This window comes from Haliotis rubra, unplaced genomic scaffold, assembly GCF_003918875.1.
Source record: "Haliotis rubra isolate DU_JTF1 unplaced genomic scaffold, ASM391887v1 Scf517, whole genome shotgun sequence".
Classification (NCBI taxonomy): Eukaryota; Metazoa; Mollusca; class Gastropoda; order Lepetellida; family Haliotidae; genus Haliotis; species Haliotis rubra.
Genome location: NW_025767210.1, coordinates 278468 through 416827, shown reverse-complemented (window position 1 = coordinate 416827; position 138360 = coordinate 278468). Strand labels below are relative to the sequence as shown.

The following is a 138360-nucleotide window of genomic DNA, read 5'->3' as shown; positions in this document are numbered from 1 at the left end:
AATTATATTAGTACTCGGGGCACTAAGCATAAATTATATTAGTACTCAGGGCACTAAGCATAAATTATATTAGTACTCGGGACACTAAGCATAAATTATATTAGTACTCGGAGCACTAAGCCTAAATTATATTAGTACTCGGGGCACTAACCATATAATATTAGTACTCGGGGCACTAAGCATAAATAATATTAGTACTCGGGGCACTAAGCCTAAATTATATTAGTACTCGGGGCACTAAGCACAAATTATATTACTACTCGGAGCACTAAGCATAAATTATATTAGTACTCGGGGCGCTAAGCATAATTTATATTAGTACTCGGGGCACTAAGCACAAATTATATTACTACTTGGAGCACTAAGCATAAATTATATTAGTACTCGGGGCACTAAGCCTAAATTATATTAGTACTCGGGGCACTAAGCATGCATTATATTAGTACTGGGGGCACTAAGCATAAATTATATTACTACTCGGGACACGAAGTTTACAATATGTTACTTCTCGGGACACTAAGGACACATTATATAACTACTCGGGGCACTAAGCATAAATTATATTAGTACTCGGGGCACTAAGCATAAATTATGTTAGTTCTCGGGGCACTAAGCATAAATTATATTAGTACTCGGGGCACTAAGCCTAAATTATATTAGTACTCGGGGCACTAAGCATAAATTATGTTAGTACTCGGGGCACTAAGGATAAATTATATTAGTACTCGGGGCACTAAGCACAAATTATATTAGTACTCGGGGCACTAAGCATATATTATATTAGTACTCGGGGCCGTAAGCCTAAATTATATTAGTACTCGGGGCACTAAGGATAAATTATATTAGTACTCGGAGCACTAAGCATAAATTATGTTAGTTCTCGGGGCACTAAGCATAAATTATATTAGTACTCGGGACACTAAGCACAAATTTTATTACTACTCGGAGCACTAAGCATAAATTATATTAGTACTCGGGGCACTAAGCATAAATTATATTAGTACTCGGGGCACTAAGCATAAATTATATTAGTACTCGGAGCACTAAGCATAAATTATAATGTAACGTAAACTCGCCACCAACGTACTCAACACAGAGGCCAACCTCATTCGAATATGGTATCTTGAAAGAACTTCATGATATGATTGGAGAACATGACAGGCATACGTGTGAAGAAAACTGATAGAGGTGTACAAAAATGAGGAAAATGAACTGAACCACATTAGATCTTCCCTGTATAATATTGCAAAATATGACAAAAAAAGAGTTTCCGGACGGATCCATAATCAAAAGAGTGAAGAGAAGTGGTCATGCTAAGAGCGTTATTATGAAATATGCATCAGATGTATATCTGTTATACAGCTTCATCAATGTGTCTGTACCCGCACATGTCATACAGTCAGAGGTCACGAGTCGCTACAAACCGAAATCCGATACGGATATCACCTTTCTCGATACAACTGAGAACTATACAGAGAAGGGAAAAGACACACTGTCATGTTTCCTCACAAAACTTATGTGTATGCACGAAAGTATAAACAGGCGTTTCAAGGAGATATCTGATAAAGTTGATAACTTTCAAGAAAAATATGAGAAAGATATGTGTCAGATGACAGACGCCCTCGAAGAGAGAAACAGGGAAATTGCATATCTGAAAATCCAAGCTCACGAAAATCAATCTCGGGAAGCTAGTCTGAAGCATGATATATCTATGCTAAGAGATGATTTGAAGTGTAAAAGCAATGACGTTCAAACTCTACATGACATTGTAGACTCTAAAATAATGGCTATTGACAAGAGAACGTGTGCTATTGATGGGAAGCTTGACTGTATAAACACAAGAAACAAGCTTTTGTACTCTGAAGCGGTGAAAAATCCATGCTACGATGACATGCACAGAACACCGAGAAACAGAATTACAACCCAAGCGACGGTTCATTGTGAATCAATCAGCATTCCAGAGAGCCAACCAAGTGACGGCGAGAAGTCGTTAATTAGCCCGCAACAACCCAAACAGGAGATGTCACCTGACCAGAAAAACAATAACGTGAATAATGACGCAACACGCGAAATCTCAAGTGAAGATAAACGTACAAGGACGGTTAAATATAAAGAACAGTGGCGAAAGGCTTTCTCGGGAGCCTCACACTTCCGACACAAAAGGCTCGTGCTATCTTACGTAAAGGCGGAACAGCCTTTTGACATTTTGAAAGATGCAATCAAGGACTATTCATCTGAAAGGGGAGTAACAATTAGCTACATGAAACTTCTAAAGCATTGGGAAGGACGAAACCCAACTTACACTATCCGACTGAATGTCCCAACGCAATGTGCTCAAGTGGTACTATCGGATGAAAAGTTCTGGCCTGCTAATGTGCATTGCAGGGAATGGGTGCCAAACCGTGCATGGTACTCGAACGATAGATTAGGAGCTGAAAACGGAAACTCACGATAATGTCAAACATGTCGTATACTACCCTCTTACTTATCATGCTTCGGATTGCAGCCTGGAACATCAGAGGTATTATGCATGGAACCCGTGAACTATGTACAAGGCTTGATAGCACAGACATCTTCTTCGTCACCGAACATTGGCTCAATGAACACAATTCATCATTCGTGAACGGAATTCATGACGATTTCGATGTCTACTGTAAGTGTAGCAGTGACGCAGCAACCCACCACAGAGGCTCAGGCGGCATATGTGTTTTTGTGCGTAAAGGTGACTGGTGCAGAGTGACAATACTAGATACGCCCGAGAGTGATCAGGTGCTAGGTGTAAGTCTAGAACATAGCAGTAGTATTACCTACGTTATTTGCACAAGACTACCTTCCACAAATGTCCTGGATAGTGTTTATATCGACCAACTCCATTATGTGATGAACCTATATGATATATATTCACAGTATGGTCAAACCATACTCACTGGAGACTTTAAGACAGATATTAGGCACTTTGTTGCCAAGTGGACTCGATCTCACTGTCTCCAGAGAGACTTGACGAACGCGACCTGTATTCAGTCGTGCCCTTAGACGATAAATGTAAACATACGTTCTCAACCAAAAGTGCAAGTACGAGAACAATGATGATAGACTATGTATTTATAAACAATGACTATATCCACAACGTTATAGGCTACACCATTGATACCAACATATCATACAATGTGTCAGATCACTTACCCATTCATGTATGTGTTAAAATTGATTATCCATGCGTGTCTTATGGTGGGTCTAGGCTCAGCTGGAGAAAGGCATCTGATGTCGACCGCATGATCTATCGTTACGAAACTGAAAACTACTTTCGTTACGATATACACGACCTTCCTCATTCCTCGTCCCATGCCCAGTATATTGAAATGTACAATCAGCACATAACTGATATTCTACATGCATGTGCGTCTATCAGTATCCCGTCATCAAGGTTTCAACCATTTCTGAAACCATATTGGAAAGCAGAAAATCTAAATAAACTGCATGATGATATGCGCAATAGAAGGAAATTCTGGGTCGAGAATGGGAAAGGACATGACAGAAATAATGTGTACTACGCTAGATACAAAGAAGCTAAACGTATCTTTAGAAAAAGACACCGTCAGTGTAAGCAAAGTCTCATAGATGATAGACTGAAAGAAATCCACCAAGCAGCGGAAATAGACGTACATGAATATTTTAAGCTTACAAAAAGGTATAAACGAGCTACAGGTCTAGTAACGAGTATAGTATACAAGAATCATGCAAGCAATAATGCAGAAAATATCTGTAACACTTTTGGTCAGTACTTCAAGGATCTATCTGTACCAAACTTGGAAAGTAGCTTTGATAATCACTTTGCTGGAGAAATCGAGCGGTCAATATCAAATATTGAATGTCTTGAGAAAAGTAAAAATATATGTGAAAGAGACATGTATTCACCGCTGAATGAACTATTCAATCTCAGCGAGATTATAGCTGTCGTCCAAAGGCTAAAAAGTAACAAAGCCCCAAGGCCCGATGGACTCGCTAATGAACATGTCAAGTATGCAGGTAGATCCCTCATAAAGCATATCATGACATTGTTCAACAATATCATCATATACGAGTACATCCCACAAGCTTTTAATGTTGGCCATATTCTGCCCCAGCATAAAGGCCACGGTAAAAGTAAAACTGACCCCTCCAACTACAGGGGAATAACATTAACGTCGATTCTCAGTAAACTGTTTGAAATATTGCTCCTTAACAGAATTGAAAAGTGGACAGCTGAGAATATAACGTTTCCCCACAACTTCCAGTTTGGCTTTAGAAAAGACTTTAGTGCTGAGACAGCAGCTCTCACTCTTGCAGAAAGTATTGCATACTATAACGAAAAGGATTCACCCGTCTACTGTGCTTTCCTTGATAACGAGAAAGCATTTGACCGTGTTTGGCTTGACGGTCTATTCTCTCTCTACAATCTTGGAATAACTTGGAAACTCTGGAGGATACTACGCCTATCCTATAGTTCAATGCATTCATGTGTAAGTTTTGCTGGTTTTAAGTCCGATCTATTTCACATTAGACAAGGCGTGGGCCAAGGTCGTGTCTTGTCTGCCTGGCTATTTTCTCTATATATAAATGATCTACTACATGAACTAAATGATACTGGCTGCGGTCTGTGTCTACCTTGGGGGAAATGCCCAGGAATATTGCTAGCTGATGACACAACGTTGCTCACTAATAATCCAACTGATCTCCAAAGACTGTTGAAGGTGACTGAACTATATGCAAATAAATGGCAGCTAAAATACAATGTTGGTAAAAGCGCTGCCGTAACCTTTGGACGTAGCAATGCATCCGTACCTGCTAACCTGTATCTTGGAGAAATTAATCTCCTATTAAATGGTCTGTAGTTTATGCTGGAGTCCATATCAGCACTACTAAGTGCTCTACGGAGAGAACAAAACTTGTCTGTGAAAAGCTACGAAAATTGATAAATATGAACTATGACTCTGGCCTCTACTTTGGCGGTATGAATCCTCTAGTGGCTGTACGTATTTGGAATCGTGTGATTCTACCTTGTGGTTTGTATGGATGTACAGTTTGGGGCAAACTGTCCCTTAAAGAATATGAAATGCTAGAAATCATCCAGCGCTACTTCTGTAAGAAAGTGCAAGGCTTTAATAAGTACATGCCAAATGAAATTGTAAGAGATACAGTCGGGATAACATCCCTACAAGGATATATAGATCAACAAAGCCTCTTACTCCTTGGTAAACTCTGTAATGCCAACGCAAGATACAGCTTTAAACAAATGTGTTTAGCCCGCCTTGGCCAATACCACTGTAAAGAACCACTGATATGCAAGAATAAGTTTGATATGAAATCACCTGTTTTTAACATGTTACGGCTTGTTTCCAAATACAATCTGCTTAGTGAAATCCGTAACTACATTTGTGATTCTAAGTTTATGAAGAAAAATGCTTGGTCGCAAATAGTCAAAGATAAGGTAACTACATATGATCAAATGCAGTTGGTAAATGTACTTCAGACAAGGTTGTCTCTCTCCAGATATCTAACAATAAGATCAGGACGAGAACATAGACTATGGATACTCGCTTTAGAACGACCTCAGAACTTCACTGACATTGCGAGAATCACAAGGCTTGGTGCAGCTCCAATAGAATTAAAGGAATGTCTATGAGGAACAGTTGCTCACGACATTATGAATCATGTTTTTATGTCATGTCAGTATAACTTAGTAGAAAGGAATTCTCTATTTGAAAGAATCTGTGATACTCTTGACATAGACATTTTTGTTAAAATGTGGATGGAAGACGATGATGTATTCCTGTCATTCCTCCTCGGAGGTATACCTGACCACTGTAAGGATATACTGGATTATAATGTTTGGTCAGAACTGATGGTAATCATCAGTTTCTCTGTTCGCAGTTGGGAGAGCATACTCCGGCAATGCTCATAAATACCTTCAGTTCTTTCACAATTGAATATTACTGTATAATATAAGTACTAATAATTAGAAAGTTTTCTGTACTGTTGTTTACCATACAAATGTAATCTTCATTTTATGGATGAAATAAAGAATATCTATCTATCTATCTATAACTACTCGGGGCACTTAGGGTAAATTATACTACTACCCGGGACAAGTTATGTCCCTTGTGCGTGATAACACAGTATGACAGTGGGTTCCCCTTGATATTGAGGTGGTAAAATCTTAAGATCGCACTCTCCTTTCACTTCACGCCGACACGCCGTGATATACCACGTGTGTAAAACAGAGGTGAACATGAGGGCAGAGGCGGTGGGGTAGCCCAGTGGTTAAAGCGTTGGCTTGTCCCACTGAAGACACGGGTTTGATTCCCCACGTCGGACAATGAGTGAAGCCCATTTCTGGTGTCCCCCGCCGTGATATTGCTGAAATAGTACTAAAAGTGGCGTTAAACCTCACTAACTCACTCACTCACTCACTCACATGTGGGCTAGTCGTGTGTAACGTCTAAAGAGTTGTCTCCGAAAGCTGTAACTATAACGAAACTATAATGGTGGGTTCAATAACCGGTATGTTTTTTGTGTGTGTGTTTGTTGGATTGAGCAATTGTTTTACCACGGCGGGGTAACTTAATCAGGACGTAAGTTCTAAACTGATGTCGGTTTTACACGTATACCGCCTGAATCTAACCTACAGCTCGGCTTGGTGATAACAAAGAAAAGTACATGTTTCACTACAATGGGGGAGGGGGAGGGGGGGGTATATTGGGGCGGCAGAGTCGCTTAGTGGTTAAAGCGTCAACATATCGATGAGGGTGGATATGAGTTTAGTTTTACGCCGCTTTTAGCAATATTCCAACAACATCACGGCGGGGGACACCAGAAATGGGCTGCACATATTGTACCCATGTTGAGTATCGAACCCGGGTCTTTGGCGTGACGAGCGAACGCTTTAACCATTAAGCTACCCCACCGCCCCAGCTCGCTGGAAGACCGGGGACTGGGGAGTGTAGAGATAAGATCTTAAAAAGGGAAAGTTTCATTGTAGTGACCGTTATGGGTATGGATGAGAATGATAAGTTGATTCTCGCGGAGATGGGGAGCCAGTGTCAGGACGGAGGAACCGGATCATATCATGGTATCGGGAGGCACAGAAGATACAACTGGCAGCTGAATTTGGAATTCTTGGAAGTTCTGTAACGGATGTGGTCCTACGAATTCTGGAGTTAACAGACATTCGTGGAGGGGGCATAGCTTCTATCGGCCTTTTTTTATGTCGGAGAAAGGCTCTAAAGTTTTAACGTTCTTCGTACGGGTGCCTTGGGATCTTCCTACGGTATACGTGCGGCCATCTAACGCATTTTGGTGTGGTTAGGTGGCCGTACGGCACCCTATGTGCATCTCACGGCACTCTCAAGTCGTTGGTAGGAAGATCTGACAGCTTTCGGCACATTTTGTAGGGGTATATAAACTGAAAATAGGCCATTAAGATACAATAATTAAGAAAATAATTCTCTCGATGTCTTATGTAAGGACGTTACGTACACCTAAATGAAAACTGTATCAGTGTAATAAGTCATATCTTAAAAGAAATTATTTAATTCGCTTCCACATATCCCCATCAAATCATGCTCATCTTTTAAGTAATACAGGCATATACTTTTGCCGAGCTTAAAACCCATACCTGTCCTTGATTCCCCCGTAATAAATATCTTGATAATTTTAGCCATACAAACGGAGCAATGTTTGTCGATATTTCCCATCAGCTCTTTGTAATGATATCGTTTTAACAGGTTTAAGTGATTGAGTTATTGAGTTATTGACAGGTATTACCTTACACTAGCTCTCTGAAATGGTTGCATGCATATTGAGTTTGGTATTATTACGGGGGAAAGGCGGTTACTACCAACTTCCGAACGCGGTAAGGGGCCCCAAGAATAATGAATGACAGTGTTCTTGTGGCATACTTACTGCCGCAGTTGGAATATGGAATGGTGACCCTCGATAATCTAGGAATATCTTGCGTAGTTCTTACGTTGTTCCAGAGGCGTTCGGTGAGGGGTTTTCGTGAGGCGGTCGTAGAGATCTTGGACAAGAGTATCGAATATAGTTGGTACGGCGTTCCCAGCTGTTCGTAAGGGTATTTGTGACTCTGACTCCAATGCCTGATTCTGACGCTGTTTCAGAGCTGTTTGAAGCATATGGACACTTGAGTATGAGGTATTTATATATCTATTTAGTCATGTGTATTTTGCCTAGACTTGACTATCTTCAAAACACAGACACATCCACAATATTTTGTGGTACAAAACTTTCATTAGTTTGTGAAGAGTTATCCCCCTTTGTTTACTTACTAGCAGACGATATTTTCAGTGATCCTCAGTATGGATGATTTAGAGAAGAGGAAGTTGATTTTAGAGTATTATAACAAGGACATCAGATCAGCTAAAGTGATTTCAAGTAGAACAGGCATCCCTTTGTCCACTGTTTATCGTGTTTTGAAAAATATTGCAAATGGATATGGCACTGAGCACCAGGGAGGCGCAGGTATGCCCAGGAAATTGACTGTCGGTGTCAGGAGGCAGGTTGGTATTCTTGTTTCTAAAAACAAACGAAGGAGTTTAGAAAACTTAAGGCTGGATATGATTGATAGAACTGAGCTGCATGCAATGGGTTGGCAGAAAAGTCGAGGAATTCCATCACCGATCATGAAACCTGAACAAAAGGAGCGAAGGTTGAACTGGTGCTTACAGCATAGAAATTTTAACTGGGACAATGTGATGAAAGTTCTGTGTGGCTCTTTCCTAATACACTGAAATTCTGGACCAAACAAACTGAAAAACCTTTGTATCAGCGCCCAAAGTACAGTCCGAAATTTAACGTGTGGGGTGGCATACCTGTGTTAGGGGCAACGCCCCTCTGTGCATTTGAAGGGAATATGAACAGTGAGCGGTACACAGATATTCTCGAGGGACATTTACTTCCATCTGCTCACGTGTTCCCGTTTTCCAGCAGGACAACGACCCAAAACATCGTTCAAAGCATTCACAGGCCTGGTTTCGGACCCAAAATATGACATTATTAGATTGGCCAAGCTATAGCCCTGACCTAAATCCAATAGAAAATGTTTGGGGACTTATTAAGGAAAGAGTCAATAAGAAAAATCTGACAAATATTGCTGAAATGAAAGAAGAGGTGGTCCGATATTGGGACAGCATGGACCACGACTTTCAAACTTCTTTGATTAGTAGTATGCCCCGCCGCATTGAAGCCTGCATTGCTGCCCATGGTGACTTGACAAAATACTAACTGTTCTCCTGTCTTTGAATCTGGAGTTATGTTCTGCTAATATTCACATTTAATACGTAAGTAATGAGTGAAAAAATATATAAAATTACAATCTTTAAATTCTCAATAATGTCTGGTTGTACTGTAGTTAAAACTGATTTCTTGTGAATGTGGAAAGGGTCTTGTCGGTTCTATCTAACAGTTACCCTCTATGCTATAAATGCAATATTTAACAACAATACACGACTATTATTATATTAAGTTTATTCATAGCAAAATGTTCATACAATTTTCACCTATACGAATTGGTGAAGTGGGAGGGAACGGTTGTATGGTCGTACACATAAAACGAGATATTTCCATTCTGTTCTAAAAGTGTTGAAAGATTCAGGCCGTCAAGGGATATGTGATATTTGTGCACTAGTGTACATAGATATTGCCAAGCAACGAGCCTGTATGAATAATAAATGATATTACTATATTTTTGTTGGACAACCGCGTTTTATTAAATCATTGCTACACACATATTTTACCCCTGAAAGGAGAAGAACAATTTTATTTTTTTTCACAACGACCCGTGCAGATCTGGGTTAGAATTGGTCTTCAGTAAACATGGGTGCACACTTGTGATCATATTTCCATTTGCGTAAATCGATGCTCATGACGTCAATCACTAGATTGTCTGGTCCAGACTCGATTATATACATACAACCTTCATGTATCTGGACTATTGCTGAGTGCGGCGTTTAGCAACAGTTAAAACCGCTTAATATAAGTTTCTTTTTACCACACATTCTTTTCAAAACATCCATGATGGCCAGGGATCTTTTTTATTTTCTTGAGCAATTCAAATAAAACATATCATATATTAAAAAGTATCATATTTGTGGTCGACGCCATGGTGGAGAGAATAACATGAATGACAGTGCTGCTCGGTTCGAACCATGAATGGGTCTCATCCGTTGACTACACTTTACTGAGAACGTTTAATGCTAAATACAACATATGTAACATGGGGGTGGTGATGATGATGATGATTATAAACAGGTTTGGTAAAACACTTTTTGACATGAGCTCAGTTTTTATGAATGGTCGTTGTGGCAGTGATGCACAAATCGGAGATTTTACTTACATAGGTCTGAATGGTACTAATGTTATTGATTATGTTATTTCGTCAGCAGCATTATTTGACTATGTACATGATTTCAGTGTACAATCACGCATAGAATCAGACCATCTTCCCATTATATTACGAATAAAATCAAATTGTAATAGACAAGCTGATACACATAATAAATAATCTGAAAATACATACAGGTTTACTTGGGATAATGATAAGTCAGGGCAGTTCAGGGAAAATTTGCTATCCGAGAACGTTCAGGAATTGCTACACAAATTTGTTGATAGTGCTTTCACTAGTATAGACGAAAGTATATCAAATATTACAGATGCGATCTGTTCAGCAGTTTTGTGTATGAGAAAATAAGTTGGTCAATCAAAAACATACTTGAAAAGTTGGTTTGACTCAGATTGCGAAAAAATATAAACTGAAAGATGCAAACTTCTCAGTAAGTTCCGGAAATGTAAAGACAAGCATTCATTTGACCAATATCGCATCGTAAGAAACGAATATATATAATGCACTCTGCAAGAAAAAAAACCCGTCATGACTATTTTAGAGGAAAACGGATAACAATAGAAAATAGCATATCTAACTCCAAACATTTCTGGTCTGAACTTAAACGTTTGAATAACCATAAAGTAAGGCAACCTTAAGGCAACTTTAGGCAACTCTGTTGTAGTGTTGATACAGTAGAGCATAACAATGACCATCATTATCAGGACAATACAGAGCAGACCAACCTGAACCGGCAAATCTCAGAACTTACTGCAACTATACTTGATTCACCAATCACTAGAAAAGAGATTTTTGAAAGTATTGACAATCTTAAATGAAACAAATAACCAGGATTTCATGGCGTGATATCAGAATTCTTTAAACATTCGTCAGACTATATTGCACCATTCCTAGAACTACTATTTAATATTATATTTGAAAATGGTACTTTCCCACATTGTTTGGACGATTGGTATCACTGTTCCAATTCATAAACATGGTGATGCAAACAACCTAAATAACTATAGAGGAATAACATTACTTAGTATCTTTAGTAACATTTATCTTTTATAGTTATAGAGACTTGTGAGCTGGGGAGATACAACGGATAAGATAAATTAGTCGCAAGCTGGATTTAGACATTGATACACCACTGTTGACAACATGTTTATTTTACAAAGTATAATACAAAGATATTTGAATTCAATAGGTGGAAGGTTCTATGCCCTATTTGTAGATTGTGCGAAAGCCTTTGATTCTGTTCAACGCAACAAATTTTGGTCTCTATTTCAATGTCATGGTCTTAGTAACAAAAGGAGTCAATTTTTGTCTAATATGTATGAGAACGTAAAGGCATGTGTTAAGAATAATCAAGAATTACAACTTGGTGTAGGGCAAGGATGTATACTTAGCCCATTCCTGTTTTCATTCTTCATCAATGAACTTGCTGTTCAAATCGAAACTAATTGTTCAAGTGGCATACAACTTCATCAAGGAATAGTCAAAATTTTCCTTCTGTTGTTTGCAGACGACGTGGTGTTGTTTTCAAGCACCGTTAGTAGCCTCCAAAATCAAATAAATGAACTTGAACATTACTGCGATAATGGAAATCAACAGTAAATAGAGAGAGAAAAAATCGTGGTCTTTAAAAAGGGAGGTCTTTAAAAACTTTCTAAAAGAGAAAAGTGGTTGTTTAAGGGTATACATCTAGACTGTGTTAGCTATTACAGATATTTGGGATTTTACCAATGGTTTGTTTTGGATCATGCATGTCAAATATGCTTCCCTCTAAGCGCTAAAATACTTATCGGTAATATGAAGACAATAAGTACACTTGGAGACATTACAAAACCCTTTTTAAGATTTTTGATGCAAAAATAAACCCAATTTTGACGTATGGAGCAGAAATCTGGGGATTTGTAGACTTTCATCAAATGCATGCAAGAAATATCATGGTGTTAAATTGAATACAGTTAACGCAGTGGTTTAAGATGAATGTAGCAGATATCCAATGCACATGTTTACAAGCTCAAAAGTTGTCAAATATTGGTTAGAACTGGTAAATATGCCTCCATATCATTTACCGAAAAAATGTTATGATATGATGCTATTGTATGATGAAAACGGACAAAGAAATTGGACATCTCATGTTAAGAACTTTTTATTCTCTATTGGCTTCGGACACGTTTGGAATGCACAATATGTAGAATATCATACATCATTTGTTCAATCGTGAACCATAAGACTTAGAGACATATATCTTCAAACATGGTATGAGTAAATATTTTTGTAAAGTAAACGTTATTATTTTTCAAAATTTAAAAATGATCTATTCAATGAAGTATACTTATCATGTGTTAATATAAAGAAATTTAGGCGATTACTAGCAAGATTTCGATGTACATCTCACGATTTGTTGATTGAAAGCGGCAGATATAAAAATGTTAAAAAGGAAGAATATGCACACTTTGTAATTTAAATGAAATTGAAGATGAATATCACTTTCTTCTCATCTGTCCATCGTATAATTCAATACGCTGTAAATATATTAAAGGTATTACTATGTCCATCCAAATACTAGGTATCATACAATTCTCTATTTCTTACAAGCAGTAAACATCAAAATATACTCATGCCAATAATGGTTGTCACCCCCCTCCCCCACACACCTCACCTCACCCCCCCTCTCCAATTAAAAAAATTGAAGGGGGTGACAACCATTATTGGCATGAGTATATATTACAAAATCTTGCCATGTTCACTCACAATGCAATGTCGTATAGAACAAAAGTTTTATCAGTGTAATGTAAATATATTTATGCATGTAATTCCCCATCATATGTATATGTACTATAGGCCTGTGGCCTCTTCAGTACGAAATAAGATTGATTGACTTTACTGAGAACGTTTAATGACGAATATAACATATGTAACATAGGGATGACGATGACGACGATGATGATGACGATGATGACGACGACGACGACGATGATGATGATGAAGATGAAGATGATGACGACGACGACGATGATGATGATGGTGATGGTGATGGTGGTGATGATGATGATGATGATGATGAAGATGATGACGACGACGGTGATGGTGATGGTGATGATGATGATGATGATGATGATGATGATGATGATGATGATGATGATGATGATGATGATGATGATGATGATGATGATGATGATGATGATGACGACGACGACGATGATGATGATGATGATGACGATGATGATGATGATGATGGCGGTGGTGGTGGTAGTCATGGGCACGTTAACATTAACACGTACACACATGTACAAATAGATACGTAGATATAAGTTTAGTGTTCAAGTTAAACAGGGAACACAGAGCTACAGACAGGTCGAGCGTCAAGAGGAGAACACAAACACCACCAACAAACACAGCAACACATCTGTTTCCTCTCTAGCCGATAAACGTGATCTCACTGTGGGAAGATCACCATGTCACCACGGCGTCGGTATCATTGAATGGTCCTATTGCACTGGGATTACTTGTCACATGAGTGAGGGAATGAAACCTTCTGCTATCGTGTATCAAACAAAACATGTTTAGAGTATCCAATGACATTATGTTAGCGATCCGAGCATTCGTTAGTAGGAAGGAACGAATGCTTTTCTTTAGAATCGCCCCATTCTTCCCAAGCTGTACTGGCGGTCGTTGTACCTCGGCTTGATCACCTGGCTGTATACATCTACAACAAAGCAGAAATTATTGGAATGGACGTTAGAAATCTGTTTGGTGGTATTACAAACCACGCTAAACCTGAAAGGAAAATGTTAAAAACCTCGAATTAGTATATACAACTGAAGTAAAATGACAATGTAATTAGTGTTGTGTATTCCCTTACCATATCGGCCTTCTGCCAGTTTATGTTATTGCCGCAAATGGTTAGGCTTAGAAAAAAGGAATTATTAAAAGAATGAACTTGGCATGGCTTAAAGTGATAATATATATCATAAACAAAAACATGCAAACATGTATATAAAAAAATAAAACTGTTCGAACCAACATCTTTGTGTTCGCGAACATCACCACCTGCGCATGCGCATGATCCTTTCGCTTGGGGACATGAACTAGTTCTGTGCAAGAAGGCCCAGGTCAACATCAAGCATGCCATTGATTTCATTTCATAAAAGTGCATTTCATAAAAGTTCTATTTAGTTTGCGCCGATCATTCATTCATTCATTCATTCATTCATCAATGAAGGTCCGGGCAACCTATGCTTGGCGTAAAAAGCGACTAACGGGATCAGGTGGTCAGGCTCGCTGACTTGGTTGACACACGTCATCATATTCCAAATGTATAGACCGATACTCGTGCTATTGATCACTGGATTGTCTGGTCCAGACTCGATTACTGACCGCCGCCCTATATCTGGAATATTGCTGTGTGTGGCGTTAAACAACAACATGAGCTGTGGGTTGGCCTGGTGGTTAAAGCGGTCGCTCGTCTAGCCGAACAACCGCGTTCGTCCCCACATGGGTACAATATGTGAAGCCCATTTCTGGTATTCCTCGCCGTGATATTGCCGGAATACTGCTAAAGGCGGCGTAAAACTTAACTCATTCTCTCACATCGTTACACGTTGGAGTACTCACCGACAAAATTATCTTGCCATACTCGTGTTGTCGGTGTCGCTCTGTGGCCGAGGTAGGACCTGTACATATCGTTGTCGACCATGTCTGAAGTAAACAAAAAACACGAACATTTTACCATGCACCCTCGTTAAATGTTAAAAACGTCGGGGAAGTAAAGACCATAGGAATAGTTTGGGGGGTGCAAGATGGAATGGCTACCCTACTTCCCTTACCATAACTCCCTACGGTAACTTGGTTTCATTGCCCAAAAATTCCATTTCACTAAAGTACAAAATGATATATTTGTTGTGCCGATAATTCATTCATTCATTCATTCATGGCACACACACAACTATGTATGGAGGAGGACTTTGAAAGACAGTCACATGTTGGAGTACTGACCGACAAAATTATTGTGCCATCCTCGTGTTGACGGTGTCACTCTGTGGCCGAGGTAGGGCCTGTACATATCGTGGGTGACCATTTCTGAAGTGAAATAGAATAAAAACATAGTACTAAGTATTCTTGTTACCCTAAGCTTCTATCAACAGATATTTCCATACGATTAGACGATATGACGAGGTTTTACGTTGATCTGTGTGTCGACGTAACGGACAACACTCCCCGTATCCAAACTACATCCTTCATTATTCCACAGATTAATAGTTGACAGAATTTACCCGAAGAAGCAGTTGCTTAATATTTTGAGGAGGGACGGTTTTGTTTTTTTCTAAAACAATCAATTCCCCTTCTCAATCAACACAAACCATCTGGACCTGATATAGGAGGAAATATGACGACAGGGCAAGGAAAAGCCCTGTAGCTTTTGTATACAATAAAATGAGTGAGTGAGTGAGAATGGCTTTACGCCAATTTTAGCAATATTCCAGCGATATCATGGCGGGGGACACCAGAAATGAGTTTCACATATTGTACCCATGTGGGGATTCGAACCCGGATCTTCGGCGTGACGAGCCAACGCTTAAACCACTAGGTTACCCCACAGCCCCGTATACAATAAAGAGGTTGACATGCATAATATACAGGAAATATGATGTACCCTTGATTTCTAGCGAACAAGAATACATTTCGATTGAGTGAGAGAGTGAGAGAGAGAGAGAGAGGGGGGGGGGGGGGACAGGGCAGATAATTCCAGCTGATAGCTTGTTATATTCAACTTTAACTAAACTGCAGAATGATGTTACCTATGCTTCGTCTGTCGCTGGAAGTGGTATTCATGCTGAAAATATAACAGAAGAATGTCAAGGAGAGTTGTTTATATCAATGTTTATATTAATGTTTATGTTATACCAAACCTGACATCTGATTACATGACAGACGCGGACATGTAGCGTGACGTGTTTCCTTCTTTGTTTGCCGCCACACTCAGCAATATTCAGTCGGTTTGAAAGAGCCCTGATAATAATGCACCCTATACCAGACAATCCAGTGATGGCATTGTGACCGAGGATCTGCGCTGTCAACGCAACACACAGTCAGTTTTGTCACATGTTTTCAATACAAGCACTGTTCCCATCAGTCTTCAGCCGTGCATGTTTGCTGTTGGCGACAAACGGGATCGGGTGGTCAGGCTGTTGATCAATGGATTGTCTGGTCCAGACTCGAATATTTACAGACAGCCGCCATATTGCTGGAATATTGCTGAGTGCGACGTTAAATAACGCACAAACAAACAAACAAATCCCATCTGTCTGACCAGAAGGACAAGGAGTGATTAAGTTGGGTTTAAGCCGCTATGCACTTCACAACTTGAGCTTGATGGAGGAGGACAGCCGGAAGTGATGTTTACAGCCTATCAAAGAGCTGTTGCATGGAGAACATTCAATCAAACTATTCCATGGATTCATGGATTCGATTCTGTTGATCCGAGGATCTGCCGCGATCAGGGGGCATAACTCTGTGTAGTGAGTAGCACTGGGCTTTTTGTGCTTTGAGAATATTTAACAACTCATCAAAATAAGTCATGCTTTACCTTGATCGTCTAATCCGCTGTCCCTGATCTGAAACAGTCAAATGTGTCAGTTTTATTTGACGATGCTTCTCATATTGTTCATGGCTGAGAAACAGAAGCGGCGGATAATCAGTACAAAACAATCATATGCTCGTGAGAGCGTACTTTACAACTAAATCTACAACTGCTGGATACAGTTTAAGCCATAAAACCTATTTCCTTGTCTTGCTAAATATAATTCCGTAAATCGTCAACTCGTCAACGGGTGAGGATTCAGGGGAGGTAGAATATACATACATACATACATACATACATACATACATACATACATACATACATACATACATACATACATACATACATACATACATACATACATACATACATACATACATACATACATACATACATACATACATACATACATACATACATACATACATACATACATACATACATACATACATACATACATACATACATACATACATACATACATACATACATACATACATACATACCCTTTCTTTTTAAAATTCTTTTTAACAAGATGTTATTCTCAATGCCAATTTGGTCGTTATTGTTTCTCCGAGAAAAAAATCCGTTCTTATAGTACACACCGCGTCCATTCACTCACTCACTCTAATCACACACTAACTCACTCTATTCACACTCACTCTAGTCACACAATCATTCATTCTCGTCACACACGCACTCTAGTGACACACTCACTCTAATCACATATTCGCTCACTCTAATCATAGACTCACTAAGTCTTGTCACACACTCACTTACTCTAGTCACTCTAATCACTCACTCTAGTCACACACACAATCACTCTAGTCATACACACAATCACTCTAGCCACACACACAATCACTCTAGTCACTCTAATCACTCACTCTAGTCACACATCACTTTAGTCACAAACTCACTCTAGTCACACACACTCACTCTAGTCACACACTCACTCACTCTAGTCACACTCACTCACTCACTCTAGTCACACACTCACTCACTCTAGTCACACTCACACACTCTAGTCACACACACTGTAGTCACACACTCACTCTAGTCACACACTCACTCACTCTAGTCACACACTCACACACTCTTGTCACACTTACTCACTCTAATCACACACTCACTCACTCTAGTCACACACACTCACTTTAGTCACACACACTCACTCAAGTCACACATTCACTCACTCTAGTCACACTCACACACTCTAGTCACACACACTCACTCTAGTCACACACTCACTCTACTCAAACACACTCACTTTAGTCACACACACTCACTCTAGTCACACACACTCACTCTAGTCACATACTCACTCTAGTCACAAACTCACTCTAGTCACACATCACCCTAATCACTCACTCTAGTCACACATCACTCTAGTCACACACTCACTCTTAGTCACAGTCACACACTCTCTAGTCACACTCACTCTAGTCACACACACTCACTCTAGTCACACTCACTCACTCTAGTCACACACTCACTCTAGTCACACACTCACTCTAGTCACACACTCACTCTAGCCACACTCACTCACTCTAGTCACACACAATCACTCTAGTCACACACAAGCACCCTAGTCACACTCACTCATACACTCTAGTCACACGCTGACTCTAGTCACACATACTCACTCTAGTCACACACACACATACACTCACCCTACTCACACTCACTCGCACACTCTAGTCGCACACACTCACTCTAGTCACACACACGCTCACTCTAGTCACACACACTCACTCTAGTCACACACTCACTGTACTCACACACTCACTCACTCTAGTCACGCACTCACTCACTCTAGTCACACTCACTCACTATACTAACACATACACTCACTCTAGTCACACACTCACTTTAGTCACACCCACTCGAGTCACACTCACTTTAGTCACACTCACCCACTCTAGTCACACACACACTCACTTTAGTCACACTCACTCACACACTCTAGTCACACACTGACTCTAGTCACACACACTCACTCTAGTCACACACTCGCTCACCCTAATCACACTCACTCACACTCTCTAGTCACACACTCACTCTAGTCACACTCACTCACTCTTGTCACACAAACTCACTCTAGTCACACACACTCACTCTAGTCACACTCACTCACACACACTCTAGTCACACACTGACTCTAGTCACACACACTGACTCTAGTCACACACTCACTCTAGTCACACATCACTCTAGTCACACACACTCACTCTAGTCACACATCACTCTAGTCACACACTCACTCTAGTCACACACACTCACTCTCTAGTCACACACACGCTCACTCTAGTCACACATACACACACACACACATACAACTCTAGTCACACTTCACTCTAGTCACACACTCACTCTAGTCACTCACTTTAGTCACACATTCTCTAGTCACTCACTCACTCTAGTCACACTCTCATTCTAGTCTCACACTCACTCACTCTAGTCACACTCACTCACTCTAGTCACACATACACTCACTCTAGTCACACACACTCACTCTAGTCACACACACACACCCACTCTAGTCACATACGCTCACTTCAGTCACACACACACTCACTCTAGTCACACTCACTCAGTCTAGTCACACACTCACTCTAGTCACACATCACTTTAGTCACACACTTTAGTCACACATTCTCTAGTCACACACTCACTCTAGTCACACACTCATTCTAGTCTCACACTCACTCACTCTAGTCACACTCACTCACTCTAGTCACACACACACTCACTCTAGTCACACACACTCACTCTAGTCACACACACACATACACTCATCCTACTCACACTCACTCACACACTCTAGTCACACTCACTCACTCTAGTAACACACACTCACTCTAGTCACACACATTCACTCTAGTCACACACACTCACTCTAGTCACACATTCACTCTAGTCACACACTCACTCTAGTCACACACTCACTCTAGTCACACACACTCACTCTAGTCACACACACTCACTCTAGTCACACACACTCACTCTAGTCACACACACACATACACTCACCCTACTCACACTCACTCACACACTCTGACTCACTCTAGTCACACTCACTCACTCTAGTAACACACACTCACTCTAGTCACACACATTCACTCTAGTCACTCACACACTCACTCTAGTCACACACACACTCACTCTAGTCACACACACACTCACTCTAGTCACACACTCACTCACTCTAGTCACTCACTCACTCTAGTCACACACTCTCTAGTCACTCACTCACTTTAGTCACACACTCGCTCACTCACTCTAGTCACACACTCACTCACTCTAGTCACACACCCACTCTATTCACACACTCACTCTATTCACACACTCATTTTAGTCACACACTCACTCACTCTAGTCACACACTTACTCACTCTGGTCACACACTCACTCACTATAGTCAAACTTTCAGTCACTTTAGTCACACACTATTCCTTACCCTTTCTGCGGTCCCTGCACGCAGCGATGATGATGATGAAGATGGTGACGAGGATGGCTGCTGCTGCGATGCCGGCGAGGGTGTAGATGGGTGACAGATCAGTTGTTGCGGCAGCCGTTGCCGTTGCAGCTACAGACAAACATCAGCACCATTTTTAATGTAACGTTCATACAAATAAAGCAAATTGGGTTTCTCGTCAGTGAACTCAAAATCTCAAACCGATTCTCCGTCTTTCTCACACCAATGAAAAGAGTGAGTTTAGTTTTACGGTGGGGGTGGCAATATTCCAGCAATATTGCGGCGTACAACACCAGAAATGGGCTTCACCCATTGTACCCATGTGGGGAATCGACCCCGGGTCTTCGGCGTGACCAGTGAATGCTTTAACCACTAGGCTACCCCACCGCCCCATACCAATGGAATCATAACTGACGTCAGACACTGTAGATTACAATATACAGATAACAACAAGTTTCTCAGTAGCATATGCCTGGGTTTTACCACAGCGGTTTTCGCAGTACACCGGGGTTCGTACCCACAATGATAGGTTCCTGGCTTGCCAAAGGGACGCAACTCACAACATCGAATTAGAGGACTGGGCCGCTGGGTGACAGAAAGATGTGGCTAACTTGGCTATACTCACGAATATTTTGAGTAGCAGTCGTCACAGTGACGGTATTGCTTGATACGCCGTTATGTGTGCACCTCCATGGAACATTCTGCTCCTGACTTATTAGGAAAAAGAAGGTCAGGTTGAATTGGTTGCTGCTGACGGTGACGTTGAGGTCTTTTACGACGTTGCCGAAGATGATGGTTTTTGATGTGGGACGGACATTCTTATCTGTGCCGTTTCTGTACCAAACCACCAGATTTGGATCCAGCCCTCCATTCTCTGTACAGGTGAAGGTGAACGGCTTCCCATCTATGGGAGGGTCAGGAAAACTTGTGAGAACTGGGACCCCTGAAGAGAAGGTCCGAGAACATTAGTGATTTCTGGATAACACCAGTCTGCGGTATTCAATTCATGTCACAAGACTTCTAAATAATCAAGTTGGACCTAGTGATTTAAGCACGAGCAACGACCAACGTTCTGGTATACCATCAGAAAAATAAATTAGCTTGATGCAACTGGACGAGATGATATGCTATGGCGTTTTTAGTTGAGTTCAAGATGTGCACATGCTTGTGTGTGTGACAGAGATTATGTGCTAGCCTTCTGATGCCATATGGGGTGAAGGGTAGCCTAGTGGTTAAAACGTTCGCTCGTCACGCCGGACTCCCTGGTTCGATTCCCCACAGGGTACAATGTGTGAAGCCCATTTTTAGTGTCCCTCGCCGTGATGTTACTGCAATATTGCTAAAAGCGGTGTAGAACCATACTCACTCACTCACTCTGATATGTCATGCCTCAGGTTAACGTGTATAACACACTCAGTGAGTGAGTGAGGATTGTTTTACCCCGCTTTTAGCAATATTTCAGCAATATCACTGAGGGGACACCAAATGTGTTGTGGATTTTGGCATGTTACACTAGTTTCTGCAGTGCTTGTGCCAAGTGTTGGAGGTGTATGGGGGTGATGCTGACGATCGTACCAGGAGACATTGATCAACAGCATCGCGTAGATGTTCGATGGGGTTAAGGTCTGGAGACCTCGAGGGCCATGGCAGTACATGGACGTTGCGCTTTGTCAAAGGGACGATGTCAGTGTTGCCAAGTAAATATTGTCGTGTTGAAAATGTTTGCTTTTTGCATAATGGTAATGGAGAGTGGCCGAAGAATTTCATCTGTGTTACGTTATGCCCTTACATTGAACACACTATTATAATAACAAAGACTGCCCGCAGTCTTCCGTCAGTTCAAAGAAGCGAAAAACACGTCTCGTAACTGAACCAAACACGTCTCCAGCGTGGACAGCACTATCCATAAGATCTTATCCTCCATTACACCCCCAGTAAGGAGAGGTCCACATACGGTCTATCTTCGAGTACACCCCCAGTAAGGGGAGGCTCCCACTATCCATATGGTCTATCCTCGAGTTCACCCCTAGTAAGGAGAGGTCCCCACTACCCATACGGTCTATCCTCGAGTACACACCTAGTAAGGGGAGGCCCCCACTACCCATATGGTCTATCCTCGAGTACACCCCCAGTAAGGGGAGATCCCCAGTACACATATACTCTATCATCGAGTGCACCCCCAGTAAGGAGAGGCTCCCACTATCCATATTGTCTATCATCGAGTACACCCCCAGTAAGGGGAGATCCCCAGTACACATATACTCTATCATCGAGTGCACCCCCAGTAAGGGGAGGTCCACACTACCCATATGGTCTATCATCGAGTACACCATCAGTAAGGGGAGGTCCACACTGCCCGTACGGTCTATCCCCGAGTACACCACCAGTAAGGGGAGGTCCCCACTACCCATATGGTCTATCATCGAGTACACCCCCAGTAAGGGGAGGTCCACACTGCCCGTACGGTCTATCCTCGAGTACAACCCCCGTAAGGGGAGGTCCCCACTACCCATATGGTCTATAATCTAGTACACCCCCAGTAAGGGGAGGTCCACACTGCACGTACCGTCTATCTTCGAGTACAGCCCCAGTAAGGGGAGGTCCCCACTACCCATATGGTCTATCCTCGAGTACACCCCCAGTAAGGGGAGGTCCACACTACCCATACGGTCTATAATCGAGTACAGCCCTAGTAAGGAGAGTCCCCACTACCCATATGGTCCAAAATCGAGTACATCCCCAGTAAGGGGAGTCCCCACTACCCATACGGTCTATCATCGAGTACACCCCCAGTAAGGGGAGGTCCACACTGCCCATACGGTCTATAATCGAGTACACCCCAGTAAGGAGAGGTCCCCACTACCCATACGGTCTATCATCGAGTACATCCCCAGTAAGGGGAGGTCCACACTGCCCGTACGGTCTATCCTCGAGTACACCCCCAGTAAGGGGAGGTCCACACTGCCCATACGGTCTATAATCGAGTACAGCCCCCGTAAGGGGAGGTCCCCACTACCCATATGGTCTATCCTCGAGTACACCCCCAGTAAGGGGAGGTCCACACTGCCCGTACGGTCTATCCTCGAGTACACCCCCAGTAAGGGGAGGTCCACACTGCCCATACGGTCTATAATCGAGTACAGCCCCCGTAAGGGGAGGTCCCCACTACCCATATGGTCTATCCTCGAGTACACCCCCAGTAAGGGGAGGTCCACACTGCCCGTACGGTCTATCCTCGAGTACACCCCCAGTAAGGGGAGGTCCACACTGCCCATACGGTCTATAATCGAGTACAGCCCTAGTAAGGAGAGTCCCCACTTCCCATATGGTCTATAATCGAGTACATCCCCAGTAAGGAGAGTCCCCACTACCCATATGGTCTATCATCGAGTACACCCCCAGTAAGGGGAGGTCCACACTGCCCGTACGGTCTATCCTCGAGTACACCCCCAGTAAGGGGAGGTCCACACTGCCCATATGGTCTATAATCGAGTACACCCCCAGTAAGGGGAGGTCCACACTGCCCATACGGTCTATCATCGAGTACATCCCTAGTAAGGAGAGTCCCCACTACCCATACGGTCTATCCTCGAGTACACCCCCAGTAAGGGGAGGTCCACACTGCCCATACGGTTTATAATCGAGTACACCCCAGTAAGGAGAGGTCCCCACTACCCATACGGTCTATCATCGAGTACACCCCCAGTAAGGGGAGGTCCACACTGCCCATACGGTCTATAATCGAGTATAGCCCTAGTAAGGAGAGTCCCCACTACGCATATGGTCTATAATCGAGTACATCCCCAGTAAGGAGAGTCCCCACTACCCATATGGTCTATCCTCGAGTACACCCCCAGTAAGGGGAGGTCCACACTGCCCGTACGGTCTATCCTCGAGTACACCCCCAGTAAGGGGAGGTCCACACTGCCCATATGGTCTATAATCGAGTACACCCCCAGTAAGGGGAGGTCCACACTGCCCATATGGTCTATCATCGAGTACATCCCTAGTAAGGAGAGTCCCCACTACCCATACGGTCTATCCTCGAGTACACCCCCAGTAAGGGGAGGTCCACACTGCCCATACGGTTTATAATCGAGTACACCCCAGTTAGGAGAGGTCCCCACTACCCATACGGTCTATCATCGAGTACACCCCCAGTAAGGGGAGGTCCACACTGCCCATGCGGTCTATAATCGAGTACAGCCCTAGTAAGGAGAGTCCCCACTACGCATATGGTCTATAATCGAGTACATCCCCAGTAAGGAGAGTCCCCACTACCCATATGGTCTATCATCGAGTACAACCCCCGTAAGGGGAGGTCCACACTACCCATATGGTCTATAATCGAGTACACCCCCAGTAAGGGGAGGTCCACACTGCACGTACCGTCTATCATCGAGTACAGCCCCAGTAAGGGGAGGTCCCCACTGCCCATATGGTCTATCCTCGAGTACACCCCCAGTAAGGGGAGGTCCACACTACCCATACGGTCTATAATCGAGTACAGCCCTAGTAAGGAGAGTCCCCACTACCCATATGGTCCAAAATCGAGTACATCCCCAGTAAGGGGAGTCCCCACTACCCATACGGTCTATCATCGAGTACACCCCAGTAAGGGGAGGTCCACACTGCCCATACGGTCTATAATCGAGTACACCCCAGTAAGGAGAGGTCCCCACTACCCATACGGTCTATCATCGAGTACATCCCCAGTAAGGGGAGGTCCACACTGCCCGTACGGTCTATCCTCGAGTACACCCCCAGTAAGGGGAGGTCCACACTGCCCATACGGTCTATCATCGAGTACACCCCCAGTAAGGGGAGGTCCACACTGCCCATACGGTCTATAATCGAGTACAGCCCCAGTAAGGGGAGGTCCCCACTACCCATACGGTCTATCCTCGAGTACACCCCCAGTAAGGGGAGGTCCACACTGCCCATACGGTCTATAATCGAGTACAGCCCCCGTAAGGGGAGGTCCCCACTACCCATATGGTCTATCCTCGAGTACACCCCCAGTAAGGGGAGGTCCACACTGCCCGTACGGTCTATCCTCGAGTACACCCCCAGTAAGGGGAGGTCCACACTGCCCATACGGTCTATAATCGAGTACAGCCCCCGTAAGGGGAGGTCCCCACTACCCATATGGTCTATCCTCGAGTACACCCCCAGTAAGGGGAGGTCCACACTGCCCATACGGTCTATAATCGAGTACAGCCCTAGTAAGGAGAGTCCCCACTACCCATATGGTCTATAATCGAGTACATACCCAGTAAGGAGAGTCCCCACTACCCATACGGTCTATCATCGAGTACATCCCCAGTAAGGGGAGGTCCACACTGCCCGTACGGTCTATCCTCGAGTACACCCCCAGTAAGGGGAGGTCCACACTGCCCATATGGTCTATAATCGAGTACACCCCCAGTAAGGGGAGGTCCACACTGCCCATATGGTCTATCATCGAGTACATCCCTAGTAAGGAGAGTCCCCACTACCCATACGGTCTATCCTCGAGTACACCCCCAGTAAGGGGAGGTCCACACTGCCCATACGGTCTATAATCGAGTACACCCCAGTAAGGGGAGGTCCCCACTACCCATACGGTCTATCATCGAGTACATCCCCAGTAAGGGGAGGTCCACACTGCCCATACGGTCTATAATCGAGTACAGCCCTAGTAAGGAGAGTCCCCACTACGCATATGGTCTATAATCGAGTACATCCCCAGTAAGGAGAGTCCCCACTACCCATATGGTCTATCATCGAGTACACCCCCCGTAACGGGAGGTCCACACTGCCCATATGGTCTATCCTCGAGTACACCCCATTAAGGGGAGGCCCACACTGCCCATACGGTCTATAATCGAGTACATCCCTAGTAAGGAGAGTCCCCACTACCCATACGGTCTATCATCGAGTACACCCCCAGTAAGGGGAGGTCCCCACTACCCATATGGTCTATCCTCGAGTTCACCCCTAGTAAGGGGAGGTCCCCACTATCCATATGGTCTATCTTCGAGTACATCACCAGTAAGGGGAGGTTCCCAGTAAACATATAGTCTATCCTTGAGTACACCGCCAGTAAGGAGAGGTCCCCACTATCCATATGGTCTATCATCGAGTACACCCCCAGTAAGGGGAGGTCCCCACTACCCATATGGTCTATCCTCGAGTACACCACCAGTAAGGGGAGGTCCCCACTACCCATATGGTCTATCATCGAGTACACTTCAAGGCACGGGAGGTCGACACTTCCGATATGGTATAACCTCGAGTACACGCCGAATTAGGAGAGTCCCCAACTACCTATATGGTCTGTCCATATGGTCCGTCAGTACACCTCGACTACACCTCCAAGGATGACCCGAATCATGTGATTCACCGTTTGCCCATATAATGTACAGTGTACACCCCGGGTATTGGTATTGTCTCTGGCTGAAAGCAGTTGCATATCAGAGCAATGGATATGAAGCAATGATCTCTCACTGTACAGTCAGCCACTGTTTAGCAATCACACAGTGGTGGTAAATGACCATACAGCCTGATAGCTTATGCTAATTGGTATTGCGTAATGACTAATCACAATATCATCTGACAATTTATAGCAATGGTTATAAAGTAATAATTTATCATTGTATTTTGACAATTTATAGCAACGGTTATACAGTAATGATTGATCAAACTTTAATATGATAAGTTATAGGAAGAGTTATAAACAATGATGATTCATTATAATGAGAAAATTTATAGCAGTAATTGTTATGAAGTACTGATTAATCGCCATAATCCGATAATTCACAACAAGGGTAATAAAGTAATGATTAATTATCATAATCTGATAATTTATAGCAAGGGTTATAAGTAAATATTAATTATTATAATTTGACAATTTGTAGCAATGGTTATAAAGTAATGATTACGGTCAGTAAAGTAATACAATCTGATAATTTACAAATTTATAGGGACTTTTTCTATAAAGTATTGGTTAATTAACACATAAACTGACGTTATTTCCAATTCGTAATATATGTTTGTTTGTGTGTGTGTGTTGGGGAGAGAGGGACGAGAAGTTCGGTTGTACCTGAGTGGACAATGGCTCTATATACAGCTGGGTAGTCATGTTCAGAGAGGTTTAGCATGAGTCACGTGGGCCAGTGTGTACGCCCAGACGCCTATTCAGTGGCTGACATGATTTAGGATGTATATTTATGTGCTAAAATTTCTGCTTCAATAAGTGTCTTTCGATTTGTGCTTTGATATGTTTTGTGGTTTGTTTTTCATTCTACTCCCCAGCAACGTCACGACGGTGGATGTCATTGGGCTTTGTAATCTGGTTGTTAAAAAAGGGAGGGGTGCACGTTCCAGCTCATTTAAACCAATACGCATACTCAGACAGACAAACAGATAGGAACACAGACAGACAGACAAACAGATAGGAAGACAGACAGACAGACAGTCATCAGTACATGAGACAAGATGAATAGTCATAGTCACTACCACAGGCGCATGCTGTGTATATCTGTGATATAGGACCCGAGTAGTCAGTGCACTTCACTCACTCACTCACACACACACAAATTAGTAGCATTAGCTTAGTGATTGCCGTGTGCTCAGGGTGACTATTTCACAGAAATGAGTGAATATGACACCCGGAACGGGCTTCGATGAGATGTGGGGATTGGAACCTGGGTGTGTGACGTGAAGGCTACCTGTCACAAGTTTGGTTGGTTGGTTTGTGTTTAACGCCACACTAAGCAATATTCCACCTATATAGCGACGGACTGTCAATCATCGAGTCATGACCATACAATACAGTGATCAACATCATCAGCATCGATCTACTCAGTTGCTATACGATGACCAAGTCAGCAAGCCTGACCACCCGAACCCGTTAGTCCCCTCTTGCGACAAGCATGGGTTGCTGAAGATCAATTATCCTAACCCTGATTTTTGACGGGACCTGCCGTAAGAATATTGAAAGAAAATTCATCGAAAAGTAACGAGTAATATTTATTGCAAGCAATGTCGGAGAAGGTTGACTGAGAAGTTAATGTTCAACAAATTAATATAATCCAACCCTCACTGTGTGGGTGTGGGCTCGTCATTATGGAGACTGATATTGTTTCCAAACGAAGCCTGTTAATTTAAGTTCAAAGCTTATAAGTTAACGGGGTAACTATGTGGCGTGTGGTCCTGTGCACAGAGCTCAGGTCACGAATCAGTTGAAGTTAAGCAACGTCGAGCTTAGACAGTCTTTGGATGGGTGACCGTGTTTGACAGCTTGACTCCTGAAAGTTTCTAGGACTTCAGTCCTGCCCAACAACGAAGCACATGTGATACATGTGGTCTCACCTTGTTAAAAATTGCCCCTGGTTGCATAAAATGGATACCCGGTGATGTGACTATTAACCTTCTAGCCCCTCACAGACAGATTGGGTCATCCGGGGTAATAATAATCAGGTTCTGATTACAGCGTCCAGCATTAGTCAGATAGATACTAGCCGCTATATAAATGAATGAATTATTATTATTAATAATTGCTTAAAGTAATAATTAAACCGAAGACAGTCCAAGCAACTCCTTCCAGTTGTGTATGACCGTATACAGGGGATGTCATGATTTGCTTGTACAACAGAAACCAGAATGTAATATTGCCTTGCTTAACTATTTAATTACGTAGGTGGGTTACAGTTTATTAGTTATTTTAATAAGCTACACATTTTTCTCAGTCTTAGGTAGGTAACATATATAACGTACCTTTGCTAGTAGAAATCCACAGACAGTACACAAGAACTGATAAGCAACCCGCGGGAACGTTGTAGAAATCCATCCTCTTCTGTCAAACACTGACTTACTTTAACTCCTGGAGGCGTCTACCAACACCCGACAGCAGATATACCCGCCCTCAGCATGAAAGACCTTGGGCGCTGTCAAGTATTAATTCCTTTCAATAAGCCCACTTTTTACGTGCTTTAAAATTCTTTCAAGAAAGATACATCCTCTAACATTTACAAATATATGACAACCCCCGCCAACAGCCAGTAGGCGACCGCCATTCATACATTCCTGTTTTCGGCATAAATAATTCAAAAGGCAACCCCAGGTCGCATATAGCTTCAATGGAATGTTTTAGACGCCAGTACAATACAGCCACACAGTTATAGCTCAAACTATATTCAAAGCTGCTGGTGTACAAATGTGTTTGCAAGTATGACCGAGCATGGACAAAGAAAAACTTCTCGTGAAGTCAATGTGCACCCTATTGCCAGTGGAATATAATTCAATAACTCAGCTGCTGACTGAGAAGAAAAACTGGGGGGGTCCTAGTAGACTAACAACTAGTCTCTGAAATGAACATATTTTACAGAAACTAAAAACAGTTCATAGTAAAAACAATAAAATATAATTAAAAAGGAGCCCTGAAACTTTCTTCTAGAAACTGTGGAAATCTAGACTTGCCACATATTCTAGACTTACATGGGCTTTCTTGGATATATTTGTGTCAGGGTCTGCTATCTTTGATTCCGTAAACAGGCCCCGATTTCTCGAAAGAAACTTAAGTCTGAGTTTTGACTTAAATTTGAGAAAAGGCAGGAAAATGCATCTCCCAGAAAGAACTGAAATCGATATTAAAATGAAACATAGTAGGCAATTTGAGTTTAATGGATAGATTACTTAAGTTGTTTGGGCTTTTTTATTTTAAAAATGCAGTTGAGTTAAAATTCAGCTGTTTCAAATAGTCAAACTCAGTTTGAAATTTGAGTAAAAACTTAAGTTTGTTTCGAGAAATCGGGGCCTGGCCCTGCATTTTTAAAATACAAAAAGCCCAAACAACTTCAGTATTCTATTCACCAAACTTAAATTATCTACTATGTTTGAATTAAATATCGATTTCAGCTCATTCTGGAAAATGCGTTTTCTCAAATTTGAGTAAAAACTCTAACTTAAGTCAAAACTCAGACTTAAGTTTGTTTCGAGAAATCGGGGCCTGGTCACCTAGTGACACGTTCCAAAAGTTATTACCTAGTATAGAATATGATTGTAATTAGCTTCCTTAAAGGGTGGCGGGATATAGGAGGTACACATGGGGAGCTACATGCTTGTAAACTGGTGCACACCCCGTTGGCAAGTATACTGATTCTGACAACATGGATGTTGAAACATGTTTTGTCTACTAAGACCGTAAGATCAGACCTCGCGGAAGGTGTGACGGGGTGGAGAGACACATAAAAAAAGGTGTGGCAGGGTGAGACACATATGTCGGGGGTTGGGTGACACATGTATAAATGGGTGTGGCGGGTTGGGGGAATACATGTATGGACGTGGCAGGGTGAGACGCGTGTGTCGGTGGGTGGTGAACACATGTATGGACGTGGCAAGGTGAGACGCGTGTGTCGGTGGGTGGTGAACACATGTATGGACGTGGCAGGGTGAGACGCGTGTGTCGGTGGATGGGGAACACATGTATGGACGTGGCAAGGTGAGACGCGTGTGTCGGTGGGTGGTGAACACATGTAGGGGTGTGGCGAGGTGGGGGAACACATGTATCGGTGTGGCTGGGTGGGACACGTGTGTTGGTGGGTGGGGATTCATGTATGGAAGAGGCATGGTGAGACACATGTTTCGGTGGATGGGGAACACATGTAGGGGTGTGGCGGGGTGGGGGAGATCACATGTATCGGTGCGGCAGGGTGAAACACGCGTGTCGGTGGATGGGGAACACATGTATCGGTGTGGCAGGGTGAAACACGCGTGTCGGTGGATGGGGAACACATGTAGGGGTGTGGCGGGGTGGGGGAGATCACATGTATCGGTGCGGCAGGGTGAAACACGCGTGTCGGTGGATGGGGAACACATGTATCGGTGTGGCAGGGTGAAACACGCGTGTCGGTGGATGGGGAACACATGTATCGGTGTGGCAGGGTGAAACACGCGTGTCGGTGGATGGGGAACACATGTATCGGTGTGGCAGGGTGAAACACGCGTGTCGGTGGATGGGGAACACATGTAGGGGTGTGGCAGGGTGAAACACGCGTGTCGGTGGATGGGGAACACATGTATCGGTGTGGCAGGGTGAAACACGCGTGTCGGTGGATGGGGAACACATGTATCGGTGTGGCAGGGTGAAACACGCGTGTCGGTGGATGGGGAACACATGTATCGGTGTGGCAGGGTGAAACACGCGTGTCGGTGGATGGGGAACACATGTATCGGTGTGGCAGGGTGAAACACGCGTGTCGGTGGATGGGGAACACATGTATCGGTGTGGCAGGGTGAAACACGCGTGTCGGTGGATGGGGAACACATGTATCGGTGTGGCAGGGTGAGACACGCGTGTCGGTGGATGGGGAACACATGTATCGGTGTGGCAGGGTGAAACACGCGTGTCGGTGGATGGGGAACACATGTATCGGTGTGGCAGGGGTGAAACACGCGTGTCGGTGGATGGGGAACACATGTATCGGTGTGGCAGGGTGAAACACGCGTGTCGGTGGATGGGGAACACATGTATCGGTGTGGCAGGGTGAAACACGCGTGTCGGTGGATGGGGAACACATGTATCGGTGTGGCAGGGTGAGACACGCGTGTCGGTGGATGGGGAACACATGTATCGGTGTGGCAGGGTGAAACACGCGTGTCGGTGGATGGGGAACACATGTATCGGTGTGGCAGGGTGAAACACGCGTGTCGGTGGATGGGGAACACATGTATCGGTGTGGCAGGGTGAGGCACGTGTGTCGGTGGATGGGGAACACATGTATCGGTGTGGCAGGGTGAGACACGCGTGTCGGTGGATGGGGAACACATGTATCGGTGTGGCAGGGTGAGGCACGTGTGTCGGTGGATGGGGAACACATGTATCGGTGTGGCAGGGTGAGGCACGTGTGTCGGTGGATGGGGAACACATGTATCGGTGTGGCAGGGTGAGGCACGTGTGTCGGTGGATGGGGAACACATGTATGGGTGTGGCAGGGTGAGGCACGTGTGTCGGTTGGTGGAGATCACATGTATCGGTGTGGCAGGGTGAGACACGCGTGTCGGTGGATGGGGAACACATGTATCGGTGTGGCAGGGTGAGGCACGCGTGTCGGTGGATGGGGAACACATGTTTCGGTGTGGCAGGGTGAAACACGCGTGTCGGTGGATGGGGAACACATGTATGGATGTGGCAGGGTGGGACACGTGTGTCTGTGGGTGGGGAACACATGTATGGATGTGGCAGGGTGGGACACGTGTGTCGGTGGGTGGGGAACACATGTATGAAAGTGGCAGGGTAGGTGAGATGACCTGTATCGAAGTGGCAGGGTGAGACACGAGTGTCGGTGAATGGGGAATACATGTATGGGTGTGGCAGGGTAGGGGAGATGACCTGTATCGAAGTGGCAGGGTGAGACACGTGTGTCGGTGGGTGGGGAACACATGTAGGGGTGTGGTGGGGTGGGGGAACACATGTATGGACGTGGCAGCGTGAGACACGTGTGTCGGTGGGTGGGGAACACATGTAGGGGTGTGGCAGGGTGAGACACGCGTGTCGGTGGGTGGGGAACACATGTAGGGGTGTGGCAGGGTGAGACACGTGTGTCGGTGGGTGGAGATCACATGTATGGGTGTGGCAGGGTGAGACACGTGTGTCGGTGGGTGGGGAACACATGTATGGGTGTGGCGAGGTGGGGTAACACATGTATGGGTGTGGCAGGGTGAGACACGTGTGTCGGTGGGTGGGGAACACATGTATGGGTGTGGCGAGGTGGGGGAACACATATATGGGTGTGGCAGGGTGAGACACGCGTGTCGGTGGGTGGGGAACACATGTATGGGTGTGGCGAGGTGGGGTAACACATGTATGGGTGTGGCAGGGTGAGACACGTGTGTCGGTTTTGGGGGAACACATGTATGGAAGTGGCAGGGTGAGACACGTGTGTCGGTGGATGGGGAACACATGTATGGGTGTGGCGAGGTGGGGTAACACATGTATGGGTGTGGCAGGGTGAGACACGTGTGTCGGTGGATGGGGAACACATGTATGGGTGTGGCAGGGTGAGACACGTGTGTCGGTGGGTGGGGAACACATGTATGGGTGTGGCAGGGTGAGACACGTGTGTCGGTGGGTGGGGAACACATGTAGGGGTGTGGCGGGGTGGGGGAACACATGTATGGGTGTGGCAGGGTGAGACACGTGTGTCGGTGGGTGGAGATCACATGTATTGGTGTGGCAGGGTGAGACACGTGTGTCGGTGGATGGGGAACACATGTAGGGGTGTGGCGGGGTGGGGGAACACATGTATGGGTGTGGCAGGGTGAGACACGTGTGTCGGTGGGTGGAGATCACATGTATTGGTGTGGCAGGGTGAGACACGTGTGTCGGATGGTTGAGGTCACATGTATCGGTGTGGCAGGGTGAGACACGTGTGTCGGTTTTGGGAGATCACATGTATTGGTGTGGCAGGGTGAGACACGTGTGTCGGTTGGTTGAGGTCACATGTATCGGTGTGGCAGGGTGAGACACGTCTCTCGGGGTTTGGGGTGACACATGTATCGGAGTGGCAGGGTGAGACACATGTGTCGGTGGATGGGGAACACATACAGGGGTGTGGCGGGGTGGGGGAGATCATATGTATGGGTGTGGCAGGGTGAGACACATGTGTCGGTGGATGGGGAACACATGTAGGGGTGTGGCGGGATGGGGCAACACATGTATCGGTGTGGCAGGGTGAGACACGTGTGTCGGTCGATTGGGAACACACGTGTGGGTGTGGCGGGGTGGGGCAACACATGTATCGGTCTGGCAGGGTGAGACACGTGTGTCGGTGGGTGGGGAACACATGTTGGCGGGGTGAGGGAACTTATGAGACACGTGTTTTGTGGCAGGGGTGGGGAGAAACATATATATTATCTACGACATAAATACATCTCGGGCACAACAAGTATAAATATCGAATGTGTATTTCAAGTTTGTATTGAGTTATCTTAAAAATATGTGTACGATACAAACTTAGCCCTTCACCTGTCTTAGAACTGAATATTCGGGGAGCATTAGATGACACAGTCCTGTCACACTCTTAACAGCTATCGGGGTAGATATTGACATCTACTGGAGACACAGATATTAAAAGCGTTGCCGTCGTTACAATGCATGATAGTGTTTAGTGTTAAAAATGTCTTGTTACGGCAATCGCAAAGAGTCTTATATTTACAACATTCCTCAGCTTGCTTTGATGTTTGCTTTGATGCTTGCCTGAAAGACGCTATGTTGCTTCAATACTGGTTCGATATTATGTTGTATACTTTTTTCACTTCCTTTCAGTCAAGGCTGACAAAAGCTTTACGTTGCGGGTCGTGTTATTGTGGAGTTTTCAGGGCGTGACAAACGTGACTTTTATTACAGTCTCAAATGCGTCATGTATCGCGATGCAGAATTCAGAATAATGAAGAAGAAGAAGAAGAAGAAGAAGAAGAAGAAGAAGAAGAACATTGTTTATTAAAGTGTCACAAGTTGTACATCATAAAAGGCATCATAAAATATAGACATAAAATTTTGTACAACATCCGGCAATTACGGTCTATGAGACACTATATTGCATTTAGGGACAATAGTTAAAAGTAGATAAGAAATTACTAACAGCTATTAAAATAGTGTAATATTACTGGGAATGCGAAATTTGTCTGCGAGGTTTAAAGAAGGACCACAAGGTGAAGTTAAATAGTGAAGAGGTAGGTTAATTTGTGAATTGACGACGCCTCAACATGCGTGGGAGAAAAGCGGCTACTTGTTTAATAAACTGGCTATCTTGCATAATGAGAGTTACCTGGACAACAGGTGTACTCGGTAAAGGAAGGGTAGACTGCCGTGATGTCCACCGTTCCATAAGTCATATCTGATATCCGAAAAAAACTACAGCGTGCCAAGAAATGAATTTTGTCCTCGACTTCATTACTGTTACATTTACTGCAAATACGTTCTTTCCAAAAGGGGTCTTAGGTCGGTTAAATCTGCCAAGTTCCACCTGTAAAGGTAATGTACCACGACGGAATTTGTAAATATACTACGTTGTGATCTGTCTAAATAGTGATGGCGTAGCTCTCTGTACACGGATATTGCTTAAATAGACGAAATGTGCGTAATTTGTAACCATTCTATTGCCCCTGTCATTCCACAGCTTTGAGAGCCATTCCCTATGGTATAACGTTAAGAGCCATTCCCTATGGTATAACGTTAAGAGCCATTCCCTATGGTATAACGTTAAGAGCCATTCCCTATGGTATAACGTTAAGAGCCATTCCCTATTCCTGTATGTTTACATCAATGATTTGGAGCTGTAAAGAACTAAATAATGACAGTACATTATTATACCATGATTTTCTGAATTTAGTAGACCCCTGCTAATGGCGTTGAGCATTGTACTATGGCTGTTAAAATGCAGCTCATGTCAAAATCTAACAATTTCAATATTACGTTAGGCAAAGGCAGAACACCAGACACTTTCACCCCTGACTATAATATTTTGGGAGTCTTACTGTTAAGACCTAAAAATAACCTGTAGGCACGGTTTCTGACAGCATTTATACAGCTGAATTGCCGTGTGCACCAAATAGCTGAGGCATATAATAAAATAGGCTGGACTAAATTGTGGACAAAGGTATTCAAAACATCAATAGCCAGTTTTAAATTTATAAATTATAACGCCCAAAGCACGGCTAGCAGAGTTAGCCAGTTCTTTAGCTGTAAGCTTCAACACAAGCTTCCAGGTATGTGTAGGGATGGTTGTACTCTGTTATACTGTCACCGAAGGTAAACGTACATTGAGATCTTTTCATAGACACAGGGCGAAAATTGGTAACTTTCGTTTCGCCAATATTTACAGAAGCCTCCATCGAGAGCACCAGTCAGCCACACAATACAGCAGTCGTTGGAAACAAGGTTCGTCGGGTTCAAGGGGAGCTATGTCACCTGCGTCGTGTAACATACTAAGCATAACATGGTCTATTCTAATACCACAAGACAGACAGTTAATTTCATCGGATAAGGGAATTACTATACAGCGAAAATAGCGTAGGCGACATCACGCAGCCCTGACGAACACCAGAGATAACTGGACATGGGTTTGCAAGAACGTTATTAACGCGGACGCTTAACCATGTATTAGCATACGTTGCCTGCACTGCGTCAAGAAATCTACCCTGAATCCCACCTTGTCTAAGCTTATACCACGGGCAATCACGATTTACTTTGTCAAAAGCTTTTCGTATATCAATAAAACGAATAAATGTAGACTGGTGTGTTAACTTTCTGTTACTAATGACTGAGAGTAGAGTATAAATATGTCCAGTGGTACTACGTTTAGCACGGAAACCATTCTGTTCATCTGCTAAAACATGATTATATTCCAACCAGTTACTTCTTGCAAACAAGGATAAGTTGAGCACCGAGCTGACAGTTGACCCGTTTGAGTACATATGAGTGCTGCCATTGTTAGAGATATATTGCGATACACTCTTCTGTATTGCGATGCGTATTGCAATATATTGTGAAAGAACAGTTATTGAGATCTGTCCACTTGTTAATATTCTTTTACCTTCAAATTGAATCACAGTCTATGTGAGTAACCATTGTGCAATGGTATAGCTGCTTTCAAAGTGACAAAAGGAAAATCGAGAACATTCTTCTGTTAATATTTTTATTTTAAAACATCAGGGATCAACACTCACTAACATTATTAACTGGCCCTCCGGGCTGGTGGATTTTGTATGTCACTAGTCCTACGCTTTACTATAAAGAAAACTTTCAACAAGTCTTTCTTTTAATTGTAACTGCTGTCCAAAGGAAAGTTTCATATTCAAGTTTCTCATTTCATATATATGACACATTCAACTGAAACTAGCTTACGCCATGTCCTCCATCGACCCACCCATACTATTTATATACTTTAACTTCTTTAATCAGCAAAGGATGTTGAATTTCAAATAATTTAAAGAGTTAAATAATTTACTGTACACATCTCTATCACTCCAGAAAAATTTAATTGAAGTCACAATCATGTGACGTGGTCTTAAAGTGTACATTCTAATCAAAACGATGATTTATGCAACTTGTCTTTGAATAAAAGCATTATTAACATTACCTATTTCATGAATGACGTTTGGTACACATTCACATAAAGAAATGATTTAACAAAACACTCACGATAGGCAAAAGTCACTTTGTATCAGGTAAAGTAAACTTTCTTTAGACTGAATAGAATAATGAAAACAAAAATTAAACATGAGAAACATAACCTTATAATAAGATAGAAGCCTACGTTTATAAAGGAAAATATCAGCTCGTGAAACATCATTACTATGTCATACACCATTTAATTTTTTTAGGTCTAATCCACCTGTTGATAAATACCAAAGGTATGTTTATCATATTATTCAAATAATACATACATACATACATACATACATACATACATACATACATACATACATACATACATACATACATACATACATACATACATACATACATACATACATACATACATACATACATACATACATACATACATACATACATACATACATCCTTTGAAAAGCGTTATATGCTTAAAAACTACCTGTGCTTCTTTTCTGTAAACACACACAGAGAGAGAGAGAGAGAGAGAGAGAGAGAGAGAGAGAGAGAGAGAGAGAGAGAGAGAGAGAGAGAGAGAGAGAGAGAGAGAGAGAGAGAGAGAGAGAGAGAGAGAGAGAGAGAGAGAGAGAGAGAGAGAGAGAGAGAGAGAGACACACACACATCCCTTCATGCCTAGCCATGGATTAATACTCGCAGCAAAATGGGCTGTTGTCATGAAGAACCCCCATCATAATCCACCATCGAGGTGGGCTGCAGAGTTTAACAATGGCAGCAGTGTGATACCAACATAAAGGAACCTTTTACAGGCAAACAAAGGAACTGTTTCTATTGTATAATACTTGTTATATCCCAGATCCACCAAGTAACGTCTTGACCCCCATGATCCTTGATGTTGGATACCCATTAATATGACACGTGTAATATTACAGTGATATCGTCAAGTACATCACCATCCATTAAAGTTATCTCTTGGTCTATGTCGCCATCAAACACGGCTGACTGCTTTCTTTTGGACGACGCTCATCGCTCTCTCATAATATATTTAACGGGGTGCAGATGGCTCACAAAAGTATTGAAAAATAAATCAAGTTGTATTTGAGTGAAACCATTTATTTTGCCAATGTAACATATTAGGCTGCTTAAACACAACGGAAATTCAACAAGAATTGAAAGCTTTTGAAAATACATATATAGCAAGCTAACTAGATAAATACACTCTTAGAGAATCCTAACACTGACTAGATAAATACACTCTTAGAGAATCCTAACACTGACTAGATAAATACACTCTTAGAGAATCCTAACACTGACTAGATAAATACATGTATAGCAAGCTAACTAGATAAATACACTCTTAGAGAATCCTAACACTGACTAGATAAATACATGTATAGCAAGCTAACTAGATAAATACACTCTTAGAGAATCCTAACACTGACTAGATAAATACACTCTTAGAGAATCCTAACACTGACTAGATAAATACGCTCTTAGAGAATCCTAACACTGACTAGATAAATACACTCTTAGAGAATCCTAACACTGACTAGATAAATACACTCTTAGAGAATCCTAACACTGACTAGATAAATACACTCTTAGAGAATCCTAACACTGACTAGATAAATACGCTCTTAGAGAATCCTAACACTCACAAGATAAATATACTCTTAGAGAATCCTAACACTCACTAGATAAATATACTCTTAGAGAATCCTAACACTGACTAGATAAATACACTCTTAGAGAATCCTAACACTGACTAGATAAATACACTCTTAGAGAATCCTAACACTGACTAGATAAATACACTCTTAGAGAATCCTAACACTGACTAGATAAATACACTCTTAGAGAATCCTAACACTGAAATGTCACCTAAGCCGGTAAAAATACACACCTAGAAAGCAGTCATGGCCCAAATTACCAAGCCTGGGTGTACATGTTTCCTTAAAGGTCACATGCAACCAAAAAATCAAACATAATTAAAACACAATTATCACTTAGTCATGACATATAATATACATTGCTGGTTATGAAAAAAACATATAAACAAAATTATAAGCGTACAATCGCAAATCAAAAGTGCAATATTGTGTACTTCGGTTTACTTCCCAAGAAACGAAGCAGCCGGGATACCGAACCCAGTCAGAGCGGGTGGGTGTGCACTCAAGTGTAACGGCTGGTTCATTTGCATATGCCCTTGTGTGTGTATATGTAGAGATGTTGGGTTTTGTAAATACATGCTCATTTTTTTGTGTATAACATTTTGCAATCAACAGACATCAAAACATGTCATGTGTTCAACTATCACACCTGCCTGTCTGAGTGACAGAGACCGAACTCGGGCCATAAATCAATGCATTTTGTTTATGGTGTATAGCCTGATTGGTGTTAAGTTCAAATTGCATGTGGTCAGTGACAGCAGCTGTGTATTGAAAATTGTCATTAGCAGACAGGCAGGCAGACACACAGGTGTCAATAAAACAAGACATTGAGTTTTGTCTATGACAACGACATATCTATATCAGAGTTAGAAATTCTGTCAACGCTAAATAATGACATTGCTTTTAAGTATCGAACTGAGAAAGTGACTCGGTAAGAAGAACGTGCGGTGAAATTATATAAACAGTTAATTTACTGTCATAACATACAAAAAGCTCGCGCCTGTGAGATATCAACAAAACATTAGAAAAATAGCTCACACCAAAGCCTTCACCGAGTATTCACCGGACAACCCACTTCCAAGCTGCGCGAACCTATTTCACTGCGCACGTGCTATGAGCGCAGCCCAGCTGTTGAAACTCGTTTTCCCCAGAAAAGTCTGGGGAAAATTAGTGAAACGTTTGAACTCCGATTTCGCGCGTTTTTTTCATCGCGTTATTTTTCAACTTTATAAGTTGAATTTGCATTTTTGACGATTTGTTTCGGTAAGTCCATACCGAAAGGTATCAGAATCTGCAAAGTTGTGTTTTACGTTGCATGTGACCTTTAACACTGTAACTGTGTTCTTGCTGGGTAGACTAACTAATCCCCAGCAAGTACACTGCAGGATAAAACATGCTAAACTTGGAAACATTGAACTGTCTGAAAGCAAACTTTAGGAACGCAGGATATACATGAAACAAAATGTCATGAAGTGAAAAATACTCTCAAATGATCTGAAAGTTCAATCATTAAACATATGTGTCAGCTATTTAAGGAGGAAATATAGTTAATAGTTTTCCAACCACTATATATCGGGAGTCCCCAAAAAAGTGAACCGGTTTTTGACAAGTATTTTCTCAGCGATAGATCAACCGAATTTATTAAAACTGTTCACAGAGCAACCCTAGGGTATCATCAACAAGTCTACAAAATATCTAAGAGAGTGGTCGCAAATTATGCGAGTATTGTCAAATTCAAACAAGCATGTAAAAAAATGCAATATCAAGGGAAAACTCACTTATTTCGGTCTATGCTCAGTGTGGCCTCCTTCTTCCACAACTAAACGACGCCGTTTCTTCCAAGTAGAAATGCTTTGACGTATTTCTTCCACCGATATCTCCTCCCATAACATAATTATCCTGTCCTTTAACGCCTGCTCGGTCAGTTTGTTTCTCACTCCTCGGTAAACTTTCTCGTTTAGAGAGTCCCATATGGCATAATCCATTGGGTAACAGTCAGGACTTGTGGAGGCCATTCATCCTTCTTGATGACTTCTGGTGTAGCTTCCTCCAGAATGGCCTGGGTGACCCTACTTGTGTATGAAGGATCCCGATCTTGCTGTAACACGTAGTTCTTTCTATGGTAAAGTCGCCATCAATCCGGGAGAAGATTGTCATCCAATAGCTGAATGTAGCTTTCAGTATTAACCTTGGCTCTGTCAGTGTCAATAAAATGAATGTTTGGTTTTCCTTCCCAGAATACTCCAGCTGAAACCGCGCGGTGGGCGAACTGGCTAAAGCGCCAGGCTAGTGATCCAGCGAATTGAGGTGACGGGATCGAGCACACCTGTGACCGGGTGTAAAAACCTTGGAGTCAACTTTGTGTGCAGACTCTTTCAGTGTTGTCACAACCCCTAGTGTACAGTACAGAACCCTGTGCACTTAAAAGAACCCACGAATCCGTTGGTATATGACCAGATGGTGGCCACATGAATACGTGCAAACACCCAGTTGCGGGTACAGCAACGTGCAGTAAACTTGGACAAAGTACTGTAACTGTGTGTCCCAGTCCACCCAGCTGTGTATGGGTACCTCGTAAGGATTTGAATGCCACAATAACTCGTTGCGCCTAGTGGCTGCAAGAGTTGCATGCTCCCCCAGGGAGTTGAGATTGAGATACAAAATGAATGTATGGATGGATGGATGGATGGATGGATAGATGGATGTGTGTGTGTGTGTGTATGTATGTATGTACGTATGTATGTAATTGTGTATGTGTGTATGTGTGTATGTGTGTATGTGTGTATGTATGTATGTATGCATGTATTTATGTATGAATGTATGAATGTATGTATGTATGTATGTATGCATGTATGCATGTATGCATGTATGCATGTATGCATGCATGTATGCATGTTTGTATGTATGTATGTATGTATTATCTTTTCTGAAAATCTCACGATAGATTCGAGATGTCTGAATGGACCGAGCCGGTTTATCTATCGCTGAGATAATACTACCGGTCAAAAACCGGTTCACATTTTGGGGGGACACCAGATATAAAGCACATTATAAGTAACGAACATTTTAGGCAACGTTATGTCTTCAGAAACACTGTCTTGTCTTCAGACAGACTTAAACTGGACAGAACAATCATATACAGATTTAATACGCTTGGGAGCTATTTTTTTAGTCGACTTTATCTTCATAAATCTTATTTTTTTAAAGGCAGAAAAGTAAACTATTCTCAAATCTACTTTGGGGTATAAATTTTAAATAATGATACAGTAACTGTAATTATTTAACATGAGACTATCAACGAAAATTCTGGAAATAATAGGACCTTAGCTTAATTTTAATCCAATCGCAGCGACAGAAATATCCGTTACTGGGATGAAAGGTTGTTATTGATGTTATGGTAATGTTTCTATTGCCCAGTTGTAAGTCTGTCTTATCAAATACAGAGTGACATTACTTTGTAAACTCTGAAACGTGACTTATAACAAAACAGTAAGTGATTGTGCCATGTTTTTATTTAGAAATGAAATGTTCGTTACATCCTTACTTCCTATTTCAGATGACTCTCAATTTTATGTCTTTGGTGATTGTATGCATCCTCTTTGACTTCCCCGATAGGATAGGAGTCACGTGATATTTGAAAATAGTATCAGAACTTCACAAGCTATGTAGTTTCGAATACCCTGGTAACAAACATTTCAGTAACGGAGATTACATACTCTGGCAAGTCAAGCAGTATGTTACCATTAACCACACACAAGCTTTCAGTATTTTTGTTCTTTTCCCATCTGGCACATTTCGTGTTCTAATATAACTTGAACTATGTGAAAAAGAGCACAATTCCCTAATTTGGTGGCGGACACGGACATTTCACTCTTATTTCTACGCATGACTATTTCTGTGAGAGAGATGTAATGACAAGTACGTACCATAATGTAAAGATAAATTGTATTCATTCAAAGTGTATGGGTCAGATTATGCTTTGTTCTACACATGTACATATCTGGCTGAACATTAGTCACACACATTTCCTAAAACTGGCGAGACCAAATTCATTTAAATAAAAAGAATCCATTGGCTTAACAATTTGCAGAAAATACTTTTGACCAATATCAATGTCCTATTGTGCTAATATCCAGGTATTTGTATACCAGACTGCATTAAGTTTAACTACATCCAACCATACTGATAATAATATTTGCTAATTAAGTTTAAGAGACAGCATTTGCACCCTGTTATTGAGACTGAGCCTCATCTTATGTGGCGGGGTTGAGTCTTGCCCGGATACATCGAGGCCGTCTTAACTTCGGATCGTCCGGATTTTAGTAATTTCAAAATGGCTACTGTAGTGGAAAACGTGAAGTTAAGCGATGTTGAATGGCTTGTTATGCGAGCTCGTGGGTTTTCAAAGACTGACATCTTTGCTGCAAAGGCTTGGTTGATAACTGCACGATCTCTGTTTCCAAGATGCTTTCTTATACAGGTGTGTAAATAAAGTCTATTTGCTGACATTAGTGACAAGATTAATTCAGCGGTTCAGAATCACAGGCAGGTATCATCATCGGCCTGTGTGAAGGAAAAGCCGATTGCCGCACATATAACCTACACAGGATGTAGGAAGTCGCTGGAATTAGGTACCATACAACGACATCAGTTGTGACAACTTCGTTTTCAATCAAGAATCCAGGCAGAATTGTGGGTCAACTTACCCAATTTACTCCTACATTGCTAAACATCTCAGAGGCAGTCGAGACCAGTGAAACGAGTCATGGCCTGCAGGCAGTGCTCATTGAGATATGTGTAGTTTTGTTAATAGTAACCTGATACCATGATCCAGTTGGTAGATTCAGTGAATTTTAAAAGAAAATAGTTTTGAGTCCTGGAATGAAAGCAAATGTTTGTGTTTAAGCAAAAATAAAGTTCTTTTAAGACATGAGAAAATTGGGGAAATTACTGGATAAAAATACTAGGCATATATAGAGAATACTACACGAGGTCTCATTACATACGAATTATACGAAACGAGTGTCCTTCCTGTGGTATCTGACCGAGCGAAAGCGAGGTCAGATAACATAGGAAGGTCACAAGTTTCGTATAATTCGTATGTAATGAGACCGAGTGTGGTATTTTATTTATTACCCACGTCTTACATGCATGAAATTGACAAAATAGCGTATTTTTGTTATGTTTTTGGTTTCAAACCGAAACCGGTTTCATAAAGAGGTTGCGGAAGAGTTTTGTACTGTAGTACAATATTTGCATGATGTCACACTGTAATGACGTCACTGCCTTGGTAACCAACGTCACGATGCATGTCAGTTGTCATCGCCTCGCACAGCCTCCTACAGTAAACTACCCGTAGCACCTCGCTTCTTGGTTTCCAGTTGCTTCATTCGCTAACATCACTGGTGGAAACATTGCGTTTATGTTTTTAGAAGGATATAATGTCTCAGTTCGACTCACAATTAAACAGCGACACGGCAACGTTCGCAATGTTTACATTCCCACAATGCATTTAAGTTGTAGAATGAATGAATTCACGTGTTTGTTATGAATGAAAAAATAGTTACGTCAGAATGTGACATAATTGAGAAGTCATCGGTTATCCAATCAAATGGTTAGAATCTCAGGTCAAGTCGTTACGACACAGGTCAACGCGATACGACACTCGTGTGACGTACGAGATTAGTATGCAACTACCCATACGTTGACCTCGTGGGGAATAATATTGCATACCGAATTTTCAAACAAGTTAGGATTACAGTTTTTGGTAGGTAACTGCACTCTTTCTGATGTGACAAATCACTGTCACTTCCTGCCAGACCGGTTCTTCTTGACCTACCTTTATCTGATTCTGCTTCAGTTTGAGTCCTACCAGCTTGAAAAATCCTCCAAGAATGTGAAAGATGCTGCAAAACACCTGGAAGAGATGTGAGTTCTGCAGGAGTCATTGACAGCAAGAACCAGTGGAACAACAGTTTCAAATACAATGTCAGATAATGTATATCATATAGTTGATCAGGCTTCTTAATCTTACACAATCGTCCCAGTGTAACAGTATTTCTTACTGAAATCACATACATGTCCTAATGCTAAAATAATTGCATTTATTGTCTTTTTAACATGTTTAGAGTTTTGTATGAAATAAAACAATGTACAATGTATCTGGCAAACCATTGGACATATCAAGTATAAAGTGCTTCCTCGGTCCGTAAATCCAAATGCGACCTGATATATGTCCTGTCCTGTGTTTCAGGCTGAAGAATTTCCCCAATGAGCAGCGTCTGTGGATAGAGGTGCACACAATCCTCGAAGCTCTACAAACGGAGTCCACCGATCAGAAGAGCAGTTTCCACACAGGTGCAGTGTTTGTGTTGGTGTCATCGCTACATCTCCCTTGGTCTGTGTCCCCGGCTGAGATATTTCTGGAATGTTGCAAAACTCACTCACTGGTTTTTCTTAGCTTGACTCAAGAAATACTGATTGAGCGAGTAGACTTTAGTTTTATGCCACTTTTAGCAATGTTCCAGCAATATCACGGGAGGGGACACCAGAAATGGGCTTCACACATTGTGCCCATGTGAGGAATCGAACCCTGGTCCTCGGCATGACACCTTAATCACTGGGCCAAGAAATATTGCCTTTTGGTGGCAGTAGTGTGCATTTTATTCAGACATTAATTTGTATCTTTACATGCAGGATGAAGTTATGTACAGCATAAGGACTTTTTGTGGTGTGTTACTTATCTGATGAAACAAGATACATAGAAAATGGGGAATAAAGAAATTATAGAAGTTTCTATTACAATGAAAATTCATTTCATCGGTGTACATGTGGCTTGCTGCTAAGCTAGCTCTATCGTACGGCTGAATTGTTTATAACCATATGTTGTTTAAAGATGATACTGATTTCCAGGGTCCATAATGCCCGACCTTTTCTTGTAAACACTCACTGCTGTTGTATGGCACACAACAGAATACCTGATACCTATCTACCATGTCTGTTTGAGGCTACTAATGTACCAGTGTTGGATCCGTGATGAAGCTTAAAACAAGCTAGGCAGCTAAAAATTGAGGTTAAAAAACCCCACACACTTAAAAACAGTTAAAAAGGAAGGAGCTTGGGCATATTCCTTACCAATATGGTGGAGGATATCTTGTCCTCTGTTTAGCCTAGTATATATGCTTGGTCATTGAATGTCTGTACAGAGATATTTGCTGCGTTCCCAACCCACATCCAGTGTCAGATGCTGCTGAATGTTGCCGAGAAAATCTCAAATGTCTTGGAGCGATGTCGCCTGCTACTGCTGGCCATGAGGAAATTCCCCAATCTGGTGGTGGAGCATGGGGTATGTACCTGTAGATATCTACCATGTCTACAGTAAACCTGATGGTGGAGATCTGGTATATGCCTGTAGTTATCTACCATGAACCTGATGGTAGAACTTTTGGTATATACTAGTAGATATCTACCATGAACCTGATGGTAGAGCTTTTGGTATATACCAGTAGTTATCTACCATGAACCTGATGGTAGAGCTTTTGGTATATACCAGTAAATATCTACCATGAACCTGATGGTAGAGCTTTTGGTATATACCAGTAGATATCTACCATGAACCTGATGGTAGAGCTTTTGGTATATACCAGTAGATATCTACCATGAACCTGATGGTAGAACTTTTGGTAAATACCTATGGATATCTACCATGAACCTGATGGTAGAACTTTTGGTATATACTAGTAGATATCTACCATGAACCTGATGGTAGAGCTTTTGGTATATACCTATGGATATCTACCATGAACCTGATGGTAGAACTTTTGGTAAATACCTATGATATCTACCATGAACCTAGTACTTATTTGGTATTATTAAACTTGCAGTCCTTGATGCTGATCACTGTTCCTTGACCTGACAACTAGTGACTGTTGAAACAAGAGTGGGTAATTTTATAAGAGCTGTGTTTCCTGGTTTGACTGCAGTTCTCAGTGTATGCATTGTGTGTTGCAGCTGAAGCTGGTGGAGTTGCTGATGTCGGAGGAGAGACAGAGTGGAGCAGTGTCCCCTGTCAACTGCTACAGAAAACTTTTAGGTGAGTTGACCTATTGAGCTGTGTTTCCTGTCAGGATGTCATGATGTTGATCCAAAGAAGCTGTGAACCCAGGTGAGGTGAGTCAGAGGTAGCTGTGTCCCATCAGCTGTTAGCTGACTCAGTTGTTTAGTTCTTGTGTGTCATATGATGTGTATTCATACGTTCTGGTACAGTGTGAGATAACTGATGTTGTTCCAGTGTGTGACACACTGCCCCTGGTTCTGACGAAGATCAGTCACCTGTCAATCTCGGACGTTGAGCTGTACACCTGGTTGCAGCGATCTGTGGAGTTCTACATCAGCTATACCACACAGCCAGTCACACAGGACGTGTCACAGTCTCCAGGTATGTCACAGCCAGCCATAAAGGATTTGTCACAGTCTTCACAGTTGGTTTTTACAGTCAGTGATGGTGTAACAAGAAAAGAAAATCAAAACAAAATTCATGTCAACTCACAGTCCAGGTTCTTAAATTCATTATTTTTCCTTATCCCGACTCATGATCTTTGCTTATCTCCCTTTCCCTTTCGAATGGTAGTGGAACACTTGAATCCCTTGAAGTTCCCAAAGCGGACGTACACTACTCACCCACGAGTAACCTCCCTTTGCCCTCTCCCGCGCAAACCAGTCATGTGACGCGCCTTACTTGTCACTCTCTCCCTTTTCGCCCACACGGATGGTTGGGCGAGCACTGAGTCCCGTATACGGCAATCTATTATTTATATTTAGGCCTATTCTTCTAAATTAAGCTGTGTATGGTTTTGGTTATAATTACGGTGTAATATTTGTACAAATTTGTTGGAATTTATTGACTCTGAGTCGTGTTTTCATCGTGTTGTAACGTTGTTTACAATTCATGAAATCTTGTGTGTGTAAACACAGGTTGTCGCTGGCTGATCCTCACCCCCCTCCATCTTCATCCACCTTGCGTTGTAGCTACTGTGTTGATTTAACTGAATTACAATTTAATCAATATCTGTCTTATGTTTATAGACGTGCCATGGATCGGGTGAAAAGGACATCTCTAGTCACATGTGATAAATCTGGAGATCAGGCCAAAAACTGTATGTTGCTTGCTGCTGATGTTCATAATAGTGATATGTTGCCTAGTACATTACAGAACCAGTCTGCGGCAAAGGGGGCTAAGAAAATGTCGTCATCCTCGCAACCTACGCCGTCCCAGTCTAAGAAGAAGCAACGTCCTCTTCTACTACGCAGAAAAGATCTGCGAGTACTAGACCTGAGGGCAAAACTACACATTCTACCGCTGCTACGCAGAAATCTTTCAACGATGAGATCGTACCGCCGCATGAGAAAGACGTGTTTGACGACCCCCCTATACTTCTACCTGAGGTATCGATGACATCTATGACGCAGTCGATGTCAACTACTACTAGATCATCACCTATGAATGTCACAGCAGGCCAGCTGTCCGACATAAGACCTCTTACTTGGAGGACAGAAGTTGAGGCAAGGGAAACAGCATCGCAGCCGACACAACAAATGCAGAACTTCGACCCGGGGGAGTTCATGACGCAGTTCACCAACAACATGATGGCTATGATGGAGCAGAGATTCCAGCAAGAATCAAGGAAGACACAGTCTGCCGACATCGTGCGCAAACCACTGGCCTGCGCAAATCTACACCCATCAGAGCTACAACTGTAGTTGACGTTGGCGCACACACTCCTCCGCGAAGGTCTCCACAATCGGACGACTCCATCATACTACAAGATGATACGCAGTCCACGTTCGCGAACCTCTAAGAAGCCTGCCTCTACGCCTAGCCGATCCAAGAGACGTTCGCGAAGGGAACGCTCCCACGACAGACGTTCGCACAGGGAGGAATCATCAGCTGCATGTTCGCGAACCCAGGATGAAGGCAGAGATGACCCTGCATGTCATGAGTTTGTCTGTTGCAATTGAGATGCATAATTTTGGAGTTTGTTACAGGGGCAGTCCGCTTTACGGGCGCTAAAAAGAAGACGACTTCCTCGCAGATGAAGGCAACTGCAGCTATGGGGAAGTCGGTGCGTCCTAAGAAGTCGTCCCAGCATAGATCTTTCAGCGAAGACATTCTACCCCTTGACGAGATAGACGTCTTCGATGATCCGCTGATACTTCTACCTGAAGTACCGATGAGGGTGACGATTTCTTCAACATCTATGACTAGATCTTCACCTGCAATGATCATAACTTGCCAGATATCTGATCTACCTCCAGCATCTCAACGCAGTGAACCAGGGGTACTCAAGACTTCAGTGTTTGCGAACGCTACGTCTTCTGACAACCTAGAACTTCGACCCTGACGCAGTTCACCAACCAGATGATGTCCATGATGAAGCGGAGGTTCGTGGAAGTAGCACATGCTCGGCGACGCCTCTTAGCTGCAGGAAGATACAGGCCTCAGTCAACCCTCTACGCAGACATCGGCAGTGAGAGATAACGTTCGCGAACGTACACCTCTGCGAACGTTCATTCAACAATCTACTTCTGCGAACCCGCAGTCATCTGCAGAGAGATCGGCAGACCCAGATGCAGCAGAGCAACGAGTTTAGACGTCATCATCTTCAAGTCTCTACCAGATCTAGATCTCGCAGACGTTCGCGAAGCTATTCACCACATCATAGAGGTTCGCGAAGCTCACACCAGAGAGCATCGCATGAGCATAGATCACCCTACAGTGGCAGCCTGCAGAGCAGACATTCGCGAAAGCACAGCTATCATTATTCAAAGTCACGAAGTAACGAATCGGCGGTAGAAGGTTCGCGAAGGCACAGCTCTCCTTACAAGGGTTCGCGAATGTACAGCTCTCATTACAAGGGTTCGCGAATGTACAGCTCTCATTACAAGGGTTCGCGAAGGTACAGCTCTCATTACAAGGGTTCGCGAAAGGATGATGAGTCATCTAGAGGTTCGCTAACTCATCTTTCCCAAGATAAAGGTTCGCAAAGAGGGGAATCATCTGAGAAGGGTTCGCGAAAGGACAGCACACGAGGGAATGCAGATTCACAGGCAGATGAACAGCGCAGTATCAGCTCTATTCAACAACCACTACAGGAACAACAAGAAGACCTTGTGTTTCCTGATCCAGAGATTACAGCTGGATAGCTAACGGCCTGAATCTGCAGTCACCATCTAAAGATACAGACGACATCCTCTCCTATCAGATGCATGATGACAAACTAACGCAGACAGTTATACAGGCAGATATCAGCAAGGAGATATCTACAAGGTTCGCGAACTCTCAGATCTACAAGACATCTACAGGGTTCGCGAATCCAAGGTTTAACAACCTTAGGTCAACAGGCAGAATATTTACGTCAACTCAACAAAAGATCTACAACATGTGCGATCTCTACAGTTTGCAGCCTGCTCAACTCTACAACCGGTATGAACCTTACACCTATATAGGTTCAGGTTTAAACGACAACCTACTTGATGAAAGAATCCCTTCATCTACATGGATGCGGAGATATATACCGGGTAGCAGATGGCCTGCGGAAATTGTCGTTCACTCACTCACTCAACCCATCTGAGACGTACTGCATATATGCTGATGACTGTGACTTCAAGATGATATCACCTATCAAGCTGATATATCAAGTTTTGCAGATATAAGTCTCGACAGCCTACTTCGTCATGCTGGCTTATATTATCTACAGTGGGAAGAGGTGATTTATATCACTGAACAAGAATTTACACCTGGATCAACCCTTATTCAAGAGGTTTATAGGAGCGGCGTAGAGGTACGCGCGCTTTTACTCAACCAAGACTGGTGATGTCATGCTCGGAGGCTGATTGGTCCACGTCAGACGACGCCTCCCACTGACAGAGCAAGCAGTAGGAAGTTTACTGACTTGTAAACAAAGACGCGGTATGGGGGGATTACTTCATCGACAGCCATGTAAACAGTATACAACTACGGCCTGTTATCATCTGGGGAATCTGATAGATGTCTACCCTGCACAGCAGCATGAACAAGATTTATTTTGGAAGTTGTTGCTGAGGAAAGTCGGCATGAGTGCCTGTCCCCGGCATGGCTACACTGCACCCAGCTGGGCTATAAATAGACAACGCTTCGAAGTATGCTGATCAGCACAGATCGCCTCTGTATAGAGGGGAAGAATGATGTATCATCACTGCAATCAGAGGTTAGCACTTCCGATGGAAGATCCTACGGTTTGGAATATTGGCGGCTTTATGATTATTATTCATACGAATAATCAAGACTATCGGCACCGATCAATAACATCGAGGTCTATGCAGTGTCGGGTATCCGGACGATGGCATGCAGTTTTCTTCAAAGTGCCGATCAACTTTAACAGCAGCTGAACCTCACAATTAAGTTGCTCACGCAACTAGGATGGCTAATTAACCTGATGAAGTTGCAGTTAGAATCAACAAGATCTTCTATTGCTGGGAATCATCACAACAGAGAACCGTATTGTCATCCCAGAAGACCGTTGGTTTAAGATACAAGCCATGATACCACAAGCAGTCATCTCTCCGTTCACACTACGATCATGGCAAGTTCTACTGGGTCTACTAACCTCAGCACAAGACTTAACCCGTACAGGAAGATTACAACTGAGGCCGTTGCATCGATTCCTGACAAAACATCTAGACAGCGTCGATCCCATCTCGCTACCAGACAACCTCAAGAGGTATCTACTCTTGTGGACTACCAGAGTGACCGAACCTCCTAGTACATCCGCACACCAAGCAAGCACATGGGAACCCAGCAGTGTTCCAGTTACACGTATGGACCGTATCAAAGCATGCTTGACGAAGAGAGGATACTCTGCCAGAGCAGCCAAGCAGTATCGCTTTGCACTTTCGCAGATCAACTTCGCGGTCTATCGACGACGACAAGTGGCTGAAGTTTGAACCTTATGCAAGGCGGAAGAACTTCACTGCGATAAAAGCGACTCATCCTCAAGTGGCGGAATACCTGTGTCATCTGAGACAGACGAGACACCTTAAAGGTTCGACAGTATCTACATACCTCGCTGCCATCAGTTCAGTGATCCCCATGATAACAGGCATCAAACTGACAAAAGTTCCAGAGCTACTAGAACCAGCAGAGGAAGTTTAGAGCTCCGGCCTGGGACCTGAACGTCACTCTACGTCATCTCACCAGTGATGCCTACGAACCTTTACATCAACACTGGACTGCAGCCGAACTAGATTCGACGCAGCGAAATGAGGCAGTACATCTAAGGCTTAGATGGGACTTCATCACCAGTGATGCCTACAAACTTTACATCAACAACCTTCGAGTTGCTGACACAAAAGACTGTTCCTGCTAGCGTTAGCCATAGCAGCAAGAATATCAGAGATACATGCGCTGGACTTCAGCCGAACTAGATTCGATGCAGGGCGAAATGAGGCAGTATATCTTTGGGCCTCTCGTTGCAGCACAGCTACTAATGGTTCCTCAAAGGCGCTGAGTTGAAATCTCACCCTTTATCACGTTGACTTAAAGATGACTTTTACTAGGAAGTATTAGTTTGAAAGTCCATGTGCACAGTCTAGGACAGACTAGCATGAGTGATTAAGATCCTGTGCGGGTAAGGACCTTACCTGCACATAAAGGGATCGCAACTCATTTATGATAAAGACCTTATCATAATCCATGGGTTGTTATAAGATATCTAGTACAGAAGAACTAGTTTATCTATAACCACACGAATCAACATGATTCATCCTGTCTGAGATTGAAGTAAGACAAGGAGTGGTCCCCCCGAGTTACTACACAAGTTGGAAGAATAGGACCACGGAAATGCCATTTGCAGTTCCCATGGTGGGGATACAGGACGTATCTAAGGACAGCTGTTGAATCCAGCGGCTTGACCCACCACCAATTCTGACGGATTCTATAAGCAAAGATCATGAGTCAGGATAAGGAAAAATATGTAATTTTTTAAGTAAAATTGATATTTTATACTTATCCTGACTCATGACGAACAAGCCCTCCCAGCCTCTCCGTTGAAGACACTTGAGATTTCACAGCAGATCCAAGTACATGGGCAGAAAATCAGGAGAGAGTGACAAGTAAGGCGCCTCACATGACTGGTTTGCGCGGGAGAGGGCAAAGGGAGGTAACTCGTGGGTGAGTATTGTACGTCCGCTTCGGGAACTTCAAGGGATTCAAGTGTTCCACTACCATTCGAAAGGGAAAGGGAGATAAGCAAAGATCATGAGTCAGGATAAGTATAAAATATCAATTTTACTTAAAAAATTACATATATTGTATTTCAGATTTATTGTCCCCGACAAAGACTTCAGCGAAGAAGTTCCCAATGATCCCCGGGCTACTGGACAGAGAGAGTCAGGTGACTGACCCCTGGGGCAGCCTCTTCAAGCTGCTGCAGTTGTTTGGTGGCCACCTTGGATGGGAGATGGAGGCAGACATTTTCAATAAATCCAGGTATGTCAGCCTCAGCGGTCTTCTTATCTCAAGAGCAGGAGGTTGGTGGTTCATACCAAGAGATGTCTCATACCAAGAGACGTGTAATGATGGTACTTTCGGTTGCTCTGTGTTGTTCAGAATTATGGAAATACAAAGAAGACTTGTCAGCTCGGACTCGATGCACCTTAGGAGATAAACATCATGTGTTGGCCAATTTCCGGGTGTTATTGGGTATTTGAAGCATGGTCATTCATTCGGAACCAACAGCGTTAGCCGGAGGTTTCAAATGAAGTATTCCTGTGCTTCAAATACTCAGTAACACCTGGAAATTGGCCAACACGTGATGTTTATCGACATTGTAAACACAAAAGTAAACCAAAAGGCCCATATGGGTTTTACTGTCTGCACTCATTGACATCGAGTACGGGTACAGCAGTGAAGTGTCATCAGCTGGCTGTTTGAGCTGGTTCCCATGGTAGCATCTGGAACTGCTCCTTTGTGACGTGATTCCGACTTTACGTCACAATATGATTTGAATGACGTCACCACTGCTGATGACGCAACAATACCCTTGTCTGCGATATTTGTACGTGTCAATACGCAGTGAATAGTCTTGCAATTTCCCAGAATCGAATACAATTTGATCATGTTTTTTCAACCAATCAGATTAAAGAACACGGTGACTTTTGGTTTACAATGTGTCATAGTGAAAACACTGCATGATATATCAGTAGTCTAGAAGTATAAGTCTAGTGTTATTGTGTACAAGTACACCCAGCCGTGCACACATGTGCATACATTCTGCTGTGTAAGTGGAATATTCCTTACACATTAAACCCCATGTTACCTCTAACCAGCTGACATCGCTTTGAGCTCTGCTGATCAGGTACTTTCCGGTTTCAGAGACTACCAGTGGCAGTACTTGTTAGGTGTCTACAACAGCATTAAACAGAACCCCTCTGAGCGTGGACAGAAACACATCCTGTATGTTGCAACGGTGCTGTTTCTGCAGTGTCTCTATATGTACGTCAGTCACGTGGATACAGAAAACCTCTCAGGTAAGTAACCATAGTAACATATCACACCAGGGAGGGCGGTGGGTAGCCTAGTGGTTAAGACGTTCACTCATCACGCCGAAGACCTGGGTTCGATTCCCCACATGGGTACAATATGTGAAGCCCATTTCTGGTGTCCCCTGGCGTGATATTGCTGGAATATTGCTGAAAGCTGCATAAAACTAAACTCACTCATCTAACCATGGGGCTTATTATAACAACCTGTGGTTTGTGTAGCCTGATTTTTATACAGGCTGGTGTGATAGAGATGAATGGTGCTGATGGCAGAATTAAACAAACAGCACTCTCTGTTCTGATGTTGCAGGTTCAAGTTTGTCCTCCCCACATGTTCCAGTTGTAATCCTGGAGAAGTTCCGCTCCGAGAACGGCGAGACACAGATTCAGTAAGTACACACAACGTTCTCTCAAGTCTTCTTGTTCTCAGTCATCAGAGCTTGCACAGATGAGCTTAGTGTGTTGTGGATGGACATGTTGTCATGTCAGCTCCTTGTTGAACGGAGATGGGTTTCCAGGGAATTATTAGACCCGTGAAGATCCGGGGTAGAATAGGTCTTCAGCAACCCATGTGCTTGCCATAAACGGCGACTATGCTTGTCATAAGAGGCAACTAACGGGATCGGGTGGTCAGTTTCGCTGACTTGGTTGACACATGTCATCGGTTCCCAATTGCGCAGATCGATGCTCATGCTGTTGATCACTGGATTGTCTGGTCCAGACTCGATTATTTACACACCGCCGCCATATAGCTGGGATATTGCTGAGTGCGGCGTAAAACTAAACTCACTCACTCACTCCAGGGAATTATTAAGACCTTGATCAATGAATGTCCAAGCTTGGCAACTGTCTTGTGTATTGATTGCCATTGTGAGAAGACTGTATGATGCCATGTCACATGGTTAGAAATGCTATTGCACATCCATGCGGTTTCAGGGTTAGAATAAGTCCACATTAACATGGGCCGGATGTAATGGTTCGGGTTGTCAGGGTTGATGACTGTTAGGAAAAGTCTTTGATTGCAAAGGCCTTAAAATGGCCTGTTTTGCTCGTTAAAATTATGTAATTGTATGATCTATTCTGAATTTGAAACCAACAGTATGAACAAAACTATTTGTATCAATCTTTAATGATAAGTGACCGAAGAACCCAATCATGCACATACTACGTCATCTGTGACACAGTATCAGCCAAATGGTAGTCACAACAAAATTAGTCTGAATTGTTTTGGATGAATCTGTAAAAAGACATTGAAAAGGGTTTAAATTTTGTTGCAAAATCTCTATACGAACCCTGAATTTTGACCTTCAGACCAAAGATAAAACGTCTCCGTCAAGACAACCCACATCTCCCACAGATCATGTCGTCCACCAACATCTCCAGCTCCCAGTTCATCATCCAAAACTTCATCACAGCCATGAAATGTTTTGAGCTCCTGCACTCCTCTGAAGATCTGCGCCGAGGTTGGTAGCTCCATCACAGGTGTTTCTGGGTTAGAATTGTTCCATGGCAACCCAACCTTATGCTGGTCTTTAGAATGGCGATAAGAGGTTTCTGGGAATGGATATACTTGAGACCCGTGAAAATCCAGATTAGAATTGATCTTCAGTAACCCATGCTTGTTGTAAGAGGGGACTAACGGGATCGGGTGGTCAGGCTTGCTGACTTGGTTGATACATGTCTCAATTGCGTAGATCGATGCTCATGATGTTTATCACTGAATTTGCTGTCTGTTGTCTGTCTTTGCTCAGGGCTACAGATAAGGGGCGTACATGCGTAATGTACGCCACAAAATCAATTAAGTACGACATAATATAAGATTTCAAGCGTATCGTGTACGCACATAAATACCTTCTTACATCTAACATTTAATTTCCGTGTGTATCGTGCAATGGAAATCTATTTCGGATAAATACTTGTTCAGTTTCTTTTGCGAAACACGATTTGACACATAAGGAAACCCCGACTGTAGGAATCCCTTGCGTTGCCATGCAACGATATGCGTCACTATTTTTCTATTGGCTAAAAACTACACTGTTCCTATTTATATCCAGTCGGACCTGACATTTCGCGCATCACACGGTCGCTCAGTTATTTCTCACGCGTCTTCAAATACAAGTACATGGTTGGAAATAGTGATCGATGAATCGTCCAGACAAACCACTTCACCAACTCGCTCACACAAAAACATGTCGGTACTCCTTCAAAATTCTCTGTACACCTTCACTTGCAATATGATGTGTAAGTACACTCACATCCCCAAAAGTTATCTGGAGCCCTGTTTGCTCATCCTCAGGTCCAGATCAGTACAGGCAGCCACACACTCACACATTCATACCTGCATGCACGTCACTGTGTAAAAGCAGTAATATTTGTCAGCTGTGTTAGGGAACCTCGCAACTTAGACTTTCACTTTATATAGCAATTAATCATGAAAACCCCTTCAGTGTTCTCTCTTGAATTGTTTTTTATCCTCCAACAGTTTTGTAGGTTTGCTGTTGTTTGTTTTACTTAAAAGATTGCTTCATGCTGTTGGGACAGTAAATTCTGTATTCTGGTCATTGCAGAGTTCATGGAGGATGGAACTCTGGTCATGGAGGATGGAACTCTGTGTCCTACCAGGTGTTGGTTTGTTTAAAGCTGTTCCAGAACTGACATGTTGTAAGTAATATCTGGACCAGGTTTGTTGGTTTGTTTAAATCTGCATTCAGCAATAGTCCCGCTATAGGCTGACAGGTTGTAAGTAATATCTGGACCAGGCCGACCAGATCATAGGCAGTCACCTGTGCATGCTACATCTGCGACCTTTGATGAGTGTCATCATAAGTTATGTCCTTTTACTGTCATCTACAGTTAAACATAGTTGTGATGAAGATGAAGGGACGTACATAAGTTCTTCAAATTACCCAGGATTCCACACAACCAAAAAATAATGACTAAATAATGAAAACGCAGGCACCAAGCTTTGACACATCTGTAAGCTGGACTCATCGAAACTCGACACAAAAGTGTTTTTAGCTTGAACAAATGAATGAGAGAAGTATAGCTACTCCCACAAGGATGCTATGATTGGTTGGTTGGTGTTTGCAGGGAGCCTTCCAGGAAGCTGTTGCCCAGCTACAGAGCTACTACATGGGAGCCAAGGGCAAGATGAAGGTAGGGATCACCTCACTCCATTACTCCATGTCTTCAGAACTTCATAAGACCGCCTCCGTGGTGTAGTGGTTAGAGCGTCTGCTCGGAGAGCGGAAGGTCGCGGGTTTGATCCCCGACTGCGTCATACCAAAAGACGTTAAAATATGGTACTTGTTGGTCCCTGCCTGGCGCTCGGCATTAATGGGTACAAGGACTGGTTGGCTCGGAGTCAGTATAATGTGTCTGAGTGGGGTATTCATGCTTCACTGCGGCATGGTATCTCAGTGGGCTAGCACTATAAAACCAGCTTCAGTCTGGGCTAGTACAAGCAGCCGCACATACACATACACACGCATGCACATTGTCATATGAGCGAAATATTCTCAAGCACGACGTTAAACCCAATTTCACCTGAACTCACCTTCAGAACTGCAGGGGATCCTGGGCTGCAATGGCTGCTTTGTATGGATTATTGAACAGCGATTTTACTAGTGTTTCAAACCATCTGCCACTGAGGGCAAATTAGGAAATATTTTGTCGTCAAATTTGTAAATATTAGGACAAAGATTTATAGTAACATTATAAGAATGTGAGTGATGTAAAACATGAAATGTAGATGCGGAAGATATGGTATACCAGTACCCGAGAAATGTTTCCCTTCAAGTGTCAAGATGGTATACCAGTACCCGAGAAATGTTTCCCTTCAAGTGTCAAGATGGTATACCAGTACCCGAGAAATGTTTCCCTTCAAGTGTCAAGATGGTATACCAGTACCCGAGAAATGTTTCCCTTCAAGTGTCAAGATGGTATACCAGTACCCGAGAAATGTTTCCCTTCAAGTGTCAAGATGGTATATACCAGTACCCAATGTTTCCCTTCAAGTGTCAAGATGGTATACCAGTACCCGAGAAATGTTTCCCTTCAAGTGTCAAGCTGGTATACCAGTACCCGAGAAATGTTTCCCTTCAAGTGTCAAGATGGTATACCAGTACCCGAGAAATGTTTCCCTTCAAGTGTCAAGATGGTATACCAGTACCTGAGAAATGTTTCCCTTCAAGTGTCAAGCTGGTATACCAGTACCCGAGAAATGTTTCCCTTCAAGTGTCAAGATGGTATACCAGTACCCGAGAAATGTTTCCCATCAAGTGGCAAGCTGGTATACCAGTACCCGAAATGTTTCCTTCAAGTGGCAAGCTGGTATACCAGTACCGAAAATGTTTCCTTCAAAGTGGCAAGCTGGTATACCAGTACCCGAGAAATGTTTCCCTTCAAGTGGCAAGCTGGTATACCAGTACCCGAGAAATGTTTCCCTTCAAGTGGCAAGCTGGTATACCAGTACCCGAGAAATGTTTCCCTTCAAGTGTCAAGATGGTATACCAGTACCCGAGAAATGTTTCCCTTCAAGTGTCAAGATGGTATACCAGTACCCGAAATGTTTCCTTCAAGTGGCGAGCTGGTATACCAGTACCGAAAATGTTTCCTTCAAGTGTCAAGATGGTATACCAGTACCGAGAAATGTTTCCCTTCAAGTGTCAAGATGGTATACCAGTGCCGAAAATGTTTCCTTCAAGTGTCAAGATGGTATACCAGTACCGAAAATGTTTCCCTTCAAGTGTCAAGATGGTATACCAGTGCCGAGAAATGTTTCCTTCAAGTGTCAAGATGGTATACCAGTACCCGAGAAATGTTTCCCTTCAAGTGTCAAGATGGTATACCAGTACCCGAGAAATGTTTCCCTTCAAGTGTCAAGATGGTATACCAGTACCCGAGAAATGTTTCCCTTCAAGTGTCAAGATGGTATACCAGTACCCGAGAAATGTTTCCCTTCAAGTGTCAAGATGGTATACCAGTACCCGAGAAATGTTTCCCTTCAAGTGTCAAGATGGTATACCAGTACCCGAGAAATGTTTCCCTTCAAGTGTCAAGATGGTATACCAGTACCCGAGAAATGTTTCCCTTCAAGTGTCAAGCTGGTATACCAGTACCCGAGAAATGTTTCCCTTGAAGTGTCAAGATGGTATACCAGTACCCGAGAAATGTTTCCCTTGAAGTGTCAAGATGGTATACCAGTACCTGAGAAATGTTTCCCTTGAAGTGTCAAGCTGGTATACCAGTACCCGAGAAATGTTTCCCTTCAAGTGTCCAGCTTGTATGTTTCAGACCAGACTCTCGCTGCAGCTAGCCTCCAGTTTCTACTGCCTGAGAAACTTATCTGTAAGTATCCAAAGCTGGTAACAGATTGAGAACAATTTGGTGAAATGAAATTGAGTAAAACTCTATTGAAGCATCTCTGTACATTACTGGTTTTTAGCAATTCATGGAGATGTGGTGTGTCTTAACCTCGATTGATTCCTGGCCTGTGCTTCAAGTGTAAATAGTACAGTTAACCACTTGTAGTGGCTGACAGAGTAGTGATGTCATTCGATTATGATGTCATCGTAGCCAGTGATGTCACAATGGTCACAAAGGCATTGTGATGCAATTTCTTTACAATATTTCTAACTGACCTAATCGTACTCATATCTCGTTTGGAAGCCAGATGCTTTCTGTGGTCTACATTAGGTTATTGTAGACATTGTACAAGTTGTATAAAGCTACCTTGACTTTACAGAAAGCGTGTGAGCTTGTCCTTGATGTTGTCGCCTCATTGCCCGAACATTCCCCGACGTCAGTTTCCACCGAGGAGAGTCAGCCTGGGTTCAAGTCACTGACAACATCAGGACCAGTCCGACATTTGATACTCATGCAGTGTTCCGAGTGTGAGATTGTTCCCTTCTGTATACAGCTGCTCATCACTTGCTTGAAGGTGAGTGTCACAGGGGAGGCAACTCTTAACAGACAAACTTTGTCAGTATGTGAATTGATTTGCAGCCATGACCCTCATCCCGCCTCAAAGTCCTTTCCCTTGCTCCCCTGTAACCTCCTGCTCCTTCCTAGCACAGTTATCTCCCTTCTTTAATCCACCTGAAGCTCCTCATCTCCCTCGTTCCACCCTCCTCTGACTCCTCATCATGTGACCCTCAGTGCCATGAGTGTGGAAGTGGCTGTTACAAATACCTCCCACAAACCCCAAATGTAGTGATGTGTATGTTTTTGTGTATGTGTTTTGGAATACCATGTTAGTGAATCATTTTGCAGACTTTATGGTAAACCTCAATCAGAAGGTATCAAATAGTAGAAATAAAAAACTAGACATGGAAAGTCATGCATGATTTTGCCAATAAAATGATGCCACAATCCACTGTTGTCATCTGTATTGTTATGTGGATGATAGCAGTATGATACACATCTATTTAGATTTTAATGTATTTTAATCCATGGATGGATTCATTTTAACCAGTCAAGTTTTGGATTTTACAGACTTTCTACAGCAGCATCCATGGGGTAAATAAATACCCAGGAACTGGGTTTAATATTAACTTAATTTCATTATAATTTCCAGGAGCGGATATCCAACCACAACAATGACCTTAACCTTGGTCACCTGATCGTGTTGCTACAATACGATTGGCCAAAATATGAGAGTATATTCCTGGAGGTGATTCAGAAGATCCAGAAACAGGGCAGCTTCACCTACAACCTCTTCTTCTCCTACGTCTTCAGTATCCTCCTCCCATGCTGCTTGTGACCATCACATTGGTGTAGAAAGTGGAACATCAGAGACGCGGTGATTCCTTGTCATGTCATGCCAATAGACATGTTAAACATGGTACATGTTGTTGCCCTTCCTATCACTAGGTATTAGGCGGCTTCTAGTCAGTGTTCTAGTTGGGTATCCATGGTAAAATGCATATGGGATCTCAGCATACTTGTCTGAGTCAGGTATTTATGTTAAACTGCATATGAGATTTCAGTGTACCTGCTGTCTATAAAAACAGCATCATTCAGAAATAGGAAAGCAGCTACACAAACATGTGCATGCAAGTCGCAATATACGTGCTATAATCTTCAACTTGACATTAAACCACATTTCATCTCACCCATGTAGCTCCTGGAGGAATAAGATATTGAAAGATAAATTGGCCTAGTGGTCTGTAGCTGCAGGTATCTGTACACATTGCCTCCCAAAGCTGTGCAAGTATTTGCTTATCGTACAAGAAATGTTTGCTTGTTACCACTACACCCATACTTCACAAAGTGGTTAATGTTTCTTAGTTGAATTTCAAGAGTGGGGATTGAATTTTAACTTTCTTGTTTGAAATTTGTCAGGAAATTGAATGCAAAGCCAGCAGTAACGTTTTTATCCATGATGCCATGCCATGAAATCCTTAACCAGCCCCAGACATGGATATGCTTGAGGAATTAGCTTTCTTGGACACGCAGGAGGGAGGGCGAGTCAGCCTAGACATCATGCCCACAAGTACACGTGCACTTGCTCAGTGAGTACATACACATTTCACACATTGTCTCAGACCGTGTCATGTTGATATCAACAATAATGTCTCAAGTATAAAAAAGTGATTTCAGGACTCAAAAGAGGATGTTACAATATGACTGACTGACTGACATAGTTTGGTTTTACGCCGCTTTTAGCAATATTCCAGCAACATCAGGGCGGGGGACACCCGAAATTGGCTTCACACAATGTACCCATGTGGGGATTCGAACCCGGGTCTTCGGCGGGACGAGCCAACACTTTAATCACTAGGCTATCCCACCGCCCCGTTACAATATGAGGGCGGTGGGGTAGCCTAGTGGTTAAAGCGTTGGCTCGTCACCCCGAAGACCCGGGTTCAATTCCCCACATGGGCACAATGTTTCAAGCCTATTTCTGGTGTCCCCCGCCGTGTTATTGCTGGAATATTGCTAAAAGCGGCGTAAAACTAAACTCAGTCAGTCAGTTGTTACAATATGACCTACAAAGACATGCCAAGTCCGACCTCCATTATATGACATACAAGAGATTGCTAGGGCTGACCTCTACTATATGATCTACAAAACCATACCAGGTCCCATCTCCACTATATGACCTACAAAACCATAGCAGGTCCCATCTCCACTATATGACCTAGAAAGGCCTGCTGTGTCCGGCCTCTGCTGAATCAAATATAAGCATCTTGTATTGCAGGCAGCGGACAGTCACCCGGGGGGTCAACAAGGGTGTGAAGGAGGACTTCCGGGCCAGTCTAGAGAAGCAGGTGAAGACTGTCAGTGACCACATCAACAAAGTCCTGCTGTGCTTCATGACAGAGGAGAGAGAGTTGCTGCTCCAGAACATTTAGCATCAGAGTTGTACAATTGTAAATAAATGTACAGAAACCTTCTGGGCTGTGTTTGTCTGTCTGCTGTGTTAATGTCAGGGAATATCCTAGATGCTGATATAACTATGTCGTCCCTCATGTGGAAAGCCACACACATAGCTATAGGCAGTGTTCTCAGCTCTGGCTGCTGCTGCTACTGCTGCGACTACTATTGCTACTTGTTCTTCCACTACTACTACTAGTACTACTGAGGCAGTGGCATAGTCTGGTGGTAAAGCGTTCACTCTTCATGCTGAAGGCCTGGATTCGATTCGGAATATTACGCCATATTGTTATATTGACCGGTTAATCAATACACCTGTTATCACCCATTGTCAACTGAAGGAAGAAAGTGAAATCAGCATAACGACGTGATTTCATTATACATAAAACATTAGAAGCGGACACGATCACATTCAAACAAAAGGCAATATGTATGTTGAACTCTACTGGTCGCCAAATGTTCATCAAATGTTTTTACAGTCTTCCCTGTCGGAAAATCCACACCTCAAAACAATAGCACCTACATTTATTACTAAAAGATGAAACTCCAGGAAGCATCTCTATCCAAAGAAAGAAGTCATCTTTTAACAGAGACCATGACATTTTCCTTTCAGTGTGTACGCCTCTGTGCTGTCATCAGATCTTCAACCACTATCATGGCTGAAATATTGCCGAGGTGACGTTAAATTCTAACTCACTCACTCACTCAACCATATCAAGGGCCTTGTTCCCAAAGAAGAGGGCTTAGTTGTAAGGGTTCATTAACCACGGATGTTCATTAACAGAGCACAGTAGTGATGATGTCAATGTTCTGATGGGTCATGCTGCAAATATGTAAACCGTCCCAGATTGTGAACCAGAGCTGCACAGTAGTGATGAAAAGACAAGAAGGGCACTTTCTAAGGATTCATTATCCCTACATGAACTTGAGCTTGATGAAAAGAGGACCTTTTTTGCGGGGAAATAATTTTTGATGCACGACCGTGGACAAGAAGCACCTAACAGGATGAAGGTTTTGCTGCACCACATGGACTTCGTCACCTTGCCAGGAGCAGTCAGTACAGTCCGTTTCAGTCAGAAACGGACCGATGAATTGCAAATTTTATCATTGTACAAAATTGCCACATAAATATAAATAGTACACATGTTTATCATTTACTAATACCCAACAGCTTTCTGATATTTGAAAATTTTCCGGACTCGACCAAAAATGTTGTTAAAGAACTATCATCATTGAAAATGCAAAAGCTGTTATCTGTCGCGGCGGGGTGAGTATCCGTTTTCCCGTCATCAAGAAAACTGGCATACACCTCGATAACTCGGTAAAATCAATTGATTGATAAGCAAACATGGGGCTTCCTCAAGTGACAAGTGGTCAGAGATGGCAAGTCATTGGTATGCGGAATGCCGGCATGTCACAGAGGGCAAGGAACGGTGGTTGCCATCCATCGACTATCAGCCGACTGGCCAGAAAACATTAGCAAACCAATGACTTTAAGGACGATCAGCGTTCAGAATGACCACGAGTGACACCTCCTAGTGAGAATGCAGCCCCTCTCAGATCAAAGGAAACTTCATCCATTCATGTCAGGTGGTGTGTCTAAAACATCGTCATTTGTCCAACAGAATGGTAACCTATTAACGGTATATAGATCTGTATCGGAATGTCGCCATATAGATATTAAAGAAAATAATAAAGAAGTTGTAATCTATACAATTGCTACATTTATCATTATCAAACTTCTATAGATGTCAATCAAACAACTTATCGAAAGCTGATTACTTTTGGTGTTTTGTTTGTTTTGTTTGTTGTTTTACGCCACACTCAGCAATACTCCAGCTATCGGTATTGTCTGTAAATAATCGAGTCTGGATCTGACAATCCAGTGATCAACAGTATGAACATCGATCTACGCATTGGGATGCGATGACATGTGTCAACTAAGTCAGCGAACCTGACCACCCGATCCCGTTAGTCGCCTCTTACGACAAGCATGGGTTACTGATGATCAATTCTAACCCGAATCTTCTCGGTTATATTTCTTTTATTCATGACTGATAATCGTGCTTGTGTTTGGCGCCGCAGAAACTCTGCTTTAGTACAACGGAATATCTTAGAGCATGTACCTTTTGGCGGGGATTTGTTGATGACGTTTGGTTGCCTCTGGCATGGTGGTAAACTTGACTGTGTGATAATTAGACAAAATCTGAATGGACAACGGTATAACACTGACATCATAGACAGGGTTGTTGTACCACATTTTGATGACCATCCTCTGAACACAAGCCCAGTCGTCATGGACGAAAAATGCTGGGCAACATTGTGGACGTGCTGTTGGTGATTTCTTACGTCAAGAGGAGGTAGCAACTTGTGTTGGCCCTCCAGGAGTCCTGACTTCAATCCCCCAGATCGTGATGTATTGAAACACGCCCTCCGTCAAGAATCCTAAATACTAGTACCTGGTGGGTGAGGGATGTTGCTGCAGTCAGGAGGTTATTGATATTGTGCTCAGTCATTGATGCTTATGTGATTTCCGGAGGATTATACGCCTAAATCTTGAAAATAAAACCACTTGTTCACGTCACACGAACATAGTTATCAGCACTACAAAATGGGTCAATTGTCTTGCAATGTTTGCTTCTCTGCATAAACTACTTCTTTCTGCATTTCGATTTCCATTCTATTGTCCCTAGAGGGTCAGTCCATCAAGATAGAGTACGTTCATTTGAAGGTTGGATAAGTTTCTATGCTATGATTAATTGTAGCATATTGATACCATGTATGTACATAAAACGTGTATTTTCTTGACGACAAAGTTCTTTGAATAAAAATTGGCTCTAAAAAAAAAAGGTTCTCATGAATAGTAATATTTTGTATTAAGGCCATGTGGTCTGAAATAGAAAGTAAGAATTAAAATAACTATATATGTTGTCACCACTTTTTGCATATGCATATATGTGAATGTGACCTTGGAGATGTCTCCCGTTGAAAAGATAAATCCCCACGGGCATATTTGTGTGCACGTAAATACAGAACCACAGGCTCGGAAAACGAACGAAACAATAGAGTTGTGAGCAATAACTGCAGCCTGGGTCAGATTGTCGATGGCCCTACGATGCACAAACATAATTAAATCGAGCCTAAAAACCAGGGACACCTCTTGTGTTCAACTGAGCGTGACGAGTGAAACTTTTGACACCTCTTGTGTTCAACTGAGCGTGACGAGTGAAACTCTTGACACCTCTTGTGTTCAACTGAGCGTGACGAGTGAAACTTTTGACACCTACGGATCTTTCCCATCATTTTGCAAGTGCACACACACGAAGTCATACCCTACGTTCTCAATGTATGAATTAATAAAAAATACAGTTTCACGCCAGAGCTTGCGTGGTGAGACTATAATAGTGATAACCTATGCATATGAATGTTCCATATTCTACAAGACGGACAAAACAAGCACTTTACATGGGAGGCTGGTCACCCAACTTGACGACAAAAATCAGATCAACCAAACAGAATACTAAAGCGGCATGTATGGACACACATACAAACGTGTCAAAAACAACAAACTTGGAAATACATATTCCCGAAACTCATTTTATATATTCTTCTTTCATAATGGACATATTTAGAATGAAGCGACTTTGTTATATACAGATTTGTTACTTAGGGTAACATATTTTTGCATCGTGCTGTACCATGTTACATATGAAGGTAGTATTACCATTACAAAAGAACAAGGTCGTTTGTCATAGCCAGCTGCACATAGCACATTAAAATCATCAAAACCTGGACCACTGTCAGCTGGGGTGGACACTGTGGATGGCAAAACAAGACCAAGCACATAAAAACGTAAGTCGAGCGTACGTCAGTGCTCTATTCTAGTAAATATGAAAATATAATAATATGTTTTACTTATTTATAATTGTTGGATTAGGTGGATTTTGTGCCAGCATGAACAGACGTAAGGTACGTAAATATTCTTCTTTGTTCCTAATATCTAAAACCTGTTGGCATTGGCACAAATGAATATCAGTGAAACATGTTTTATAAGTTTGAAGTAGATGAACTCATAGGAAATTAATCATTATCTGTTTCATTGGAAGTGGCAATGGATCAGATTAACAACACTGTTCAAACTGATCCATAACTTGTGGATGTCATACTTTGTCTGTCGTACATCATCTACAATTATTTCCACAGGACATTTGTTAGCTCTTGGTGGTAATTCTTATTTAATTAAGCTAATATGATCCCCAACAATATTGATCCATGTCTTAGTGGTAATTCTTATTAATCAACCGGATATTGTACCCACTAACAGTGCTTTGTAATATATAATTGTAAGTGTGCATGTAATCAGTCTTATCTACTTTTCAATATCATCTTCGCTTGATGATCAACACGTATCACGACAACGACCTGTAAAGGTATGGGTAGTAAGCAGTGAGCTGATATCATCACAGATGCTGTTGTGTTAATGCGTCACCGTGATCACACGTACAGACAAAGTATATGTCGATTCGAGGCTAAAGCTAAAACGGAGTGATGTTGTCGAGGCAAAAGCTAAAACGGCGTGATTTTGTCGAGGCTAAAGCTAAAATGCTGTGATGTTTATGCTAAAGCTAAAACGGTGTGTTAGGGTTGTAGGAAACAGATTACTGTACTCGTTCCTAACAGACATCATTTAGTTTCAACGAGTTGTTTAAAAACCTATACAACAAAGAAAGCCAAATGTTATATGCCGGGTGATAATCGCGATGTAATATACGTTCATAAATTTCGGTATTATGGTGTACTGCAAGCTTATGGATTTCAAATTCTGGTATACTGTATTAGTGAGGTTTGTTGTAAATTCTGACACACTTGGTACGAATGATCAAGTCTCCAGGAGTTAGTTATGTTCATGATCTGTCATACTCATCTCACAGCAGGACTTAAAGCAGCGATGGTTGAGTGGGTTAGATGGCTGACTTTGTGTGCTGGCGATGAGGTGCCTGACGCTGAGGGTGTGTGTTCGAATCCCGGATGCGACTCGAGCTATAATTGTTACTTTACTGAGAAGGTGTAATCCCAAATGTGTAACATGTGTTACAATTGTTTCTTGTTCAATGGTGGAATAATTTTTCTGGTGTCAAAATCAAATAGGATGACCACAGCCTGATGCACCCTCCTGTCACAGGACAGCTCAAGCACCAATGTCTCTAGCGTTTGTAGCCAATTGGACAGGTTTCTCAAAGCTCGGTACTTGGGGAGCAGGAAAAATGAAGTTTCTCAAAGGCAGCTTGACAATTGTCATCCCAAACAAATTTCAACCTTGTGCCAAGCAAATTTGTGAGAGGGTCTGTCACAAGTGGGAAATTTTGACAAAATGTATGGTTGTAACCAATCATAGTCAGACATCTCATAAGCTGCTTCTTGTTTTGGGAAACCGCGAATTGTGTTATAAACTAATGGCCAAACTAAACGATACCAAACATTTTCCAATATATATTTTTAATGAAATATTCCTTTTTGTATGAAAACATACTTGAGCGTTTCCCATGTTCCAAACCAAACGTATTCGATCGAAAAATCCATAAACATTTGATCAATTGAGAAAAAAAAAAACCATGCCAAAATTATGTTACTTTCCGTAGCACGGAATGCACGTGCAGTTCAACTGTATAAAACTGCTAGCAACGCACATACACGTGCCCAGAAGGTTCGGATGCACGCGAATAACTGTCACCAGGTTAACGCAGTGATTGCGTCAAACAGGTTGGGTATGAGACAGATTGGTCGAGAAGCACTAGACCACGGGTGACCACGGCTATTAAAGGCCGTCACATCCGGGTACTTCATGCAGGCACATGGTATCCGAGCACGTCGCCCCTATCATCTACCATCTCGATTGTTGACACACCATGGAGGGTGGGGAGCTGGAAGAGGCGTTGCCTATCAGGCATGACTAAAGCAGACATTGTTTCAGAGTTACACTCTCAAGGAGTCACTGCTGTGAAACGGTTGAAGTTTAAAAGAGAAAAGGAAAATATTAAAAAAAAACCTACTTATTTACGTTCACTCACTTTAAGCTGGTTGTTGTCACCTAAGGGTAGATGCCTACATTCCTAATCCCACAAGGTGTTACAATTGCTATATGTATCACCATGGCTCCAAATCATGCCGGGGCGGCGGGGTAGCCTAGTGGTTAAAGCGTTCGCTCGTCACGCTGAAGACCTGGGTTGGATTCCCCACATGGGTACAATGTGTAAAGACCATTTCTGGTGTCCCCCGTCGTGATATTGCTGGAATATTGCTTAAAGCGGCGTAAAACTAAATTCAGCCAGCCAGTCAGCCAAATCATGCCATAACCCAGGTACCTACCATCGATGCAAACGTGAAGACAGCAACCACTGCGATAAACCGTCTTCCTGTGTAAACTGGTCTGGAAATTATCCTTTATCTTCTAGAGAATGCCCTACATAGAAACTTCAGTCAAAAATGTCACGTGTCAAACATGACCGAAATTTCACCTTTTTAAATACAAAGAAGTAAGTCCTTGATCGGAAAACTCCTGGCCTGCCTTATGCCGCCTCAACCCCTATTCCGTGTAAATCGGTATCTTACCAGACCAAATACACTTGGGCAAAATCGTTTGCCCCTACCTTGATATATGCCGCAATCCAAGTGAAACCTACACGAGTGACATCCAGTTCACAAACAATCATTCAGTCTAAGACATCTTGCGATAAGGATTCAGACAAAACCATCAGCTCTAAAATCAAACGACATAAATATTAAACCAATTGACAAAAATCAGTTTCACATCCAGACCTGAAACTAATAATAAGAATCAAAGTGGAAGAATCCCTAAAGGAGCTAATAACCAGGTCCAACTTCTTCAACAAGTTTGGATCACTTGAGGACATGGATATGTCCGACTACAACCTTGGAAGGACACATAGCTTGTCACCCTCAAGGAAGGTGAAGGGTAGATTTCCCGGTTAATCCCTGTTAGTCTCTGCCACGCTCTTGGTCATTTTTTATCAATTTGATCAGTTATTTTTATATTTTATATTTGAAGAGTGTAGTTGATAGTTTCTACGTATACATCATAGACACATTGGCACAGAATACAGAAGACGAGTAGGTTGCTTCTCTGTACGCTATTAAACAAGATACAAAAAAGCAGCTGACGGTAGGGTGACGTGGTAGTCAAAGCAGTCACTGGTCACTTCGAAGGGCTGGGTTCGATTCCCAACACGGCTAAATGATGCTAAATGTCCTATTCGAAATATACTATACTATAATATGCGGAGCAAATATGTACGCAAAGCGGAGGTTTATATCTGTGTCACAGAGACACTCATGTGCGCAATAAGTTATGTAAAAATAATACGAATTCGTTTCTGCATATTTGAACAGCTGGTTACTCCAAGAGCTATTAGTGTATATTGGGGCAAAATATCCCCTTATATGCATAACATATTGTACAAGCACATAACTGGAATAGTGATTCATATGTGGCCAAAACGTATTATTGTAAATATGTACCCTTGTAGATACTGTAATATTTGCAAAACACATAATTAACTCATTAACAGTCAGAACAGTGAGTGCCCTTTTAGATGTGCATGCACTTGTTAACATGGTTATGTCAGCAAGTGTGAAGCGTTCACAAATGTATTATTTCATGAAAAAGTGGGATAGTTTCATTTATTTATTATTTCCTCATGGTAGTCTAAATGGTAATCTTTAGGCTTCAGTTTCATTCTGGTCAAAGGCAAACACTTCAAGAATCCTTATTCACTGCATTTATTTTTTGGTGATTCAATGGCATATTCATTTGCTAAAAAATATTGTCACCATCTTGTATGTTTTCTAACATGTTACTTTGCAAATATTACTGATGTTATTGGAACACCTTTATTGAAATAATGATTATTATGTTTCATGTATGATAATAATAAATAACTACTGTTCAAAAGAGGCTAATGACTCTTTCATAATAGGTAAAACATAATGGAAGATAGGTACATAGACATAATAGATGCCTGACATAATAGATGCATACATTCACATACCATAAGGAATTTTTTCAAAATATTTCATGTTATAAATCATATAATTGTTTTGTAATTATTTCTGTTAAGATTATTATGCAATATTCACTTAGAGCTATTGTGTGGAAACTTTAACACATACTAAATATGCAGTTTCATTACATGGTAATCATAATTTGGTCTTTTCGTCATATTTTCTTTTGGTCCTATAATTAGGAGATAAGCATACTGTGTTGGAAAAACAGAGGCATATAACGAAATTATGTAATCTTGGTAATAGCTTCAATTTTTATATTTAAAACCTTATGCTACACAGTAGGTTTATCTCCATTCTTCCATAACCATGTTTTCAAAGAAAATACATACTGTATGATTACATACCTCTGAATGACTTTACTTAACCAAAACAATCCATTCTACCATGGCTACGTGAAATGCTCGAATTTGATTGGTCAATCCATAAAATCAGACGGTATCAATTTGGAATGAAAATGCGTCTGATTTCACTGCGCACGTATACAACACTGCCGCACTACTTCAGCTTGGCCACCAACATGACTAATATCAACACAACAGACGTGAAGGAAATGCTGAAGAAACATTTATTAAAACTCGAAAAATACAATTATACGATGTCTCCTCCACAACTATTAGGGAACCTCACTATCAGAATATTACCGTCTATTATAAAAATATTCAAACTCAATTACAATACACAGCCCTAAACATAAACAAACAATATCTAACATATAAATAAGAAAATCCTGTGGAAATACATCCCTATCTATGCCTATTTGTGCGGCAAAACGTTCGTAAACATTTACCTACCTGGTAAATTGTATATTTGTTTCCGTTTAGAATGGAAAATTCGCAAGATAACGGTCAGGCGAAACACAAAATTTGCCACTCATACTCCATCTTGTCCCGTTGCATCGTTCAAAAATTGAACCATGAGAATTCCGCTCTCTGCCACCTACCCCGCAAGGCTGTCACTGCTATGTTCGTACACTTTGAAAAGCTTGGCCACAATCCACTCCCAAATGATGAGAACAATGTTCCAAGGAATCCCAAGATAGTCGCATGTACACAAAGCAGCACTGTCACTCTTTCGTCGCATGCCGGGTGGAGGCACGTACGTGAAATCATGATCGACACTCGCTGGTCATAAAAATCAACAGTCATTGATGAGTTACAGGTCATAGGTCTATCAGAAAAGGATCTATTCTTCGATTCTGCAGGGTTCAGGTTCGAAAGTGAGTCAAGTATTTTCCACTGTCACTTCGCATTTCAATCTTTCCCAAATGTAAACACTGGCTCGTCCGCCATTTCAAACTGTTGCGTAACTGTCTACTTCCAAGAAAATATGTAGGGCAGACGATTCCATTATAGTGTGTCCAGCGGGGTACAGTAACACGGCACACAAAACAATAGGCTGGTTTCTGTCGTGTGGAGTTATGATTATAAAAACCAAGCTCTTAGGTGTTATATTATTGCATTGAATAAACAGTAGTTCGTTTTCTTTGGTCAGAATATTTCGTATGTGTAATGTTAAAAAAAATACAAACGGAACCTACCACTCCCTTCACAGACGAGTTCAATTCGCCTCTCGTCCCATGTCGGATTACGCAGTGTCTTCCGCGGGACGAGGAAGTTCGATGTTAAATCGGTTATGGTAGAATGGAGATAAACATAGTCTCTAAATTAATCATTTGAAACCTCACGCTACGCGTTCGGCTTCAAATGAAATTTAGAGACTGTCAATTCGGTCTAACATTCATTTAATTTCCAAACACAGTACGTTTATCTCCTAAGTATTTACTGAAGTCATGGTAGAATAAGTTACGTTTGATCTCTTTCAGATGATCAGGTAACATCAAAGATTGCGAATATTCGCACATCTTACTCAAGGGGGCTTAAGAAACATCTGGCAAGCAAGACAAGTGGCTCCGTAACAGGTGATCTTTACCAGCCAGTATGGGATCACTTTGAGACCTTGGATCCTTTCTTGCGTCCTCATATGAGGCAGCGTGCATCTGTCAACAACTTGACAACACAGGTATATATGCGATGTTTTACAGATAATTGTCAGTTCCCACACAATCTGGGCTGATTTGAAGGAACCAATTTCATTAACTTAACCTATATTAGAGATTTCATGCTTAAAAAGCTTGTTTTATGAAATGAAGACATGAATATATTTAAAAGGAATATTACAGTATTGTTTATTTGTTTCCACAATTTACACAGTGAAGATTATATACACAACCATAACAATGTACGCTCAGCAGAAATGTTTAGAACATACCAATTCTTAATTAAACCTGCACCATACCGACACAACTCAATATACCATACCGACACAGCTCAGTGTACAATACCCACATAGCTCAATGTACAATACCCACACAGCTCAATGTACAATACCCACACAGCTCAATGTACAATATCCACATAGCTCAATGTACAATACCCACACAGCTCAATATACAATACCTACACAGCTCAATGTACAATACCCACACAGCTCAATGTACAATACCCACACAGCTCAATGTACAATACCCACAAAGCTCAACGTACAACACCGACACAGCACAATGTACAATAGCCACTCAGCTCAATGTACCATGAAAGGTTAAATTTTGTCCCATTGCCAGTCAACTTGTCCATTCGTCATAAAATAGTCAGTAAAGTCATCCCTGACATCTCTGGCTGATGATGAGGAAAAGTTCCCCCCTTGTCTTGACAAACCCATTTCCTGACGAACTTGTGTGGTGTCAGGTTCAACATCAGAGTGTGAACTGTACATCTTATCTTTGTTGGATCGCAGGAAATTGTGTAGGACCACTGCAGCCATAATAGTCTTGACAGCATGGTCAGGCTTCTGTCTCATTGGCTTCTGAAATACTTGGAATCTATAGTTGTAGATTCTTCTGTGTGGGGGTAGATTACGTTGTGGAAATGGTTTCATGAGGTATGTTTTCAGTGGAAAAGCTTCATCACCCACAATAACATGTGTTGTATCCTCTTGTCTCCCTGGGAGAAACTTTGGTGGTGGAATATTAACTGCATTTGTCTCAACACTTCTCATCAGATCTGAATTTGCAAATATACCTGCATCTCAAGCTCTCCCATTGGCACCAACATCTACAAACGTAAATTTATAGTTGTCATCAACGAGAGCAAGCATTATAATGCTGAAATAGCCCTTATAGTTAAAAAATTGTGATCCACTATTAGCTGGAGCAGTTACTGCAAAATGTTTCCCATCCATAGCACCAAAACAGTTTGGAAATTGCCACTTGTCTTCAAATTCTGTTATGATCTTTTTCCATTCCTCTTGAGTGCTGGACACCTGCAAAATTAGTGACAGTAAATGTGAATGTTGAAATGATGAGATAAGTTTATTACCTTAGGAATATTTTTCATGCTATTTCAGGAACCCATAAATGTGCCAGATGAAGAAAGCCAGGATGAAGTTCAGCAACTGGCCACAGACAACAATGTATCATTTGATAATGGAAGTGCTGTCCTTGCCCCATCTGATCCACCCTTACAAAAGACCACATCCAAACTGAACTCCCAAGATAGATTCAGAGAGGCTGTTGTATCTTCTCTAAGCACACTGGTAAATAAGCCCACACAGGACAATCTTGGAAGGCATGAAGAATTTCTTTACCACATAGGAGAAGAAATGAATGAAATTACAGACAAGAGGTTGCTAAGACAACTAAAATTAGAAATACAGCAGCTGGTCTGTAACTTTCAGCGACAACAGGAAGAACTAAATGACCCATAAAGTCTTTTACTAAAATCATGAGGAATACACTGTATCATGTTGTACGTTCAGTAACAGACCCTGTATCATGTTGTACGTTCAGTAACAGACCCTGTATCATGTTGTACGTTCAGTAATTGACCCTGTATCAGGTTGTACGTTCAGTAACAGACCCTGTATCAGGTTGCACGTTCAGTAATTGACCCTGTATCATGTTGTACGTTCAGTAACAGACCCTGTATCATGTTGTACGTTCAGTAACAGACCCTGTATCATGTTGTACGTTCAGTAATTGACCCTGTATCATGTTGTACGTTCAGTAATTGACCCTGTATCATGTTGTACGTTCAGTAATTGACCCTGTATCATGTTGTACGTTCAGTAATTGACCCTGTATCATGTTGTACGTTAAGTAACAGACCCTGTATCATGTTGTACGTTCAGTAATTGACCCTGTATCATGTTGTACGTTCAGTAATTGACCCTGTATCAGGTTGTACGTTCAGTAACATACCCTGTATCATGTTGTACGTTCAGTAATAGACCCTGTATCAGGTTGTACGTTCAGTAATAAACCCTGTATCAGGTTGTACATTCAGTAACAGGCCCTGTATCAGGTTGTACATTCAGTAACAGGCCCTGTATCTTGTTGTACATTCAGTAACAGGCTCTGTATCAGGTTATACATTCAGTAACAGGCCCTGTATCAGGTTGTGCGTTCAGTAACAGACCCTGTATCAGGTTGTACATTCAGTAATAGGCAGATACTATCTTATGTGGTATTTGTTACAGCCTTTACTTTATAGACTGTAAATATCAAAAGAAGTGGAAAATTCAGTTTTCTATCATTCCTGACAGAAGCTGAGTAAGTCTCTGATCCAATGAACTGGGATTGACTGCCTGCCGTGCTATAAATAGTCTTATGCTTACACTATGAAGGTCTGATAGTATTGCATTCTTCATAGGCTTTGTGGTACCTCTAAGGTTTAGTGTTAAGTGAAAAAATACCTAGATTATCTATTTAGATTACCATAAATCTGTGTATACATTACCATGATTAATTATATTAGTTGACCCCAAATTACTGACAATTACTATCAAAGTACTCTTTAATTTTAAAGATTGATTCACAATAAGTTTGTAGTAGTAACTCTACCTGTCCTCAGGGACATGGACATAGATGACTTTGTCTTCTTATTATTAGCTTTTGCAAACAAGATAGTTAATAACAATTACATGTACATTGTATGTACTCCAAGTTTGGGCAAAACTGCAAAAGATGCAGTTTACAATGTTATTGCTTGGAAGAAAATACATAAACAAGGTATGTTTTAGTTTCTGTACTAATGGAGTCTTCTATTTATAAGAATAAGATGATTAAAGATCAAAACAAATTCAATATGGATACCTACAACTGTTAATGGTTATTTTATTTGAAGGAAAACTGATTTATATGGATAGTCAACTTCTTTATTGCAATGAGTGCAATATAGAAGTTGACTATCCATACAAATCAGTTTTCCTTCATCTTCACAACTTCTAAAATGCCTCTCAAAGAAATCATTCGCCGTCTACATGGAGACGTGGCAATTAAGAGCACTCATTGCAATAAAGAAGTTGACTATCCATACAAATCAGTTTTCCTTCATCTTCACAAGTTCTAAAATGCCTCTCAAAGAAGATATTTTATTTGACTGAATTGTTATTCTATTATTATTCTGAGTTGTCTGATTTCATCATGTTTAATGTAACACAGACAAAAGACTACGGTATATTATCTATGGTAGAATACGTATTATATTTACAATTTCCAAAGATTTCAAATGCCCTTGCTGACATAAAACCCTGCCTTCTAGACGAAGTTGCTCTCACTGGTGTGACATTTTATGTACATTTACTTTCTCTTAATTATTAAGACGTCTGTGATACTTTCAAGCTCATTTTAGATAAAAATCACTGTCATATTACAAATTGTTACTGTTACGTTACATCAGTAACAGTAGTAGATTACTCCTTCTGAACAGGATTTGTCACATTAGGTTGATGAAATTATCTCCCTTTGATTACGTCCGTCAAAGGCGTATTTTTTTTTATAACGGTCTTATTTAACGTCAGGGGTTTAGAGTTATCGCGCTTGGCAAGCAAGAGGCTCCGGCCATGCTTTATGGGCAGTAAAATGGAAAATTAGGAAATAATAAGTCATCCGATTGCATCGGAACATATAGGACAACTAAGATCTTTTTACTATATATAAGCGATCAGTGTAATTTCAATCTAAGGACTGAATAAATACGACACTGACAAGCAGTTTGCGTTGAAGTCAATACACCAGAGCGCAGACAGCACAGTAAAAAGATCTTAAATTCTTCTCATAAGATAAGACCCAACCATGTCATCATCATCAGAATTGTCTCCAGACAACCTTCCTACATCGGGAGAGTCACAGGATGAAGCATCATCATCGGTTAAAACACAGAACAAGAAGTCATCTTCAGGCAAGGCTGCATCACAGGACAACACAACCCAGGAAAGACCTCCGTCAGTTCACAGTGAATCCTCAAATCGGTCTAAATCAAATCGTTCAAGAGTGTCCAGTAGATCGAACATTAGTTCAGTGATAGAGTTGAAAAGAGCTGAAGCACAATCGGCTCGTGTTGAGCTACAATTCGCTCAGAAGGAGGCTGAGCTTTCGCTTAAAAAGGCTCAAATGGACTCTGAATTATCTGTAAAAAGGGCTCAACTTGACTCTGAACTCTTCATAAAGAAAGCTCAAATGGATAATGAGCTCAAAATCCTGGAATCACAAAGAAAATTGCGGTAGCGAGCAGAAGTACAGGTTCTAGAATCAGTCGACAGACAATCAGAACAGCGATCACCACCACCCTGCTCCTACCATCACGGCGACCCTGTCCAAAAAGTCACGAGATACATATCAGACAATATTCAGACAGGAGATCACTCCGTTGAAATAGTCAATCAGGAACAAGTGCAACAGATAGCTCAAATGAAACCTAACACTTTGCTTAACCCGAGGCACCACCATACATACCAGATTGCAACTCTGACTTCATGCGCTACCTACTTCGCAAGGATCTTGTCCTCTCTAGACTCACGAACTTTAACAACAAGCCTGAAGACTACCCTATTTGGAAATCTGGTTTCAAGAGTGTGATAAGTGAACTTAAGTGCTCACCAAATGAAGAATTTGACCTACTTTTGAAATGGCTTGGCACAGAATCCAGGAAACAAACCCTCAACATCAGAAAAGCCAACCTGCATGACCCAGCTGCCGGTCTACAACTGGCTTGGAGAAGGCTGGAAGAAGATATGCATCACCAGAGAGGATTGAGGCAGCCATCAAGACGCGTCTAAACGCTTTTCCTACCCTAACCATGAGAGAGTGTTCTCAATTATTTGAACTGTCTGATCTAGTTTGTGAGATTGAAGCCATGATGTCAGACCCTACCTACAGTCATCTTTTCGCTTACTTCAACTCCTCTCTCGGAGTCAATCAGATTGTCGACAAACTTCCTTTCCTCTACAAGAAAAATGGTTGAACCACGCATTTGGATACAAAGAAAGGCATCACGTTTCCTTTCCGCCTTTTTCTGTATTCTCAAAGTTCCTCTCGGATTTAAGCAGGTTAAGGAACGACCCAAGTTTCAACTTCAGCAGGACTCCGCAACATGTCAACAACAGGTCTCATGTTAATCACCCATCTTTTCCACGTCCTCGAACAAGTGTACAAGCAGCCAGAACTGATGTTCAACCCCCTAACAGCAGAGATCAAGGTTCACCTAACCCAGGCTTAACAGGAGGGTCTACTCCACATGTTTTGTGCCCACTCCATGAAACACGTCACTCGCTCAACGAGTGTAATGCCTTCCAAACGAAGCCCTATGAGGACAAGATTGACTTTCTGAAATCTAAAGGAATTTGTTTAAGTGCTGTTCATCAAACCAACATCTTGCCAAAGAATGCAATGAACACATTCAGTGTGCCAAATGTCATAGTACAAGACATTGTACCGCTATCCATTGCGAGAGGTTTATCCCCAGGAAAGAGAATGGCGGGGAGAACAAACACAACAGCGATTTGTCTTCTCAAAAGAAACCAGTGTCTGCTAAATGTACTCAAGTATGTGGAAACCTGTTTGAAGGGGAAATCATGCTCTAAAAACATTCTCGTACTTGTGTACCCAAAGGGACAGAAGCATAGAGCTACGAAGATATATGCGACAATAGACGACCAAAGCAATGCGTCGCTATGTAGCAAATTCTTCTTCGATCTGTTTGACGTTGCGAGCAATGATTATCCATACACAATCTCATCATGCGGTGGTGTTCAACAAACTACAGGACGAAGAGCATCTGGATTTATTGTAGAATCATTGAATGAAGAAAAGACCTTTGATCTACCTACTCTGATCGAATGTGATGCTATCCCCAACAACAAGCAAGAAATACCGACTCCGGAAGTAGCACAACACCACAGCCACCTGAAGGAAATAGCTGCATTCATTCCCCCGCTCGATGAAGAGGCATCTATCCACCTATTAATTGGACGAGATCTGCCAGAGGTGCACCATGTATTGTCGCAATTAACTGGACCTACAAAATCCCCTATGCACAGAAGCTACCGCTTCGGATGGGTGATAGTTGGCTTAATCTTGCCTTGGGAAGATTCACCCTCCACAGACTGTAAATGTGAACAAACTTTATACGCTGGCTAATGGGGAGACCATCGGTCTGTCAGCCATGCCCCAACAACCTCCGTGTAAAGAAAACACTTGCACCGATGACCATACTGACGCACACGAAATAGGAAGTGATATCTTCTTAACTACCAAGGACGATGATAAACAAGGGAAATCTTCAGAGGATAGGGAATTCATCGATCTGATGGGAAATGAAATGAAAAGGAATTCAAGGGAACTTGGGTAGCCCCTACCCTTCAAAGAATCAAGACCAAGGTTACCAAATAACCGAGCCCAAGCATTTCATCGTGCTAAAACCCTAAGGTCAAGTCTGCTTAGGGATGAGGAAAGAGGAAACATTTCATAGATTTCATGTCAAAGATACTAAACAGTGGCCACGCCGAAATAGCTCCCGCATTGGATGAACAGGAAGAATGTTGGTATCTCCCTATCTTCGATGTATACCACCCCGCAAGCCGTCGCAGATCCGGGCTGTCTTTGATTCTTCAGCAACTTACCAGGGCGTGTCCTTGAACTCAGTCCTACTGCAAGGACCAGACCTTACCAATGAGCTTCTAGGGATTTTACTCCGCTTCAGGCGTGAACCTGTCGCTGTCATGGCTGACATCCAGCAAATGTTTCATTGCTTCGAAGTACAAGAGAACCATAGGAACTTCCTGCGATTCTTCTGGTTTCGTGACAACAACCCAGAACTGGAACAGATAGAATACCGAATGAAAGTCCACGTCTTCGGCAACAGACCGTCTCCAGCGGTTGCAACATTTGGCCTAAGGAAAGCAGCGGCGTGCGGTGATGCAACGTTTGGAAAAGATGTCGCTGACTTTGTTGAGAGAGACTTTTATGTAGATGACGCTGTCGCATCATTTACAGATAAGGAAACAGCAATAGACCTCTTGAAAAGGACAAAGGACTCCCTTGCTACAAATGGCAACATACGTTTACACAAAATAGTGTCTAACAGCAGCAATGTTATGCGCGCATTTCCAGCAGAAGACCTAGCAAAGAATCTGAAAGACTTTGACTTAACGACAGATCAGTTACCTATGCAGAGAGAACACTAGGAATCTCATGGGACATTGAAGCCGACATGTTTAACTTCAGCATCTCAGCAGCAGAGAAACCATTCACCAGACGAGGAGTACTGTCAGCAGTGAATAGCATTTTCGATCCGATAGGGTTCTTAGCTCCAGTGGTGATTGAAGGAAGAATGATCCTCAGGGATCTTATCTCCAGTGGTGTAGGGTTGGATGAAACCCTTCCTCCAGAACATTACGACAGATGGAAAACTTGGAAGAATTCCCTCAAATCTCTCGAAACTCTCCACATTCCTAGAATGTTGGTTCCTGTCTCTTTTGAACTCTCCACAAGCAAAGAATTTCATGTGTTTACCGACGCTTCCGAAGAAGCGGTAGCTGCAGCAGCCTATGTGAAGGCGAAGAACGATGAAACGGAAAACCCAGATTGGGGATTCATCATGGGCAAAAGCTAAGTTAGCTCCTGTGAATGGTCACACCATCCCTCGCCTCGAACTATGTGGAGCAGTTCTTGGTGTGGACATCGCGCTTGAGTATCGAGACACCTTGGTATACCTTTGACTGATATTGTGTACCATACGGATAGCAAGATAGTTCTGGGATACATCTCCAACAACACGAAGAGGTTTTCAATATACGTCACAAACCGTGTAGCCTATGTGAGAAAATACTCCTCACCAGGACAGTGGCACTACATCTCTTCACAAAAAAACCCAGCCGATCAAGCTACAAGGCCTGTAGCTGCCAACCTCATGAAAGACAGTCCGTGGCTCCTTGGACCAATCCAGGACCAATCAGAAGACGATCAGCAAACACCTGATGTGGTCATAGACAAAACACAAGAGGAAAAGACACCTGTTCAAGACAAACCAAAAGCCAATACTAACTGTCTAGGATCCTATAGATTTGAGAAATTTTCTCAATGGAAAAATTTGGTGAGAGCAGTTTTATCTCTAAAGAACTTTGTAAAGTCAAAACTTACAAATGGGAACACTGACGATAACTTCCGGATGGAGCGGGCCCACATGAACTCTCTTGACAGAAACATTCATAATTAAAATTGTTCAAGGGAAGTGTTCAGAGAAGAAATGCAGTGTTTGAAGACAAAGTCTTCGATTGCAAAGAACAGTTCAATAATAGCCTTGAGCCCTTTCATAGACACTCACGGTGTACTACGCGTCGGCGGACGACTAAGAAATTCAGAACTTCCATGTTGTGAGAAGAACCCGGCAATAATCCCAGGAAAGCATCACATTGCTTTACTACTAGTGAGGCACCATCATGAACTTTCACAGCATCAAGGTAGACATTTCACCGAGGGGGCTGTAAGGGCCTCAGGTTTATGGATAGTGGGTGGGAAACGTCTCATAAACTCTGTTTTACACAAGTGTATTGTGCGGTGTAAGATGTTCCGAGGTAAACAGGAATCTCAGAGAATGTCAAATCTACCAGAGGACAGGACCAGACAGTCTCCACCTTTTTTCTTACGTTGGTGTGGATACCTTCGGCCCATGGGAGGTCGTATCTCGTAAGACAAGGGTGGGCTGGCCCACAGCACAAAGATGGGCCTTACTCTTCACATGTCTAGTCACTAGGGCTATTCACATGAAGTCATCGAGGAAATGAGTTAGATCATGCTTTGTCAATGCTCTCACGTCGCTTTGTGGCAATTCGTGGAAATGTGAAGCAGTTCCGTTCTGACAGAGGGACCAACTTTATTGGGGCTACAGAAATGCTCCAAGTGGATACTGTAAATGTTGAAGACACCCTGATCAAGGACTTCTTAGATGGTAAAAGAATCAAATGGATCTTTAATCCACCCCACTCCGCGCACATGGGTGGAGCATGGGAAAGACTGATAGGTGTAGTGAAAAGGATACTTGGCAACATGACAAAGGATGTATCTTCAAGGAAGTTCACGCATGAAGTACTCACTACGTTCATGTGTGAAGTGTGTGCTATTGTGAACGCTCGACCCATCACAGCAGTATCCAGCGACCCAGAGGACCCCGAAATACTGTCCCCGTCAACTCTACTTACACAAAAGACATGTCATGAGGTTGTTCCTCTACAGGGTGTCAAGGCGATATTAAGGATCTATATCGCAAACAGTGGAAACAGGTACAACTACTCGCAGACACTTTCTGGAGCAGATTTCGGAGTCACTACCTCAGCACTCTCCAGACTAGGTCTAAATGGACAGAGGACAGACCCAATATCCAGCGCGGTGACATAGTGCTACTGGAAGAGAGGAACTGTAGTAGAAATGAATGGCCCAAGGCCATTGTGACTGAAGCCATCAAAAGTGATGATGGTAAAGTGAGGAAAGTGGTGGTGAAAACTAACCGCGACGGACAACCTGTGTGCCTAACCAGACCTATCGGTGAACTTGTTGTTCTGCTCAGAGCAGAAAATTGACATTTGTATTAGGACGTTGCAGAATTAGTGCCTTTTTTGCAGTTAAGGTTTTAAATGATTTCTCTTGTAGTCCATCCTGTTTGATGTACTTTGATCAAAGTTGTTTTTTGCCTTTTTTATATCTGTTTACAGTTTATATTAAGGGCATTGTCTGCACCAAATATATTGTGCTAAGCTACGGAATGTCTCATAGAATTGTTCCCAGTTCAAAGGAAGGATAATTTCTGCCTTTATTACATAATGCTTGGTGTATTTTAATGTTCTTAATTTCATGTTATATTTTAAGTGTCCTTTTGTTATTTTCGGTAATATATCTCATGATATATTAGGCGGGGAGTGTTACGTTACATCAGTAACAGTAGTAGATTACTCCTTCTGAACAGGATTTGTCACATTAGGTTGATGAAATTATCTCCCTTTGATTACGTCCGTCAAAGGCGTATTTTTTTTTATAACGGTCTTATTTAACGTCAGGGGTTTAGAGTTATCGCGCTTGGCAAGCAAGAGGCTCCGGCCATGCTTTATGGGCAGTAAAATGGAAAATTAGGAAATAATAAGTCATCCGATTGCATCGGAACATATAGGACAACTAAGATCTTTTTACTATATATAAGCGATCAGTGTAATTTCAATCTAAGGACTGAATAAATACGACACTGACAAGCAGTTTGCGTTGAAGTCAATACACCAGAGCGCAGACAGCACAGTTACACTCATATTTTATAATTTATTCTATTTGATTTGTTGTTACCGATAAATGTGCATAAAATACATTAATAAAGCTTGTTCAATCAAATATATATGTTTGTATTTATATTTTTATCTCCAGAGCAAGACGCGGGGATAAAGCCATCCATTGCCAAGCCTAATAGCAATATATATTTGTTCGATGTTTTGACATTAAAAGTAATTATTTGTTGAACCGGTGCTAAATGGGAAATTTTTAAAATTCATAATAATGGGGAATAATTTATGCATGTTTTTTTTATCTCCTGGAAATAGCATACATTTGCATTAATTTAGTGCAGTTGATTAGATTGTGCACGTGTGACAGTTTATATATACAGCTAGAGGTTGCACTATCAAACCAGGGGTCGGGGAGCTGTTGCTGACAAGACTGTGTTGTGAGTATGGTTTATTTATATGAGTACTTGTACACACCTTGGTATACACAGGCTGGATAATTTCATAAATGCCTTGACAGAAGTCTGGTACAAAGGTGCAAATGGTGTTAGATGGCACTCTGTATAGGTAGGAAAGAGAGAATATAATAACATCAGTAATATTCAGTGTGACTCATCAAATAATTTACATAAACTTACACAACTAGTTTGCCCACATATGGTTTCAAAAGTGAGCATTGAAGAAAATATAATTAACAATCATTACACTGTTATCCTATGATTCCAATATTACCTATATAGGGTAAGTATTCTAATTGTAATTAGTGCTATCTATACTCCAGCTGCAATATGAAACTTGCAAAAAGTTCAAAAATATTATTTATATAGTCCACAATATATGAAATAATTCAAACACTGATCAACTTTAAATTCAAACACTGTGATTTCACAGTCAAGTCCTGTTTGCAATTCTTAAGCCTTACTAGAAATATACATTTGGAAATATAATGTTCATAATCATTTTTTGTTTTTGGAAGCAGCCACTTTCACGTGCTTCTGTAATGCTCACTGCTGTTGGAGTTGTGTGAAGTAGCTTGAATAACACCAGTGGGCCAAGAGTGACTGAACAGTGTGACCACCTGAATGAATAACCCTTTTCGTTTCACAATTTTTTCCAAAAGAAAAAATCGTCAGGTGGACATCGCACCTCTGTCAAATTATGCTTAAGGTCACTTAGACGCAGTATAAAATTATGACAACTAAAAAGGCAAACTTTTACAATTATAACAGCTAAAATTTTATATTTGAGTTCACCGCTTGTGAATTACATGTACCTTACAATGTTTTCAAATTATCTTTCCATTCATTGCAACTCCTCTAGAGGCGCTATGATTTGTGTGCTGAAGTAGTATGTTCCTCAGCCATAATGTGCGTATTACAAACCACGAACATGTCGTGTGGGCAGCTGCGCGTGTAATGGTTTACAGTTGTATTATGTCTTTTGTATAAAACATTTAAGTTTCGAAACGAATAATTATTTCATCTTTGTCTGAACTGAAGTGTGAAGATGTTCACGTTGTCCAACTGAGAACAATTGTCGCTTGACAGATACCAACGAATTTGGCGCATTTTGTAATTTAGATATGCTAACTTGTGCATTTCTGACTTGATTCAACTTATATTCCACCAAGATATGTGCTCCATATTTGAGTTAGAGAACCACACGTGTCAATAAGAGAAACCTGTCGAAACAGATCCAACAATTTTTTTTAATAGTTTTTAAAATCATTCCTTTTGACTGTTCGAAAATTATCAATATTTTTGTTATTATCTGATGATAGAAAAATATGTTGTTATACATTGCTTATTAATTTCCAAATCCAGGCGAACATAATTGACTTGACCGTAACCTTGTTCTAGTTCTGATTTCTGATCGGGTGATAATTGCGTGGGCGCGGTGGAGCTTGAGATTAATGCGCTCAACCATGTTTAACGTGGTAATTTCATTTTGGTTTTAAACATCCTTCCTTTTGTCTGTTCGAAAATCATCAATAATGTCTGTTATTGTCTGGTGATAGACAAATATGTTGTTTTTAATTTCAGTTAATTTCCAATGAAACTATTAAATCCTTACGCGCTAGGTGTTTATTTTATGATTATGAGCTCAACTGGAAAAGGCAGTTAAGATTTTTCTGTGGAAATAGAAGACGGGAACATCATCATGTCAAACACTGTGTGCCTTTAAACTTTCGATCCTTTCTAATCAATCAAGACCAGTTATGCAAACATTAATAGAGGCGTGTCCTCAATTCAATCCTATGTTTCAAGTGGTTTTAATTATGCACTCATTACGGGAGTTTGTCAAAGGTGACGGTCATGAGAACACTGAATGCAGAATGACTAAATGCTGTTTGCAAAGGACAACATCTGTTTCCATCCTGACTACACTAAACGCCAAAGGAAACGTTACCCTCCTACAATTATGAATTCCTTAGAAACTGTCAAAGATATGTTAGAAGGTATGTTAAAGCTTAACAACACAGCTTTATGCAAATCCCGAAAAAAAATTCTCAAATGCATTCATATTTTGGTGAAATGCATCTTTTTGAGGAGAGTTACATTGTCCTGTTTTCGTCCATGCCGAAATATGCCAATAACAGTGATTGAGATGTCCAAAAGAAAGGTTGAAAAAAATTTTGCTTTGAGACAAAGATAAACCAATTAAGGTCACCATTTTTCAACTATTAAAACAAGGAACAACTGTTGTAGAGTGTATAAAATTGTAAAATAATCACTCCTATGATTTCAGTCTTTTAGAACATTTTCTGCTGATTTGCATTAGTGAAAACAAGTAAAACGTGTCTTTGATATTTTGAGTGAAAAAGTAGTTCCGCCACAACGTGACCTAATTGAGAGGTCATCGGTTATCCAATCAAATCGATAGAATCTCAGGTCAAGTCGTTACGACACAGGTCAACGCGATACGACACTCGTGTGACGTACGAGATCAGTATGCACCTATCCATACGTTGACCACGTGGGTAATAAATGTTAGTACTATGTCGATCATTTGTATGTAGGCCTGTAGCATTTCATGCAAATATGAAATGATTTGAATATTCACTTTAGAACATTAAACGTACGTTATCATTTGAAAATGAATGTGACCATTTGTCAACTGCATGTATGAAAGATTGTTCCCAAAGGCGATAGAACGAAAGAAACTAACAAGACAATACGCATAGTTATTACCATATATCAACGGGAATATAGCACATACCATAAAATCAAGCAACAATTGATCCATTGATCCAAAGAAGGATCGTGTTAGTTACTAAAAGTGATAATAGTGAGTGAGTGAGTTAGAGAGTTACATTTAAATTTCAGCCATATCGTGACGAGAATTTGAACATAAATATTCAAATATTCAAAAGCGATGGGCAGTCGAAAACACAAGAATATCACGGGGGTAAGTTAAAGTTGATAGCAAAGAATAAGCTATTAATCAAATATAACGAAAGTGGGCTACAGATCGCCAGTAACTGAAAGTAGATCACCATGTTATGGACCACGGGGACTTAAAAAGACAATACGAAAGGTAAGACAGACAAAACAATTAAGCAACAGAAGTCTGGTCACATTACCTGGAATATACATTCAATGTATACATAAATATCCTCAGCTATAACCTGATAGCTTAAAATGCATGTTGTGAAGTTTGAAAATGATTGAAAACATGTTTATATATAAATATCATGACACAAAATTCAATTCATTTTAACTTCACGGGAAAGGTAGATTAAGTGAGTGATTATGATTTACGCCGCTTTTAGCAATATTCCAGCAATATCACGGCGGGGAACACTAGAAATGGGCTTCACACCTTGATCCCATGTGGGGAATCGAACCCGGGCCTTCGGGTTATCGAACACGATAACCACTAGGTTACCCCACCGCCCCATGTAGTTTAGAACTGTGCGGAGTCAAATTGTGGCGTGATAATTGCATTTAGTCTAGATAAGTGATGGATCTTTAAACACTCTGCTACGCCCCCCAGCTACGATGATAACTACCAATCATGTCATCGAGCCTATACAATGCGACAATTTGTTTTGTTCATATTAGCGTGACGAGTGAACGCACTGTTAGTGAACGCAGTCGTTTAACATCCGTGTCATGTTTACATGGTGATACCAACTGTAAATGTCAGGATAATGACCAGCTAGAAACAAGCCCACTACGTTTGGGACTCAGTACACGTCCTGATGTCAATCGGTGTTCAGTGGGCTTCGCCGGGTAGCTCTCGAGGACGAAACACTTTATGACTGCTCTTCACTGCTTCTGCCGCTTCAATAGGGTACATGTGATTAGATGTCACGAGGCCCGATGTTGGTGTGGATGACATAAATCATTCTTCAATATCACTAGGCTATTGCACATGTCAGAAATATTTTAGGCTCAAAACCTTTTGATAGCCCCTGTTATTATCTAAGCCATATTGTATGTTGATTTTGTATGTTGATAAATGAGGTTCTTACAAACATGAATACTATTGCAAAGTCAAACCCTCGAGTCGATGAAGAGATCATCAAGATGAGAGGAGATCAAGCAGTGTCTGGAATGCCAACGTTCGAGTCCCATCGAATGACACTCTTCACAGCAAGAAGACCCGTCCTGACCAAATTTCCAACAAGCAGGGAAGTTCTTGTCATACCACCAGAATTCCCGACAGCAGAGATTGGAGGTCAGTTTCTGTTAAGAGATGGTGGGTTTGACAACAGACTAATCATCTTTGCCACCGACCCCAACCTGGAGAGTGAGTGAGTGAGTTGAGATTTTAAGTCACATCGGCAGTATTTCCACCATATCGTGACAAAATCATGTTATGGATATATTAATATTTAAAGGTAAATTATAACATTCTGTCAACGATGGACAGTAAAACAAACAAACCAAGAGAAACTATGTGCAGCAGACAATATCTACGGCGATGGTACTCTACTATTTCCTGTTTAATCACACACACGCACGCACGCAAGAACGCACACACACACACATTAACACTACCAAAACGTGCGAAAAGAAAAGAATAACTGTATTGCTTTGAACTTCACAGCTACTCCTTGTTTCCAAACATAATATTTAGCATGTGTTAACGTACCATAGATTCGTGATCTGACTTGTCATGTGCGGAACTAATATACGACCATAAACATAAACACCATCTACAAATACGATCTCTGTAGATAGTCACTGAGCCAGATCAAACGCAGCAATTACCTTCCCAGAGAGACGCACGAAGGTAAGTACAGAGAAAGCAAACAGTCATCATTTCAAATATGATCACTAAATATATTTTACTTTATGGAATATGTCTGGGATATTATGGGATAATTTACTTGAATATTGGAAGTAGCACCAGTGGTGCTTATTAACCCAAATTTGAAATACTAGTAATACATATCGAATCGAGATGCTTTACTTCCCAGTTACAGTTGGATCAGTAGGTAACTACAGAATTGGTAGAACATCTGCCTCATTTGCAATTAACGATGTTTGATGATTGTGTGAGGAAAGATGCATGTATTAATGTATGTATTAATGTATGTATTAATGTATGTATGTATTAATGTATGTATTAATGCATGTATGTATTAACGTATGTATTAATGCATGTATGTATTAATGTATATATGTATTAATGTATGTATGTATTATGTATGTATTAATGTATGTATGTATTAATGTATGTATTAATATATGTATTAATGTATGTATGTATTAATGCATGTATGTATGTATGTGAGTGAATGAGTGAAGGGATGAATGAATGAATGAATACTATATATATGTTAACATTCTATCACTTCAGAGGCTATTGAATGAAAACAATACAAGTCTAAAGTTCAAGATATCACCCTGTATTTATATCCCGATTTCTAGATTGACATTCAGTCAGATATACACTAAGCGCCAAAAGAAACGTTAACCTCCTACCTTTATAAATTACTTCAGAGTAACGTTATCAAATATATGTTAGAAGGTATTAGTTTAGAAGAAAGCTTAACAACACAGCTTTATGCAAGTCACGAAAAAACATTCTCAAATACTTTCCTATTTCGGTGAAATGCATCTTTTTCAGGAGAATTAAATTGTCCTATTTTCGTCCATGCCGAAATACGCCAATAACAGTGATTGAGATGTCCAAAAGAAAGGTTGAAATAAAATTCTGCTTTGAGACAACGATAGACCATTTAAGGTCAATTTTCAACCATCAAAACAATAAACAACTGTTGTAGAGTGTAAAAAATTGTAAAAAGTGCAAAAATGCTCAGGAATATCTAAAATTATTTTTGTTAACATTTCTGCTTGCAAAGTAACATTTCTCCATTTTCTGTTTACACATAACAATATCTTGTTTGAGTGGCATTTTAGAAGTTGAGACGTACAATATGGAACAAGTTTTTATGGATAACAACTTCTTTATTTCGTGAGTGCGACGTTTCGATACAGATTCTTGTACCGTTGTCAAGCAAGAGTGATCACTCTTGCTTGACAACGGTACAAGAATCTGTATCGAAACGTCGCACTCACGAAATAAAGAAGTTGCTTGACAACGGTACAAGAATCTGTATCGAAACGTCGCACTCACGAAATAAAGAAGTTGTTATGCATAAAAACTTGTTCCACATAACAATATCAATCGCCAAAACGCAGCTATATTCAAGCAATATTTGCATCCATTGCCACGATTAACAGTTAAAGAGAGAGACAGAGCCATTTGGATGGTGCAGGTGGGGAATAAAAACATCTTTGAGTGGCATTTTAGAAGTTGGGAAGTATAATATAGAACAAACTTTATGGATAACAACTTCCTTTATATGTGAGTGCGACGTTTCGATACAGATTCTTGTACCGTTGTCAAGCATAATGCGTCGTCAATAATACAATAATTCCACTTTTTATCTTTTTTATAATTGTTACACATATGCATATATATTCTTTTAACTTTTCGAATCATCTTTCTTCACGATAAACACTGGACAAAGGGATGCCTGTTGTACTTGAAATCACTTTAGCTGATCTGATGTTCTTGTTATAATACTCTGAAATCAACTTCCTCTTCTCTAAATCATCCATACTGAGGATCACTGAAAATGTCGTCTGCTAGTAAGTAAACAAAGGGGGATAACTCTTCACAAACTAATGGAAAAGGATTAACGGAGTTGTCTCTCTTGAATGAAACCAAGCACTTGATAGCTGGTCAAGGCTGTTTTTACAAGAACTCCAATTAAACATATTCCTAAAATTCTCAATAATGTCTGGTCATACTATATAACAGTACTAAATAGACCTGTAGATTCTTTCTGGGCGTAGGCAGTAAGACTCCAAGTTCAGCGGTCCGGGGAGAGATGGGTTGGACAACTCCATTTTCTAAAGAAAATGTCGAAATTGTACGGTTGTGGTGTAAGCTCTGCGCTACTGACCAGTCACGAATACCGAGTGCTATATGCAGATGGTCTAATACTTTTTCCTTATCTTGGAATAGAATTGTTGTTAAAGGTCACATGCAATGTAAAACACAACTTTGCAGATTCTGATACCTTTCGGTATGGACATACCGAAACAAATCGTCAAAAATGCAAATTCAACTTATAAAGTTGAAAAATAACGCGATGAAAAAACCCGCGCGAAATCGGAGTTCAAACGTTTCACTAATTTTCCCCAGACTTTTCTGGGGAAAACGGGTTTCAACAGCTGGGCTGCGCTCATAGCACGTGCGCAAGTAAATAGGTTCGCGCAGCTTGGAAGCGGGTTGTCGGGTGAATACTCGGTGAAGGTTTTGGTGTGAGCTATTTTTCCAAATTTTTGTTGATATCTCACAGGCGCGAGCTTTTTATATGTTATGACAGTAAATTAACGGTTTATATAATTTCATTTGTCTATTTCTCCACACGTTCTTCTTACCGAGACACTTTCTCAGTTCGATACTTAAAAGCAATGTCATTATTTAGCGTTGACTGAATTTCTGACTGTGATATAGATATGTCGTTGTCACAGACAAAACTGAATGTCTTTTTTTATTGACACCTGTGTGTCTGCCTGCCTGCCTGTCTGCTAATGACAATATTCAATACACAGCTGCTATCACTGACCACATGCAATTTGAACTTAACACCAATCAGGCTATACACCATAAACAAAATGCATTGATTTATGGCCCGAGTTCGGTCTCTGTCACATTATGTAATTACACAGACAGGCAGGTGTGATACTTGAACACATGACATGTTATGATATCTGTTGATTGCAAAATGTTATACACAAAAAAATGAGCATGTATTTACAAAACCCAACATCTCTATATATATATACACACAATTAGCCGTGAAGGCATCTGCAAATGAACCAGCTGTTACACTTGAGTGCACGCCCACCCGCTCTGACTGGGTTCGGTATCCCTGCTGCTTCGTTTCTTGGGAAGTAAACCGAAGTACACAATATTGCACTTTTGATTTGCGATTGTACGCTTATCATTTTGTTTATATGTTTTTTCATAACCAGCAATGTATATTATATGCCATGAATAAGTGATAATTGTGTTTTAATTATGTTTGATTTTTTGGTTGCATGTGACCTTTAATGTTTTTTACAATTTAGAGCACCCCGTTGCGGACCTGCTTCATATGTCTACAATTTCGTTATGTTTAACAGTGGATACCGTCTTTAGATTGCCTTATTTGGAAACAGAGAACCTTGGAACGACCGAGGGAAGCGTAAACTCCGTACTTTTTTTTTTTTTCAGCATCGCCATTATTGAATGGGTTGTTCCTTTTCAAAAATTAGATCCGACAATCAGTTCATGAATACTATACAAGGTTTCCAGCGGATATGTATTTGTGGACAATTTCATTGGCTCATGATCAAGGCTTTGGTGAAGTTGCTATGTTTTGGTTTTCCTTGGACTATTCAGTCAGATCAGGGCTCAGATTTCATGTCATTTCCAGAAGGGAATGCATCATTTGGGCATAACTCAGGTTGTGTCTACAACGTATCAATGGTGTCCAATCTTTGGGAGCTAGTCGTCTCTAGCCCCTTTTTGTTCTGGTTTGAAAATTGATGGTTTTATGTGTTACATGCTCTCAAATTTGGTTAACAAATATGTGATACTTTCGATGACAGCTTTTTATGAAGAACAAATATATTTATGCATGACGAAGGATTATTAGCAAATTTCGCTGATCGTCTGAAGCGGTCCTCAGCTTTCATCACTACAGATGGACTTTAACAATTCAACATTATTCCATATGGGATCAGCTACACTCCAGGCAATTACCAGCATCTCATCACGTACACTCCAGACAACTACCAGCATCTCATCAGTTACACCCCAGGCAACTACCAGCATCTCATCAGTTACACTCCAGGCAACTACCATCATCTCATCAGTTACACTCCGGTAACTACCAGCATCTCATCAGTTACGCTCCAGGCAACTACTAGCACCTCATCAGTTACACTCCAGGCAACTACCAGCATCTCATCAGTTACACTCCAGGCAAAACTACCAGCATCTCATCAGTAACACTCCGGTAACTACCAGCATCTCATCAGTTACATTCCAGGCAACTACCAGCATTTCATTAGTTACACTCCAGGCAACTACCAGCATCTCATCAGTTACGCTCCAGGCAACTACCAGCATCTCATCAGTTACACTCCAGGCAACTACCAGCATCTCATCAGTTACACTCCAGGCAACTACCAACATCTCATCAGTTACGCTCCAGGCAACTTCCAGCATCTCATCAGTTACTCTCCAGGCAACTACCAGCATCTCATCAGTTACACTCCAGGCAACTACCAGCATCTCATCATTTACACTCCAGGCAACTACCAGCATCTCATCAGTTACACTCCAGGCAACTACCAGCATCTCATCGGTGAAGCGCCAGACAATCTCGAGTATGTCGAAGGCTATCACCGATTCCATGGGGTATCTCGATCACCTGAAGAGGATACGTGCCTTCCTCGAAAGAACCACCACAACTATAGAAACCCGTCTTACTAATGAGAGACAGGTGAAATGTGCTTAGAAAAATATATCGTCAAACTGCATTGAGAAATGTAAAGAAATTCCCATCAACTGTTTTATTGCCCGAGTATCAAATGTCGAAAACATTGAAATATTCGTCTGTTGTTTAACGTCACACACAACAATATGACAGCGGTCTTGGACCAGACATACTGTCCATCGATGACAGGATACTGATTCATACTATATCCAGTACTTATATTCAATTCATCGTCACGATATGGCTGAAATATTGTCTTTGTGACTTTAAACATTTAACTCAATCACTCACTGGACCAGAAAATCCAGTCATCAACTGCAAGACCATCGATCTACGCAATTGCGTCAAGACAAATAACATTTTAAAATGAGATTGGAGCAAGACTTTAGTGACGCTGGAGCTGGAGCTGGATCAGGATCAGGATCAGGAGCTGGAGCAGGAGCTGGAGCAGGAGCAGGAGCTGGAGCAGGAGCTGGAGCAGGAGCAGGAGCTGGAGCAGGAGCTGGAGCTGGAGCAGGAGCTGGGGCAGGAGCTGGAGCTGGAGCAGGAGCAGGAGCTGGAGCTGGAGCAGGAGCTGGAGCTGGAGCTGGAGCTGGAGCTTGGACTGGAGCTGGAGCTGGAGCTGGAGCAGGAGCTGGAGCAGGAGCTGGAGCTGGAGCTGGAGCTGGAGCTGGAGCAGGAGCTGGAGCTGGGGCTGGAGCTTGGACTGGAGCAGGAGCAGGAGCTGGAGCTTGAGCAGGAGCTGGAGCTGGAGCAGAAGCTGGAGCTGGAGCTGGAGCTGGGGCTGGAGCTTGGACTGGAGCAGGAGCTGGAGCTGGAGCAGGAGCTGGAGCTGGAGTTTGAGCAGGAGCTGGAGCTGGGGCTGGAGCTTGGACTGGAGCAGGAGCAGGAGCTGGAGCTGGAGCAGGAGCTGGAGCAGGAGCTGGAGCTGGAGCAGGAGCTGGAGCTGGAGCTGGAGCAGGAGCTGGAGCTGGAGCTGGAGCTGGAGCAGGAGCTGGAGCTTGGACTGGAGCAGGAGCTGGAGCTGGAGCTGGAGCTGGAGCTGGAGCAGGAGCTGGAGCCGGGGCTGGAGCTTGGACTGGAGCAGGAGCAGGAGCTGGAGCTGGAGCAGGAGCTGGAGCTGGAGCAGGAGCAGGAGCTGGAGCTGGAGCAGGAGCTGGAGCTGGAGCTGGAGCTGGAGCAGGAGCAGGAGCATGAGCTGGAGCTGGAGCAGGAGCAGGAGCAGGAGCTGGAGCAGGAGCAGGAGCGGGAGCTGGAGCAGGAGCAGGAGCTGGAGCAGAAGCGGGAGCTGGAGCTGGATGATGCATCATGTTTGGACCACTCTATTTATCTTTTAGCAAGGCAGCATTATAAGCATCATATAAAATATTCCAACATGGAAAAGAAACTCTTGCTCTGTTGTTACCTCTTCAACAATTTGTATTGTAGCTGCGTACTAATGTTTTGCCTAAACAAGTGTACACTGGTCACTATCCACATGATATTTTTCAGGAAATGATGAACAAACGGAAATGACTAATGCATTGGAGCTTTTCGTTGCAAAAATTTCATTTCGACATCAAGCATATTCAAAATAAAGATAGCCTCATGACAATCCATGAGCAATAATTCGGCTTTGACAACAGGTATGCTCATGATATTTTTGGAATTGTCTGCTTTAGCAGAGATTTCTTATGAGTGTGTACTAATGGTTCTCTCGCTTTATGTTAAATTTTACAAGTGTTGCTCACTACTATCATATATAATATATGCTAGTATGTCCTGTGTTTTCCAGTTTGGTACTTTCATTTGCAAAGAAAAGTGTTTTCTGTTGTAAAATATAGTGAATCCCATTTTACGTCAAGACGACCAGTTGTGTGAGGATCACCTTTCAGCTTCCAACACTTTCTCCCTGTTCAGCCAGGCTGAGGTTATTCATTCATTATACGGTGCTGAATTGAATAACTCCAGGGGAATATTGATCACAGGCCCGTTTAATTAGCTGTCTTTCCACCTACAGATTGTCAGTGATGGTTCATCAATTTTCTTAATATAGGCTTGTATGTCGTTGTCTGTGGTATCACCGTGTCTGTCGTGAGTGGGTTCAGCTACTTCAAATTGCCTTATCGTATATAGAATCAGATAATAATCAGATATTAATAGTAATATTATTCTCCGACACCAGATCCCGTAAATGACATTGGCATCAAGATTAATTGGACCACTTCTTGTAAAGGTCATACTTATACATGTTCTTATTCTTAAGGTACTTACTAGATATGGATGACAAATAACTTTCCAATATTATAACTTTCTCCACCTTTAGTTTCAAAATGGCAAGTACAAGAAATGACACATTTGACAACTTCGACAAGAGAGATGGCATGACGCCAGGTCAGGTTGCCGATGTCTTCACAAACGCCGCCGGCACTTACGACAAGGTGAGGTTAATGATCCTTAAAATGTTACTTATCGTATCTTATCTTCAGCAGCACGAAACGTGATGTGCTGGTTGTACGTAGGGGGAATGCCATCGGACACTTGAGCGTCACATTACAGAGTGTTCTACAGGTTCTATGCAAGGTGGATGTTTGTGTTGTAGGAGCCCCCATCTTATCACAACACACTCCCTAAACTCTCCTATCATATCTCGCCAAAATACACAGATTAACGAGAGTACAAGCTGACGGTTAAAAGAAACTTCAACGTAGATACAAATCAATCCAGTTTAAAAACAACAAAAAATGCTTGGAGTAAATTGTATTGCACTTACCGAAATTGTAACAAAATCAATATCTAATATATCAGTCCTGCAGCAACCGTTATTGGCATGTCAGTTGCAAGAATTCGGACGAGGTAGCCAAAACAAGCTTTTAAAGTAATGGGCAATGGTCACACACATATAGAATACGTCACATTACTAGTGTATGTGACCTCCAAGACATGGGAAAACCTACCGGGCGCACAGAAAATGTCAGTCGTCTGAATAAGTTACTGTCGGTTGACTTGAGGAGAGCGAAGCCACGACAACATGTTGACCTTGCTCACGGCAAGGATGTCCAGTACAGTTCACGGCTGCACGTGTTTTACGCTTTATATTCTGACATTTCATAAGAAAAAAGTTTTGTTACGTTTTTGCTTTTATATCTTAAACGTTTCTTTTGGCCGTCAGTGTAATATTGCATTGATTATGGCTGCAGCATATCCGCAAGAGAATATTATAATATATGTTCAGAATAAAAATTATGCCATAACTTCGCCCGCAGATCCTATCATTCCATTGTCATATAGCTTGAAATGAGAGTTTGACGTTAAACAACACAACGGACACATCAATATCATAATCATTGTGTATGACAGGTGGTTGTGGCGTACATTTACAGGTGTGGACGATCAGAAATTACAAGGACCACTTATATGTAGCCGAGGGTGTAGCTGACTACTTTCAGGAAGATAGGAGGGCATCTGTGAAGATTCTGGATGTTGCTGCTGGCACAGGGATGTTAGCTGAACAGGTGAGCACACTGTGGAGAAAACTAATGATTCTTATTCGGGACTGGTCATGGGGAATTGAGTCCTGTGATTGAGATTCGTCTGGTTCAGACCAAGCAAGTCATGACTCTTACTAAACAGGGGTGTAAAGTGTAGGATAAGACAAGACAATGACAGCTCTTATGGCAAGGGGTCTGTTGAAGTTTGGCGACTGAGCAATTAAATTGTGGTTGATGGATCTAGTGACATATTCTATGAGTTAGGATATGGTGAATGAGGACTGACCGACACAGTTAAAGTTATTTGTTATGTTTCAGTTGTGGAAAAAAGGATTTAGGCAACTAGACGGTCTTGATCCATCGCCTGGTATGATGGCTGAAGCAATGAAGAAAGGCGTATACACTAATTACTACCTGGAGTTCATGGATGGACACACCATTACCGAACTGGACACAGGTCATATGTTAAAATAAATCTATTTTGAGATGTTTTTATTTAACTTTAATATAAAACACCTGGCAAACCAATCATCTGTAGAATTGACGATTATGCGCAAATTGGAAATAATGTACCATGTGTTAATTCAAGTGTGGCTGAATGGATATCTTTGTTCATTATGTTCGCACTACAGTTGGTTGTAACTGTTGTATTTGATCAATGCATACGTATTTATGAACTTGTCATATAATATCAGTAATTATTTCAACCCATTACAGACACATACGATTGTCTGGTGGTAGCTGCTGGTTTCAACATAGGTTTATTGCCTTCTGCTGCCTTACCGGAGATGGTGCGACTTGTGAAGCCGGGTATTGTGGTTTTATTTTTGATTCGTACGAATTTGTTCCAGGAACCTTTATGATACCCAGTATGGCCATGCATTTTCTGATATGATATGATGAAGTTATATATTTATTACAAGATGTAGATACAGTCACGTCTAAGCTCAGTTTGTCTTAGACGCCAACTTTAGATCCAAGCACAAACGAGCACATGGCCTTCAAGACTTTAAACCTTTCATAACCCGTAAAGACCCGGGTTAGAATTGGTCCTCAGCAACCCAAGCTTGTCGAAAGAGTAGACTAACGGGATGGGGTGATCAGGCTCTCTGACTTGGTTGACACATGTCATCCTCTGCCAATTGCGTAGATCGATGTTCATACCGTTTATCACTTGATTGTCTGGTCCAGACGCGATTATTTACAGACCGACGCCATATAGCTGGAATATTGCTGAGGGTTGAGTAAAACTAAACTCACTCACTCACTCATAAATCAGTGAAAAGTAGAGTGAGTGAGTGACATCAGCAATGTTTCAGCCATATCGATGAAAAGTACAATGTAGAAGAATCACCTTGTTTCGAAAAACAGTTGACGAAGTTTACATTCTGTTGAAATATCATTGATGAGGACAACCTGAAACACTGGATATGAACTAGACTAACGCTTACTCCCTGAATATATAAAATTTTGATAGTAACAAATAAACCGATTTAAATTGAAAAGGAGCCATAGAGAGTTGGGAGATTAAGTAGCCTGGGATATCTAGACTTGCTTCATGAAGGGCTTTAGCACTTCAGAGAGGGCTAAGCATTAGGGAAAATAATTTGGTTCAGGGACTGTGAGACAGACTAGATGTCAACATAATGTCTCTCTTTAGGTAGCTGAAAATTAAAGGTTTCGAAAAATAATAATAAGTGGAATCACGTCTGAAAAACAGGTTAAGTTTCAGCTCTCCTCATAATTGCTGATGGAGTGGGACCTCGTTTCATCATATGACAATTTAAGCAATTACATTACTCAGATATTATGTAAATAGCATTGCCCTATAGCAAATGACTACGGAAAAATATACTGATTTGAAGATCGTTGTTGTCCGTGGCAGGAGGTGTGATGTGTTTTGGCATCCCCGACGCTCGATTCACTGAGGTAAAGGAATACATCAACAGACTGGAACCTCTGATGCAATGGATGGAACAGGATGGGGCGTGGCAACTGTTGGACAAGAAACACTTCGAGGATTTTTATGACGATGCAAATCCAGGACTTGTCTTCAGATATATAGTTCGTGCATCTGATATCGATGGAAAACAATACATAGAAAAGCTTTGTCACACACACTGACGTTCTTTCACTGATGAAACCAGTGCTATTAAGAAATACACTGTTTAAGAATCCTACCAGCTGTGGTAATGGCCCTTGTAATGTTAATCCAATTATTGGTGCAGCAATATGTGTCCAGTCTTTGTTAAATGCTTTGCTGTCACTCTTCAACTACCCCTGCTTCTCGTTGTTAGTTGCTACTTTGTGAGTACCAAGCTAATGCTGGGGACAGATACTGTGCGATTGTCCCTGTTAGGTTCCCTGTATGTAGCCATGGAATGTAAATCACAGTTTGCCAGGCTTCTGTTGCTCATGTGTTTCAGCTTTTCTTATTTAGTAACCATGGTTCCTAGTTTGTTGATCTAACATCGGGTTTGGGGTCCATTTTTATATTGTGGTGTTGATTTAAATACTTTTACAAAAAAAATTAAATGCTATCAATCAGTTTTACGTTATAGCTCTGATAATGCAGTTGTTCTACTGTCCATCGATGACAGGCTTCTTATTCTAAATATATTAAGTATTTGTATTCTAATTCTCGTCACGATATAGTAAAATATTACCGATGTGGCGTTCAATATTACTTCACTCGTTCAGGTTCCCTTGATAGTTAGCTTTGGATCCGGTGTTTTATTATTTTATAGTATATGTTATATTCCCGTTGATATATAGCAATACGCATGTGTATTGTCTTGTTGGTTTTGTCGCTGCATCGCCTATGGGAACATTCTTGCATACATCCAATTTACATTATGCTCACATTCATTCACAAATCTAACATACGTTTAATGTTCTAAAGTGAATATTCTTGTCAAATCATTTCATTATTGCACGAACGGCCACAGGCCCATATCCAAATGAATGACATTGTACTAACATATATACTGAAAACAAAAAGTATGGGAACACCCTGAAGTTTGGTAGTCATTTATAAACTGAAACGTGGTGAGCTCGAGATCAGTTATACTCAAAGGTAAATGCAACTTCGTGCGTTCTTAATGTGCACTTTAAACGACATGTTGGAACATGCAGTGAAGCAATTGATTCAGTATTCGTTGAGTTTGAGTGAAATGAAACAAAAATATCAAAAACAGCGAAAAACAAGGGTGCTGAAACACACCAACACCATGTTTAATTCAATCGCCCAAACACAACAGCTTAGTGCATGTGGAAGACAGACTTCCCTTGCATGACATGACATGACATGAATGTTTATTTAGACCAAAGGTCAATCGCCTTTACGTTCAATAATAATTAACATGTGCACATGTGCATTACATTTCTCACCCCGCCCACTCCCCTCCCCTCATGGTGGCAGACCCGTAAGATACATAGAGATTCAAACAAATTCAGCTGTTGCTTTCTCCTTAAGTATATGATACACAAACTTTGACAAAATAAGTATAACTGCAGTACGTTCGTCTTGCAACAGCTCAACAAATCTAGCCAGACTTGGATATTTGTAAACTGACCTTGATATATATCTTTTTCTATAAAGTTCATCTTTAGGACAAACCATCACAACATGGTATTCATCTTCAATGTCCTTACAGCAAAATGGACATAGTCGTTCATTTAATTGTAATTTGGGAGTAAACCATCTACCTTTTCAACCATTAAATTGTGAGAACTAAGTCTGAATTTACTTAATGCAGTTCTATATTTAACAATATCAATATCTACCAGGTATCTTTCAAAACATAGACTTTGCTTAGTATGCAAGTACAACCTTGCGTAACTTAATGAGGCTAAATTATGTCTCCACATTTGCTCATATATATCCCTAATTTTGAGACTAAATGATCTAAGAAATCCTACTTTGTTGACAACTACTTGGGCATTCCACAGATATCCAAATCCATACTTTTTCAAGGTATCCTTAGGTACAGTCACCCAGCTTACTCTATCAGGATGAGATTTAGACAGCTCTAATAAAGCAGTCCTCGTTGCTATCTTCCACCAGTATTTATTAATATACAGTTCCAGAGACTTCTAGCAAAAGCCACGCCACACCAATAGCATTTAGAAATTACTGAAATCCCAACGTCTTCCAACGAAAACACCGGAACAAAAACAAACAAAGGGAGACAACTCCCCAGTACTGATGTAAAAATACATAGCCTAAGTTCAAGGAGTGAGTCCACATTCAGTGCTTTAACTTTTTGTGACCCATAACAACTAAAAGTTAAGACAGTCCAGTGATCAACATCATGAGCATCTATCTCGCAATTGGGATACGATGACATGTGCCAACCTAGTCAGTGAGCCTGACCACCTGATCCGGTCAGTTGTAATATAACAACAAGCATGGGTTGCTGAGTACCCATTCTAACCCGGATCTTCACGGTTAGTTTCATCATGTAAACACTGATGTCAAACTGTTGACGTGAAACTGAAATTGCGTGCATTCGTCACGCCAGTATGACACGTAACAAAGGCTCGACAGTGATCAAAGTAGCTGGAAGGCGTAACACAGTGCTTATGATATCCATCTGATATCTGGTCCAGATATCATTAATAATACACTATATTACCCATTTGGTGAAACATAGTCAGTGTTATATATATCATATGTGCACATATCACTGTTGCCTAGCAACCATTGTTTCTGCATTTCGTCGTGTGTAACGTCACTAAACAGTTGAACGTGACGTCAATGAAGAGGGCCGTCACAATGGCTTACAGTGTTTTACCGCACAAATGTACATGATTAAAATGGATAATAAAAATCTATTACACTCGAACAAGTGTATTATACGACTTGTACGAAACTCGTTCAAAATTCTGCACTGCCCTCGCCCTCGCTCGGGCAATACAAAATTTCACCCTAGTTTCTAGGGCTGCGCAATATAACCGGTTTACCGGTATTTAGCGGTTCAGACATGAAAACGATACGCATTGCGATACGCTGATCGAAAACCGGTATTTTGACTTGCATTCGGAAAACTTCGTTACACTCGGAAATCTTCGGATATTTCCTTGTTTCATTTGTGCCAAATACTATTTACATTTTTATTTTGTCATGATTAAAAGTTTTTATTATAGCTTAATCAAGCATAGTGATTTTGTTGTGTTCATGCTTTAAAAATCAAGCATTAACTCGATTATAAGTAGTTTTTCTGTTTTTCTTATATTGCTATCTTAGTATTTTCAGTCACCTGATGAAGGCGTATACAATTGTTCCTCAAATAAAGATGTTGCCATCCACATATTCTCGCCTCTAAAGTGCTTGAGTGAGTGAGTTAAGATTTTAAGTCACATCGGCAGTATTTGAGCCATATAGTGACTATATCAAGTTATGCGTTAAAAAACCATTATAGGTAAATTATACAGACACTGTCAACGAAGGACAGTAAAACAACTAGTTTATCACAGATAAAAAATTTAAAACTAGTAATAAAATTTAAAACATCTCGCCTTAAAGAACCAATATCCTTCTCATATAAGTATTTGCACAGATGGATCAAAGGATGGCGCGAAGGTATCAGCTGCGGCTCTTATCAACAACTGTACTATGTCGTTAGTTGCAGAAGGTTAATTTCCGTATCTGTCCAGTCATGTTGGCAGAAGTGCAATCTGCAAAATATGTACAGGGTAAGTCTACTTCAGGCACAAACTTCTCGTATTCCGATGTCCGATCCTCTATTAGAAATTATGTAAACGGCACTGTGTATCCATAAACGATAATTGGCACAAACGTTGGGTTTCCAAGGTCACCAATAAGCTTCATACCTTCAAGCCAATGATTTGGATGTCAGCCAACTTCGGGTCTATCTCACAAAAGGTTCTGAAAATGAAGATCCTCCTTTTTTGCATCCATTGCAATTTTACATTTTGCTTGAGTGTGTTGATTATCAGACAAAGTTTACATGACAAAATTCTTACTTCATATGAAGTTTTTAAAATAGCTTCTAAGCACCTGACTTTTGTATTTCTATAGGAAATCAAATTGTAGATATAGTTTGTATTGCAACAGAGAGATATTTGACTCAGATTTTAACATTTCATACAATTTTCATTGTGTCTGTTAACATGAATTTAAATGTATGACATTTCACACCGGGAATAGCTGCAACATTGCTGATGCTGTGGTAAGCAATACTTACTCACTCACTCATTCACCATGGACCCGAGGGTTTTATAGGGAATGGTGGATTCCTTTGCTAGTTTATGATGTTGGTTAAATTTTCGGTTTTGTTTATCCAAAGGGTTCTTAATTTCGCCGCCCTTTTACCTGGACAGGTAGTTGTGTTACCTGTCAGTTATCCCACACCTGGGAGGGCGTTTCTTTACCGGAACTACGGTATACCCTCGTACTTCGGTCCTGACGATAAGGGATGTGCGAGAGGTACCGTGTCAGTACCGTGTCAGTACCCGAGGGCCCTTTGGACCTTTACCGTAGTTCCTCCAGCAACCACAAGACGATGATCTTCGTTCCACAGTTTTATTAACACTGCGTTGCTGGTCCAACCCACTCTATTTGTCACATAATTAGGAGACTTCAGCTGGAAAGCTTCAGTCTCAGTCGAAATGCTGGTGCTTTGAGTTTGTTTCTTAGTACGAAAGTTAGTGACAATCAGATGAGAGCTGATGCGCCCTAGACCCCAGGCTTGGGGTTCCTAGGAGCACGCTCGTTCTCGGCTTCAGGTCTCGCACCACTCTCTCGTCTCTGAGCTTTGCTCCAGCTTAAAGCCGGGTTCCTACGTCACAGCCAACACCCTTTTCCATTTTTTCTATTGGTCAATAACCCATAACCTGACTATCTATTACTCTCCCCCACCTCTATTTCGTACCCCCACTACCATATTTGTAAGACTGTGAGGTGGATTCCAGGAATCTCAGAGTCTCTCTCCCCTAACCATATATGACTCGTAGAGTACCAAGAACTGGTAGCTAGGTCCCCGGACACGCCGCTCCGTCTTGATAGTGTAGTAGTTTTTCCCCTACCTAAGCTATGAGTCACCTCACCTTGCCCCCATCAGCTCCAACGACCTACTTTCATGTTTATTACCTCCGCTACTGACTTCCTACCTTACAACGTTATTAATCACTTCATATCTTAAATGTGTTATTAAATCCTCTCATAATTTGTATCTTATCACCTCTTAATCACCTGTTATTAATAATGTCAATTGTATATCTATTATTGTAGCAAGTACAATAATCTCATGCCTATAATACGACCCCCTTTCTGACCAAGAGTGTGCCCTCACACTCTAAGTTCTATCTTTATCAATATTATAATTTCATGCCTATAATATTAGAATATATTTTTATCCAGTCGGCTATACCCTGGCCGTTAGAATCTACTTCACCGTTCACACCTCAGGAGGGCGTTAGAATTACATTGAGGATTTAGTGTACTACCTCTTAATGATCAGTTGTTTTTTGTTTACATTTCCAATTGAACATGTAAGAGATACTTGTTGTTTTTCTCTGTTGTTGCTATTGTGTAGTATAGCAGTGCTGATGCCCGGTCGGAGCACTGGTTTTCAATCGAGGTGTGTGTGGTAATTTTGCAGTGTATGCACCAGGGGGTGCTAGGTTTGCGCATTTTTTGGCATTTAGCTATTTGTGATTCACATAGAGTGAGTGAGTGAGTGAGTTTAGTTTTACGCCGCACTCAGCAATACTCTAGCTATATGGCGGCGGTCTGTAAATAATCGAGTCTGGACCAGACAATCCAGTAATCAACAGCATGAGCATCGATCTGCGCAAATGGGAACCGATGACATGTGTCAACCAAGTCAGCGAGCCTGACCACCCGATCCCGTTAGTAGCCTCTTACGACAAGCATGGGTTACTGAAGATTAATATTCTAACCCGGACCTTTACGGGTAGATTCACATAGGGAGGCCGTGTGGTGGTACTTTAGGCATTAAGAAGACAGCTTAACTAGTCTTATGTACGATTTTATTTGAGTGGAGTGGGAAACAGTGGAGACGTAGGAGTAATTTTACGATCCGGTGTCCTTTTGTGAGTTAAGTGAAGTGCTTCTCACAGATAAACCTCCTCTGCATTGAGCAATACATATCGCTTATTCCGTTCTTGTCACGTTGCCCACATCTTTGGTGTTCGTTGACGTCTGACCTGAACACCCGTTCCTCTTAGTCGCCTCTTACGACAAGCATGGGTGGTATAAATCTTGAAGTTCCATTTTGGAAAGTATTGTCCTTCAGGCGCCCACGCTTGTCATAAGAGGCGAGAACAAGGGATCGGGTGGACAAATAAGCTGATTTGGTTGATGTTCGCCATTGTATCCTATTTGCGTAGATCGAGGCTCAGGACGTCAATCACGGGTTTGTCTGATCCTGAAAGGTGGTTTACTGAACGCCGTCATATAGCCTGGACATTGCTGAGTGCAGGGTTAAAAAGTAAACAAGAAATACCACAAACAATCCCCCAATTACACTAATTGTAATTATGTATGCTTACTTCTACTGCATCGAATCAGAAACTGCACAATAAGTGCATCCTCTCCCTCTGTGTCTAGGAGTTCCGCCCCGTCAGCATGACAACGTTCTCTCGCCTTTTGCCATTTAACAGGATCCGTGAAGTATTTGAAGCACAGAGGAAGCCCATTAATTGTACTGTGTAGCAGATATCCGCCGCGGTGGATAGCATCATGAGTATGTCTGATCATGGGTGTCGACCATCTATATATCGAGAGATCTATTCACGCCATATAGCTGGAATATTGCTGAGTGCGGCGTTAAACAACAAACCAACCAACCAACCAAACCTTACGACAAGAGCTTTACGAAACTATAGCGAGATGATTGTTTGTCTTTTCCTCATTTCATTCCAGCAACAGTTCGTAAATTATAATCTGTGACCACGCGACCAGGTCAACCTCTTTACCCCTACCATGTTTGAAACATCGTAAAGTTGTGCCGAAAATTATTCACTTTAGGAGTTCAAAGATAAAATTTCTGGAAGTTAGGTATATTATTCTTAAATAATTACAGGTCATGGTTTTTACAATAAACACCGATAACTAAAATATGTTTTCAGCTTAAAAACAGACATTGAACAAAATAATGAGTTTCTTGTGACCAAAGTTTGTAAAGATGATTTCATGGTTAAAGCAGTTTGCATTTTACGGGCGATAGCAACATTCATTCACTCCTTTTCCATCTCCAACATGGTAGACTTGTTTCTTTGCATAATTTGTGATGACGTGATTTGCTTTGAATGACAACGTTCAGTGACAAGTTGATTGTTCCTGTTCAGGATTAAAGTTGTCCAGAAATTCATACTCGGACATAAACTTACCGCTTCTTACATAGCTTACGACACTTATGTCAGTGACGTCAGGAGCTCTGAACACATGGAATCCTGAGGTGAGGTGAAATTGGGTTTAACCTCGTGCTTGAGAATATTTCGCTTTGACGACGTGCATGCGTATGTGGATGTGCGGCTGCTTGTACTAGCCCAGACTTAAGCTGGTTTTATAGTGCTAGCCCACTGAGATACCATGCCGCAGTGAAGCATGAATACCCCACTCAGACACAGTATACTGACTCCGAGCCGGCCAGTCCTTGTTGTACCCATTAATGCTGAGCGCCAGGCAGAGACCAACAAGTAGAATATTTTAACGTCTTTTGGTATGACGCGGTCGGGGATCGAACCCGAGACCTTCCGCTCTCCGAGCGGACGCTCTAACCACTACACCACGGAGGCGGTCTCACATGGAATCCTGAACACATCCTGGTCAAGAAGGAGAACTGGAAGCTGTTACAATGATCATCTTGACCACACAGCACGCCACATTGAAGAACCCCCCTTGACACGGAAGACACGCCAAAGTCTAGATTCTGAGGGTTGTTTTGAGATTACCAAATCGGGGACCTTTCTCAACGGTTCCTGGGTAATCGACTCCGCCATTAGTGAGGACATAAGGAGGAAGGGCTGGATAAAATGGACAGCCTTACTTGTCATGTCTGCACCAAGTTGATATGTTCGAGCCTGAAATATTACTGATCACTTTATTCCGAATTGTGGCCGAGAGTACAACAGGCAATACAACATTGTCATGGTGTGTAGAGTTTAAATATAATAAATGATAATACAATCACATTAACGAAGGTTTTGCTTCAGGAATATACATATCCTATGGAGAACATTGATATTTTGTATTTTCATAAGGGCTAGAAATTTGACCATTGAAGGTGGGCTGTGGGAATAGGCTGCAATACATTGGGATCTGCATCGGTTATAAAATGAACATGTTAGCAACATGTGATTCATTCATCTTCAAGCAAGTTTAAGTTACATTTGTTGCAAAATAATTCATTATATGGAACCATTATCTTCGAAAAACATTGTTTTTGTATATTCAGGTTATGTGATTGACATCAACATTTGATTAATATTCGCATTAGATCTTTGTTTAATGCGCCACAGGAAATATACAGTTCAGGTTCAATAGTGACTTCAATGTACTGTAATTTACAGGAAATGATGAGCTACTTATGTCACTATTCCAGTGTTGTATTCACATCGCCACAATCTTTGGATAAAAAGACATAAAAAAAATCCTGTATTTATTTAAAGCATTCGAACATGTGAAACCCAGTTTGTGACCCCGTTGTCATTATATTCTTTCTTCATATTATAGCAGACATTTTGTTACCTATTTTGGCCCATACGGATAATTCGGCACCAATATTTCTTACACCTTGAATAATAATGTACACACAAATTATATCTGCACATGATGCAGTTTATTTACTGATTGACAAAGACCTTTAAAATGCTCACTATGAACCTTTTCTATAAGTATAGCCCCAAATTTCACTTCCATAGGTTGCAATTGGTAATATCGTACTGACAAATATATTATCGGAAATAGGTAGAAACATACTTTGATACTTGGTGAACAGTTGAAACAGAGATGAAACATGAACGTTTGACTTGTAAAGATAAAGTTTCACAGGCTTTGGACCTAACTAAACGAGATGAAAATACAACTCCTAAGTATTTATGATAAAGAACCATTTTTCATTCCTCTTAACACGTCCCCCGTTTAAAAACAACAACAACATCCACCTTAGATTTATCCAGATTTACTTCAAAACCCCGCTTCTTACAAAAATCTTCAAGAATGTCTTATTTTCTTAGTAAATGAACAATGCTGCCTCATTGGAGAACAACATCATCCGTGACAACAATAGCTTGATAACTTCCATGTGTTCATTTACGTAAATTCCATGAGTATTGCCTTGATGAAGATCGTCTGCAAGTTTATTGATAAATAGGATGAAATATAGATGTTATTGTGTTCCTAACGGCTTTATTCTGTTTTGGTCTTTGTTTACCTCAGACTGGAACGTGCGTCAGCCATATTGTGTTTGATCAAGTAATACAGTTATACAATAGTATGCTAATTATAAAAACTGTCATGGATGGACACAATAACAACTTCCCATATATTACAGATTTGGTTATAGAACATTAAGACTGTCTGACTATATGGCATCGATACCATATAAAAACGAGTCTAGAGATCGACAGTGACATAAGTCAGGACACATCACAGGGGACCATGGGGAGTTACGGTACCTCTGCTACCTACATTGTGCCCCAGTCAGATTTACACATTTCACTTGTTACAAGCGGTTGTCGTAGGTTTAGTCGGTGATATTTAAAAACAAATAAAAAATTATTCAGTGCTTAAAATTCATTACATTACATTACATTGATATACATTTATATAGCGCTAATATCCAATCTTCAGAAGACCGCTCAAGAGCGCTGCTGAACTCCGTATGCAATGCTGAACAAGTGAGTTTTTAATCTGGATTTGAAAATACTGAATGTCTGTACTGATAGAAGAGAGAGGGGTAATTTGTTCCACAAAGCTGGGCCGGCAACCTGGAAAGACCTTTCACCAAATGTCTTGGTCCGGCTGACTACTGTCTGGCACATGTGTTGTTGTGATGACCTCAGATGGCGTGTTGGTTGATATTCTTGCACAAGGTCTGAGAGATAAACTGGTGCCATGTTGTGCAAGGCTTTGAACATCAGTATCAATATTTTGTAATGGATACGTTGTCGCATGGGTAACCAGTGCAATGTGATCAGAACAGGTGTTATATGCTCTGTCTTCTTTGTGCGTGTCAGAACTCGGGCAGCTGAGTTCTGGAGTCTCTGTAACTTGCTCAGAAGATATTCTGGAATCCCCTGCAGCAGAGTATTGCAATAGTCCAACCGAGATACTACATATGCTTGCAATTCAGGTAGATATACACTGAAAGATGTGGCCTTACAGGCCCTCTGTAGGGAACAATACTTTTACAATGCTTCAACCCCCGTTGAGTATATGAGTGTGTGAGTTAATATCTCAGCCATATCGTGACGAAAACAATTGATACAATAAAAAAGAATACATTTGTGAGAGTAAAACCTGTCGACGAATGACAGTAAAAATACTAGAGTATCACAGATATGAAGATAAAACTAGCATGTAAAACTAAAAGATTTTAATTAAAGAAGACAATACAATATAAAACACGGGCTATAGATCACCAATAACTGAAGGTAGATCAGCACACTAGGAACCATGGGGACTTACATAACTTTTGCTACATGCATGGACCCATTGGTGATGGATTGTATCCAATAATTGTAAATTAACTCTAACAGGCTCTACCATACACGGTGGTGATATAATACAGTTCAAAGCGGAATAGTGATCCCCAATTTAAATTTGAGACAACCTTTAATAAATCCATAGCCTTCAAACAATTGTTCTTTAAATATATAATGTAAGGTAAAAGGTTTAGATGTTGATAAAGAATATATACCTAACAATTTGGCTTCTTTAATATCTTTAATAGGAGTGAAATGTAAACTCAAGGCCGGGTTTCTGTGATGTGTATATGTTCTACAAAACAAAATGGATACAGTTGTTTAATCCATATTCTGGAGACCATAGATGCCTTTCAATATTGTTCATATTTTTACCACGACTAGAAATATATTTAAAAGTTCAAAAAAGGGATCCATTAATTGAATCATTTAAACCTTTGCTAAACTGTATATGTTAAGGCTTAATGCTGCATTGTGAGACTCCCTGATCCTGATTGTAATGATCAGACAGGGTAAAACCCATGCGAACATGTGAAAATATGGAACCTGGAGGATGGCCCTGAGTGGAAACATCAAGTATAACCTGTTTGTCCCTGGCCCTCGAGTTGTTAGAGATTAGGAGGAATTTGCTGCTGTGTATTTCTTTTAACGGAGAAAGATTGAGCTGCAGTAGATGGAACTATTTTTCTTTGCTTTGCTGTGGGAAATTTTGGTATCCTTCATGTGTCTATCGAACTTGTGAGAATTTAAGTCGCTGCACCCGAGCCTGAGGCGCGCATGGATTACTTGACATTGTCTATTACCAATATTGATATCAAAGAACAACTAGGTACCTTTACGGGTAGATATTAAACGTTTGAAATCAGGGTGATTATTAACAGAGCGTGCAGTTGCTATTAGCGTGCAGTTGCCATTTTGTGATTTAGGCGAGATTAAGTTTTGCAAGTAGGTCGAAGTTTCATTATTTACAATTTTGTGCATCAGTTTTAGTTTTTGAATAGATCTTCTTTCGTCTTTAGCTACTGTATAGAAATGCAATATTTACAATCAGTATTGTCAAAACAAACACCGAGAACGCGATATATTCATTTCAGGGAATATGTAAAAAACATTGTTGTGATTTTCAGGAATGTTGTTAAATCCCTAGGAATTCCAGGGATTTTGTGAAACCACCGAGTGAATCAGGAATTTTATTAAATCCACCAGAACCCCGTCCTCCTCCGACACAGGGGCGCAACCCACGGCAAACAGGTGGCCCGGTTCGGTCGCCTCTTACGATCAGCTGACATTCAGTCACCTCTTACGACCAGCAATGGGGTGTTGTGGACCTATTCTGCCCCGCATCCGCACGGGGGAAGATCTATTAGCGTTACTCAGCACTCACCATGAGGTGGCTGCTCTGCTTAAGTGCCAGATGATCCAAGATCCCAGAGACTCATCTGACACCACTAAGTGAGTGAGTGAGGGAGGGAGTTAACATTTTAAGTCACATCGGCAGTATTTCAGCCATATCATGACTATATCAAGTTATATATTTAGAATATTTGTAGGTAGATTATATAACCTGTCAACGAAGGACAGTAAAACAACAAGTTCATCACAGTTATAATTTTAAAACAAGTAATTAAATTTAAAACATTTTAACTATACAAGACGATACAATATATAAGCAGGGTGTAGATCGGCAACAACTGAAGGTAGATCACCATACCAGAGACGACACCACTAAGTACAATATTGATCAAATAAACGATATAATGTATGGACGACGACACGTGAAGGCGCTGTCTGGGCTGTCGTTGATTCCAAATAAATCCTGCACAAAAGATCCGATGCAAAAGAGTTGGCACTGTCGAATTTCAGCCTGGTACCAAAATTGAAGATAGAAACGTCTGTCTTCTTCGCCAGTGGACCAGACTCTCCAATTAGCTGGAAGATAACGTTATAACCCCCCCATCGCAGTAAGTCACGGTTCTTTATCAACTTTCCATCAGTCCCTGGGTATCGATCATACAGTGATTTGCTCATGATTCTGTCCATGTGTCCACTGTATCATGGAATCATTATACAGATGACGTATTATCTCGTATATTACCTGTGTTTCTGAATAATATATCAAGGTGATATCATTATAGGATCCTCACAACTGACGCTGTAGAACCCTTGCTAGGAAGTGAAGCTGTGTATATCTGGAACCACTCTATTTAAATTGATGATAATTTGTTCATGGAGTGTTATCATAGTCAGCAATACGACCTGACACGATAGGAGGTGAAAGGAAAACATCATGAAATATCGGTATATTGTCACGGCATTTCCTACGACAGAACACGAGACAGTGTTGGTCTCGGGTGTTATATAGCATCTATGAAATAATGAAAACTCACTTTTCATATAATGAGCCCTTATATATTATTTGAAACGGCAATTCTTCAGCTATTACCGCATTCAAATTTTACAAATATTTCTCATACTACCACCGATCTCCATGTAATATAACCTGAGATGCACCTATAACCAACGGCTATCCCCTGGAAGGCCTTTATCGCCAGTTTGTGATTATTACTCATCCCTGACAATTGAGAAAATTCCGTGTAGAATGTAACATTTAGTTAAAGATATATAAGTTTCGTTTAGATCAGCAGTTCGTCACACGTCTGATTTCATTTTGCTATTTAAATTCTGACACTAATGTTTTATGTATACTTAAGTACCAAACACCTATTATCCAAGCAGTTAGTCGGTTGCATCAGAAATACCAGTCATCATAGTTTGAAATAAAAGATTTACCCTAATAAAATATGTCCATAAGTCAGTGTTGTGAGTCATTATATATGTTAATTTATTGATTCATTTCTTACAAAAGTTTAACGCCACTTAAAGCTCTTAAAATAAATAGTTATTTACAGAGATTTGTCTCAACAAACAAACACATAATTCTGACCACCCAAGAGGATGTGTATGATAGAATTGCATCACATATGTATCTTTGTGTTTTGGTAACATTATGTTGACAAAATATTTACCATACTATTTCCTTCTATTCAAAATAAAGAAAAACAAAACATTTTAATGTGTATCCTTAATTCAGGATAATTAAAATGCAGTCATTGTAGAAATTTGCAATATATATATACACCATTTATCCATACAGTCATTTTATATTTCATGCACCACAAGCCCCTACAGATATCAAAAAGTAGATTTTTCCTCACTTCTCTATGTACCTGCTAAATATTTGAGTTGTCAAACATCCCATTATGTACTACCTGACGATATTCAGACGTTGCATAACAAGACTTTCACATTTCGCGCTTGATTCCACCGCCTCGCTTCGAACGGCCATTTCGCGATTCATTATTGCATATTAAGCAGTCATGGCTATCCCAGGTGTATCATACGGAATCACCACGGAGTAAATATTTCAGGACATAACACTTGATATATCATCGTAAAAGGGAAAACATATACTGTCCATGCACCAGCTTGAACGTTACCGGTGAAGGTGAAGGCTATACTGGTTAACTGTCTCTAAGTGTAATAGTAGCACGTACAGCTCCCATCGCGCATACGACATGCACTGTCAGTTTAAGATTGGACCGTCCGTTCAGTAAGTCTACTTCAAGCACAAGCTTCCTGTATTCCGATGATTGATCCTTTATATAGAGGATACTAAACGACCTTACGTGTAATACCATTTTTATTAAACGAGTTAATGATTTGATGCTAAATATTTCACGAGTTTAATTAAAATGGTATTTCACGGAAGCGAGTTTAGTATTCTGTTTATTACTCTCCAACATAAATTGATAGAAACTGCCTACGTAGTGTGATGACTCTCAGCTTTCCACGAGTCAAGCTAGGTCTACAACAATTGTGCCAGAGTTATCAGCATTGTAACGTCATAACTGTAACCAGTATGACGTCATACGTCTAGCGGTATTACACTAGTGTAATATTGCCGTAAATATATTACACTGCAGTGCCTTACACGGGCGATTAATAATAGAAAATATGTAAACGGCATTGTGTATTCCCTAACGATCATTGGCATTAAAAATTTGTTTCCAATGTCTCGAATAAGCTTCGTACCATTAAGCCACTGATTAGATCTCGCCAAACTTTAGGTCTTTCTCGCCATGAAGACCTTTTGTTACTGTGGTGTAATAGTTGGACACAGTATTTACACACATTCCTTTTTGTTGAAAGGTGAAGATCTTTTTTTGCATCCCAAGTACTACACAGTGCAAGCACGTTGATTTCGCGCTTATCAGACAAAGTTTTCATGACAATATTTATACTTCATCTAAAGTTTGTAAAACAGTTCCTAACCACCTGACGTTTGCATTATATAAGAAATCAAATTGTAGTTATAGTTCGTATAGCAACAGTTGGATATTTGACTCAGATGTTAATATATTTGACAAAAATAGTTAGGGTTATGTGTAATTTTGAAATAATGAATAATGATGTATTTATTCATTGACACACTGATAAAATTTCAATCATAAAAATACTCATATCCCTAACTTATTTTGTCCAGTATACACCATTTTCATCGTGTTTGTTAACATGCAGTTACATTTAGGACAGTAATAGCTGCAACATTGCTCATGATGTGGTAAGCAATATTTACTCACTCACTCACCACCAGGGGACCCAGGGTTATCTACTTTAGGGATTTAAAAGGGGGTGGATTATTTCGCAATTTTATTATCCATCTGGTTAAATGTTGGCAGTATATTTCCAGACCCTTATATTTCAGTTAGGTTTGCTGTACCTGGTATCATAGGTTTTGGAATTGTGCTCAGTAGGCTTACTGTAGAAAAGAAATTTGTTTTCTTGAGGATCATTTCAGGCTTCCCAATATACATTGCCTTCTGTGATATGTCCAGGGAAGTGATCACTTTCATCGGAATTCCATGGACTTCCCGCTGAATACGTTGGAAAAAATATAAGGTGCAGATTGTAAGATAAATATGTTACGAGAGTGTGTTTTTTTGTAATTTGTAATATCACATTGATTAAGTGATAGTTATTATGGGTCACTCAGTTTTGAGTGTGGGTTGTTGCTAACATCTCGCATCATATATGTTCAATGGCAATAGTATTTTTAACGGTATGCCTTTTGATATAGCGCTTCAGAATTACCTGCCCTCGGCAATCTTTTGTTCTGACTTCCGGCTTCCATCATGTCGTGTGTTCGAGAAAAACCCGTAACGTTCTGCGGGAATAATGATGGAGCCTAGCTTTGCTAGAATGCTCGAGAACTGATTAAGCGCTATATATAGGCTGGTTGTTGAGCTGTGCGGATGGGACTTTCACGTGACTGGATTTATACACATCTATCTGCCATCATCAAGTTGTTCAACATTTCAAGGCTTGTCTATTCAACTGTTGTCATTTTAAACAACCTTCAATCAGTATATATGTTCTCACTGTAAATGTCAAGACTGTGCTGAGCTAATATATTAGATTTGTGACCCAATATTATAGATTTGTGACTCAATTGTATTGTACTAGAAATCTGTATTGTCATTCACTGAAGCTTGCTCATTGTTTGTTCAATATATTATTGAATATTTTAGACTTGTCTGTGTTCTATTTTGCTGGTTCAAAGGGGACTCTTAAACTTTTTGTCACGGCAAATTATTTACCGTAACAAATAGCTGATGCTGACTGTCATGCTAGATGGTTAGATGTTCTTTAGAAGTATCAGTTGGCCGTTAGAGTACTTTGTCATTAACACCCCATGAGCGGTGGTGGGCGTTAAAGTATATAATAATAATAGTGCATATATATGATGCGCACATATCCACGCCGGATAACCAAAGCATGACGTTATCCCACTGGGGACCCATTTCCTACTGGTTCAACAGAGGCAATGTTGAACATATTCACTTGGCTAAGGTGAGACCACATGTTTCACATGTGCTCCGTTGTGGGGCAGGATTGAAGTCCTTGAAACTCTCAGTCGTCAATCTGCCAAACACTGTCACCCATCTAAAGACTGATTTGTGACTTGTGCTTTATGCACATGGGCGACACACACTAAGTCCTCAGGTTTTATTGGTTTATTTTTTCACTTGTACATGTTAACAATACTAAGCAGCAAAAGAAACGTCAGTTTGGAATTTCCCTTCGCAGAAACGGATAACTCTGTAAACTCATTTAATGCTTTGATTGTATATTTTTGACAACTTTACCTGAGCAAAGACATTCCTTCCCAAACTCAGAATGGAACCCAGATAATGGTCTCAAAAAGCAACCTGATCTCGGAGATGGTACGGTTTTCTCCATGTGTTTCATGACACTCATGCTGCAATTGCAGTTCAGAAGCATCAGCCCTATAAAATGCACCCCCAAACCTGGTTGAAACATTCACACTAGATACTGAAGTCAAGAGTCTGAATGGACTGCAAACGTTCACGTAATGTCTCGGAATAGTGCTGAGTTATTCATTGATGTGTCAGGATATTGTACACAAAAAATGGTTTTGATCCGATTATTATGTCCATTTCTGTAATAATTTGATTACAGTGCCCATCTAATTTTGAATTCGTACTGACGGTTGTTTTTGTTTCTGAGTATATATATATATTTATTTATTGTCCTATTTTTGTTTGTCATTTAAATAGCATTGTTTTCCCGAACCTATGTAATCTGGCGCTCATGATGTGGATCACTGGATTGTCTGGTCTAGACTCGATTACTTACAGACCGACGCCAAGTAGCTGGAATATTGTTGAGTGGGGCGTGAATCAATCAATCAACCAATCAATCAGTCCATCAATCCAGCCATCAATCTATTCAGGCAACCTTGAAGAGCAACCTCCTCGTGGTGGGTGGTGGGTAACGCTAATGGCTCTTCGCCCCCGTGTGGACACGGGGCCTATAGGTCCACAGCACCCTGCTGCTGGTTGTAAGACCGAATTGGGCAACCTGCAGCTGTTTGCCGTGGGTTGGGCCCTTGTGTCGGTGGAGGACGTGGGTCTGTTGGTGGAGGACACTGGTACCAGGAATTGTGTTCCTTTGCAGAACTGAACTTTTGTTCACTCAGGCTGCAAACTGCAGCAAAAGAGGTACATAAATATATAATATTTACATTTGTACAACATAAAAGTTATATACAAACGGTATGATAGGTGCAATGTACATCGATAAAGTTACATATTAAGTTATCGTAGTTATTTCTTTAATAAAGCCATAATTATTTTACAATGAATTGAAAGTTTTCTTAGTTAAAGTTCCTAGCTTATAGGTGTTAAATAGGGTATTCATTTTGTACATTTTTGGTCTAATGTAATAATACTTCAGAATATATTTGTCGCTTTCTAATTCTAATTTGGGACATATAAATAAATAATGAAATTCGTCACCATTATCATTTAGGTTACACATATACACATAGTACACACCACTTCGGCCCGTACTTCACCTAGACGGGTGATACAATTGGCCCGATTCTATCACTCGGCTACTCTATCAATCGGCTTGTCACGTCAAGCCCTGAGCTGTAATTATGTATTGTTGCACATCAATTTTAGAATTATAAACTGATATTTTTAAGTCTTGGCGGATTTCTTAAACTCAGAATTTCAATGCACAATTTCATTTGTGTTGTTTGCCTGTGCGATGGCTCATGGACGGTGGAATAATTAATCTTTTTTTTTTTCTGCTGGAGTATATCATCCGGGTATCCTTGGTGATGCAAGTCGGAGACCCGCTTGTTTTTAGCATTGTCCTTGTTGTACTACGTGGTGGGTGGGTAGCCCATATGACGAAATCTAAACACTAAGCGTGGTTTATGAACCCCCCACAAACAACAACAAACGTCCTCCGGAAAATAATCCTGTTGATGATGACCTTAGACCGCCCAAATTAATTGAGTTTTGGCTACGCTTTCTTGTAATTGAAACTGTCGACACAACACCTTTAAAATGAACCCTTGTGCAGTTTCTAAGGGTATTCAATGTATCGCGACAGCAATTAGCCAATCACGATTGGGACAAATTGAGCCAACTACTGAACGAACTCGCGTCCTACCATATAAAACGTGGTAAAATATGTACACTCTGAATGGACCGAAATAAGTAGTCAGACAAGTGGTGACAATCAAAACACGATCTTATCTCTATGGAGACGATTTCAATATAATGGTAAGGCGAGAGATTTGCCTCGGACCGATCGTCCACGAGTGACGTCACGTCAGCAAGACAACGACATTCGGCTGACTCATCTAGGATATCGATTCGAGACTGCCAGTTTGACTGCTCTGACTATTGCTGGCTTACTGTCCAGATAGTTAAGGACTAGAGGGAACCGACTGAGGGACCACAACATCCGGCCCCGATGACTTGAAATACGTCAACTTTTGCTCCAATGTCACCGACAGGCACGACAGATTTCCTCAGACAACAGAACAGTACGTTTGTCCCCTGTCAAGCGCGCTTGTGATGAAATGGAGCAACGCTTCATGCCCAGAATCAGCCATTGACGTTAGCTCACTTGAGACAAGGGTTGGTTCAGACATGGCACAACATTACCCAAGCGTTCTTCAATCGCTTAGTGTCGTCCATGCGTCATCGTTGTCACGCCAGCATCAACGCCAATGGTGGACACACACGATTGATTCACTGACTTTTGACACCACATCTGTTCACCATGCCTAGTGTCAAATCATACAGATTTTAGTTTAACAGTCATTAAGGAGTATTTGCATTATATGTTTGCATTAAGGAATTGCATAACACCAAATAATACACAGTTACTTTATTCCAAGAGTATATTTACAAAACATTCAATCAAACGTTTTCAAATAATTTAATTCAGTTTTTAAAATCCATGATTAAATGAGAATTAACTTTAGAAAGATCCATAACTGTATTTGCACCGAAATAGTAATTCCTTGTAAAGGAAACAAGAAGACAAAACCATCAATATCCCCCGCTATGGTAAAACAATCATGAATATGTCAACAAGTTGGTGTGTATACAGCAAAGTGGAAGGAGAGTATTGAAATGTTTTCAAGTTTCAGTCGCAAATAAGAAAAAAAATATATTATATTCAGAAATCCAACACTACCATAATGCACCAGTTCATCACCAGACCTATGTACATGTAGCTGTGTACCAAGTTTGGTGAAGAAATATATATTGGTTCTAAAGTTCTGCTCTGGGAAAAGAGCACTACCACCAATTTCAGTCGAAATCAAAATTGTTGCCATAGAAACGCTAAAAAGAAACTTATTCAGAAATCCAAAACTATCAAAGGGCACCAGTTCACCACCAGTCCTATCTATGTGCCAATTTTGGTGAAGAAATATTGAACGGCTTTGAAGTTCTGCTCCGGAAAAGACGAATGAGCACGGACAGACGGACGGACGCACTGAAGGTTGGAGTAAAAAATAATACGATTCCGTTAGAACATGCTTTACCGTGATTCTTTAACCACAAGGGATACATTTGTATCTCAAACAGCTCTGAAAGCTAAACTAACTATAGGCAGAAAAAAGCATGCTGCTGTCCCTCACTGAATAACGTCATATACAACATTGTTACACAATGAATACTATACACAACACTAACCATTATAGATGGAAATGAGCTTACAATTTGTGTAATGTACATCTATATAATGTGATCCATTTTAGTCCGAATGACAAGAAAACAAATTTAGAGTTATCTCCCTTCAATCGATTTGCATTCGCAAAGCATCGGTAATTTCCGTACATCATTACGTGATTCAATGTTATTCGAGATAAAGAATTACTACTACGAAGCACCAAATGAGTTCGGCATTCCCAGCGGGGTACATTGAACATGTTACTCGATTGTAAGCAGGGTACATTCAAAGTAATAGAAGAGCGTTCAGCCATTCAGAAAACGACATTTATGTGTGAGGCAAGATAATGAATCACATATGATGTACAGAAATTACCGATGGTTTGCGAATGCAGATAGATGGAAGGGAGATAACTCTAAATTTGATTTTTTCCCCTTTGGGCCCTCGAGACCAGTGAACAACCTGTAATATACATGCCGTGACGTGTACTGTCGAGATGTTATAGAAGCACTTCGGCCTTTTAAGGAATATATATTACATATTATTGAAAGAGTCCATGGGCGAATATAACATTTCTACATCTCGGCATATACAACAGTGGCGACTGAACTATTGATTGGTAGAATATTCAATTTCATCTTGCATAACTGCAGATTATGATTGTGAAAATGGATATAACCTTCACATGCAAGCAACATCTAATCACACGTTTACAACTTAATGATACAATAGGGAGGTTCACAAGATTTACATACATCTAAAAAAACTATACCCTGTAGAATACATCAGGTGGTCCAAGTAGTTTTCACCGATATTCAGTTGCACCGCCTGCAGAAAGAGCTGAGTTCGGGGGTATCTCTCACAGTGTATTTTGCAGCTTGATGTTATTTACAATAAGCAACGACATTTCCAACAGCCACGTAAGCTGTCATTCCACTACAGACGGTACCCAAGGCTATCCAGAGTGTTACACCTTTAATATTATGTCAATGAATCGTAACACAAGTAACATGAATATCATTACATGTGCAATACTAGTGCTTTAAGGAGACGTCTCTAGTACAACAAAGGCCCATATTATAATGCATGTGTAGAGTCCCTAATATCCACGTCAGAAATGTTTGTCAGTGGTGTATTTCCCAACTTCTAATATGACACTCAAACACTTACTTCCTATTGTTATCCTAGTATTGTCGTTGTTGTTTCACGTGTATGTCTATAGACTCCTGCTAAATGTTTCATTCACCTGATGAAGAATGTATTCCGAAATGTCATGTTACTGACATAAAATCCATATATTTCCCACGTTACATCGATACGCATTTCTGTTTAATGCTCTTAATTGCACGTTTCGTGCAAAGATTTTCAACTCTAAGTTGTGATCTCTAGTGAGAAACTTTCACAGCTCTGGTTTTAAGACGTTCTAAGCTTCCTGACCAAGTCCATTTCTGGTGTCCCCCGCCGTGATGTTGCTGGAATATTGCTAAAAGCGGCGTAAAACCAAACTCAGTCAGTCAGTCAGTCCTGACCAAGTGAAACTGTATCTCGAAAAGCTATCAGCTACAGTCGTTTTACCAATCAATTAGATGTCATGAATCCTCAAGAACATCGCATTACTCCCATGCTGTTTAGTCTCAAGAATCAATATAGATGTCTCTGTCCAGATAGGTACTACATAGTTCTTCCATTTATGTTGTGCATAAACTATCACTTTCTCTTTATTATCAAAATACCTGATTAAATAAATCTCTATCGGAGAGACGGCAACGGCGAAAGAGCCCTCCTTGTCGTACTTAATATTCATAGCCCACCTTAGTCCTGTTATCTTCTCAGACTCAACGAACGTAAATCCACCTTTCTCGACCTGAACGCCGTACTTAGTTTTCCCGAATGGTCCACCAAGATAGAGACTTATTCCAAACTTCCAATTGATGTAAAAATACACCAAAGAAAATGATGAGGTGAAAGGTCTGTAAATAGAAGAAAATATCAATACATCCATCTGCCGTTCTTATTTCAAACCCGCGTGGGTTCCACCTTGTCTGATCATTATAACCAGGGTCAGGGTGTCCCACAGGATGTTGTCTGTCATACTATTTAGTGTTAATATCAACAGTTTATCGAAGGTTTTAAATGATTCAATTGATGGATCACTTTTTGTGGATGATTTTAATATTTCTTGTCGCGGTAAAACTATGCATACTATTGAACGGCAACTGCAGATGTGTTTAAATAAAATAAATAAATGGTGTCTTAATCTTTCTAAAACGAAAACTAATTGTATACATTTCTGCTGTAAATACAAACCGCATAAAGACCCTGAACTTTTTCTAAATGGCACACCCATCAAAGTTGTAAAGGGGGGGGGCAAGTTCTTGGGTCTAATTTTTGACTCACATTTAACCTTTCTGCCACATATTAAATCCATCAAAGCTAAACGCCTGAAGGCACCCTATTTTTGAAAGGTTGTTTCCAATTCTACGTGGGGAGGAGTTCAAACTACCCTCCTTCACTTATACAGATCATTGGTGCGATCCAAACTTGATTACGGTTCCATCATATATGGTGGGGTCTGTAAAAAAGCGATCCACCATCAAGGTCTAAGACCTTGTCTTGGATCTTTCAGAACCTTTTCTATTGACAGTCTGTACGTCGAGGCCGATGAGCCATCCCTTAACCAACGCCATATACAATTATCCTTACGGTATATAACAAAACAATATTCTAACGAGTCTAACCCTGCATTTAACTGTGCTTTTAATCCTCTTTGAAAGGATCTGTACAGCAAAAAGTCTTCTATTGGTCCGCCTCTGGGACTAAGAGTGAATCCTTTCCTTTCTGCAGCTAGCATTGAGCTTTCTTTCTTCTCCTCCTTGGCAGTTTTTGAGGCCACACGTTGACCTCACACTGACAACATTTTAAAAAATCAGAAACTAACGAATTACAATATAAGCAAGAATTTAATCAATTAAAAAGTAAATATAATACATATAAACCCTTATTTACAGATTGATCCAAGGATGGTGGCGCAGTAGCTTGTGCCACTGTCATTGGGTCTAAAACAATATCTTCCAGATTACCCGATGACAGTTCAATTTTCACAGCAGAAGCAAACGTAATACCAACGCCTCTTAAATATATTGATAGACACCCTAAATATAACCAATATATAGTCTGTTCAGACTCTCTTTCTTGCCTTCATGCTATAACAAATCTCTCTTGTAAATATCTACTTTTATTCGAAATAATTGACTTGTATAACGAGCTTGCTACTGGCCAAAACATCTACCACTGTACGTTACCCAGCCTCGTTGGCATGTCTGGCAACACAATGGCTGATCTTGCTGCTAAGGCAGCACTCAACAAATCTGTGACACCACCTCTTATGTCCTGCTTGACTGTGTTGATATTTCCATCACAAGGGATAAGTATTTCAATGTGCATGTTCATTTAATCATTGTTTTTTTTCAAGAAACTGATACATTTTGATATGTATTGTAATTAGTATATGAATATCCATTTGTGAGAATGAATAAATATATTTGACTGTTAGTGATATTACCTTCAAAGGGGATTGAAGTAACGAAAAATGATTGTCCCCCTGAGAGGGTATATAAGTACCATTTCATTTAAAGTTTTTTTCATACTGCGTGTGTTTAATCGTAGAATATGTGTTGATTTAGTATTTAGCTAAACTGTATTACAATGGCCAGCAACTGAAGGGATGGTGTAAATCCAGCTAGGGCCCACGCAGGTAGCAAAAGAAATGTAAGTCCCCATGGTCCCTAGTATGTTGATCTACTTTCAGTTCTTGGCGATCTACAGCCTGTTTTATGTTGTATTGCATTAATAGTAAGTAAGTTTTAAATTTACAAACTCGTTTTATATTCATAGGTGATCTTCTAGTGGTTTTATTGTCCTTCGTTGACAGGTTTCTATAATTCAACTCTTTATTTATCATGTATTTAAGTCAAAAGTCTGTTTTAAATATATCGTAACAACTGGGTACTGTGTGGCTTTCGATGAGAGTCGTGATAAACGTAGTAAGTCGTTTTTCTTATTTGACGTAAACTACCAGATTAGGCACATGCTCAAAGAAATAAGCGCACCGAGTAAACATGACTTGGAATTAATACGAATACTGATTGGCGCTTGCCGGGAGGTAATCATGGTTTGGGTATTCTATACAGTGGAGCACACTCTGTTAAAGAAGTCAGCGATGATTTACTGAAAAGAGGTATATTTCGACAGGACTTTGCTCTTTCGAGTGGAGAGAATGGAGAGGATCGTATTAACTTGAAATGTTGCGTTGCTTTCACTGTCCAAAAGGTTGAGCAACCAAAAGGCTTTGAATATGATTGGAAAAAAAACATCGAAAGGGTTTTCTCGAGCGGGTATCATCCGCTTCAACGATTCGGTTCAAACGTGTGGGCTATTCTCGGTGCACAGGCACAAACTCGTTCGAGTATTATATGTCAGAGGACGGCTGTCGATGCGCAGAAACAATTCGAGGTGAATGTCAAAGTTCCACCGCGAGACCCGTCGGAAGATCAAACACTCTCAAGATGAGCTAGAGAAAGTCCGTTCGAAAGTCGACTATGTTTTCGGTATAGGTTTGATGAAACATAGAGTCAATCACATGGAAGATTAGAATAACGAAATTGTCATCGCTACGAGCGACCACAAAATAGGCGTGAACCCAGGCATGAACGTACCGGTACTGACACCATCAACGACCTCTGCAAAATCAAAGATTCAACATCTGATAATCCGTGTATCTAGACATGTGTCAACTCTGCACGCCTGGTAGGTTATAACCGAATGACTGCTAGCTAGTAGTTGAACGGTACTGAGCCTCATGAAATAGTTGAGCAATCTCCAGTTTCACCAAGCTTTTACTTGATTCAGAGAGTTGTTTAAGTGAGTGAGTGAGTTATTATTTAACGTCACATCGGCAATATTTCAGCCATATCGTGACGAGAACACTTGACATTGAAATAGAATATATAGAGAGATTATAAAACCTGCCGACAAAGGACAGTAAAGCAACTAGAATATCACAGATATGTACGTAAAACTAGTAATTGAATCTAAAACGTTTTAACTAAAGGGAACAACACAATATAAAAATGGGCTGTAGATCGCCACAACTGAAGGTAGATCACCATACCAGGAGCCATGGGAACTTACATTACTTTAGTTGTTTAAGGTGTGCTGCATACGATAACATAAACAGGTCATCACTATCACGCTCCTGGGTCAAACCAGTCAAAAGCTTATCACGTTGGGGGCGGTGGGGTAGCCTCGTGGGTAAAGCGTTCACTCGTCACGCCGAAGACACGGGTTTGATTCCCCACATGGGTACAATGTGTGAAACCCACTTCTGGTGTCCCCCGTCGTGATATTGCTGGAATATTGCTAAAACCGGCGGGAAACCAAACTCACTCACTCACTTATCACGCTGCTCCTCCCTTCCTTGTTTCTTTCTTTAGTCTCCTCTAGTAAGGACAGGAGTTTGGAACTTTCTTCTGGTCTACGTTTGCAGCGTGATTTCTTCACACTCATGATGTATGAAAACATAACACTATCAACTATATATCTATTCACTAAGTGTATCAAATAATAATATCACCTTCATTTGAACGCCAAAATAGAGAAGAGAGCACATACCTGTTTGCAGACACGAGGTGGAGAATCACCCTTGAGCACGTGTAATTATATTACGACATCAAAGGAATTCACAAGCGTTTTCCAATACGATGCGTCAAAAATAGGTGCATGACCTATTTTCATCGCATCGCATCGCAACGCATTTACAATTCGGACGTAATGTGAATGACATGGTAAAATAACTAAATGCATTTTTTTGGGACGCAACGCATGACGCAACGCAAGAAAATCGGATGTAATGTAAAGCCTCTCTGAGCTATATTATGATTTGGTTTATTTATATTATTAACAAGCGTTCCTCGCATTTCCTCGTCTAGGCCTCACAGTTCCCGAACGTAATTATTTAGCTGTGGTGTTTCTAATTTAGTCTCGTTTATAGTGGACAATATTTCGTCTATTTCATTGGAAGCTTTATAAGCGCGTTGTGGTACGTCTCTCAATTTTATCTCGATCTAGCGCACCCGCAGTTGTAACGAGCTCGGTCCACACTGTTCGCAAAGCCTTAGTGGTCTTCGCGTAAAATTTTGACCGTGACCGATAGTCAACTAAACCTAGATCGTCGCGGATACACTGGACGCCATAACTGACTGACTGGGATTGGTTTTACGCCGCTTTTAGCAATATTCCAGCAACATCACGGCGGGGGACACCAGAAATGGGCTTCACACATTGTACCCATGTGGGGATTCGAACCCGGGTCTTCGGCGTGCCGAGCCAACGCTTTAACCATTAGGCTACCCCACCTCCCCGGACGCCATAACGACTGGCCAGTGTAGACTATGCAAGGGGTTTTCTAGTACAGGAATGACTAAGATCGATATCTGGAGCCGTTTTTTTTATACTCATCCCCTTTTGTATCTTTTTCCAACTTAGTATAGTCCCTGCCGATTTAGGAGCGACGCAGGTTTCATCTTCCTTTCAGGCGTGGTCACAACCATTAGTGAGTGAGTGAGTGAGTGAGTGAGTGAGTGAGTTAGAACTTAACGTCAACTCGGCAATATTTCAGCCATATAGTGACAAGAAATCTTTTACATACAATAAAAAGGCTGTAAAAGGTCATCGGTTAAGCTTTCACTGACGAGTGGGGTTTCATCGTCCAAGTTGGTTTCATCTGGGTAATCTGGGTAACGTCCGACAAATCATCCATGGGAATGTCCATTTTATATATCAAACTTATAAAACAAAATTTCAATACTACAGGTTGTCACAATACGGACAAAAAATTAAAACCTTTCAGAAGTGAGTGAGTGAGTGAGCAAACGCTTTAACAACTAGTGTATCCCACCGCCCCCATTTCTGAAGACTTCGTGAACTACTGGGAGTCAACCATTGAGAGTCAACTATAACTAATAACCTGAGTACGATTGATCAAAACCAAAAGCTGTTGGTTCGCTTTCCTAATCTAGACATTAACGACTGCGCGCCTGGCTTTTAATATTAGCGTGACTACCGAGGATGATAAAAACGAAATCGTTTCGAACCTCGGCCGGGCGATCGATAATAAAACGACTGCTCCAAGAGCGAGGATGATTACGGTAAGTTGGTCACGTGAGCAGGTGGTGTTGCGTGCTGCATAGGGTGCACAGGCGTCCTTATAAGAGAGCAGCATAGGGTGCACAGGCGTCCATATAAGGGAGCAGCATAGGGTGCACAGGCGTTCTTATAAGGGAGCAGCTTAGGGTGCCCACGCGTCCTTATAACGGAGCAGCATAGGGTGCATAGGATTCGATTCGTTAGAATATAGTTTTGTAAGATATCGTAAAGATAATTTTATACGTCGTTGGGCAAGAGAAGGTTCGTCTGCTTCGACGTAGAGACTGTCAACAGGACAAAGTCTTAGACCTTGGTGGTGGACAGAATCAAGTAGTTTTAGATTGCTTTTGCAGGCTCCATCATATACGATGGAGCCATAATCAAGTTTCGAGCGGACCAATGATCGATATAGGTGGAGGAGGGAAGCCTGATCCCCTCCCCACTTTGAGATGGAAACAACTTTCAACAAGTCAAGTGCCTTCAGGCATTTAGTTTTAAGGGATTTAATATGTGGCAAAAACGTTAAGTGCGAGTCGAAAATTAAACCCAAGAACTTGGCCTCCTTAACAACTTTGATAGGTGTGCCATTTAGGGATAGTTCAGGGTCTTTATGCGGTTTGTATTTACAGCAGAAATGTATACAATTAGTTTTGGATTAGAAAATTTAAAGCCGTTTTCAAAACACCATTTATTTATTTTGTTTAAACACAGCTGCAGTTGTCGTTCAATAGTATGCATATTTTTACCGCGACAAGAAATATTAAAATCATCCACAAAAAGTGATCCATCGATTGAATCATTTAAAACCTTCGATAAACTGTTGATCTTGATACTAAACAATGTGACAGACAAAATACTGCCTTGTGGAACTCCCTGATCCTGATTTTAATGATCAGATAGTGTAGATCCCACGCGGACTTGAAATTGTCTGTCATGTAAAATGTTAGCTATAAATTGAGGCAAACGGCCTCGCAATCCGAAGCCATGTAAATCTTTTAAAATGTCATATTTCCACGTAGTGTCAAATGCTTTTTCAAGATTAAAAAAGATAGACACAGCGTGTTGTTTATTAATTAAAGCATTTTTAACAAATGATTCAAAACGCACTAGGTGATCGACTGTACTTCTGTTTTTACGGAAACCACATTGTATATCTGTTATAAGGTTATTTGTTTTCCAAATACCAAACAAGTCGATTATTTATCATGCGTTCCATGGTCTTGCAAACGCAGCTAGTTAGTGAAATTGGCCTATAATTGGAAGGATCAGTATGATCACGTCCAGGTTTAGGGATGGGCACAATTATAGCATCGCGCCACGATGAAGGAAATCATCAAAAATGGATAAGAGCGCCACTAAACATGATTCTGGTAAGTGCTTCAGGAGTTGATAATGTATGTTATCAGCTCCGGAAGCAGTATCATGAGCCTGGTCAAGAGCAGTATGAAGCTCGTGGATTGAAAAGGTTTCGTTGTAATCTTCCCTATTATCTGAATTGAAATTAATAGCTTTGTTTTCTTGCTGTTTTTGATATTTTTGGAATTCGGGTACATAGTTAGATGAGGAGGAATGTTTGGCCAAGGTCTTACCAAGTTTATTTGCAATATCTGATTTATCAGTCAATAGCTGATTCCCATCTTTGAGATGGTGAATGCTAGATTTAGAGCCCTTACCCTTGATTTTCTGGATCATATTCCACACCTTTGATATCGGTGTGCACGAATTGATTATTGAGACATACTTTCGCCAAGAGTGGCGTGTATTTTGCTTGAAAGTACGTCGTTCTTTAGCGTTTAAAATTCTAAATTGGTCTAAATTGTGGACCATAGGATGGCGACGGAAATGATGCTCAGCTTTCTTCCGTGCCTTCCTAGCCTGTTTGCATTCGTCGTTAAACCATGGTTTTCGTACGTGGGGAATTGCAGAGGACTCGTCAGCTATGTTATTTAGTTCATCTGAAAAACATTGTATGGCATCAGGAATATCATTAAAAAGTTCAGGGTTTAGTTTGTCAGCACAGATAATTTTATACAGAGGCCAGTTAGCCTGTTTAAAATTCCATCTTGATGATGGGGGAACATCAGATGGATTCACAGGTTTCAGTATTGTTGGGAAATGGTCACTTCCACAGAGGTCGTCGTGGACTGACCATTCAAATTCACTCAATAGGTTAGAATCAGTTATAGACAAATCAAATACGTAGTTGAACCGTCATTGTAAATGCATAAGTCATTATTTGAAATGAAATCCCAGTAATTTACCTTTGGTGTTTGTATTAGTACTGCCCCAGAGCGGATTGTGCCCATTTAAATCACCCATGATTATTCAAGGTTTAGGGAGTTCATCATACAGAGCCTGAAGATCAACCTGCTGAACAGATGATGAAGGCGAAATGTACAGAGAGCACAGAGTAACTGCAACATGCAAAGTAAGTCTTACTGCAACGTTTTACGTACAACCGGGCTGTGCATTACATCATTCCGAACAATGATTGAAGATCCTCCAGTGGCTCTATCGCCCAGAGGAGAAAAACAATGATATGCATTATACTGACGTAAGTCAAAATGATCAGTCTGCTTTAGATATGTCTCTTGTAAGCAGAATACTGACGGTTTAAAATCTTCGTCTAAAAGATGTAAATCATTCAAATTTGTCCTGAGTCCTCTACAGTTGCACTGTATTAGAGGTGAAGAAACTATCTCTTCGGGGGATTAACAGGAGATCGACCCCTTACTTTCCTCGAAGGTGACAAGCTATGTGTCCTAGCAATGTTGTGGTCAGACATATCCATGTCCTCGAGTGATCCAAACTTGTTAAATAGTTGGACCGGATTATTAGCCCCTTTCGGGGTTCTACTACTTTGATCCTTTTTAATTGTTTCAGCTCTAGATCTGGATTTGATTTTTTAAGTTTGTTTCTCATTTTGTCTGATTTTGATTTTGGAGATGATGTTTTTGTGTGAGATGAGGATAAATCCTTATCGCTAGATGCCGTAGACTGATTTAATGTTTGTGAACTGGATGTTTGTGTAGGTTTCACTTGTATTGCGGCAGATATCAAAGTTGGAGCAGAAAACTTTGCCCAAGTGTATTCGGTCTGGCAAGCTACCGATTTACATGGAATAGATCTGGGAGTTGAAGTTGAAGCAGAAGTAGAAGCAGTTGCGGCGGCATAAGACGGGCCAGGAGTTTCCTGAGCCATGACATATTTCTTAGCCTCGAAAAAGGTGATATTTCGGTCATGTTTGACACGTGAAATTTTTGACTGCAGTTTCCATGTCGGGCATTCTCTGGAAGACGAGGGGTGACTTCCAGAACAGTTTACACAAGCAGACGGGTTATTGCAGAGGTTACTGTCTTCACATTTGCCTCCACATCGGTGGCAGGCAGCTGGATTATGGCATGATTTGGAGCCATGGCCATACTTCTGGCAATTGTAACACCTCAGGGGATTCGGAATGTAGGCATCGACCCTTAGGTGACAATAACCAGCTTTAAGTGAGTTAGGGCGTGATGGAAGACAGAAAGTAAACAAGTATGTATTGCTTTTTAGAATTTCAGTGACTCCTTGAGAGTGCACCTCTGAAACAATGTCTGCTTCAGTCATGTCAGATAGGCAACGTCCTACATCACGGACGATGCCTTTGCTATTGTTGAGTGTCCTGTGAGATGAAACCTTTACAGGAACATTGGCCAGAAAATTAGTTGAAAGCAGAATTGGTGATTGTATTTGTTTCTTGCATTCAATAAGGAGAGATCCAGATCATAATTTTTTAACTTTTTGACTTCGCCAGCCAAACCTTCCTTGCCTTTCGCAATAGCAAAAGGATTCAATTTAAGGGGACCATCATTTGGATCAGACATTACAAGAAAGCGAGACCAATTTGCAGGATTTGTGAGAGCTGTAGCAGCCTCGTCCTCCGACGAGAATGACTCATCTGATTCATGCGAACGTTTTTTAAGTGGTGGTGCCATGATTGTATTGAATATGATTCGCTCTCCTAGTTCCCCACCCACCATGGAGTGTCAACGAGGACGATGCCTTATGTCTGTGGATCTACTACAGACGGCACCAAGGATACTAGGAGAGTGTACTCAAGCAGGAAAATACCTTGAAAAGATAGATCCTACCAGATTGGCCCATGAGCCATCGCCTTCTGGCATAGGACTCTAGGCAAATTGCAAAAGTAATAACTTGTGCTTTTAGCAAATAGGAAATAGCCAAGACCAAACAACAAATTTTCGAAAAGTCAAAAGTGTGCAAAAATACTTACCATGTACAGGGCTTGGCGTGACCAGCCGATTGATAGAACCGGGCCAGTTCTACCACCCGTATAGGTGAAGTCAGGGCCGAAGTGGTGTGTTGGGCAAAGGAACACTGTTCCTGGAACCAGTGCCCTCAACCACCAGACTCCCGTCCTCCACCGACACAGGGGCGCAACCCACGGCAAACGGGTTGGTGGACCAAATATACCCCCGGGTCCACAACGGGGGGTTGAAGAGTGCTTAGCGTTACCCAGCACCCACCACGAGGAGGTGGCTCTTCACGGGTGCCTTAGTCCCAGAAACTTAGCTTCCTTCACAACGTTAATTGGAGAACCATCCAAAAACAGTTCGGGATCTATATGAGGCTTCTATTTCCGACAGAAATGTATACATTTGATCTTTACCTTTGAAAATTGAAAGCCATTCTCAAGTGACCACTTATGAATTATATTTAAACACATCTGTAATTGTCTCTCGATGGTATGCATATTTTTACCACGACATGAAACGTGAAAATCATTCACAAACAATGACCCTTCTATTGAGTCATTTAATACTTTTGTGAGACTATTCATTTTTATGCTTAACAAAGTAACAGACAGAATACTGCCTTGTGGAACCCCCTGATCCTGATTATAATGGTCAGACAGGGTTGATCCAACACCAACTTGAAATTGTCTGTCTGCTAAAAACTGGGCTATTAAATGAGGCAAACGGCCTCTCAAACCCAAGTCATGTAAATCGTTTAAAATACCATGTTTCCATGTTGTATCATAAGCTTTTTCCAGGTCGAAAAATACAGCATGCTGGTTATTTACAATGGATTTTTTAGCGAATGATTTTAGTCGAACCGAATGATCAATAGTACTTCTATTTTTGCGAAAACCACATTGAATGTTTGCAATAAGGTTATTGGATTCTAGAAACCATACTAATCTATTATTGACCATGCGTTCCATGGTCTTGCAAACGCAGCTAGTGAGTGAAATAGGTCTGTAGTTTGATGGATTGGTACAACAATGGCATGACGCCACGAAGGAGGAATCTGCCCTGTTGTCCAAATATACTGAGTCAAAAAAGAAACTTCACATTCTTTCTTCAGGGCACTATAAAAGAACAAGAGATGGTAAGATGGTTAAATTGTTATTATTTCATTGCTGAGATCTGTGTGATGTACTCGATACACTGACAGTGCCATAATCAGTTCCATTAGGCTACACCGCCGTTCCAAAACATTGGTATACAGAATGTATACAAAATGCGACATTTCTCAGTTCAATATCGTGTATGGCCGCCCCGTGCATTCACCACTGCCAAACACCGTCTACTCATCGACTGCCTGATGCTTGTGAACAGGTGGTTGGGGATTCTGCGCCATTGCTCTTGCAAGGCAGCGCGAACTTCCTGCAAATTCTGAGGTTGGTTCCTAAGACCACGAAGCCTTCTCCCAAGTACATCCCAAACGTGCTCTATTGGATTAAGGTCAGGGGACCTCGATGGCCAGTCCATGACTTTGATTCCAGCGTTTTGAAGGAAATTTCGTGTCAAAATCGCGGTATGCGGCCGAGCATTATCATGCTGGAACTGTAGACCTGGGCCATGAAAGGAACGAGTTCAGGGGTGAGCACCTGGTCGCGGTAAGCAGCAGCTGTGAGGTTTCCACGGATGACCAGAAGTCGGGAAGGGTCGTTCCCACAGAAAGCACCCCACACCATGCAACTTCCGCCCCCGAATCTGTCGACTTCCTGTATTGGGCGTAATGTTCACGACGTCGTCTCCAGAATCTATGCCTGCCGTCCGCGAATCTGAGGGGAAACCTGGATTCATCGCTAAAGACGACTCGATTCCTGTCTCTGGGTCCATCGGAAGTGACGTTGGGCCCGCAGCAGACGTTGACGTTGATGAAACGGCGTCAATATTGGCCCACGATATGGACGTCGAGAATAGAGATTGGCAGCCCGCAACCGATTTCGAATGGTCTGTGAGGACAGTCGACCTCTAAACATCTCAGCCCTGGTTCGTGTAGCTGGCAGAAATCTGTCATGTAGGTGAGGTAGGACGATTTGACGGTCTTCTGCTCGTGACGTCACACGTGGACGACCCGACAGAAGTGGTGCCAGTTTGTTGTAGAAGACCTCGCAAGTCATACACAGTTCGTCGGCTGCATCCCATTGCTCTTGTGACGTCAATAACTGATATTCCCGCTTGCAACATGCCAACGGCACGTTCACGTTGCACATTTGACAATCGTGGCATTCCGAGTACCGTTAGAACTGTGGTTTAAAAGTGTTTTTTCGATTCTTGACGCCAATGCAAACACGTGCATATGAAGAAAACTTCGATGCGAAGATCACGTGATCGACTGCACGTCCAAAGCCTGATTTGGCACTAACGTCATTTGCACGACGAATGGATGGGTTTGAGTGGGGTTTGCTAACGTTTTTCTAGAGTCGAAAGATAGGGATCCCATTTCGGATACATAGATGTATCATCAGAGAAAAAAGTATTCATTATTTTTCAAATTACATTTTGTGAAGTTTCCTTTTTGACTCAGTATATTATCTAAAAAGTTCAGAAGTGTTTCAAGACATGCATTGGGTGAACGTTTCAGCAGCTGGTAGTTGATATTATCAGCGCCTTTTGCGTTATCATGAGCTCGCGCTAAGGCAGTATTCAGCTCATGTAGTGAAAATACTTCATTATAGTCTTTACCATTATCAGAATGAAAGTCAATCTTTTGCTTTTCGTGATAATTTTGATATTTCTGAAATTTTAAATTGTAATTGGATGAAGACGAATGTGTGGCTAAAGTTTCACCAAACTTGTTTGCAATGTCAATTAATATATTTTGCCCATCATTTAGATGATGAACACTAGAATTTCTACCATTGCCCTTGGTTCTCTGTATCATGTTCCACACCTTTGTCATTGGTGTACGTGAATTAATGTTTGATACAAAGTTCTTCCAAGACTGAGGTTTATTTTGTTTAAAAGTACGTCGATCCTTGGCATTACTTATTTTAAACTGATTTAAATTGTGAACAGTATGATGTTGGCGAAAATATTTCTCTGACGTCTTCCTACACTTGCTAGCTTGTTTACAATCATTAGTAAACCATGGTTTACAAATATGTGGTTTAGTAGAAGCCTTAGGAATAGTTTCATCGGCAATATTCTTCAGTTTATCAGGGAACAACTGAACCGGATCTGGAGTATTGACAAAAGGGTCAGGTTTCAAGGTGTCAGCACACAGAGTCTGAAATAACGGCCAGTTAGCCTTACTAAAATTCCACCTTGTTGCAGGGGGATCATCATTCGGGTTTACGGCTGAAAGTATTGTGGGAAAGTGGTCACTTCCACAAAGGTCATCGTGGACTGACCATTCGAATTCGTTATATATATTTGGATCTGTGAGCCACAGATCGAGTGCAGAATAGGTTCCAAAACCAGGGTGTAAATATGTGACAGATCCATCATTTAATATGCATAAATTATTGTTTTCAATTAAGTCTTCAAGAATTTTTCCTTTATTGTTAGTATAGGCACTTCCCCACGAAGGGTTATGGCCGTTAAGATCACCCATGATTATGAATGGTTTAGGAAGCTGGTCGAATAGTTCCTGAAGATCGGACTGATGAAGAACTGAAGAAGGAAAATATACAGAGAACAAAGCGTAAAGTTTATCTGTAAAGTAAGACGACTGCAACAGCCTGAAGATTGATTTTAAGAGGTACCGGGCTAAGGATTGCACCGTGCCTCTCGAGAATAGAAGCACTGCCAGTGGCTTTATCGCCTGGAGGTGAATGGAATGAATTGTACTGGCGCAACTCATATTCATGAGTACTTTTCAGATATGTCTCTTGTAAACTAAAGGCCGATGGTGTAAAATCTTGTGATAATAATTGTAGATTGTTATAATTGTTCCTGAGGCCACTGCAATTCCATTGTAATAATTTCATAAACATGTTTAGGGAGCTTCAACTGGAGATCATGAGCGCATGGAACTCCTACAACCTGTGTGTGAGTGAGTGATCTCCGTAGCAAGTAGCTCAAATGAATTTTGAACCGTCACAGGAGCTGTCGATGAAGGAGACTCTCCCATATAATGAAGACTTTTTTCTTTTCTTTATTTGAAAGGTGGGCAACACTCCTGTGTTTCCTGAGTCGAATTGATATCGTCTGGTTGCGTTTCCTCAGTCTGAGAGGCTGATGTGCATTGACGATCTTTTGATATTTTATCATTGTCATCCAAGGTTATTGGATCAGCATTCAACCAAGCTATAACAGTTTGGCATTCAGTTGAAACTGATTGAGATTTTGGAACAGGTGTCGGAGCAGAGGAAGAAACTGCGGCTGAGTATGTTGGACCGGTAAAAGATTTGGAATGAGCATTAACTATTTTCTTCGCTTCAAAGTATGAGATGTTGTTAGTACATTTGATTTTGAGAATTTTGGCCTCATATTCAAACCTTGGGCAAGATTTTGATGATGCCAGGTGGTCACCACTGCAGTTTGAGCATTTTATGGTATTATTGCAGTCAGTACTCTCATGACTTTTACTGCAGCGAGAGCATACAGATTTACCAATCCAAGACCTTGCACCATGGCCACACTTTTGGAACTTATAACACCGGAGTGGATTTGGTACATATACCTCCACTCCGGAGTGGATTCGGTACATATACCTCCACTCCGGTGTTACATTATCCAGCTTTAATAGATTTGGGAAGCGTAGTCATACCCAACGTGAAAAGCCAAAATCTCTTCTTCGGTCATATCTGATTGACAACGGGATCTGTCTCTTACAATACCTCTGCAAGTGTTCAGAGTCTTATGCACTGAGACAACAACCTGTTTGTTTACAAACTGCTGTAAGCCCAACAGATTAACAGATTGCTGCCGCCTTACACATTCAACCAAGAGTGACATTCTTTTCCTCCCCGCAGACACCTTGGATGCCCTTGAAGACGGCAAAGGGATTGATATTCAAGGGACTTCCATCGTCAGTTGCAATAACCAAGAACCTTGGCCAGGAATCGTTCAGTAAAGGGGATACCTCTTCATCAGATGACGAAGAAAGGTGTCTCTGCTTATTTGTTTTGGACGAACCAGAGTGTGTGTTGTGAGCCATGGTATAATGTTCGACAACCCTGCTCCCCACCCGCCATCCAGTGTCAACAATGACGATGTTGCAGTGGAAACTTGATTGCAACACCAGGGCTACAGGGATGTTATACTCCAGAAATACAGACATAAATAGCTAAGAATTCTAAAAGATCACATGTCAGGCTGGTTCGGCCCATGACATTAGTCTCAAGAAACTCAGTATTCAGAGATCCATATCACCAGATTGGCCCATGAGCCACCGCCTACTGGTATAGGACTCTAGGCAATTTGACATATTAATAATTTGCAATTTGAAATCGAAAAGGCCAATACCCTCAAAATGAGAAAATGTGCGAATATATTCACCATGAACAGGGCTCGGCGTGACCATTTGATTGATAGAACCGGGCAAGGTCTACCACCCATCTGGGTGAAGTAAGGACCAAAGTGGTGTGTTGGGCAAAAGGAACACGGTTCCAGGCTCCCAGTGCCCTCAACCACCGGACTCCCGTCCTCCACCGACACAGGGGCGCAACTCACGGCAGACAGGTTGGTGGACCAAATATATCCCCGGCTACACACAGGGGGTTGTAGAGCGCTTAGCGTTACCCAGCACCCACCACGAGGAGGTGGCTCTTGAAGAGACAATGGGAAACCTCACCAGATGAAGGGACAATAGGATACCTCGCCTAAAGAGGGATAATAGGATACCTCACCAGACGAGGTGACAATGGGATACATCACAAGATGAAGGGACAATAGGATGCCTTATCAGATGAAGGGACAATAGGATACCTCACCAGATGGAGGGACAATAGGATGCCTCACCAGATGAAGGGACAATAGGATACCTCGCCTAAAGAGGGATAATAGGATACCTCACCAGACGAGGTGACAATTGGATACCTCACAAGATGAAGGGACAATAGGATGCCTCATCAGATGGAGGGACAATAGGATACCTCACCAGATGGAGGGACAATAGGATGCCTCACCAGATGAAGGGACAATAGGATGCCTCACCAGATGAAGGGACAATAGGATACCTCACCAGATCGAGGGACAATAGGATGCCTCATCAGATGAAGGGACAATAGGATACCGCGACAGATGGAGGGACAATAGGATGCCTCATCAGATGAAGGGACAATAGGATACCTCGACAGATGGAGGGACAATAGGATGCCTCACCAGATGGAGGGACAATAGGATGCCTCATCAGATGAAGGGACAATAGGATACCTCGACAGATGGAGGGACAATAGGATGCCTCATCAGATTAAGGGACAATAGGATGCCTCACCAGATGGAGGGACAATAGGATGCCTCACCAGATGGAGGGACAATAGGATGCCTCACCAGATGAATGTACAATGGGATACCTTATCCGATGAAGGAACAATAGGATAGCTCACCAGATGAGTGAGTGAGTTTAGTTTTACGCCGCACTCAGCAATATTCCAGCTATATGGCGGCGGTCTGTAAATAATCGAGTGGGTGAGTGAGTGAGTTAAGATTTTAAGTCACATCGGCAATATTTCAGCCATATCGTGACTAAAGCAAGTCTAAATATATCAACAATTTAAGTGAAATTATAAAATTCTGCCGACGAAGGACAGTAAAATAACTAGATTATCACAGATATAGATATAAAACTAGTAACTAAATCTAAAACATTTGAACTATACAAGACGATACAATATAAAAAACAGGCTATTGATCGCCAACAACTGAAGGTAGATCACCATACTAGGGACCATGGGGACTTACAGTACATTTGCTTCCTGCATGGAGCCTAGCTGGATTTACATCATCCCTTCAGCCGTTAGCAATTTAGCAAAACTAGCCATACATTAAAAGAACAGGTATTCTACGATTAAAAAGTGGATCATTTTAATTTACTTTGAATGTTGTGGGACTTACATACCCTCTCAGGAGGACAATAGTTTTACAGTACTTTAACCCCCCTCGAGGATACAGCCACTAACAATCTTAATTACTAATTCAAACTTCCAATCTTAAAATATTTATGTATTTACAAATCATTTAACAAATCTAATTCTTTTAAAAATGCAATAATTAAATGAGAACTGATACTATTAAAAAGATCCTTCATAGTTCGTGATTTAAAATATTTATCCCTTGTGATGGAATACTCAACACAGTCAAGTAAGAC

The 138360-nt window shown here is 41.3% G+C and overlaps 3 protein-coding genes and 1 long non-coding RNA gene across 6 annotated transcripts; 3 read left to right on the top strand and 1 right to left on the bottom strand.

Annotated features, from left to right (window-relative positions):
- Positions 1-13589: 13589 nt before the first annotated feature.
- On the bottom strand, positions 13590-29537 carry LOC124292427. Of its 2 annotated transcripts, none has more exons than XM_046729508.1 (8): positions 29209-29537; positions 21074-21391; positions 20431-20559; positions 16977-17004; positions 16189-16223; positions 15386-15469; positions 15005-15088; positions 13590-14096 (listed from the first exon to the last, which is right to left on the bottom strand). In XM_046729508.1, exons 1-8 carry the CDS (start codon positions 29279-29281, stop codon positions 14023-14025), a joined length of 825 nt encoding a protein of 274 aa, XP_046585464.1. In that variant the 5' UTR covers positions 29282-29537; the 3' UTR covers positions 13590-14022. The 2 variants fall into 2 exon arrangements, with proteins under 2 accessions (XP_046585464.1, XP_046585463.1); XM_046729507.1 differs by having other exon boundaries at positions 20431-20565; positions 29209-29536.
- A 6603-nt stretch (positions 29538-36140) lies between these two features.
- On the top strand, positions 36141-36723 carry LOC124292436. The gene is made up of 2 exons (XR_006902451.1): positions 36141-36198; positions 36315-36723. It is a non-coding gene; the product is annotated as an uncharacterized LOC124292436 (long non-coding RNA).
- Positions 36724-43557: 6834 nt separating this feature from the next.
- Positions 43558-63209, top strand: LOC124292419 (integrator complex subunit 10-like). Its single transcript, XM_046729500.1, has 18 exons — positions 43558-43714; positions 45095-45162; positions 45488-45591; positions 46440-46579; positions 47245-47326; positions 47525-47671; positions 53590-53758; positions 54644-54798; positions 55121-55199; positions 56122-56273; positions 57107-57116; positions 57378-57432; positions 57901-57966; positions 60106-60159; positions 60557-60751; positions 61388-61547; positions 62228-62324; positions 63014-63209. Exons 1-18 carry the CDS (start codon positions 43568-43570, stop codon positions 63165-63167), a joined length of 2034 nt encoding a protein of 677 aa, XP_046585456.1. The 5' UTR covers positions 43558-43567; the 3' UTR covers positions 63168-63209.
- A 3753-nt stretch (positions 63210-66962) lies between these two features.
- On the top strand, positions 66963-99859 carry LOC124292432 (methyltransferase-like protein 27). 2 transcript variants are annotated; one of them, XM_046729511.1, is made up of 6 exons: positions 66963-67041; positions 96186-96300; positions 97243-97374; positions 97669-97807; positions 98068-98160; positions 99236-99859. In XM_046729511.1, exons 2-6 carry the CDS (start codon positions 96193-96195, stop codon positions 99472-99474), a joined length of 711 nt encoding a protein of 236 aa, XP_046585467.1. In that variant the 5' UTR covers positions 66963-67041; positions 96186-96192; the 3' UTR covers positions 99475-99859. The 2 variants fall into 2 exon arrangements, with proteins under 2 accessions (XP_046585467.1, XP_046585468.1); XM_046729512.1 differs by lacking the exon at positions 96186-96300 and having other exon boundaries at positions 66965-67041.
- Positions 99860-138360: the final 38501 nt, after the last annotated feature.

Coding starts and splice junctions, on each gene's coding strand:
- LOC124292432 (XM_046729511.1), top strand. CDS start 96,193: ATGGCAAGTACAAGAAATGACACATTTGACAACTTCGACAAGAGAGAT. Junction 97,375..97,668: donor CAGGGATGTTAGCTGAACAG/GTGAGCACACTG, acceptor GTTATGTTTCAG/TTGTGGAAAAAAGGATTTAG. Junction 98,161..99,235: donor GGTGCGACTTGTGAAGCCGG/GTATTGTGGTTT, acceptor TGTCCGTGGCAG/GAGGTGTGATGTGTTTTGGC.
- LOC124292419 (XM_046729500.1), top strand. CDS start 43,568: ATGGCTACTGTAGTGGAAAACGTGAAGTTAAGCGATGTTGAATGGCTT. Junction 54,799..55,120: donor GGATACAGAAAACCTCTCAG/GTAAGTAACCAT, acceptor CTGATGTTGCAG/GTTCAAGTTTGTCCTCCCCA. Junction 62,325..63,013: donor AGTACACGTGCACTTGCTCA/GTGAGTACATAC, acceptor CTTGTATTGCAG/GCAGCGGACAGTCACCCGGG.
- LOC124292427 (XM_046729507.1), bottom strand. CDS start 29,281: ATGGATTTCTACAACGTTCCCGCGGGTTGCTTATCAGTTCTTGTGTAC. Junction 15,470..16,188: donor CAGCGACAGACGAAGCATAG/GTAACATCATTC, acceptor ATTTCACTTCAG/AAATGGTCACCCACGATATG. Junction 15,089..15,385: donor ATGGCACAATAATTTTGTCG/GTCAGTACTCCA, acceptor TGTTTACTTCAG/ACATGGTCGACAACGATATG.